This window comes from Triticum urartu, chromosome 6A, assembly GCF_056163025.1.
Source record: "Triticum urartu cultivar PI428250 chromosome 6A, HENAU_Tu73, whole genome shotgun sequence".
Classification (NCBI taxonomy): domain Eukaryota; kingdom Viridiplantae; phylum Streptophyta; class Magnoliopsida; order Poales; family Poaceae; genus Triticum; species Triticum urartu.
Genome location: NC_141878.1, coordinates 41,755,516 through 41,888,432, shown reverse-complemented (window position 1 = coordinate 41,888,432; position 132,917 = coordinate 41,755,516). Strand labels below are relative to the sequence as shown.

General features: G+C 44.9%; 7 protein-coding genes, 1 long non-coding RNA gene and 3 pseudogenes across 11 annotated transcripts; 8 read left to right on the top strand and 3 right to left on the bottom strand.

The window, feature by feature from the left end:
• The first annotated feature begins 29,101 nt into the window (after window positions 1–29,101).
• On the top strand, window positions 29,102–41,976 carry LOC125516465 (uncharacterized; annotated as a pseudogene). Its single transcript, XR_015609217.1, has 4 exons — window positions 29,102–29,318; window positions 39,334–40,431; window positions 40,686–40,745; window positions 41,679–41,976. The product of XR_015609217.1 is annotated as an uncharacterized LOC125516465 (transcript).
• A 1,184-nt stretch (window positions 41,977–43,160) lies between these two features.
• LOC147963695 (F-box/kelch-repeat protein At3g17530-like) lies at window positions 43,161–46,966 on the top strand. The gene is made up of 4 exons (XM_087529668.1): window positions 43,161–43,280; window positions 43,898–43,969; window positions 44,197–44,201; window positions 45,805–46,966. The coding sequence occupies exons 1-4, from the start codon at window positions 43,161–43,163 to the stop codon at window positions 46,808–46,810; spliced, it is 1,203 nt and encodes a 400-aa protein (XP_087385794.1). The 3' UTR covers window positions 46,811–46,966.
• A 79-nt stretch (window positions 46,967–47,045) lies between these two features.
• Window positions 47,046–47,753, top strand: LOC147963694 (uncharacterized). The gene is made up of 2 exons (XM_087531149.1): window positions 47,046–47,296; window positions 47,412–47,753. The coding sequence occupies exons 1-2, from the start codon at window positions 47,117–47,119 to the stop codon at window positions 47,751–47,753; spliced, it is 522 nt and encodes a 173-aa protein (XP_087387275.1). The 5' UTR covers window positions 47,046–47,116.
• A 3,928-nt stretch (window positions 47,754–51,681) lies between these two features.
• LOC147963693 (uncharacterized) lies at window positions 51,682–53,172 on the bottom strand (annotated as a pseudogene).
• A 4,672-nt stretch (window positions 53,173–57,844) lies between these two features.
• Window positions 57,845–60,286, bottom strand: LOC147963692 (uncharacterized; annotated as a pseudogene).
• Window positions 60,287–62,616: 2,330 nt separating this feature from the next.
• On the top strand, window positions 62,617–66,449 carry LOC125514196 (protein BTR1-like). 2 transcript variants are annotated; one of them, XM_048679478.2, is made up of 8 exons: window positions 62,617–62,784; window positions 63,062–63,303; window positions 63,457–63,551; window positions 64,291–64,463; window positions 64,778–64,854; window positions 65,612–65,740; window positions 65,835–65,893; window positions 65,995–66,449. In XM_048679478.2, exons 1-8 carry the CDS (start codon window positions 62,715–62,717, stop codon window positions 66,137–66,139), a joined length of 990 nt encoding a protein of 329 aa, XP_048535435.2. In that variant the 5' UTR covers window positions 62,617–62,714; the 3' UTR covers window positions 66,140–66,449. The 2 variants fall into 2 exon arrangements, with proteins under 2 accessions (XP_048535435.2, XP_087387274.1); XM_087531148.1 differs by having other exon boundaries at window positions 65,612–65,744.
• A 2,177-nt stretch (window positions 66,450–68,626) lies between these two features.
• Window positions 68,627–74,387, top strand: LOC147963691 (uncharacterized). Its single transcript, XM_087529667.1, has 4 exons — window positions 68,627–68,814; window positions 70,959–71,905; window positions 74,111–74,120; window positions 74,264–74,387. Exons 1-4 carry the CDS (start codon window positions 68,627–68,629, stop codon window positions 74,385–74,387), a joined length of 1,269 nt encoding a protein of 422 aa, XP_087385793.1.
• An 825-nt stretch (window positions 74,388–75,212) lies between these two features.
• On the top strand, window positions 75,213–75,611 carry LOC147963690 (uncharacterized). The gene has a single exon (XM_087529666.1). It carries the CDS (start codon window positions 75,213–75,215, stop codon window positions 75,609–75,611), a length of 399 nt encoding a protein of 132 aa, XP_087385792.1.
• Window positions 75,612–81,856: 6,245 nt separating this feature from the next.
• Window positions 81,857–85,454, top strand: LOC125515059 (putative F-box protein At3g16210). The gene is made up of 3 exons (XM_048680478.2): window positions 81,857–83,048; window positions 83,836–83,936; window positions 85,309–85,454. Exons 1-2 carry the CDS (start codon window positions 81,926–81,928, stop codon window positions 83,886–83,888), a joined length of 1,176 nt encoding a protein of 391 aa, XP_048536435.1. The 5' UTR covers window positions 81,857–81,925; the 3' UTR covers window positions 83,889–83,936; window positions 85,309–85,454.
• A 2,621-nt stretch (window positions 85,455–88,075) lies between these two features.
• Window positions 88,076–93,874, top strand: LOC125513610 (uncharacterized). 2 transcript variants are annotated; one of them, XM_048678769.2, is made up of 7 exons: window positions 88,094–88,177; window positions 89,842–90,288; window positions 90,608–91,167; window positions 91,363–91,901; window positions 92,289–92,471; window positions 92,596–92,794; window positions 92,954–93,874. In XM_048678769.2, the coding sequence occupies exons 2-7, from the start codon at window positions 90,272–90,274 to the stop codon at window positions 93,643–93,645; spliced, it is 2,190 nt and encodes a 729-aa protein (XP_048534726.1). In that variant the 5' UTR covers window positions 88,094–88,177; window positions 89,842–90,271; the 3' UTR covers window positions 93,646–93,874. The 2 variants fall into 2 exon arrangements, with proteins under 2 accessions (XP_048534727.1, XP_048534726.1); XM_048678770.2 differs by lacking the exon at window positions 89,842–90,288 and having other exon boundaries at window positions 88,076–88,177.
• A 17,228-nt stretch (window positions 93,875–111,102) lies between these two features.
• LOC125512303 (uncharacterized) lies at window positions 111,103–112,255 on the bottom strand. The gene is made up of 3 exons (XR_007285289.2): window positions 112,156–112,255; window positions 111,986–112,070; window positions 111,103–111,284 (listed from the first exon to the last, which is right to left on the bottom strand). It is a non-coding gene; the product is annotated as an uncharacterized LOC125512303 (long non-coding RNA).
• Between the last annotated feature and the right edge of the window lie 20,662 nt (window positions 112,256–132,917).

The following is a 132,917-nucleotide window of genomic DNA, read 5'->3' as shown; positions in this document are numbered from 1 at the left end:
ACCGGTTCGTGGCACATCGGCCTCTTGACGTGTGATCGCTCGGGGCTATCAGCTAAACCCCGGAGACGCAGTGATGGCGACCTTCGACCAGCCCCCGGATCAAGCCCTAGTGTGCGCACCTTTTTTTTTCTTTGAGGGGTTAGTGTGCGCACCTGGATAAGAGCAACTCTAGCAGACCCCGCATCCTCCTGGCCCGTAAAATGTGTTTGCAATTCACGCAAAAACGCCTTTGCGGGCTGGCGCGGACGGCCGTAGTTGCAGACCCTGCATAATGGACCCGTAAAAAGGGATATTCTCGAAATATATTTTTTTACGGGTCGGCTTTGCGGCTGATCTGGCACAGCTCCTTCCGGCTCGCAAAACTTAAATTTACAACTTAATTTTATCTAGCATAATGCATTTCTTTGCTTTTGCAACAACATTGGATACAAAAGACATCACCAGATCTTTGCTAGAATAGCAAGACCAAAGAAAATAAGAACCACAAGTATGCATTTGAGAAGATTTCCAACTTCCATAACTCCTCCCACAAGTTGGACTAATATCTTCTCCATGCATTCATTGTTTATCTGCGGATTCTTGAATTTGCATTCTTCTTTCTTCATCTTTGGTTCGAAAGAAGTAGACGTTACTGTAACACCCCGGATGTAATTTACCTTATATGTATCCCAACTCTTGCCGTTTCCGGCGCTAAGTTATTTTATTTTCTCGGGTTCGGGTTTTTGTCTCCGTGTGTTGTTGCCGTTGTCATGCATCTCATATCATGTCATCATGTGCATTGCATTTCCATACGTGTTCGTCTCATGCATCCGAGCATTTTCCCCGTTGTCCGTTTTGCATTCCGGCGCTCCTATCTCCTCCGGTGGCCCTTTCTACCTCTTTTCATGTGTGGGGGTTAAACATTTCCAGATTGGACCGAGACTTGCCAAGCGGCCTTGGTTTACTACGGTAGACCGCCTGTCAAGTTTCGTACCACTTGGACTTCATTTGATACTCCAACTGTTAACCGAGGAACCGAGAAGGCCTCGTGTGTGTTGCAGCCCAACACCCTTCTAATTTGGCCCAAAACCCACCTAAACCCTCTCCATCGTCTCGTTCGTTCGATCACGATCGCATGGCCGAAAACCGCACCTCATTTGAACTCTCCTAGCTCCTCCTATGTATAAATAGACATCTCCCCCGAAAATCCCGGATCCAATCCAACCCCAAACCCTAGCCCCGCTCCATCCGCGCGCCGGACATGTCCGGTCCGCGCCGGACGTCTCGCGCCGCCGCCCCGCAACCACTGGCGAGCCGCCACGTGGCACCGTACCCCGCCGCCGCCGCGCCGGCCCGGGAGGCCCAAGTCGGGCCCCGGCGACCCCGTCGTCCGCCGCCGCCGTTCCACGCCCGCGCCACCCGGGTGCTCGCCCTCCGCCGCCTTCGGCTCCGGTGCCGGCCCGCTCCGCCACCGCGCCGGCGAGCGCCGCCCTCGCCGGACCTTGCCTCCTCGCCGCCCCGCCACGCCAACCTCACCGCCGGAGCTCCCGCGCCACGCCGGCACCGCCCCGGCCTCTCCTCCCCTCGGTTTTTCTTCCTCCGGCGAGCTCCGCGCCAAGTCCGGCGACACTCCGGCGGACCTCGGCGACCGTGCAGCTACAGTGGTCCGGATCTGGATCTGGATCCCGAAGGGTTGACTTTCCCCGAAACCCTAATTTTTCTTGCAACTTCATCATGTCGTAACTCTGCATCTGTAGCTCCGTTTTGCGCATGTAGCATATCAAAATGTTCGCCTCAGAGAGTACATCATTTCATCTCATTGCATCATTTTATTTTGAGCTAATCTTGATGCCCGAAATGCTGTTGGAAGAGGGCTATTTGGTATAATTGTCAGATCTGCTGCATCAAATAGCTATTTGTCATTTTTGTCATGATTAATGTGTGCATGATATGCTCCTGAGTTCTACATGAGTTTTGTTATATGCCATGCCATCTTTACAGAGGTGCTTACCATGTATTTTTGTGATATGTGTGGTGACTAGCACAAGCTTGCAAAGTAGTGCATTCGTTAATGCTGACTTCAGGGACTTAGGATTTCACTAAGTCCTTGATCTGTTTTTATCAATATGCCATATGTTCATGTTGTTTCCTAGTGATCCGTGCCTCTTTTGAGGATGATCAGTAAGGATGTTTTGTTAAAATTGTGGTGCTCTATCCATCCATGTCTTTGTTTGCAATTATGGAGCACCCTAGCTTGAGTCAATCGAGCTCTACTTTTGCTATTTCGTGAATCCTGGCAGATTGTTGACTTGTTAGCGATTTTGCCGAGGATGTTGTTATTGATCCGTGCATGCTATGTTGTTGTTCTAGCCATGTATAGCTTCTATGATATGTATTCTTGATGGGTGTATGCTTAGTTTGTAATGCCTTGCTCTGTAGTGAGTGCATCGAGCTCGTAAACATGCCTAGTCGCTAACAGATTTGCATGCTCCAGTTTTTCACTAAGTCTGTAATCTGATTATGTTTTTGCCATGTTCACATACTTGCAATTGTATGTTCCGACCCCTTTTGGCTCACGGTCACTAAGGGACTTTTGTTAAGTGCTTTGAGTAGCTTCATGTCATGTTTTTCTTTGCCATGTTAAGTTCCTGTAGCTTATAGTTTTCATGCTCCAAAGTGTGCTACCTGATGTTAAATTCCAGACTTGTGTTAATTTCACTAAGTCTGAAACATGTTTACCATTTGCATTTTTGCCATGCTTGTTTGAACCTGTTAATGGATGAATTGGCCGTAGCTCAGTGTTCATCTTTTGTCAAGCATCATGAGTAGATCCCTGCGATGTATTTTGTTGTCATGTTTGAGTGCTGTAGCATAATTATCTTGATGCATTTAGATGGCTACTTATTGTTTATCGCAGACCGGTGCCATATTTGTTTTGCTTGCCATTTCCAAACCGTGCATCCAATTCCGGTGATCTTTATATCGATTTCAACCGAAATCACCTCACCTTTCCAGTGGCACTCTTGGATTTTAAAGTTGAGGCCAGGTTCAATCATTACTTGTCAAATCTTGCATATGCATCACATATCGCATCCCGCATAGCATACCATGTTTGCATCATGTTGTTCGAGCTTGGCACATGGTTGATTGTGTTCCTTTTGCTTGTTTTTCTTGTTTGGGTAGAGCCGGGAGACGAGTTCGCTAACGAGGAGCCCGTTGAGTTTGCTTACGAGGGTCAAGTCAACTCTCACAACTTTGCAGGCAAGATGATCATACCCTCGAAATCACTTCTATCTTTGCTTGCTAGATGCTCGCTCTTTTGCTATGCCTATGCTACGATGCCTACCACTTGCTTATCATGCCTCCCAAATTGCCATGTCAAACCTCTAACCCACCACGTCCTAGCAAACCGTTGATTGGCTATGTTACCGCTTTGCTCAGCCCCTCTTATAGCGTTGCTAGTTGCAGGTGAAGATTGGAGATCGTTCCTTGTTGGAACATTTGTTTATTGTTGGGATATCACCATATTTATCTTGTTATCTTAATGCATCTATATACTTGGTAAAGGGTGGAAGGCTCGGCCTTTTGCCTAGTGTTTTGTTCCACTCTTGCCGCCCTAGTTTCCGTCATATCGGTGTTATGTTCCTGGATTTTGCGTTCCTTACGCGGTTGGGTTATAATGGGAACCCCTTGACAGTTCGCCTTGAATAAAACTCTTCTAGCAATGCCCAACTTTGGTTTTACCATTTGCCACCTAGCCTTTTCCCTTGGGTTTCGCGGACTCAAGGGTCATATTTATTTTAACCCCCCTCGGGCCAGTGCTTCTCTAAGTGTTGGTCCAACCGAGCGATGTACGAGGCTACCAGGGGCAACTCTGGGCTAGCCTACCCGACGTCTTGCTCATCCGGTGTGCCCTGAGAACGAGATATGTGCAGCTCCTATCGGGATTTGTTGGCACATCTGGGTGGTGTTGCTGGTTTAGTTTTACCCTTGTCGAGGATGTCTTGTAGAACCGGGATGCCGAGTCTGATCGGAATGTCCCGAGAGAAGGAATATCCTTCGTTGACCGTGAGAGCTTGTGATGGGCTAAGTTGGGACTCCCCTATAGGGATTTGAACTTTCGAAAGCCGTGCCCGCGGTTATGGGCAGATGGGAATTTGTTAATGTCCAGTTGTAGATAACATGAACCTTAACTTAATCAAAATGAATCAACTGCGTGTGTAATCGTGATGGTCTCTTCTCGGCGGAGTCCAGGAAGTGAACACGGTGTTGGAGTAATGTTTGTCGTAGGTTGTTCTATAGTTCTTCGCTTGTGCTTTGCCTTCTCTTCTCGCTCTCTTTTGCGAACAGGTTAGCCACCATATATGCTAGTCGCTTTCTGCAGCTCCACATATTACCTTGCCTTACCTATAAGCTTAAATAGTCTTGATCGCGAGGGTGTGAGATTGCTGAGTCCCCGTGGCTCATAGTTTACTTCCAAAACCAGATGCAGGGACCGATGATTCCGTTCCAGATGATGCGCTTGAGCTCAAGTGGGAGTTCGACGAAGACTCACGCCGTTACTATGTGTCTTTCCCTGATGATCAGTAGTGGTGCCCAGTTGGGGCGATCGGGACCGTGTCGCATGTTGGGGTTGATTTTTTTTATTTTGGTACCGTAGTCGGACCATGAGTGTATTGGATGATTGTAATGTTATTTATGTATTTGTGTGACGTGGCGAGTGTAAGCCAACTATGTGCTTTTCCCCTATTATCTATTTACATGGGTTGTTGTGAAGATTACCTTACTTGCGACATTGCTTTCAATGTGGTTATGCCTCTAAGTCGTGCTTCGACACGTAGGAGATATAGCCGCATCAAGGGCGTTACAAGTTGGTAATCAGAGCCTTCCCCGACCTTAGGAGCCCCCCTGCTTGATCGAATTAGCTGACGTTGTTGAGTCTAGAAAAATGTTTTGAGTCATTTAGGAATTATATATCGGAGATTTTAGGAATTCTTTTTACTCCCCAGTCCCTTCATCGCTCTGGTAAGGCATCCTGACGTAGAGTTTTGACTCTTCTCTTCTCAAATTTCACTAAAAAAAATTAGGATCACGCGGGTATCTTGGAATCGTTCCGATCGATTTGTGACGAGAACATTGTTCTTGGTGCCTCCTGTCATTTAGGGGTTGTGGCAGTGTCCCGGGGAGTTGAGCTCCGAGGTGTTGTCGTCACAATTTTATCGTTGCAGTTCTGGAATACCTGAGTTTAGTTCGCCGACATTGAAAATTTCTTTTATGCAGTTGTTGGTGAGATAACCTCGACGCCACCCAGTACTGGGGCGGGAGTTCGGGAGTATTGCCATAACTTGTATAATGGATGCTTTTCGATGGTTAAGGTAGACGATTTCCGAAGTTTTTCTCGGTTATGTGTTGAAGGATGGATACAGCTGGATGTAGGATTTGCTAGATTTGGGTGAGATATTATGCTTCCCGTGTATCCCCAACACCTGATTGCATAACCGGAAAGGTTCGGGAGTTTCATAGGTGGGAATTCTAGTAGCTCCAGTTCTTCTTCCACGGATATTTGGTTTAGATTGGGTGATCTTTACCGAGTATTCGTTCTTGTTACGTACCTTGTTGGTTTATTATTCTACCTAAATTCTAAGTGGCTTCTCAATTTATGGATATGTGACCATTTCAATTGGAATGCATTCGTTCATTTTGTTTGGATGTGAAGACTATATGTTGCAATTTCAACCCGTTTGATTCAGCTTCAATATTTGTCTGTCAATGTGCTAATGGATGTCAACCTCTTCAGGATGGCTCCTCCAACACGCACGACTCCGAATCCCAATCCGCCACCACCACCTCCACCTCCGGAGGCATGGCAAGCTGTGATGGCCGCTACCAATGCAAACACGCAGCTGATCATGCAACTTCTTCAAGAGCGCAACCAAGGCAACAATCAGAATCACTTTGCTACACTCAACCAGTTTCTTGCTAACCAGCCAAAGACTTTCAGCAATTGTGTTGAGACAACTGACGCTGATGATCGGCTCGTGGACTTATGCAAGCATTTCGAGTGCAGTAACGTCAGGCCTGAGGACTTTGTCAAGTTCGCTTCCTTCCAACTCAAAGACCAAGCTGCAGAATGGTTTTAGCAGTACAAAGATTCCAGAGGAGGCCGTGTGATTACCTGGGATGAATTCCGTCAAGACTTCAAAGCTCATCATATTCCTCAGAGCGTGGTTGAAAGCAAGCGTGAGGAATTCCGCAACCTGAAGCAAGGCTCTATGTTTGTCTATGATTACAACAAGATGTTTTAGAAGCTCGCACGTTTTGCTAAGCAGGACGTCCCTGACGAGAAGAGCATGATATACCAGTTCAGGGGTGGTCTCAGAGAAGAAATCCAGCTAGCTCTTGTCCTCTTTGAGCCCAAGAGGTACGATGAGTTTTACAACATGGCATTGAAGCAAGAGACTGCTCAACTGAAGTGCGATGCTTCCAAGAAGCGAGTCAGAGATGCTACTCCTTCTTCCTCAACTCAAGTGGCTAAGTAGCAGAAGTATTGGCTTCCTCCTCCTCCGTTCCGTCAGCCTTATCAGCAGAAGAGCAAAGGTGGCAGTGGATCTTCCCACCCACCCAACCCTGGCTTTCAGAACAAGACTTCGTCTCAAGCTTCAAGATCGAGTGCTCCGTATCACCGTCCGCTCTCAGAGGTCACGTGCAACAAGTGCCAACAGAAGGGTCACTATGCCAACAAATGCTTCAATCAGAGGCGTCTCCCTCCTCCTCCTCATGTGAGATCAGCAAGTACAGCTGTGGTCAAGCATAACTCCAAGTCTGCTAAGGTCAACTTGTTGAACACAGCTCAGGCAGAGGGCTCGCCAGATGTGATTATGGGTAACCTTCCTGTTAATGAAATTCCCGCAAGAGTTCTTTTTGATACTGGTGCGTCTTTGTCATTTTTATCAAAGCCTTTTGCATCCATGCATGATGTGCATACTGTTGATTTGCCTAAGCCGATAGCGGTTTCTTCTCCGGGTTTGTTCATGAACACCAAAATGATGGCTCCGGATGTTACTATCACGTTGGGCGATTACAAGTTTCTATTTTCTCCAATGGTCCTTGGCAACTCGGATATTGATCTTATTCTCGGAATGGATTGGCTTTCTAAGCACAAGGCTCACCTTGATTGTGCTGCCAGGCAGATTCAATTGACTCATTCGTCTAAGGATGTAATTGTCTTTGCCGCTCGTGATGATACAATCTGTCTGTTTTCTCTCAATGAGAAGGGTGAACTGGATGCCATCTCTCAAATTCCAGTCGTTTGCGAATATCAAGACGTCTTTCCAGAAGAGCTTCCAGGAATGCCTCCGCACCGGCCAGTTGAATTCGTCATCGATCTTGAGCCTGGCACGGAACGGGTTTGCAAACGTCCTTACAAGCTTGGACCTGAAGAGTTGAAGGAGCTGAAGAAGCAACTCGATATTCAAGAGCGAATGGGTCTCATCCGACCTAGTTCTTCTCCGTGGGGTTGTGGAGTTCTTTTTGTGAAGAAGAAGGATGGAACGGATCGACTTTGTGTTGACTACCATCCATTGAACAAGAAGACTATCAAGAACAAGTACCCACTTCCCAACATCAATGAGCTGTTCGAACAACTCAAAGGTGCCCAAGTATTCTCCAAGCTTGATCTCCGTATGGGCTATCACCAGATTTGAATCCGTGAGCAAGATATTCCCAAGACGGCGTTCAGAACAAGCTATGGTTCATATTAATACACTGTCATGTCTTTTGGCCTCGTCAACGCTCCTCCGACGTTCTCTCGCATGATGAACTTCATCTTCAACTCCTACACAAATGACTTTGTCTTGGTCTACCTCGATGATATTCTGGTCTTTTCGAAGAACAAGGAAGATCATGCTAAGAACTTGCGTTTGGTGCTCGATAAGCTCAGGGAACATCAGTTCTACGCCAAGTTCTCAAAGTGCGAGTTTTGGCTCGATGAGGTTCTTTATCTTGGGCATATCATCTCTGCCAAGGGCATAGCGGTGAATCCTGAGAAGGTGTCTGCAATTGTGAATTGGGAACCACCTTAGAACGTGAAGCAACTCCGCAGCTTCCTTGGTCTCGCAAGCTACTGTCGAAGGTTCGTTGAGAACTTTTCAAAGATCACGAAGCCTCTTTCAAACCTTCTCCAGAAGCACGTCAAGTACGTTTGGTCTCCAGAATGTGACATCGCTTTCAACACCTTGAAAGAGAAATTGGTCAATGCTCCAGTTCTGACTCCTCCTGATGAATCCAAACCGTTCGAGGTCTTCTGCGATGCCTCTCTTCAATGTCTTGGTGCAGTGTTGATGCAAGAGAAGAAAGTTGTGGCTTATACCTCTCGCCAGTTGAAGCCCAACGAGAAGAACTACCCCACTCATGACCTCGAGTTGGCGGCAGTTGTGCATGCTCTTTTGACTTGGAGACATCTCTTATTGGGAAGAAAAGTGGACATCTTCACTGACCACAAGAGTCTCAAGTACATCTTCACTCAGCCTAATCTCAACCTCAGGCAGACTCGTTGGGTCGAAATGATTCAAGAGTATAATACGAGTATCGAGTATACTCCAGGCAAGGCTAATGTGATTGCTGATGCATTGAGCAGGAAGGCTTACTGCAACAGTCTGATTCTCAAGCCTTATCAACCCAAGCTTTGTGAAGCTTTCCGCAAACTCAATTTGCAAGTTGTTCCTCAAGGGTTCCTCGCCAACCTTCAAGTCTCTCCTACTTTGGAAGATCAAATTCGCGAGGCTCAACTTCTTGATGCTATGGTGAAGAAGGTGAAGATTGGGATTGCCAAGAGTCAACCCAAGTACAAATGCTATCGCCTTGATGACAAGGATACTCTCTTCTTCGAGGATCACATTGTTGTGCCTAAAGGTGACCTTCGTAAAGTTATTATGAATGAGGCTCACAATTCACTCCTCTCCATCCACCCTGGGAGTACGAAGATGTATCAGGACCTCAAGCAGGCTTATTGGTGGACTTGAATGAAGCGCGAGATTGCTAAATTCGTGAATGAATGTGATGTCTGCAGAAGAGTAAAGGCAGAACACCAACGACCAGCTGGTCTCCTCCAACCTCTTGCCATTCCAGAATGGAAGTTTGACCACATTGAGATGGACTTCGTGACTGGGTTTCCAAAGTCCAAGCGTGGCAATGATGCTATATTCGTTGTCATCGACAAACTCACTAAAGTGGCTCACTTTCTGCCTATCAAAGAGTCTATCACTGCAGCTCAATTGGCGGAGCTGTATACCTCTCAGATTGTCTCCCTGCACGGCATTCCACAGTTGATTTCTTGAGACCGTGGCAGCATCTTTACCTCCAAGTTTTGGGATTCTTTTCAGAAGGCCATGGGCACCAACATCCGCTTCAGCACAGCTTTCCATCCTCAAACTAGCGGTCAAGTCGAGCGTGTCAATCAGATTCTTGAAGATATGCTTAGGGCTCGCGTTATCTCCTTCAGTATGAAGTGGGAAGATTGTCTTCCATATGCCGAATTCTCCTACAACAACAGTTTTCAAGCAAGTTCGGGCATGGCCCCATTCGAAATTCTCTATGGCAGGAAGTGCCGTACTCCTCTTAACTGGTCAGAGACCGGTGAACGTCAACTTCTTGGAAATGACTTGATCACAGAGGCAGAGGAAATGTGCAAAGTCATTCGTGATAACCTCAAAACAGCGCAATTGCGCCAGAAGAGCTACTACGATAGTAAGCATCGTGATTTGGCTTTCGAGATCGGAGACCATGTTTACCTCCGCGTCTCTCCAATGAAAGGTACTCGTCGCTTCGGTATCAAAGGGAAGCTTGCCCCTAGATACGTGGGTCCTTTCAAGATCGTCAGCAAGAGAGGCGATCTCGCCTATCAACTTGAGCTTCCTCCCAACTTTGCAAATGTGCACGACGTGTTCCATGTCTCTCAGCTCCGCAAGTGCTTCAAGACTCCAGACCGCACCGTCAACTTCGAAGACATTGATCTCCAAGAAGACCTCTCTTATCATGAGCACCCCGTTGCTATTCTTGAAGAGACTGAACGCAAGACTCGCAATAAGTCAATCAAATTCCTCAAAGTCAAGTGGTCACACCATTCCGACCATGAAGCTACCTGGGAACGCAAGGATCACCTCCGTTCTGAGTACCCAGCGTTTTTCCAGTCCTAGATCTCGGGACGAGATCCTTTCGTAGTGGTGGAGTGTTGTAACACCCCGGATGTAATTTACCTTATATGTATCCCAACTCTTGCCGTTTCCGGCGCTAAGTTATTTTATTTCCTCGGGTTTGGGTTTTTGTCTCCGTGTGTTGTTGCCGTTGTCATGCATCTCATATCATGTCATCATGTGCATTGCATTTCCATACGTTTTCGTCTCATGCATCCGAGCATTTTCCCCGTTGTCCGTTTTGCATTCCGGCGCTCCTATCTCCTCCGGTGGCCCTTTCTACCTCTTTTCGTGTGTGGGGGTTAAACATTTCCGGATTGGACCGAGACTTGCCAAGTGGCCTTGGTTTACTACCGGTAGACCGCCTGTCAAGTTTCATACCACTTGGACTTCGTTTGATACTCCAACGGTTAACCGAGGAACCGAGAAGGCCTCGTGTGTGTTGCAGCCCAACACCCTTCCAATTTGGCCCAAAACCCAGCTAAACCCTCTCCATCGTCTCAGTCGTTCGATCACGATCGCGTGGCCGAAAACCGCACCTCATTTGGACTCTCCTAGCTCCTCCTATGTATAAATAGACATCTCCCCCGAAAATCCCGGATCCAATCCAAACCCAAACCCTAGCCCCGCTCCATCCGCGCGCCGGACACGTCCGGTCCGCGCCGGACGTCTCGTGCCGCCGCCCCGCAACCACTGGCGAGCCGCCACGTGGCACCGTACCCTGCCGCCGCCGCTCCGGCCCGGGAGGCCCAAGTCGAGCCCCCGCGAGCCCGTCGTCCGCCGCCGCCGTTCCACGCCCGCGCCGCCCGGGTGCTCTCCCTCCACCGCCTTCGGCTCCGGCGCCGGCCCGCTCCGCCACCGTGCCGGCGAGCGCCGCCCTCGCCGGACCTTGCCTCCTCGCCGCCCCGCCACGCCAACCTCGCCGCCGGAGCTCCCGCACCACGCCGGCGCCGCCCCGGCCTCTCCTCCCCTCGGTTTTTCTTCCTCCGGCGAGCTCCGCGCCAAGTCCGGCGACACTCCGGCGAACCTCGGCGACCGTGCAGCTACAGTGATCCGGATCTGGATCTGGATCCCGAAGGGTTGACTTTCCCTGAAACCCTAATTTTTCTTGCAACTTCATCATGCCGTAACTCTGCATCTATAGCTCCGTTTTTTGCATGTAGCATATCAAAATGTTCGTCTCAGAGAGTACATCATTTAAACTCATTGCATCATTTTCTTTTGAGCTCATCTTGATGCCCGAAATGCTGTTGGAAGAGGGCTATTTGGTATAATTGTCAGATCTGCTGCATCAAATAGCTATTTGTCATTTTTGCCATGATTAATGTGTGCATGATATGCTCCTGAGTTCTACATGAGTTTTGTTATATGCCATGCCATGTTTACAGAGGTGCTTACCAAGTACTTTTGTGATATGTGTGGTGACTAGCACAAGCTTGCAAAGTAGTGCATTCGTTAATGCTGATTTCAGAGACTTAGGATTTCACTAAGTCCTTGATCTGTTTTTATCAATATGCCATATGTTCATGTTGTTTCCTAGTGATACGTGCCTCATTTGAGGATGATCAGTAAGGATGTTTTGTTAACATTGTGGTGCTCTATCCATCCATGTCTTTGTTTGCAATTATGGAGCACCCTAGCTTGAGTCAATCGAGCTCTACTTTTGCTATTTCGTGAATCCTGGCAGATTGTTGACTTGTTAGCGATTTTGCCAAGGATGTCGTTATTGATCCGTGCATGCTATGTTGTTGTTCTTGCCATGTCTAGCTTCTATGATATGTATTCTTGATGGGTGTATGCTTAGTTTGTAATGCCTTGCTCTGTAGTGAGTGCATCGAGCTCGTAAACATGTCTACTCGCTAACAGATTTGCATGCTTCAGTTTTTCACCAAGTCTGTAATCTGATTATGTTTTTGCCATGTTCACATGCTTGCAATTGTATGTTCCGATCCCTTTTGGCTCAAGGTCACTAAGGGACTTTTGTTAAGTGCTTTGAGTAGCTTCATGTCATGCCTTGCTTTGCCATGTTAAGTTCCTGTAGCTTATAGTTTGCATGCTCCAAAGTGTGCTACCTGATGTTAAATTCCAGACTTGTGTTAATTTCACTAAGTCTGAAACATGTTTACCATTTGCATTTTTGCCATGCTTGTTTGAACCTGTTAATGGATGAATTGGCCGTAGCTCAGTGTTCATCTTTTGTCAAGCATCATGAGTAGATCCCTGCGATGTATTTTGTTGTCATGTTTGAGTGCTGTAGCATAATTATCTTGATGCATTTAGATGGCTACTTATTGTTTATCGCAGACCGGTGCCATATTTGTTTTGCTTGCCATTTCCAAACCGTGCATCCGATTCCGGTGATCTTTATATTGATTTCAACCAAAATCACCTCACCTTTCCAGTGCACTCTTGGATTTCCAAGTTGAGGCCAGGTTCAATTATTCCTTGTCAAATCTTGCATATGCATCACATATCGCATCCCGCATAGCATACCATGTTTGCATCATGTTGTTCGAGCTTTGCACGTTGTTGATTGTGTTCCTTTTGCTTATTTGTCTTGTTTGGGTAGAGCCTGGAGACGAGTTCGATAACGAGGAGCCCGTTGAGTTTGCTTACGAGGATCAAGTCAACTCTCACAACTTTGCAGGCAAGATGATCACACCCTCGAAATCACTTCTATCTTTGCTTGCTAGATGCTCGCTCTTTTGCTATGCCTATGCTACGATGCCTACCACTTTCTTTGTTGGGGAACGTAGCAGAAATTCAAAATTTTCCTACGTGTCACCAAGATCTATCTATGGAGAAACCAGCAACGAGGGGAAGGAGAGTGCATCTACATACCCTTGTAGATCGCTAAGCGGAAGCGTTCAAGTGAACGGGGTTGATGGAGTCGTACTCGTTGTGATCCAAATCACCGGAGATCCTAGCGCCGAACGGACGGCACCTCCGCGTTCGACACATGTACAGCCCGGTGACGTCTCCCATGCCTTGATCTAGCAAGGAGAGAGGGAGAGGTTGAGGAAGAGTCCATCCAGCAGCAGCACAACGGCGTGTGGTGGAGGAGCGTGGAACTCCAGCAGGGCTTCGCTAAGCACCGCAAGAGACGAGGAGGGAGAGGGGTAGGGCTGCACCAACAAGGGAAGAATTCATGTGTATTGGGCAGCCCTAACCTCAACTATATATTGGGGAAGGGGAGGGGCTGCGCCCCCACCTAGGGTTCCCTCCCTAGGGGTGGCGGCAGCCCCCTAGATCCCATCTAGGGGCGGCCAAGGGGAGGGGAGAGGGGGAGGTGCACCAGGGTGGGCCTTAGGGCCCATCTGCCCTAGGGTTTGCCCCCCTTCCCACTCCCTTGCGCCTTGGGCCTTGGTGGGGGGGTGCACCAGCCCACCTGGGGCTGGTCCCCTCCCACACTTGGCCCATGCTGCCCTCCGGGGCTTGTGGCCCCACCTGGTGGACCCCCGGGACCCTCCCGGTGGTCCCGGTACGTTACCGATAAAACCCGAAACTTTTCCGGTGACCAAAACAGGACTTCCCATATATAAATCTTTACCTCCGAACCATTCCGGAACTCCTCGTGACGTCCGGGATCTCATCCGGGACTCCGAATAACATTCGGTAACCACATACAAACTTCCTTTATAACCCTAGCGTCATCGAACCTTAAGTGTGTAGACCCTACGGGTTCGGGAACCATGCAGACATGACCGAGACGTTCTCCGGTCAATAACCAACAGCGGGATCTGGATACCCATGTTGGTTCCCACATGTTCCACGATGATCTCATCGGATGAACCACGATGTCGAGGATTCAATCAATCCCGTATACAATTCCCTTTGTCTAGCGGTATTGTACTTGCCCGAGATTCGATCGTCGGTATCCCGATACCTAGTTCAATCTCGTTACCGGCAAGTCTCTTTTACTCGTTCCGTAACACATCATCCCGTGATCAACTCCTTGGTCACATTGTGCACATTATGATGATGTCCTACCGAGTGGGCCCAGAGATACCTCTCCGTTTACACGGAGTGACAAATCCCAGTCTCGATTCGTGCCAACCCAATAGACACTTTCGGAGATACCTGTAGTGTACCTTTATAGCCACCCAGTTACGTTGTGACGTTTGGCACACCCAAAGTATTCCTACGGTATCCGGGAGTTGCACAATCTCATGGTCTAAGGAAATGATACTTGACATTAGAAAAAGCTTTAGCATACGAACTACACGATCTTTGTGCTAGGCTTAGGATTGGGTCTTGTCCATCACATCATTCTCCCAATGATGTGATCCCGTTATCAACGACATCCAATGTCCATGGTCAGGAAACCGTAACCATCTATTGATGAACGAGCTAGTCAACTAGAGGCTTACTAGGGACATGGTGTTGTCTACGTATCCACACATGTATCTGAGTTTCCTATCAATACAATTATAGCATGGATAATAAATGATTATCATGAACAAGGAAATATAATAATAACCAATTTATTATTGCCTCTAGGGCATATTTCCAACAGTCTCCCACTTGCACTAGAGTCAATAATCTAGTTCACATTGCCATGTGATTATCACTCACAGGTCACATCGCCATGTGACCAACATCCAAGAGTTTACTAGTGTCACTAAACTAGTTCATATCATCATGTGATTAAGACTCAATGAGTTCTGGGTTTGATCATGTTTTGCTTGTGAGAGAGGTTTTAGTCAACGGGTCTGCAACATTCAGATCCGTATGTACTTCATAAATCTCTAGGTCATATTATAAATGCTGCTTCCACGCTCCACTTGGAGCTATTCCAAATGGTTGCTCCACTATACGTATCCAGTTTGCTACTCAGAGTCATTCGGATAGGTGTTAAAGCTTGCATCGATGTAACCCTTTACGCCGAACCCTTTATCACCTCCATAATCGAGAAACATGTCCTTATTACTCCAAGGACAATTTTGACCGCTATCTGGTGATCCACTCCTGGATCACCTTTGTACCCTCTTGCCAGACATGTGGCAAGGCACACATCAGGTGCGGTACTCAGCATGGCATACCGTATAGAGCCTATGACAAAAGCATAGGGGACGACATTTGTCCTTTCTCTTTCTTCTGCCGTGGTCGAGCTTTAAGTCTTAACTTCATACCTTACAACTCAGGCAAGAACTCCTTCTTTCACTGATCCATCTTGAACACCTTCAAGATCATGTCAAGGTATGTGCTCATTTGAAAGTACCATTAAGCGTTTTGATCTATCCTTATAGATCTTGATGCTCAACGTTCAAGTAGCTTAATCCAGGCTTTCCATTGAAAAACACTTTTCAAATAACTCTGCATGATTTCTAGAAATTCTACATCATTTCCAATCAACAACATGTTAACAACACATACTCATCGGAAAACTTCTTTGGAAATACAAGTTTCTCATAAACTTTGTATACACCCAAAATCTTTGATCATCTCATCAAAGCATACATTCCAACTCCGAGATGCTTACTCCAGTCCTTAGAAGGATTGCTGGAGCTTTGCATACTTATTAGCATCTTTCAGGATTGACAAAACCTTCCGGTTGTATCACATACAACCTTTCTTCAAGAAAATCGTCGAGGAAACAATGTTTTGACATCCTATCTGCAAGATTTCATAAATAATGCAGTAATCGCTAACATAATTCCAACAGACTCTTAGCATTGCTACGAGTGAGAAAGTCTCATCGCAGTCAACTCCTTGAACTTGTCGGAAAACATCTTAACGACAAGTCGAGCTTTCTTAATGGTGATACTTACCATCATTGTCCATCTTCCTTTTAAAATCCATATGTACTTAACAGCCTTACGACCATCAAGTAGTTCTTCCAAAGTCTACACTTTGTTTTCATACATGGATCCTCTCTCGGATTATATGGCCTCGAGCCATTTTGGAATCCAGGCCCACCACCGCTTCTCCATAGCTCGTAGGTTCATTGTTGTCTAGCAACATGACTTCCAAGACAGGATTACGTACCACTCTGAAGTAGCACGCATCCTTGTCATCCCATGAGGTTTGGTAGTGACTTGATCTGAAGTTTCATGATCACTATCACAAGCTTCCACTTCAATTGGTGTAGGTGCCACAGGAACAACTTCCTGTGCCCTGCCACACACTAGTTGAAGAGACGGTTTAATAACCTCATCAAGTCTCCACCATCCTCCCACTCAATTCTTTCGAGAGAAACTTTTCCTCGAGAAAGGACCCGATTCTAGAGACAATCCCTTATTGCTTTCGGATCTAAGACAGGAGGTATACCCAACTGTTTTGGGTGTCCTATGAAGATGCATTTATCCGCTTTGGGTTCGAGCTTATCAGCCTGAAACTTTTTCACATAAGCGTCGCAGCCCCAAACTTTTAAGAAATGACAGCTTAGGTTTCTCTAAACCATAGTTCATACGGTGTCATCTCATCGGAATTACGTGGTGCCCCTTTTAAAGTAAATGTGGTTGTCTCTAATGCCTAACCCATAAACTATCATGGTAATTCGATAAGAGACATCATGGTATGCATCATATCCAATAGGGTGCAGTTATGATGTTCGGAAACACCATCACACTATGGTGTTCCAGGCTGTATTAGTTGTGAAACAATTTCCACAATGTCTTAATTCTGTGCCAAACTCGTAATTCAGATATTCATCTCTATGATCATATCATAGATCTTTTATCCTCTTGTCATGACGATCTTTCAACTTCACCCTGAAATTACTTGAACCTTTCAATAATTCAGACTCATGATTCATCAAGTAAATATACTCAACATCTACTCAAATCATCTATGAAGTAAGAACATAACGATATCCACTACATGCCTCAGCACTCATTGGACTGCACACATCAAAATGTATTACTTCCAACAAGTTGCTTTCTAGTTCCATTTTACTGAAAACGAGGCTTTCAGTCATCTTGCCCATGTGGTATGATTTGCATGTCTCAAGTGGTTCAAAAACAAGTGAGTCCAAACGGTCCATTTGCATGGAGTTTCTTCATGCATATACACCAATAGACATGGTTCGCATGTCTCAAACTTTTCAAAATGAGTGAGCCCAAAGATCCATCAACATGGAGCTTCTTCATGCGTTTTATACCGATATGACTTAAGTGGCAGTGCCACAAGTAGGTGGTACTATCATTACTATCTTATATCTTTTGGCATGAACATGTGTATCACTATGATCGAGATTCAATGAACCATTCATTTTAGGTGCAAGACCATTGAAGGTATTATTCAAATAAACAGAGTAACCATTATTCTCCTTAAATGAATAACCGTATTGCGATAGACATAATCCAATCATGTCTATGCTCAACGCAAACACCAATCTCGATGGTAGAGGGAGCGTGCGATGCTTGATCATATCAACATTGGAAACACTTCCAACACATATCGTCATCTTACCTTTAGCTAGTCTCCGTTTATTCCGTAGCTTTTATTTCGAGTTACTAACACTTAGCAACCGAACCGGTATCTAATACCCTGGTGCTACTAGGAGTACTAGTAAAGTACACATCAACACAATGTATATCCAATATACTTCTATCGACCTTGCCAGCCTTCTTATCTACCAAGTATCTAGGGTAATTCTGCTCCAGTGGCTGTTCCCCTTATTACAGAAGCACTTAGTCTCGGGTTTGGGTTCAACCTTGGGTTTCTTCACTAGAGCAGCAGCTGATTTGCCGTTTCATGAAGTATCCCCTTTTGCCCTTGCCCTTCTTGAAACTAGTGGTTTCACCAACCATCAACAATTGATGCTCCTTCTTGATTTCTACTTTTGTGGTGTCAAACATCGCGAATATCTCAAGGATCATCATATCTGTCCCTGATATATTATAGTTCATCACGAAGCTCTAGTAGCTTGGTGGTAATGCGTTCGGAGAAACATCACTGTCTCATCTGGAAGATCAACTCCCACTCGATTCAAATGATTGTTGTACTCAGACAATCTGAGCACAAGCTCAACAATTGAGCTTTTCTCCCTTAGTTTGCAGGCTAAGAAAATCGTCGGAGGTCTTATACCTCTTGACGTGGGCACGAGCCTGAAATCCCAATTTCAGCCCTCGAAACATCTCATATGTTTCGCGACGTTTCAAAACGTCTTCGGTGCCTCAACTCTAAACCGTTTAACTGAACTATCACGTAGTTATCAAAATGTGTATGTCGGATGTTCGCAACATCCACAGACGACGTTCGAGGTTCAGCACACTGAGCGGTGTATTAAGGACATAAGCCTTCTATAAAGCAATGAGGACAATCCTCAGTTTACGGACCTAGTCCGCATAATTGCTACTATCAACTTTCAACTAAATTTTCTCTAGGAACATATCTAAACAGTAGAACTGAAGCGCGAGCTACGACATAATTTGCGAAGACCTTTTGACTATGTTCAGGATAATTAAGTTCATCTTATGAACTCCCACTCAGATAGACATCCCTCCAGTCATCTAAGTGATTACATGATCCGAGTCAACTAGGCCGTGTCCGATCATCACGTGAGACGGACTAGTCAACATCGGTGAACATCTTCATGTTGATCGTATCTACCATACGACTCATGCTCGACCTTTCGGTCTCTTGTGTTCCAAGGCCATGTCTGTACATGCTAGGCTCGTCAAGTTAACCTAAGTGTTTCGCATGTGTTTCGAGGCCATGTCTGTACATGCTAGGCTCGTCAACACCCGTTGTGTTCGAACGTAAGAATCTATCACACCCGATCATCACGTGGTGCTTCGAAACAACGAACTGTCGCAACGGTGCACAGTTAGGGGGAACACTTTCTTGAAATTTTAATGAGGGGTCATCTTATTTACTACCGTCGTTCTAAGCAAATAAGATGTATAAACATGATAAACATCACATGTAATCAAATAGTGACATGATATGGCCAATATCATATTGCTCCTTTTGAACTCCATCTTTGGGGCTCCATGATCATCATCGTCACCGGCATGACACCATGATCTCCATCATCATGATCTCCATCATCGTGTCTTCATGAAGTTGTCTCACCAACTATTACTTCTACTACTATGGCTAACGGTTAGCAATAAAGTAAAGTAATTACATGACGTTTATGTTGACACGCAGGTCATAAATAAATTAAGACAACTCCTATGGCTCCTGCCGGTTGTCATACTCATCGACATGCAAGTCGTGATTCCTATTACAAGAACATGATCATCTTATACATCACATATATCATTCATCACATCCTTTGGCCATATCACATCACATAGCATACCCTGCAAAAACAAGTTAGACGTCCTCTAATTGTTGTTTGCATGTTTGACGTGGCTGCTATGGGTTTCTAGCAAGAACGTTTCTTACCTACGCAAAAACCACAACGTGATATGCCAACTGCTATTTACCCTTCATAAGGACCCTTTTCATCGAATCCGATCCGACTAAAGTGGGAGAGACAGACACCCGCTAGCCACCTTATGCAACTAGTGCATGTCAGTCGGTGGAACCAGTCTCACATAAGAGTACGTGTAAGGTCGGTCCGGGCCGCTTCATCCCACAATGCCGCCGAATCAAGATTGGACTAGTAACGGTAAGCATATTGAACAAAATCAATGCCCACAACTACTTTGTGTTCTACTCGTGCATAGAAACTACGCATAGACCTAGCTCATGATGCCACTATTGGGGAACGTAGCAGAAATTCAAAATTTTCCTACGTGTCACCAAGATCTATCTATGGAGAAACCAGCAACGAGGGGAAGGAGGGTGCATCTACATACGATTGTAGATCGCTAAGCGGAAGTGTTCAAGTGAACGGGGTTGATGGAGTCGTACTCGTCGTGATCCAAATCACCGGAGATCCTAGCGCCGAACGGACGACACCTCCACGTTCGACACACGTACAGCCCGGTGACGTCTCCCATGCCTTGATCCAGCAAGGAGAGAGGGAGAGGTTGAGGAACACTTCATCCAGCAGCAGCACAACGGCGTGGTGGTGGTGGAGGAGCGTGGAACTCCAGCAGGGCTTCGCTAAGCACCGCAAGAGACGAGGAGGGAGAGGGGTAGGGCTGCACCAACAAGGGAAGAATTCATGTGTATTGGGCAGCCCTAACCTCAACTATATATATGGGAAGGGGAGGGGCTGCGCCCTCACCTAGGGTTCCATCCCTAGGGGTGGCGGCAGCCCCCTAGATCCCATCTAGGGGCGGCCAAGGGGAGGGGAGAGGGGGAGGCGCACCAGGGTGGGCCTTAGGGCCCATCTGCTCTAGGGTTTGCCCCCCTTCCCACCCCCTTGCGCCTTGGGCCTTGGTGGGGGGGCGCACCAGCCCACCTGGGGCTAGTCCCCTCCCACACTTGGCCCATGCTGCCCTCCGGGGCTTGTGGCCCCACTTGGTGGACCCCCGGGACCCTCCCGGTGGTCCCGGTACGTTACCGATAAAACCCGAAACTTTTCCTGTGACCAAAACAGGACTTCCCATATATAAATATTTACCTCCGGACCATTCCGGAACTCCTCGTGATGTCCGGGATCTCATCCGGGACTCCGAATAACATTCGGTAACCACATACAAACTTCATTTATAACCCTAGCGTCATCGAACCTTAAGTGTGTAGACCCTACGGGTTCGGGAACCATGCAGACATGACCGAGACGTTCTCCGGTCAATAACCAACAGCGGGATCGGGATACCCATGTTGGTTCCCACATGTTCCATGATGATCTCATCGGATGAACCACGATGTCGAGGATTCGATCAATCCCGTATACAATTCCCTTTGTCTAGTGGTATTGTACTTGCCCGAGATTCGATCGTTGGTATCCCGATACCTTGTTCAATCTCGTTACCGGCAAGTCTCTTTTACTCGTTCCGTAACACATCATCCCGTGATCAACTCCTTGGTCACATTGTGCACATTATGATGATGTCCTACCGAGTGGGCCCAGAGATACCTCTCCGTTTACGCGGAGTGACAAATCCCAGTCTCGATTCGTGCCAACCCAATAGACACTTTCGGAGATACCTGTAGTGTACCTTTATAGCCACCCAGTTACGTTGTGACGTTTGGCACACCCAAAGTATTCCTACGGTATCCGGGAGTTGCACAATCTCATGGTCTAAGGAAATGATACTTGACATTAGAAAAAGCTTTAGCATACGAACTACACGATCTTTGTGCTAGGCTTAGGATTAGGTCTTGTCCATCACATCATTCTCCCAATGATGTGATCCCGTTATCAACGACATCCAATGTCCATGGTCAGGAAACCGTAACCATCTATTGATCAACGAGCTAGTCAACTAGAGGCTTACTAGGGACATGGTGTTGTCTATGTATCCACACATGTATCTGAGTTTCCTATCAATACAATTATAGCATGGATAATAAACGATTATCATGAACAAGGAAATATAATAATAACCAATTTATTATTGCCTCTAGGGCATATTTCCAACATGCTTATCATGCCTCCCAAATTGCCATGTCAAACCCCTAACCCACCATGTCCTAGCAAACCATTGATTGGCTATGTTACCGCTTTACTCAGCCCCTCTTATAGCGTTGTTAGTTGCAGGTGAAGATTGGAGATCGTTCCTTGTTGGAACATTTGTTTATTGTTTGGATATCACCATATTTATCTTGTTATCTTAATGCATCTATATACTTGGTAAAGGGTGGAAGTCTCGGCCTTTTGCCTAGTGTTTTGTTCCACTCTTGCCGCCCTAGTTTCCGTCATATCGGTTTTATGTTTCCGGATTTTGCGTTCCTTACGCGGTTGGGTTATAATGGGAACCCCTTGACAGTTCGCCTTGAATAAAACTCTTCCAGCAATGCCCAACTTTGATTTTACCATTTGCCACCTAGCCTATTTTTTTTAACCCCCCTCGGGCCAGTGCTTCTCTAAGTGTTGGTCCAACCGAGCGATGTCCGGGGCTACCAGGGGCAACTCTGTGCTGGCCTACCCGACGTCTTGCTCATCCGGTGTGCCCTGAGAACGAGATATGTGCAGCTCCTATCGGGATTTGACGGCACATCTGGGTGGTGTTGCTGGTTTAGTTTTACCCTTGTCGAGGATGTCTTGTAGAACCGGGATGCCGAGTCTGATCGGAATGTCCCGGGAGAAGGAATATCCTTCGTTGACCGTGAGAGCTTGTGATGGGCTAAGTTGGGACTCCCCTGCAGGGATTTGAACTTTCGAAAGCCGTGCCCGCGGTTATGGGCAGATGGGAATTTGTTAATGTCCAGTTGTAGATAACATGAACCTTAACTTAATCAAAATGAATCAACTGCGTGTGTAATCGTGATGGTCTCTTCTCGGCGGAGTCCGGAAAGTGAACACGGTGTTGGAGTAATGTTTGTCGTAGGTTGTTCTATAGTTCTTCGTTCGTACTTTGCCTTCTCTTCTCGCTCTCTTTTGCGAACAGGTTAGCCACCATATATACTAGTCACTTGCTGCAGCTCCACCTATACCTTGCCTTACCTATATGCTTAAATAGTCTTGATCGCGAGGGTGCGAGATTGCTGAGTCCCCGTGGCTCACAGTTTACTTCCAAAACGAGATGCAGGGACCGATGATTTCGTTCCAGATGATGCGCTTGAGCTCAAGTGGGAGTTCGACGAAGACTCACGCCGTTACTATGTGTCTTTCCCTGATGATCAGTAGTGGTGCCCAGTTGGGGCGATCGGGACCGTGTCGCATGTTGGGGTTGATTTTTTATTTTGGTACCGTAGTCGGACCATGAGTGTATTGGATGATTGTAATGTTATTTATGTATTTGTGTGACGTGGCGAGTGTAATCCTACTATGTACTTTTCCCCTATTATCTATTTACATGGGTTGTTGTGAAGATTACCTTACTTGCGACATTGCTTTCAATGCGGTTATGCCTCTAAGTCGTGCTTCGACACGTAGGAGATATAGCCGCATCGAGGGCGTTACAGTTACTTCCCCTCTAGTTGCACATGCAGCCACATCATTGCCTTCGATTGTACTAAGGAGTGCATCAACATCTATTAAGTTTCTTTCTATCAGTAAATCAATGTATTGGCCTTCCCAAAACCAAAATGAGCATCCATCGTCCTACACAAAAGAATAAGAAAGCTTGAAGTGAGCTACCGCAATCTTCTATATCTAAATAGCTAGCCCCCACACTAACTATTTCTCTCAACATGCAAGCACGCCACATCATCCGACAACATGCATGAGAAAATGCCTACCCCCACTATCATATTTCTCTACATACAAGCATGGCACTTCATCATTAAACATGCATGAAAAAAAAGACTCATCTCAACATCCAAACATACATAAGAAATTTCAATCTATTATGCTATTTATAATTAGTAAAAGAATTACAACTATATAGTAATCAAACATAATAAATTATATGTATTTTTTGTTTGAGCTTTTTATATTATTACTTCAAATATTCATGTATCATGCAACGAATCACACCGGAATATTGCAAAATATCCCTGCAACAACGTGTGGGGTATCATCTAGTTGAACTAAAGAATGAGCTATCAAATGAGCTACTGCAAGTGCACGTACCCCGTCATTTTCGCATTTGAAGAACACCCATCTGGGGTGCTTCGACGTGCCCGAAGTGAGCCGCGGCACTTTCCGCGTGCAGTCGTCGCACTGTATGAGCGACATCGGCAAGCCACAAAGATGTTGCGCGAGCGCCGAGCCCGGTGGACAGCCGGGCGAATCCATGCCCGCAAACCGTCGGTGTCGGCGGGGGGCGGACGAACCCATACCTGCATGCGGCGATGCGCCCTTGCCTGGGCTTCGGGAGAGGCTCCCCGACCACTCCATCGCTTGGGGCAGCAACTGGCGGCCGGAAAAAGCCAAATCCGGCGGCCCCGATGAAGTGCCGCAGATCCGCAAATCCAGCGGCCCGCCGACGCAGGGGGGAGGGGAGGCCTCGTGCGCGTGGCGGCCTTTCGGCTTTCTCCTGCCGGCTGCTTTCACCGGAATCTTGGGCGGCGGCCCGAAGGCAATGCGTAGGGGGAGAAGAGAGGTGGTTGGTGGGGAAAGCGCGGGATGAAATGTCCCCCCACCAACCGCTTCCGCTTATATGCAGGGCACCGCAGCCGCGAGGGGAAACCAGCGTTTTCCCCGGTTGGGGTCGGGATTTTGCCACGCCTCTCAAATTTTTTTGCGGACCGGGGCGAGGTGCGAGGTCTGATCGGGCTGGTTTTTTCGCCCCGACCCGCATTTTGATGGTTATTTTACGGGTCAGGGCAGGATGCGGGGTCTGCTAGAGTTGCTCTAAGCACTAGTGTGCACGCTGGCCGCGGCTGCAATCTGTCGGGAGGATACGTCAAATAGCAAAACTGGAGTAGAGTATACGTGCCCTAGAGATTAATGATGGATTTACCCTTCACAAAAACAAATCAAAAAACATTATAAACATAGGTCCCATGCACTTTTCATACCGGTCCCATGGTTACTCGTACCTGCATGTAATTTCAGTCTTGTAACTTCTATTTTTTTCACTGTCATATTTGGGTGAATGAACTGTTCCTAAAAATGCCAACCACCGTAAAAGTGGTATTTTAGGGCTCACCGTAAAAGTTGTATTTTGTATGAAAGAAGCGGGGCAGCCTTTGCTTATTTGGATAGGTTTTCTTTTTTAGGGGGAAGCCTGTTGGCACTTTATTTATTTATTATTATTATTTTTGCGGGTGGCACTTTATTTAATTTGTGGCAGAGTTACATCATGAATAACACGAGATAATAAAAAGCTAGGAATGTCGTCTGTTCTACCGTAGTCTTTGAGTCATATGTATTCCTAGGTCGAAAATGTGCCAAACCGTTTGCTTCCCGTCGACAGTTCTGAAATTCAATCTTCGGTATCTCCAGAGCAAGATTGAAACGGTCAGCAAGAGTTGCTGCATAGGTCCCAGAATATCTATCTTACCATTGCAAGCTTCGACTAGTACAAAACAATAAGATTCCACTATAACCTTGGTGCAACAGAGTTTTGCAATCAGTTTCTGTTGACACCAGATTTTGGCATGGTCACGAATCCGGATTCGTATGCAAAAGTTAGAGGCAACACTTCGCGGGCCGGCCCTGAGTGAGAAAGTATTTGGCCTTTGCCGGCTGAATGAAACCTTGCCAGGGTAAAACCTTGCCGATATGGGGGCTTGCCGGCGGAGAAGCTTGCCGGCGTGAAAAGATTGCCGGCGGAGAAGCTTGCCGGTATGAAACCTTGCCGGGGAGGAAAGCTTGCCGGGGGAAAAGCTTGCCGGGCGAAGACCTTGCCGGGGCTGAAAAGCTTGCCGGGAAAGAGCTTGCTGGGTGGAAACTGTCAAGGCCAATCCGACCAGAAGCTGAAGATGGGCTCAAATGATTATCTAGATGGACTCGGATGAAGAAGTGTTCAACATGAAAGTTATTCGTAACGTCGAAACGGTCAACTTTGCTTTTGGAGTCATCATCATCCGACGTAGTATACGACCTGCAGAGACGCTACAAGAGTCGGATGGTCCAGTCAGCTACATGACCGAGTCCGACTCGAAATTCAAGATGACCCCGTGGAGTATTCAAGATGGCCTTATTTGGAAAAGTGATCAACATACGGATTGTTGGCCTTATCGAAGCGTACAAAATTGATATTTGAACCGTCTCCATCAGAAGTCATATGCAGATTCCACGGCCCGTGCAAGGAGCAAGACGGAAGATTGGATCAGATTCGGGCTGAATCCAAGTGGGACCAGGACTAGGACTCTAGGTCGTGAATTAATTGATGTAATTTTCTTGTAAGGAAAGCCTAGATGAATCCTTTTCTTGTACGGGAGTCCAGCCGCCTCTTATATATGTTGGGGGTGACAGCCGATTGAACAACACACAATCGAACAAATCAATATACTACTTTTCATCTACGTTTTATCTCTCCACCGTTTTTCTCTCTCGTTCTTCGTTGTTCTTCGTGTTTGAGAGCTGTGAATCTCGGGGCTCTAGGGGCGAGAGAATCGACCTAGGGCAGCCCATAGCCGCCGCAATCCCTGACGGGGTCCCTCCCGGGTGCGCGGGGTTTCGGGTCTGCAAAAGCGCCCGCCGACTGTCTTGCGTATCGCGCTGTCGGTCGGGTCTCCTTCGACGTGAGCTGCGGTGCATCACCCCCGGCGTCGAGGGTACACGTGACGTGTTCGTGTGTCAACACACTTTTTGGCGACTCCGCTGGGGACGAAGATCAATCGTCATCATCCATCATGTCTGATATTCCCAAGCCATCTGAGGTAGACGCCGATAACATCATTAAGCCCAGTCTTGATGAGATATCGGCCGATCATCGCCAAGTTTATGAAGAGTACAAGAAGGCACGCGAGGAGAAGGACTTGCAGGAGTTCCTTGCAAAGTTCAAGAAGGATTGCCAAGGCAACATCACTCCGATTGAAGAAATCAAGTTCCCTCCTCTTCAAGCCGAGCGGGTTAAACCCTCTGTAAGTACTGCCTTTTCTCCTGAGCAGTGGGCTGAGATTGAAATTCGTATTGCTGATGGTAACAATCTAGTCTACCAAACTTTCATAGAAAATACTAATGCTCAGAAGAATACATCTCAATCGTCTAGTGGTAATGATGGTGTAGCTGCTAGTGTGCAAAACCCTAATCTGGCTTTACTATTGCATCGGCGCCTCCCGTGCCGATGGCTTATTATCCTACCCAAACAAATAAGATTGTGACTGCACCCATCAATCCTATTATGAACATGCCAGGTTCGGTGGCAACGCCGAACCAAACCCTACCTACAGCTACAACCACTCGGTCATTACCGAACTATAGTTCGACATACGTGCCACAGTTCATACCTACTGCTAGTAGTCCTACTCCTCCTATGCCGCTGCCACAAGTTGCATCGTCCACTGTGGATGATGGTCTAGCTAATCTTAGAGAGGAGATGGCTAAGATGCTTCGAGAGAATTTTGGAGTTGAGTTACCTCGGAATCGGATTTACCAAAAGCCGTACCCCGAGTACTTTGATGCCATCCAGTGCCCTCCGGGATATAAGATTCCAGATTTTGTTAAGTTCAATGGAGAGGGCACAAAAACCACATGGGAGCATGTTAGTCAATACTTGGCACAATTAGGTGGAGCAGGCTCACTAAATGAGTTGAAAGTGCGGTTATTTCCTCTATCATTAACTGGTACCGCATTTTCATGGTTTTCTTCTTTACCACATGGTTCCATTCGGGTTTGGTCGCAGCTAGAGCAGAAGTTTCATGATCACTTTTATAGCGGCGACAATGAACTCAAGTTGTCATATCTAACATCGGTTAAACAGAAGCATGATGAATCGGTCGCCGATTACGTCAAGAGATTCAGAGAAACAAAAAACCGGTGTTTTAGTTTGGTGATAACCGAGAGGGACTTGGCGGACCTAGTGTTGAGTGGTTTGAGAACTCCCATTAGAGAAAAGCTAGAAGGCTATGAGTTCTTAAGTATCAACCAAGTCTTACAAAGGGCTTTGGCTCAGGAAAGCCGAAGCAAAGACCTCAGAGAAGTGCATAGATACAAAGCCGATCGTCCAAAGATGAATATGGTGGAATATGATAGCGATCACTCGGACGATGAGGGTGATGTTTTTTCTACTGAATTTGTTTGGCCATATAAGGCCAAACCCTTTACTTGCAATGATCTGAAACCGATTCATAAGAATCGTGATGAAGAGATGAAGTTTACTTTTAACATTGCTAAGTGTGATAAAATATTTGATGCTTTGCTACAGGCTAAGATTATTAGAATATCTCATACTTTACCGCCGTTTGAGGAGCTGAAACGGCGCGCTTATTGCAAATATCATAATTCTTTTTCTCATGCTACTAACGATTGCAATGTTTTTCGACGGCAGATACAATCGGCCATTAATGACAGACGATTGAACTTTTCTGAGATGCAAGTTGATAAACAGCCTTTTCCGATGAATACCATGGATTTGGAGGGAAAGAAGCTACTCATTCGGCCGGAGGTTGCCGAATCTGCTAATAAAGCTAATGTCATTGTTGGTGAGCCCAGGAAAGACAAGGAGGGCGACAAGGTCTTGGGGAGACAGGTTGTGCTTGACAAGCAACCCTGTGGCAAGGAGACAATCAAAATCACCATCAAGAATCATACACTCGGGGGCCAACCGCAAGCGCAAGAAAATGCTCGTGTTAAATTTGTCAAGCCCAAAATTCCAGAAGTTGGCAAGTGAAAGACGAATGAAGCTAAAGTGCAGCGCAAGAAAATCAAGCCAACTTTTGATATGTTGTTGTCCAAGTATGCCAATCATGCAGCCGGTTCTTGCTCTAACCGGTCACCAAATTTGAAGCGCTCAAGGTCACCTCCTCGGGAAGAATTTCAGCATCATGCAAGGCCATATGGGTCGTGGGCGCCGGGACCATGGGTACCGCCTCTCCCCTATGTACCATATTACATGGGAGACTTCAATGGAGGATGGTGGCAGCCCCCAATGGCCCCTTATGCTTTTCATCCGAGTTGGGCAGAACAAAGGAGGCCCGTTCATGAGAGACTTTCTTATCCCACACGAGGCCGTTTGAACAATAGTGTTAATCGGCCAGTGCAAGATAATCAAAAAAGGGTCGGCAAGCAAGAATGGTGTGTTAAGTCGCCAAGTGCCGTAACGGTCGAGTCAAGCAAAGGCAAGGAAAAAACCGATGCCGACTCACTCATCTTGGGCACCGAAACATTCACCATACAACAGCCGATTATGCATAGCAATCCGACTGAGTTGATACTTGCTATCGCACCAAAGCACTCGGCTAATGACCTTGAAGGAAACACCAGCCAAGTAAAGATGAGAGATCCTAAATACACTCAGCCGAAGTGGTGTCCTCCAGGGCTGACAAAAACTCAAAAGAGGAAACTACAGAGGTTAAGGAGTCAAGAGATGACAAAACAAGAAGCCGAGAAGCAAAGGGATAAGTTGTTCAATGACACTCGGCCCATGGTGCCTACAAAACAAGTGTGGAGGCCTAAACAAATACAAGATGCAGTCGCTTCTACACCTATCACAGCAGCACCTGCGCCACCAAAGGAGGACGATGTGACAGCTATTACATCGTCTGCGACACTTCTTACTTCTCCTTCACTTGGACAAATTTCAGATGCACTTGAAGAAGAGGATGATATGTTGGACTATGAGTCTACGCCAGTTCATGAAGGTATGGATATCAATATGGTGTATTACTTACTTGCTGAGTTTCGAGCTGTAGATGAGGAAGGGGAGGTGGCTCAGCTGGATTTTGGCCCTAAAAATGCAATATTCGAGAATCCAAAAGACCCAGTAACGCATCTGAAACCGTTATATCTCAGAGGTCATATCAATGGATCACCGCTCACTCGGATGCTTGTTGATGGTGGTGCTATGGTGAATCTTATGCCGTATTCGGTCTTCAAAAAATTGGGGCTGCATGATGGAGAGTTGATAAAGACCAACATGGTGCTCAATGGATTTGAAGGCAAAGAGAAAACTGAAGCCAAAGGTGTGATGTATGTGGAGCTCACGGTGGGAAGTAATACTTCGGCTACCGCATTCTTTGTCGCTGAGGTGCAAGGTAACTACAATGTCATACTAGGCCATGATTGGGTTCATGCAAACCAGTGTGTGCCATCCACTATGCACCAGTTTTTGATCCAGTGGGTTGATGATGAAATGGAAGTCATTCATGCGGATAACTCGGCCTGTGTTGCTTTGGCCGAGGCGTCAGTGGATTGGCAACACCCAAATGCTACTTGCTTGACGGGACATGACTTTTCAGAGTTTGATTTTCTTAGCGCAACCAAGAATGGTTTCGTGCCCGTCTCTTTGAAGCCGACTGAATGCAATCGGCTCCAAGGTATGATATGCTTAAATGGATCCTAACTCAGAGTGGTTACAAAAACGACTTGTAGAATATTGGTCCAATGAGAACGATATGTATGAGTCCATAGAAGAGTTAGATAATATGGATAAATTAGGACAAGGTTTTACATCGGCCGATCCATTAGAAGAGATAGATATAGGAGATGGTTCAACTCCTAGGCCGACATTTGTAAATGCAAAATTAAGAGCCGATCATAAAGCTAAGTTGATCGAGCTGTTGAAAGAATATGTCTGTTGCTTTACGTGGAAATATCATGAGATGCCAGGTTTAAGCCGAGAGCTAGTGGAGCATCGGTTACCTATAAAGGCTGGTTTTAGACCATATAAACAATCGGCCAGAAAGTTTAATCCAAAAACATATGACCGGATCAAGGAAGAGATCGGTCGTTTGTTTAAAGCTAATTTTATTAGACCTTGCAGGTATGCCGAGTGGATTTCTAACATTGTCCCAGTGGAAAAGAAAGGATCCGGCAAGTTGAGGGTGTGCATTGACTTCAGAGATCTGAATAGGGCTACACCCAAAGATGAGTATCCCATGCCAATAGCCGATATGCTTATTAATGATGCTTCTGGACATAAAGTTATTAGCTTTCTAGATGGTAATGCCGGATACAATCAGATTTTTATGGCCGAAGAGGACATGTCCAAGACAGCTTTTCGCTGCCCTGGTTTTCTTGGTTTATTCGAGTGGACAGTGATGACATTCGGATTAAAAAATGCTGGCGCCACATATCAAAGGGCTATGAATTTGATTTTTCATGATTTACTCGGTGTCATACTTGAAGTTTATATTGATGATATTGTTGTCAAATCGGATGTTTTTGAATCTCACTTGGCCGATTTGCGTTTAGCTTTTGAAAGAATGAAAAAGTATGGACTGAAGATGAATCCTTTAAAGTGTGCATTCGGTGTGTCGGCTGGTAAGTTTTTGGGTTTCATTATCCATGAAGATGGCATAGAGATTGATCCCAAAAAGATAGAGGCCATACAGAAAGTGGAAGCTCCAAGATGCAAGAGAGATATGCAAAAGTTCCTTGGCAAGGTCAATTACTTGAGGAGGTTCATAGCTAATTTGTCAGGGAAGGTTGATGCGTTTACTCCTATCCTTCGGTTAAAGAATGATGCTGATTTCACTTGGGGGGCAAAACAGCAAGAAGCATTTGATATGATCAAGAATTATTTGTGCACTCCTCCGGTGATGAAAGCACCCAAGCATAGGGAACCCTTCAGGCTTTACATTGCAGCAGAAGAAGAAGTTATTGGTGCTGTTTTGACTCAAGAAACCGAGGGAAAAGAGCATGTTGTTACATATTTGAGCAGGCACTTGTTGGGCGCCGAGACAAGGTATACATTTATTGAGAAACTATGTCTATGCTTATATTATGCTTGCACAAAATTGAGACATTATTTAGTGCCGAGTGCTTGTATAGTAGCTTGTCAAACCGATGTCATTAAATACATGTTGCATAGGCCAATTCTTAGTGGTAGAATTGGCAAGTGGGCTTATGCTTTGATTGAATATGATTTGGCTTATGAATCTCTAAAATCCATGAAAGGCCAAATCGTTGCTAAATTTATTGTTGAACATCGGATTGATGACAAGTATGACATTGATATAAACCTTGTCTCATTAGTACCGTGGAGATTATATTTTGATGGTTCGGTTTGTAGCAATGGCCAAGGTGTTGGTATTGTTTACATATCTCCTCATGGTGCTGTTTTTAAAGCCTCATGCCGCTTAGAATATTTTTGCACAAATAATCAAGCCGAATATGAAGCATTGTTATTCGGTTTAGAGATGTTACTTGCTATAGGTGTTACACATATTGAGGCTTATGGTGATTCGTTACTAGTGGTGCAGCAAATATCCAAAGTCTTTCAGTGTTTGGATGAATCACTTAATGTTTATCTTAATAAATGTCTAGATATAATTTCTACTTTGGATTGTTTTAGCATTGCTCATATATCTAGACATGACAATTGGAAAGCAAATGAGTTGGCACAACAGGAATCCGGCTACCATGTTGATCATGGCGTGTTTCATATTTCTGAAAAGCCGATGTCTAGTCTTGCCGACGTAGGGGAGGCCGAACCGGAGCCCACCGTTTCGGCCACTAATGAAATATTCAATGCAGGAGAAAGTCAAGACTGGATGAAACCCATTGTTGATTATTTGTGTGATCCTAGTAGAAGGGTGGACAGGGCTGTTCGGCGGATGGCTTTCAAGTATACAATGAGAGATGATGATCTCTATCGCCGAACGGTTGATGATGTTCTTTTAAAGTGCTTGGACGAGGACCAAGCGAGAGTTGCTATGGGGGAGGTCCATGAAGGTATTTGTGGCACTCATCAATCGGCTCCCAAGATGAAATGGTTGCTACGACATGCTGGATTTTATTGGCCGACTATGATTAATGATTGCTTCAGATATTACAAAGGGTGTGAAGCTTGTCAAAAATTTGGTGATATTGAGTTGGCTCATGCTGCTATGTTACATCCCATTATCAAGCTGTGGCCTTTCAGAGGATGGGGTTTAGACTTTATTGGACAAATTCATCCGTCTTCCTCGAAGGGGCATCGGTTCGTATTGGTGGCAACCGATTATTTCACTAAATGGTCTGAAGCAGTACCTCTCAAGAACATGACACATACGGAGGTGATTAAATTCATAACCGAGCACATTATTCATAGATTCGGCATTCCTCAAACATTGACTACAGATCAAGGCTTCTCTTTCATGTCACACCAAGTTAGAGAATTTGCCGAATCTTATAATATAAAATTGCTCAATTCCTCTCCATATTATGCCCAAGCCAATGGACAAGCTGAGTCTAGCAATAAAATTTTAATTAAGCTCATCAAGAAGAAGATTGAGGATAATCCAAGGAGATGGCATGAGTTGTTGTCTGAAGCTTTGTGGGCACATAGGATCTCAAGGCATGGTGCTACGAAGGTGACTCCATATGAGCTAGTATACGGTCAAGAGGCTGTTTTACCGGTGGAAGTGAATTTGAATGCTTTGAGAATAGCCAAACAAAATGATTTATCGGCAGTAGACTTTTATAACTTGATGATGGACAATATTGATGAGGTTGCCGATAAACGTTTGGCTGCTTTGAAGGCCATAGAGAGGGACAAGTTGAGGGTAGCAAGGGCTTACAATAAGAAGGTTAAGTTGAAGAATTTGCAAGTTGGCGATCTTGTCTGGAAAGTAATTCTCTCGATTGGTTCAAGGGACAGAAAATTCGGGAAATGGTCTCCAAGTTGGGAAGGTCCTTTTAGAATTGCAAGAATAGTTCCCGGAAACTCTTATTTGGTGGAATCCATACAAGGGGCACTGTTACCTCGAGCTCTCAATGGCAAGTACTTGAAGAAATACCACCCAAGTGTGTGGCAAGAAGCCTAAGTGGGCAATGGCCGATATATGACTATCGCACTTAGCACAGACATGGCCGATACCTGATTATCGTCCTGAGGAAAATAAATGGCCGATGGAGTGTTGACATCGTCCTTAGAACAAACACAATACAAGTTATTTTTCGGCACACAAGCTTTCCCGAAAAACAGGGGGGCATGTGTTGACACCAGATTTTGGCATGGTCACGAATCCGGGTTCGTATGCAAAAGTTAGAGGCAACACTTCGCGGGCCGCCCCTGAGTAAGAAAGTATTCGGCCTTTGCCGGCTGAATGAAACCTTGCCAGGGTAAAACCTTGCCGATATGGGGGCTTGCCGGCGGAGAAGCTTGCCGGCGTGAAAAGCTTGCCGGCGGAGAAGCTTGCCGGTATGAAACCTTGCCGGGGAGGAAAGCTTGCCGGGGGGAAAAGCTTGCCGGGCGAAGACCTTGCCGGGGCTGAAAAGCTTGCCAGGAAAGAGCTTGCTGGGTGGAAACTGTCAAGGCCAATCCGACCAGAAGCTGAAGATGGGCTCAAATAATTATCTAGATGGACTCGGATGAAGAAGTGTTCAACATGAAAGTTATTCGTAACGTCGAAACGGTCAACTTTGCTTTTGGAGTCATCATCATCCGACGTAGTATACGACCTGCAGAGACGCTACAAGAGTCGGATGGTCCAGTCAGCTACATGACTGAGTCCGACTCAAAATTAAAGATGACCCCGTGGAGTATTCAAGATGGTCTTATTTGGAAAAGTGATCAACATACGGATTGTTGGCCTCATCGAAGCGTACAACATTGATATTTGAACCGTCTCCATTGGAAGTCATATGCAGATTCCATGGCCCGCGCAAGGAGCAAGACGGAAGATTGGATCAGATTTGGGCTGAATCCAAGTGGGACCAGGACTAGGACTCTAGGTCCTGAATTGATGTAATTTTCTTGTAAGGAAAGCCTAGATGAATCCTTTGCTTTTAAGGGAAGTCCAGCCGCCTCTTATATATGTTGGGGGTGACGGCCGATTGAACAACACACAATCGAACAAATCAATATACTACTTTTCATCTACGTTTTATCTCTCCACCGTTTTTCTCTCTCGTTCTTCGCTGTTCTTCATTTTTGAGAGCTGCGAATCTCGAGGCTCTAGGGGCGAGCGAATCGACCTAGGGAGCCCATAGCCGCCGCATTCCCTAACGGGGTCCCTCCCGGGTGCGCGGGGTTTCGGGTCTGCAAAAGCGCCCACCGACTGTCTTGCGTATCGCGCTGTCGGTCGGGTCTTCTTCGACGTGAGCTGCGGTGCATCACCCCTGGCATCGAGGTACACGTGACGTGTTCGTGTGTCAACAGTTTCAAACCTTGTAACAGCGCCAGCGTTTCAGTTAAATATGCATTAATAACCCGTTCAATCAAGCATGGTACTCCCGCAACTGCTTCTCCCAGTTCCATTTTCAAAGAAACAAGCGTCAGTGTTCAGTTTATATGAACCCATTGGCGGTTTCTGCCATGTGTTTTCCACTGTAGTTTTAGACAAGCGGGGTGTGTGGTTCGCTGCAATAGACTGAATTGCAAAAGGTGAACTCTTCAGTGATTTAACATTCTTTCATTTAACTGCCTCCCGGCGGCGCTCCCACCAAATATACCAGACGCACACGGCAATCATCTCCTGTAAACCCATGTGTCCAAGTACCGGCGATCTTCTTTCTAGACTAGGTAGGATCTCTTCTAGGACTACAGAACAAATCTACGTTTGGTTACTCTACCACTCCTGAATATAGAAAATATGGTTCCCATTTTTCTTAGTGGGAGTGAATTATCATCTTAAATAACATCAAGGTGTTGAAACCCTAGTTATATGCATGGGTGCTTTCATGAAAATGGTAATTAGGGCTAGAGGGACCTAACAATCACTACCTTAAGTTATGCCCGTTGAGGAGGCTGTGCAAGCGCACTGCGCACAGGGCCTCCAAGATCGAGGGGGCCCCGACCGGAGAGAAAATCGGCAAAAACTGGCCTGGTTCGTCCTGCTGCCTGGGTGGGCAATCCCTATTTTACGCTCGTGAGCGTCAAAAGGACGCGGCTACCCTGAAGCTTGAGATCCCGACGCCTCTATGAACCCATTGGCGGTTTCTGCCATGTGTTTTCCACTGTAGTTTTAGACAAGCGGGGTGTGTGGTTTGCTGCAATAGACTGAATTGCAAAAGCTGAACTCTTCAATGATTTAACATTCTTTCATTTAACTGCCTCCCGGCGGCGCTCCCACCAAATATACCAGACGCACACAGCAATCATCTCCTGTAAACCCATGTGTCCAAGTACCGGCGATCTTCTTTCTAGACTAGGTAGGATCTCTTCTAGGACTACAGAACAAATCTACATTTGGTTACTCTACCACTCGTGAATATAGAAAATATCGTTCTCATTTTTCTTAGTGGGAAAGAATTATCATCTTAAATAACATCAAGGTGTTGAAACCTTAGTTATATGCATGGGTGCTTTCATGAAAATGGTAATTAGGGCTAGAGAGACCTAACAATCACTACCTTAAGTTATGCCCGTTGAGGAGGCTGTGCGAGCGCACTGCACACAGGGCCTCCAAGATCGAGGGGGCCCCGACCGGAGAGAAAATCGGCAAAAATTGGCCTGGTTCGTCCTGCTGCCTGGGTGGGCAATCCCTATTTGACGCTCGTGAGCGTCAAAAGGACGCGGCTACCCTGAAGCTTGAGATCCCGACGCCTCACTTTGGGCCGGCCCACAGTCACGAGGTTGTTTCATCTCCTTTCGGTTTCTTTTTCTTTTTAGTGTTTATGTTTATATTTATTTTCTTTTTATTTCAGTTTTCATGCATTATACAAAGTTCATTGTCTATTTATACACAAAAAGTTTCATCATATATTTAAGGAAATCTTCACCCTATATTATGGAATTGTTCAAAATATTATTTTTAAATTTTTATTGTATATTACTAAAAAAATTGAGCACATACCATAAAAATGTTCAAAGTGTATTTAAATATTTGTTCAATCTATAATCACCAAAATGTTCAATGTGTATTTAAATATTGTTCAACTTATATCACAAAAATGTTCAGTGTATATTTTAAAAATTGTTCAGCATATATTACAAAATTGTTCAATATATATGAAAAAATTGTTCATCACCCAGGGTGCAGAATAAGTTATTCTTCACCCGAGGTAATCTTACGATCATTTCATAATTAAATTACGTTTGGAATTCAAATAGTTACATTCCTATTGATTCAATACGTAAAATTTGACATAAGAAAATAAAAATATAGGTCATAAGACAAGAAAATTTACAATTTATGTGTATTTTAGACTATGTTTTTACGTTTGTAATTTTACATAACATAAAATATTTTTTACGGCAATTATATATTTTCTTACGGTCTCTTTTTGCGTCGGAAATAAGATAAAACTTACGGAACGTAAAATTACGGTGCATTAATGGTAAAATAGAAGGGGGTGAAGAATAACTATTCCTCACCCGGGGTGACGAATAGTGCGACCCTATATATATATATATATATATATATATATATATATATATATATATATATATATACATACATATACATATATATATATTGGAATTTCAAAATTTTGTTCATGTTTTTCAAATTTTTGTCCACTATATGTAAAAAATGTTCATCCTGTACAGGAAAAAAATTTCGTTGTGCATTTGAAAAAAAACATCATCGTATATTAAAATATGTTTAGTGGTTATTTGAAAAAAGTTCAGTGTATACTAAAAAACAGAGTATATTTTTAAATTAATATTTTTTCGGAAATTGCTCAAATTTAAAAAAATGTTTGAAATTTCAAATTTACTTACTTTTGTATCTAATTCTTATAGCAACGCGTTGCTATTTACTACCTATGTACCAAAATATAAGACGTTTTAATAGGCTAAAGTAGTCTTAAAAATGTCTTATATTTTGATAAGAAGGAAGTAGCCACGAAACACTATCACCTCGAGTGGCTATCCACGCGGTCTTGTAACCTAGAGGTCCCATGTTCAATCTTCTCCCTTTGTGCGCCTGATTTTTGGACCTTTTCATATTTTTGAACTATAATGGGCCGGCCCAGTCAGGCTATTGGACGCATGTCAGAGCTCTTGCCCGAGTCATTGGCCGCGAGTCCGCCGTGCGTCTTCCTTTGCCGTCGGCTTTGGTACTGCAGCACCCTCATCAAGGCATCCACAAATATATCCTAGGTCAGACGCTAGCCATAAGTCAGTGATCAAATAGATGGGCGGGGTACACTAGATTAGGGTTATTCTTTTATACAATTTTTCTCTCTCTAGTTATTTCGATATCTCCCTGCCAAATCAAATGCAATCATACGAGTACAATTATACTACTCGCTTAGGCATGTACTTGGTTCTAATGAACATTAATAGGATTAATATGACACACTACTCGTAATCCAGATTCTAATTCTAGTAGTACCAATTATTCATACATATGTGCTACCTTTCTATGTTGGCATATTTCATTTCAAGAAAGACATAATGCATTGACGATAATATTAGTTGAAAATGATGTCTTCAAGAAGATTGGTTATGAATATATAAGTGGAATTTCCATTTCAGGAAATACTAGGCATACGATGGTTCTTGTGAGAAGATGACAACATTTTATTGCTTTAGTACTACCTTTACTCTTTTTTTTTGAGCATCAGTACAGACACAAGCGCTCATATACACGCGCATACACTCACCCCTATGAACGTACACACGCACACCCTACCCCTATGAGCACCTCCGAGAGATTGAACCGGCATATCATCTTGAGATTTACGAAGTCGCCGTACACGCCTAGCCGTTGACGGGAACGTCTCCTCCCACTGAAAGCGTATCGCCGAAAATTCTGAAATAAATCCAGAAATAATGCAAGCACCAGGATTTGAACCCTGGTGGGCTGGGGATACCACTGTCCACCTAACCAACTCAACCACAGGTTGATTCGCTACTACCTTTACTCTTTTAGCAATAGTATTTAATAAATTTCTAAACATTATACAAAACAATGCATATTTGAATTTATATAATTATGTCAGAGTATACTTAGTTATACAAGGATTTTAGTTCTCCGTTTTTTTTGGGGGGGGGGGGGGGGGGGGGGCACATTTTGAATTTCGCACCAAGGCCTCAAATTCGTGGAGACGGCACTGTCTTAAATTGGAGGTAAGGGTCTAGTGCCTCCCCTCTTTGACGTTACCACATTGTATGTAGAATTATATTTGGAAATACGCTAATTGCAAGCTACTCCGCACTACATAGTTTTGTAGGCCAATAGTAGCAAATAGTAGATCCGTTTTCTATGCACATACCTTCCTCCTGCAGTAGCCCACAAACAAAAATATGCATCGATGGAATTTTGTTCATACCTAGTTTACATCCACACCGTACACGTAGAAAACGTTTCATTAAAAAGATTAACATTCTTTAAAATTCTTAAAATAATGATACAAGAGGTTTTTCGGTAGTAAAGCCACACGATGCTTTACTCCATGCAACGCAGCCATCGCCACCAAAGACTCGTAAGGGGAACGCCAAGGGGTGCGCAACACATTTCTTTTGTCCAAGAAATGGTCCAATGTGCTCACGAGGGCCACCCTTGTACGCACGGGGTCTCAAAATTAGTTTAAAGAGAAATCCCAGCAAGTTCACCAAGATATATATATTTGGCTGAACTATAGTCACCTAAAAAGAGAAGTCTAAATATATGATCAGCTATGTTCATACTAACCGAATTCTGCAGAACACACACACACTGTGCTGTGTTTTCACAGATTTTAAAAACCTTCGTGGGCTTCAGTCTCCAGCCCTTGTTTTGGGCTTCCATTTCCCCTCTTCTCGTTATCATCCAGTCCAGCAGAGCCCGCATCGGTGAGGAGATGAGCAGCCCCGCAGCCGCCGCTCGTCGGCGGCGCCGCCGGAGGACGAAGACCTCCTCTCAGAGATCCTCGTCCGCCTCCCCCCGCTGCCATCCTCCCTCCCCCGCGCATTCCTCGTCTGCGAGCGCTGGCGCGGCATCGTATCCGACGCCCGATTTCTCCGCCGCAACCCTCCCCTCCTCGGCTGCTTCGTCGAGGACATCTCCCCCGTCCGTTTCGAGCCTACGCTGGAGGCCCCCAATCGCGTGCCGCAAGCCCGCTTCCCCTTTCCCATCACCGCCGTACACACCTACGTGATCCTCGGATGCCGCCATGGCCTCATGCTCATCTTCCTCTGGCGGCGGAACCAGCTCCTGGTGTAGGATCCCGTCACCGGTGACCGGCACCACCTAGACGTCCCCCCAGGGTTTGACAATGAGGAGACCAGGATCAAAGGAGGGGTGCTTCGTCCTGCCGGAGTTGCCCACCACTTCCAGGTTGTCTTGGTGGGCAACAGCGACATACAACTTACACAGGCTGTGGCCTCGGTGTACTCGTCGGAGACCGCTCTATGGAGTAATCTCCTTTCGGCGCCGCTTCCGGCCGACGATCCTGATGTAGTCACCAGGGTTTACCATGACATATGCTCTGTGATGATTGGGAATTCCCTGTACTGGTTCCTTATAGGGAATTTCTGTGGAATACTTGAGTTTAATTTGGATACGCAGAGCCTTAGTGTGATACATGCGCCAGTGGACGTCGATGTCAACACTTGCTCCGTCACGGTTATGCGGGCGGAGGGTGGTGGCCTTGGTTTCCTCTTCCTGTCGGACTACTGCGTCCAAGTATGGAAGAGGAAGACGGACTGTGATGGTGTAGCTTCATGGGTGCTGGGAAGGACTGTTGCACTAGACAAGCTACTTTCCATGAATTCAAAGGAGGGGAGTCAGAGCCCGAGGATACTCGGGTTTGCTGAGGACAACAATGTGGTGTTACTGTGGACATTTATCGGCGTCTTCAAAGTCCATTTTGAATCATTGCAGTCTAAAAAACTTCTCGAATCCTACCGCTTTTACCGCTGGTTTCACTATTATCCATTTGAAGCTGTCTATACTGCAGGTAAAAGTAAACCAAGTTATTTGATATTCTTGTATTATTATTGTTGACTTATATGGTTTATTCTATGGATGTCAGTAGAGTCTTTTTTTATTTGTTGCTGGCCTATTGACATACTTATGAATTTCATTATGATCAGATACAACTGATTTTTTACTCGAATTATAGAAGTATGTTTATATCTAGTTAGTGCCGCCTTGTAGCTATTTAACTGTTTCTTGGAATCTCATTGGTTCTTTGACTTCCTATTCTTGTAGACGCGGGCATAATGTGATTTGTTGGGATAGGCATGCTATCTTGATGTATTGACTCAGCAGGTAACTATCTGTTAGTAGCAGCAGGATGAAATTTGTTTCCTTTCCTGTCCTTCGGTGGTAGTTCCTGTTTTTGTTTTTGCTGCTTGCTACATTTCATTGAGTTTTTTTTTTCTGTTTATTAGTCTGTCTAGTATCAAATTTGATGATGATTTATTTATTGTTCCATCAATGCAAACATTTGATAACTAAAACGCCCCAGCATTTGGCTTTAAACTTCTTATATTAATATGGGTTTGCAATTTCTTTCACATTATTGCTCATTCAGGATCACTATAATACCCAATGATTGCTTGCAGTTATTATTGTATAATTATGCGAATCTTGAGCGGTTTAGTTAAATATTTTCTCAGATAATCTCAATTTTGTGAGAAACTCAGCAAAGCAAAGGTGTCTATATTTATAGTTAAATATAGTTTGTCTGATCCAAACTATAATTATCCTTGTGCTTGACTGGGTAGGCATTCGGCCATTCCCCGTGTACTGGCACTCTGTTCAAATGTTGGTTTCGTTTTCAATGAAAACGATACCAAGCAGGGCCCTGTTCTTCTAAGAAATTTTGGCTGTTGGTGTGGTTTCTGTGCAGTCCATTTTCTTCGATTTTGATCATTGTGGATGTTTAATAATTTTAGAACTGAACACATGATGAAATTGACAAGACCAGATATAGCGAAAAACCTGAGAATATGCTAACAATAGGAATTGAAGGTGTGCCGCTACAAAGTAATTGATCTCCTACTGCTGTTCTCTTTATATCATGTTAGTTTTGTCCAATAGTGCTAAGTTGATTCAGTTTTGAGTTTTTATCGCAATTTTCTCAATGTTGAAGCTAATGTTTACTGTTTGAATCAACAAAAATTGTGAGATAAGTTTCAACGTTTTTCCATGAATGGATATTGCAAATCAGTCTGGCTGATGGCATTGGTTGCTCTGCAGGTACCAAGCATTACATTTCCATTGTCTGGGATGCAGAAATGGACTATTTGCTGTCGGTTCTTCCATTCTGTATGCTGCGCATAGGGCCTTTGATGTGAACTTGTAGGAATTAACCTTTTATATATCAGGCCCTGGTAAATGTGATGTGACCTTGTAGCAATTAACATGTCTGGCCAACAGTAACTTGGGATTATTCTTCTCAGCTGTGAACTGCTGTCTGTTGTTTTATCTCCGTAGGCAATATTCAAACTGGCAGGAAGAGAAATGAACTTGCTTGAGCGTTGGCCCTGTTGCTGAATCTTGCAGTTCATTTGCTTTCATTCCATACTCCCTCCATTTCTAAATATAAGACTTCTTAGAGATTTCAATAGACTACATACGGATGTATATAGACATATTTTAGAGTGTAGATTCACTCATTTTGTTCCGTATGTAGTCCATATTGGAATCTCTAAAAGGGCTTATATTTAGAAACGGAGGGAGTACTATTTTGTGTGTGCACATATATTTTTCAGCATGGTTGGCTCATGTCCCACAATCTCTGCTTATGCCAATGACGTTTCATTCTTTCTGTGTGTTTGAATGTGTACTCTAGTCCCACAGCATCTCTGAATTTGAGTTAATTTCTTAAGAAATGAAACGTACAGATGATGTATATATACCCCTGTGCTTCAGTGTGCTGGGGACGTTGTGTTACCCCTTACAACCTGGAAATTGGATGAATCTTCTTGTTTAGTAAAAGAAGTAGAATGAACCTTGCCCTGTAGAATCCTCTCTATTAGAAGCCTCTTAAAAAAGAGGCCATCTGATGAGAAGTCCCTTGCACTGTAGAATCCACTTCTGCTATTATATACAAGGACTAATCCTATATACTTAAGAAGTTCACCCCACTACCTTATTTATCTCAACATGCAAGCTGTTCACATCAGCAACCATGCCATCTAAGCAAAAACTGATTTTATATGCAGCCACATCATCACTAACCCAACAGCTGGCGCCCACACAATTCCATCAACAAATCATGGGACTCGGTTTTTCATTAGTACGTAAAGATCCAGGTCAGCGAAGCGACACATCATTTTCACAAGATTTTTTTAGTACGCAGCAAACTCTGGTCACTAAAACGATTCGTCATTTACTTAGAATTCAGTTTTTACTTGATGCGTTTGGAGTCCTGTCCTCGAAGCTATCCATCCTTTCCTATTCGTAACATATGATGCATTCCTTTTATAACTGGAAGAAGATCACAGATGCATCATCTCTCACTTCCTCACGCATCTCATCTTCCCACATACATATTTCTTATAGAGTTGCGGCTGTCAAAACTGAGCTCCGGTGCGAGCGACCTTCATGCCAAGATTGGGTTGGATGCAGCGCCACCGCATCGTGCCTGGATGGAACCGCTGCATGCCAATAGTTCTTCGTTGGCTCCCACATGGGTTCGTTTGGATGACCACCATCAATCTTCTGCCTCGGCTTCACATGCCCGCCACCCCGCATAGTCGTGGCGTTACAAAGAATCTTGCCGCCGCCGCCCATGGTACAGCCCTCAGTACCTCCTCCGTTTCCTCCGGCCTGGAGCACGGCCAGCCGATCGGCATGGTTTGAGGTGAGAGAGGAAGAAGAAGCCCTATTTGCAGTTGAGATCTGTTCGCATGTACTACCAAACCAATTTCCTTACCCATGTCTCTCCTGTCTTCTCAATACCGCTAGCGCCACCTTAAGCACGTGGAATTTTATTGCAGTGTGCAAACTGAACTCCTTCCTATTGTTGGTGTCAATGTTACCGTGTGCAAGCTAAATGGGTAATGCATGACCCTTTCCCTAATTCTTTTTTCATTTTGGAATCTAAAGGACAATAATTTCATTATTGACATATTGCACTTGATCTTGAATTAGTAACCAATTAACCATCACATATTATGATTTAACGATCTGCTCTGCTGCATTTGCACATACATGTGCATTGGGTTTTGTTCAGAGAAGTTTGGATCTATACTTTTATGAGCAGTCCACTGGTCGATCTCTTCGTATCTATTATTTGTCGATCTCCCGACAGTTTCTTAATTAAAGAGGGGAGTATGGATGAAGCAGAAGATTAATTAGGTTCAGTAAAGGCATTCAGTATTGCCCTCTTGACGGTCAGAATCATGGCCACATGAAAATACTTTTATCAGTTTGCATGAATTTAGTCTGTTCTTTTCACGAATATTCTGCAGAGAGTCCATTTTGATCTCCTATCTGCCCTTGCTTCAAATAAAATCAGCCGCTTAACTGAAAGTATTGTCAAAGTAATACCTTCTATGATTATTGGTTAGTTGCTTGCATGTGATTGTCATTTTTAACTACATGGGAATATGGATCTCAATGCTTACCTATGTATATGTTCTCATGCTCTTTATATATTATACAATGCTATTTTCATTTTCTTTCAGTTGTCTTGGACATGTTGCCGGGAGTCCTGGACATGTGTTTGATTGCTAATAGTATATGTCTAATTTTCTCATGCTTTTTTCAGGAATAGTATTGATGTGTTCTGTTCTCATGCTGCCTACCAAGGGGTTGCCAAAGATCAACAGTCGGCTACGGGTACGCTCTCCTCAATTATCAGCGATTCTCACTCCTTCAGAATAATGATGTGTTTATTAATTCCCAATCGATGGACACCTGCTTCGTACCCATTCAATTTGTTCATGTACTGGATAAAAGAGTTTGGATTTAATGGGAGGAAGCGATTAATGTTTTGTTGTGAGTACTAGACTCATGGCGAACGATGTCCGATGCAGTCCTCTCACTCATCTTGGCCTGCAATCTCCATTTTGTCAGTTAGATTTTGCGTGTACTCAGATAACTATATTTATGTGGAATTGTAACCTTTGTCATATTTTGTAAGCTAACAAGCCTAATTATTAAGTTTGGTGCATATACAAGGGCCTTACGCTAATTCCTTACTTTTCCAGTGGAGTATTTCTATGCTAAAGTATAGATTATGAGAACACCCTCCTCAGTTACATCTATACAACTTCATTTTTTTTAGTCTGCGGGAAAGAATTTGCAGTACAACCACAAGAGGAAGCCATGACATAATAGAGTTCTTTGCAGCAGGAAAGTTGTAATCAGTCACATCACCATTTAATTTCGATTATCTCTGACAATCATGGGAACTACAGGGATAAATAAAAAATGCACGATTTTGTTAACATACATAATTGATGTGCTGACTTCACCTTATTATGATTGATGTTGCCTGGTAGGCCCTCTGTGCAAGAAAAGTTGATATATACTCTGTCCATGTCACATTGTTGTTGTTGGAATTGTCAGTGCCAATTTAGCCTTATATTTCTTTTTCTTAAACAAGACCCTTAATGCAAGCGAAGAGTACCACATCAATGCTTGGTGCACCATCATATTCTATATAACTAAATAGATTATTCCAGTAATATATTTTTCTCAACATGTACACATGTAATCTTAACAGTTAAATAGTAAAATAAATTGTATGTATTTTTTAGTTTTACTTCTCTGCCAATCAAATATTCATGTATACAAAAATTAAATCTCATTAAAATATATTGTAACCAATTCCCGCAGCAACGCGCGGGGTATTATCTAGTATATAATTATATATCAACTGCTCAAGAACTCTTTCTTTAAAACGAGACAAAACCTTTGCCTTTTTCATTAAATAAGAATGAGACTGTTGCCCAGTTAATAGTAGTAAGAAATGTGTAGCACATTTCAATTGTTTTGACAAGTTAAAGGGTGATAGCTTCTGTATAGAAGAAGAAGAAAAAAGATCGCTGGTTCTTTTCTACAAAAAGAATTCCAAATGTATCTTTTTTAATTGATAAGTTTCTTACTACTATTTCCAAAGAAATGTATCGTTTCTACCAACTAGACGATCACAAGTTGTTTACAAGATTTCGCATTTCATCGACTGAGCCCTTCATCCATTTCCAAAGAAATTTCCTTTTGAGCTGCATTACAAAAGGCCTAGGATAGCCTTATACTGTACTGTATTACAAAAGGCAAAAGGATTAGTTTTTATTTTTTTTTCAGGCAAGGCTGAAACTTCCTGCCGGGCCGCACATACCGAGAGATGATGTGGTCGTGGGCTTCCTTCTAGTGGGCTGCCGTCCCGCCTCCCCGCGCTGCCGTCCACCCTCCCCCGCGCCTCCCTCGTCTGCAAGCGCTGGCGCCTCCTCGTCTCCGACCCCGGCTTCGTCCGCCGCTTCCGCGAGCACCACCGCCACAGCCCTCCCCTCCTCGGCTACCTCATCCACGACAGCCGAGGCATCTCCTACGACCCTACCATGGACCCTCCCGACCGCGTCCCCGCCGGGCGCTTCTCCTTGCAGCTCGACCACAGCTACGGCTTCTCGCTCCTCGGCTGCCAACATGGCCTTGTGCTCATCTCCCACGATTTACCGAGGCAGATCCTGGTGTGGGACCCCGTCACCGGCGACCAGCACCGCATCGCCTTTCCCCCATCGGTCGACGGGATCAAAAACCAGATTCATGGGGCGGTGCTTCGTGCTGCCGGCGAGGCGGGCCACTTCCAGGTGGTCCTGGTACAGGCCAGCATATGGGACAAACAGCATTTGCAAGTGCTCGCCTGCGTTTATTCGTCAGAAGCCGGCGGATGGGGCGATCTTATCTTAACACCAATTCCAGCCCCGGTTTATTGTACGGGCTTGTCGGCCGTTTTGGTTGGGAATTCCTTTTACTGGCGTCTTGCTGGGTGTTTCTGTGCTGTTCTCGAGTTTGATTTGGAGAGGCAGAGCTTGGCTGTGATACAGGTGCCAGTTGGTGAGGGGAATAGGGGTGGTGGGCTAGGTTTACTCTCCCTGTCAGGCCTCACCGCACAATTATGGAAGAGGAATACCGACTGTGATGGTGTTGCATCATGGGGGAAGGGAAGGACCATTCAACTGGACAAGCTACTTTCTCCGTATTCACACGAGATTGCGCCCCTATTCATATTAGGGTTTGCACATGAAAATAATGTAGTGTTCCTGACGGGTGGTGATGGGGCGAATAGCTCCCATGCAACGTCGTTGGTGTGTATTGTCTCTCATGTGACGTTGTTGGTTGTAATAGCTCTCATGCAACATCTGCGTTGGAAAAAATAGCTCCCATGCGACACTGCTGCCTAATCCAAAGACACATGTTTAAAACTCGAATCAGGTGAGCGGGACCCACAGCGTGGGACCCACTAACTTATCCAACTCAGCATTGGTCAGGTGAGCGGGACCCACTGCGTGGGACCCACTAACTTATCCAGGTCAGCATTGGTACAAGAGGACACCGAGCCGTGGCCCGAGCCGTGCAGCACCCGAGCCCATCCTCGCCCCCCCCCACCCCCCCTCCCCGACCGTTATTGTTCTTCTTCTCCGGCCACGACGCGCAGCAACGCCGTTCCGGGCCGCGACCTAGCAATGTCGAGCTCCGCTTCAGCCCCCCGCCGCTCATGGCCGCGCTATGGCGCAGTGCCCATGACAAGGTGCCCTGCATGCCCATGTATCGCACCCCTGAAGCGGCTAGTCACAACGACCGACAAGAATGGCAACCTTGGGCGGGAATTCGTGAAATGCGAGAGCAAACCAGAGCAGGGAAAGGTGAGATTTTACTTCTCAATATGCCAATTTTGGTTTTTGTATCCCAATTTCATATCACAATTTTTCCCCATTTTTCATCGGATTTGGGATTTAGGGTTCATCTTTCCAATTTCAGAAATTGAAGCAATGCACCCATTTTGAGTGGCTAGATGAGTACATAGAGCGGATTCAACTGGAGGGTGCATCAGGGGAGCTCGATTTACCGTTGGAGGCGGAGAAGTTGGGCAAGTTTGGATCGGGCGCTTCTGGATCTGGGGCCCCTGGATCTGCCCATTCCATTGGGGCTACTGTGGGGGATGCAGTAGTGACGGCAGAGCTAAAGAAGCTAAACAAGCAGATGAAGAAACTCATCGAATTGCAGAAGCAGGGCAATTTGATGGGGCTGATGGCCGGACTTTTTTATGTTTGTGTAATTGCTCTCGCATTTGTTTATGTGATGATAATTAGTCTTAAGTGAATAGATTGGGCATCATTTGTAATCCTAATGATATGTATATTTGAATAAAAGTGTTGCGTTGTACGAATTCAGCATGTCCTCTCCACTCTGTTTCGGCCATGTTTTTTAGTTCTTCAGTTCGTCATCAGTTTCAGTTTCAGTGGTAGAGGGAGAAAAGGAAAAAAAAGGTTCGTCCACAGTTGCCCGAAAAGGCCAGGCCCATATAGAAGTTAGGCAGGGCCGAATAGAACATATCCAGGCCCATTGATAAAAGGAGTGCAAAAAAGTGCACACGGTCATTGACATCGATATATCTTTTCGGCTTTAGATCATTTCACAAATTTTAAGTTTCCTGCAGTCACCTTTTTTGAGATAACTCGTCTGATAATTATTTGAGATATTTTTATGCATAAGCTATTTGAGATAATTATTTGAGCAGTCTTTGTGAACCAAAAAAGTTGCAATTGTTTGGTTCTAGTTTATTTCAACCAAGCACCATTTCTTAATATATATTTTTACTTGTGCTATGGTGTTTTCAAAGTTTTTACTCGTGTGTTTCAACCGAAAAAGGTTGTGCCCCTCTCAAAAAAAGAAGACATCTAGTGTGCCCCTAGTAGCATCTCCTTACAACATAGAGGGGCATCCCCTTACAACCAGGGGCGGATCCATACTTGGTCATGGGTGTACAGTTGTACACCCAAATCTTTTGGCTAGACATTTTTATATATGGTGTATACTTTAATACATTCAGTGTCCAAATGACCTTTCTCGCTAATGCCATGTTTGGCAGCAAAAAATGACATAGCAAGCATGATTTAAAAATCAGACAACACTTACGCATGTCATCAGCACCAGATAATTAGCATTTTTTTTGCCCATTGTCTTCAAATGCATTGTATACCAACTGTATGATTATGTAGTACAGTACATAATCTTTATTGTCAATTTCTTGGTAACGTATATTTTAGATACCAGATCAATTGTTTTTTAGTACACATGGCCACATAAATAAAATGCAATGGAGAAACTTTAGGACCGAAAAAACATATAGATAGATAGAGGGGCATCGGGTACCCTAGTAGCATAGATAGATAAAACATATAGAGGGGCATCCCCCACTACATATAGTTCATAAAACATGAAAGTAAAATAATTAAAACTAGATATATAAAAGACACGGGCACACACGCCCGAACCAACACAAACACAAACTAGAGCCCCAAACTAGATAGATAGAAGACTCGCCCCTTGAACAACTCCTTGGCCCCTCCTCCTTGCCACTCCTTGCCCCCTCCTCCTTAGGCCCCTCACTCGTCGTCCTCCGGCATCTGGTAGGGGAGGGTGTGCATGCCGTTGGGGTGAGGGAAGATGTGGTGGAAGTTGGTGAAGATGTTGTAGGTCGTGAACGCGATAAACTCGCATCCACACCAGAACACCTCCCCGAGGAGGTGGTGAGCGTCGTAGGGGTTGGTGAAGGTGACGTAGAGGCCGATGATGAAGCCGTTGGGGCCGGCGTTGCCATCGCACTGCTCGTGAGGGTGGAACATGGGCGGAGTGCCCGGAGGGAGGTGGCGGTAGCCGGCTTGGAGGAAGAAGCGAGCCAACTCTCTAGGGCCCCTCCACCTAGAGATGGCCCACACCCTCAGGCTGTTCTCGACGACGACTCCGGCCGGGTACTGCCTCTCCGGCACGGTGCGAGGGTGATGGTAGGTAGGGCCGTTGAACTGCATGGTGGCTCGAGTGGTGGATTTGGCTCGAAAAGAAGAAGGGGAGGAGGCTTGAGAGATGAGTGTGAGAGGATGAGGAAATGGTGCCCTTTTATAGCCGCGTTGCAACCGTGGTCAATGTGTACACGGTGCCCCTTCTCGATCTTTTTCTCTTCTCCGTTCGCATTGGCATAAGTAATTGCGGGCATTAATTCAAAAAACGACGGCAAGAGCATCCAAAGAGGCACGGGCACTTGCATCGGCGGTGACGCCGCGTGGGAAACAGGCCCATTCATCCGCGCGTGACACTGAAAAAGGAGCTGCACCACCGACGCATCCGTCTCGTTCAAACATGCATTTGTTAAAATAGCTTAGATGCGACGTACCTATACGCTGCGCCCTTGCCGTACTCTGCGTCGATGCGTGCATGCAAGCCCGCATGCAAATGGCTAGGCATTCACGAGCAAAGAATAGCTAGGCTGCGACGTTGCATGGCATGCATGGGACAAGGATGACCCACATGTCATTGACCCTCTCGCATGCAGCCCATCCCCCCTCTCGACGGCCGTGCGCACGCACGCCAGGCTTTGCCGGGCCCGATCCGCTCGGCCCAACGGTCACTTAGATGCTCCCCCGCTCAACGTTATCTGTTCGTCAGAGAGAAAAAACGATGGCCAATCAGATTGGAGCCCACGGATCGCCCCCGCGGAATCCTTCTAGAAGTCCTATCCGACGGCCGCAGTTTGGCGTTAGGGTTAGATCGACGGTGGACGTTTGGCGCTAGGGTTACATGGGGTTTTGAGGCAGTCAACGGGGTTTTGAAAGGTTTGACCGAACATTCAAATGTGTATAACTAATTCAAAAAAAAATCTAAAAAATGAAAACCTGCGCATATAGCCTTTTTATGTTACATAGTTATGATATAAAATGATAAACTTGATCTAATGATCTTTGCATGAAAAAACCTTCACAAATTGGACTATCTCGACTGAGGTTGCATAGAGTTCAAAGGAGTGAGAAGAGGGTTTGAGGTTTTGAAAATGCAAAAAAATCAAAAAACATCACCTTAGCTTCATTTTAGAGTGACTAAGGAGGATCTGAAGTTATTTTTGCATTTAAAATTTTTAAACTTGTTTTATTGCTGACTTTGTATTAAAGGGTGTTTTTTCAAAAATAAATTAAATAATATGAATACTTATTCAAAAAAAGGTGAGACTTCGTATTGATCCTATATAGGTATAATATAAGCTAAGAAAATCTTTTTTGGGTGATTTTGAGAAGATCGAAAAAAACTTGCTTAGAAATGGGGCCGTTTTCCCTTACTTTGGAGCCTGTTTGTACAACATTTTCAGTGACTATGAGTTGGACTTCACAAAAAGGGTTGGATTTATGAACTAAAGTGCATAGTAGTACATAAAACGATGCAACATAGTAGTACAAACAAATGAACTCAAAAAATATTGGAGATAGGTTCAAATTTGAATGTCGGTTCAAATTTGAATGTTGGTTCAAATTTGAATTTTATTTCAAGTCAAATCAACATCATAGCACATAAGTTTTCACATGAAAGAATATAAGTTTTCACATCAAATGACAACAAACTTAAGTTTTCACATCAAATTTGAATGATTTCGACTCTATTTCTTTTGCTTCTTTCTACCACTCGATTTCTTCTGCTTTTTTCCACCGTTTGGTTCCACGGTGCATAGTTTGTTGATGCTGATGCTCTTGCTTTTTGGCCCCTTGCAAACTCCACTAGGCCCCCTCAACTTTTTCACCTGACCATGTCCCACTTCTTCAGTTTGCACTTCTTCAGTTTGCATTTCTGCAGATTGAGTAGATAGCACAAATTATTCAACTACTTCAGTTTGCAACTCAACACTTGGCAGCACAACCTCCAAACATGGCAACACAGTTGTCAAAGCAGATTCGCATGGCAGCACAACAGTTGCTTCATCTGCAACAGTTTCAGATTGCCCTAGCGTCTGCAAAACAGATTCAGTATGCATCACATCGTCCAAAACAGAAACACTTAGCTCATGTTCAGCAGTAACAGTTTCAGTTAGCTCCATATCTTTGTCACCAAACATTATCTGCTTAGTGCTCTTCCTTCTATAGCCATTGAGTCTTGCTTTTTTCACTGGCCAGCATTGTTCAACAATAAGAGGTGGGGCTTTTTCTGAACGTTTCCTCCTAAAAAATAAAGCATTTGACTTGGTTAGATACTAGAACAAGTAGCAAAATCAAAAACTTGCAAAAACAGTAACATGAACATACTTTGGCCTCTGAGGAGTGTAGATGCACTTGGATGAACCAATTCTGTGCCCAAGTACCTCACACAACTTGCACCTATTTTTGTTACCTTTTTGAGCCCTTTTGGGCTTATCATTCTTTTCCTCTTCCTTTTTCCCCTTCTTACTACAACCACCTTTCTCAAACCAAGCTTTGAATCTGCTCTGTTTAGGCCTCCCAGCCTTTCTTCTAGTGACAGGGGGACACAAGGTAAATTCTATTTCCACCTCAGGCCACTGAGATTGGTCAGTCAGTGCAGGAATTGGACTTGCATATGCAGCTTTGAATTTTTGTACTGAATAATACTCATGCAAATATGGGTGCATATTTAACCTGGGTTTAGATGCCAAAAAAAGTATGGCATGCTCACATGGTTTTCCAGTGTGTTGCCACTCGTGGCAAGTGCACTCATGCAACTCAGTATTTACCACATGCTTCTTGCCACTCTTTGTATCTCTACTTCAGCACCCCACAAGGAAGATTTCTCAACAGATAAATGTGAAAGATTTCTACTCCTGTTGACCACCTGTTGTACCACTGCTGGAAGCTTGTCCCCTTCCAAAATATTAGCAATTTTTCCTCTCAACTCCCACAAACGCATGATCATGATCCTTATTTGGTCCACCATGTCATGCACAGGAAAGTCTTTCAAATCCTTCACTTTGTTGTTAAAACTTTCTGCCAAGTTGTTATTGATATGATCACATTTTATGGCAGTATTAAAACCTGATCTATACCACAACAGAGAATGGTGGGTGTTCAACCATGAAGCAAATTCTATCACTGCATGATGCCAATATCTTACCAAGGTGATAGGAATGTGTCTGTCTGGTGTAGGATCTTGCTGCTGGCCACATGCGCCCAAATTCATCTCCTCTAAATTTTTTTATCAGATTCATCCACATATGTCCAAAGCACTCCCTCTGCTCAGCATGGGGGAAAACATTTTTTACTGCATTTTCCAACCCTTTACATGCATCTGTGTGGATGGCCAAAGGAGAAACTGGCCCTATGCATCTTTTCAGTTGCATCATGAACCATATCCATGATGCCTCTGTCTCTGATTGAAACATTCCTATTGCAATTGGGAACATCCAGTTGTGTCCATCTAGAGCATTGCATGCAGCCAACTGACCATTCCACTTTCCAGTCAAAAAAGATGAGTCTATGCTCAAATATGGACGACAACCTGCTTTGAATCCATCTATGCAAGGCTTCAAACACATAAAAAACTTGCTGAATAAAACCTTGCCATCCTCTGTTACCTCTGTATCTATCTCCACCACACTCCCAGGTGACCTCTTCTCCACCTCTGCTTTAAAACTATACAACATCCTAAATGTATTTGCCCAGTCACCATACAATGATTTCATGGCCCTTTGTTTTGCTTTCCACACTGTGGTATATTGCAGCTGGATGGGGTACAGCTTCTCCAAGTCAACTTTAAGCCTCTTTGCAGTAGTGTTTGGATTCTTGGCTAAAATAGGAGTAATCTTCTCTATAACCCAAAGCTGTGATGTCATCTTTGAAACTCTCTGTGAAGTGGTCATACATGTATGCTGGTGTGGTATTTGATTTACCCTTACTATACTTCCATTAGGTTGTAGTCTGGCAGACAAGTACCATTTGCAAGGATTGCCACCACCATCATAACCTTTGCACCGAGCATAAAATTTCTTTCGATCAGTCCACATAGTCTTGGCATCAAACTCTTTTTTCACTGCATAGGTCCTGAAAGACATCCTAAACTCCTTCATGCTTGGCCACAACTTTCCCACCTCAATAACTGGGTTCTCTTTGTCATACAAACAAACCAGCTCATTATCATCTGCATCATCCACATCATCTGCAGCCTCTCTCATCAGCTGTTCTTCATCCTCATTTACATTTCTAGGGCCTGTGTTACCTTCAGCAGGCAAAGAACTGTCATCCTTCTCCTTATCTTTGTCATCAACTTGAATGGCAAACATTTCGGCCATATCAATGTTAGATATTGGTGTAATGACCAAATCTGTTTTTTCATTCAACTCTACTACATTCCAGTCAACAACAATCTTCCTAGCACCATGGGTTCCCTCCTCTCCATCTGCATCAATCCCTGTATCTTCAGCTACTACAGTCGCTTCAGTCACAATGCCAACATCTTCTTTTGTGAAACCCACTCATCATCTTCCATCTGTGCAGCCCTCTTTGATTGCACATAACCAACTCTGGAATGAGTTTGCAGATCAATTAGCTCTGCATAAAATGTTACTTGTTTGCTTGCCCACCCTTCTTGCTGATCAATTTCAGCAACCATGGATTCTCCATCTTCAATTCTCACATATTCACCATTATAGTTATCGAAACGTTGCAGACATACCTCTTGTTCTGGACCCCAAACAATACTCTCCCCAATTCTCTCCACCAAATTGCCCACGGCCTTCTCCTTCATGCTCTCCAATTCCTGGGGATCAACATCTGCAAATTCGACATCCAACCTCACGGTGGTATCTCTATCAATGTCTTGGACACTGCCATCACTGAGCTTGGCTTTACAGGGAAAAAATTCCACTATAATTGCGAATGTGGTGGCAGAACTTGAACCTCCCCTGTTTTGTCAATGGCAGGCAGCGGCGGCAGTCACTACCAAATCGAGTTCGATTCTAAATCGCCAAGAAAAGAGGGTGGCATCACCGATTTGAAGCACTGTCTCCTCGCTCCATCTCATCCAGCCCTCGCTCCATCTCCTATCCAATTGAGATTCTAAAAAGCCAAGAAACAGGGGCAGCATGAGGCCACAGATTTATCCAAAATTCAGTGGAATGGGAGTAGTGTTTGGAAAATACTCACTCGCAATAGCCGCTGCAGAGATAGGCGCTCCACCACCGGGCCGCGGAGAAGAAACAACCCCCGGATCCAATGGAGCCCGATTCTAAATCGCCAAGAAACAGAGGGCAGCATGAGGCCACAGATCCCCCAAAATTCTGGGGAGTGGGACTAGGGTTTCGGGCTCACCTCGCAATAGCTCTGCCGCTGCCGAGAAATGCGCTCCACCACCGCGGAGAAGAAACCGCTGCCGGAGAAGATGCTTACGGCGGCACCGCTCGCTCAGTCCAGCACGGGCGAGTCAAGCACGGTCACACAGTCCCAGGTCGAGTCGTGGACGGTTGACTCTTGTCTACGTGGACATAGGTGGACCCACCAGTCAGAGCACATAACCCCCAGTGTCCTAACCAAACCTCAGCCTAACTAACAGCCAACTAGCCGCGTAAATGGTGTGTCGCATGGGAGCTATTTTTTCCAACACAGATGTCGCATGAGAGCTATTACAGCCAACAACGTCGCATGAGAGACAGTTCACATCAACGACGTCGCATGGGAGCTATTCGCCCGTGGTGATGGTGTCATCATGGTGCAGCTTGAGTCATTGCAATCCAAGCAACTTTGCAGGATTGACAACATTTTTGATCAACATCATCATGCATTCGAAAGTGTCTATGTGGCAGGTAATAGCATGCCTTTACACTGATATGGAATGCCATTCACATCCTCTCATGTTAACCTAACAATTTTAAATAGTGCCGCATATTAATTGATTGTTTTGATGTTTGATGACCTCTTCAATATATATTGATGTTGTGTTGTAGTGTTCTGTCCTGATCCTGACGCTTGTGTGGTGGCGTTTTATGTAATGGTTATGAACTAGCAAGTCAATCTAGTATATGAATATCCATATGAACTGACGAGAAACACCAAAATTGGCAAATTTCCACACTAAATTTGTTTAAAGATAATCAAAATCTGAATAGTCATTATCACTTCTGTTGCTATTAGTTATTAGTATGAGCTTCGTTTTGTTCAAATGTTGGGGAATGAGTTTAAAAACAATTCTAGACAACTTATCTTTTTTGTTAGCTATAATAGTCTGAGTGTGCATGTTCTTCATTTTTACGATATTAATCACTATACATTGTTTGTGGGGATGCTCTTTGAATTTCACAATGACTATGGTTTTGTTATATATTCCTATTATTGTATCAAAGATGAGTTGTTTTTTCTCAAATTACACATGTCAGTTTTAACTAAATATCTTGTTGGTGTTTTCTCCTGTCTATTTGGCCTTCGGTTGGAATTTCATTGGTTGGTTCATTGTTTGACTTATTATGCTTGTAGGAACAGGCATTGGCGGTGAACATGATGGGGCTGAACTTGTGGGCAATCCAAAAGTGATTGTCTGTTAGATATGCTTATTATGATGTGCTGGTTGAGCAGGTAAGCTTATTTTCTGCATGTAAGTTGAGGTATATTGAAATGTTCTTTCAAAAAACAAATTGATTTCCTTTTAACTACCGTTTGTCAATTACCAAATTGCAAGAGAGGACTCCAAGATTCTCTCTATGACACTTGGCTCAGTTGTTGCCCACCTGGCTACCTCATATCATGTTTTCATGGCTGGCTGCGTCTTGGATAATTTATCCATGCCGTGCTTCCTCATCCCTATCCTTACCAGCTTTCCATTCCCTTCATCATTCTTTCACTTCACCAGCTTCTCATGGCTGACTGATGTTCTCCCCGCTGGATGTGCCCTTTTGCTTGCCCTCCTTCCATCCAGTTCCCTTGTGTTCAGTTTCTCTCCTCCTGGTTGTACGAACTCTTCTATCTCTTACTCCCCCAATTGCTTCTGGTAGTGCGGGTTCTTCTCCCTCTAGCTTCTCAGACGGCCAATTGCTTGCAATTATTATTTTCTGTACGTTTTTTTCTTCTGTTGGTAGGTAGTACACACCCCTCGTTGTCAATGTAACTTGCATATGTGATTCGCTATTGGACACTAGTTTAGGTTGTCTGGTTTAAGCTACATGTTGCTATGTTTCAATTTTGACACCCCTCCGTTTAGTTTTGTGTTGTATCATGAATCACAATTTTTACTTTTACTAACATACACCCTCGGTTTAAAAATACAATGCATATTAAATTTTGGTAGGACAAGCCTTTCACAAACGTTTACTCTAGTAGTATGTAGCTTATGTGATACAAAATCATAACCATATATAAGTACTTTGGAATATGAGTCAAATGTCAATAATTTTATGTCGCATAAATATATACTAATAGCGTAAGCATTGGTCAAAGGTTTTTTCTAATGAAACCTAATGTGCAATGTATTTTGAAATATTAGTAATGGTCTAGTGAGAGTGTTGTTTTTGTGATGTTGTGCTGCGTAAAAAATGACTTCTATTTTCTACTGAAGGAGTTATAAATAAATTAATAAGATAATGTATGATCCCTTGCTTGAGGCTTGTATGGCATGAATTTGATTGTATTCAATTTGTTAGTAACCAGATAGCTCGTACATTTCCAAAACATATGCCTTTGAGTTAGAAACCAGAATTATCTGCTTTTCTATTCCATGAACCCGTCATATGTCCATGATAACATATTCAATTTGTTAGTGGACGGGCTCTTAGCCTAGTGGTTGGAGCGCTGCTGTGCGTTCCAGCTGGCGCAGATTCGAACCCCGTGGGCGTTATTTGGCCATACTGGTCAATTTTGCGGGTTTGAACGTGGGTCTCGCATCTTCTCTCTTAATTAAAAAAAGCTGCAGGGCTCCTCCTCTACTGGTCTTTTCTTTAATAAAGAATATTTCATATGATTTGCTAAGCTGGATGGCTCAAGATTTGCCTCTATGGAAGGTATTTGAACCACTCGTCTCTTAGCCTTTACTGAGACCAGATGGCAAAAGTTCTCAAGAATGCTAGCAGTTGATAGTGTGGCTACTTATACACTACAAAATACCTATTGCGATACTCTGTTTCTATGGCTTTTTTCTCTTTTCCGGATAATGCTGAGATGATCAAACCTTGGAGTTATTGGTACAATTTCCATTTTTATTTTAAAACAAATGTGAGATTTTATATAACTTTAATTGTTTTTTCATTAATGAATAGTACAGGTTGGGTTGACTAATGACATTGATTGTTCACAGGCACCTAGATTGCTGAGTTGCAGGAATTGGCTTCGTCGCTATGGGTTCTTCCATTTTGTATGCTTCATACGGAGATCAACCCTCTACGTTGCATGCATTGTTCAACTAGCAAGTGGACTTGCAGGATTAATCGTTCAATTTGGCATGCTTCACACAAGAATATCATCGAAAAACAGCAGGACGCAGTGCCGCAGGAGAGGATGCATCGTTTCTGTTATTGCTCCATTGAAGGTACCAGGCCCCCCTGCTAATCCGAATGAGAGAACCTTGAATTCATAATGTCCTGAATGTGTCTGAAAGGCCGTTTTGAATTCCTCCCCTTCTGCTAACCGAATCTGGTGATAGCTCGCGCGTAGGTCCAATTTAGAGAACCATTGCGCACCGTGCAGCTCATCAAGCAGCTCCTCTATGACAGGCACTGGGAATTTACTGACGCGTGTCATGGCATTCAGATGTCTATAATCCACGCAGAGCCTCCATGTTCCATCTTTCTTCTTGACTAGAATGACCAGAGACGAAAAGGTACTGTGGCTTCGCTGGATCACTCCTGACTGCAGGAGTTCTTGTACTTGCCGCTCGATCTCAGACTTGTGCTCTGGCTTATGGCGGTAAGGTTTGATGTTGACGGGCTGCGCCCCTGGCATGAGAGGAATGGTGTGGTCGCAAGCTCTCCGCGGAGGTAAGCCCTTGGTTTCACCAAAAACATCCTCGAATTTAGTTAACAGCTGCTGTAGCTCTGGAGGCTCCTGCATAGAAGTTGCTTGCTTGTCGGTGACCGGGTAGAGCAAGCAGAGGTGCAGCAGAGCGCCTTGGCGATGAAGTTGCTGAAGTTGTGCGCTATTGATGACATGACACTGCGTCGATTGCGCTTCGTGTCCAAACAGGCTGGCTGGCCCCAAAGCTGTGGGAATGCGCAAGTGTTTGTTTCGCCAGTCGACCGTCATCGGGCTGTGCTGTTCGAGCCAATCCATCCCCAGAATAGCGTCATACACTCCCAACGGCAAAATCTTCATATCGGTCACAAACTCCAGCCCTTGCGAAGACCATTTGCAGCTGGGAATTGAGGCTGAGCAACGCAGTTCACCACCATCGGCCACCTTCACTCGACAGGGCTGATGCAGTTGTTGCACACCAGACAAGCGCTCAGCCAATGCTTGGTTAATGAATGAAGTAGAACTCCCGCTGTCTACCAGAATCAGCACCTCCTGGTCTTGCATGGTAGCCAATAGCTGAAACGCCTTGGGAGAAATACCACCGTCCATAGCCGGCCGAGATATGGCATGAACTTGTTGCACATCCCCCTCGACCTCCGAGCTGGTGTCGATGCCGAAGAGTTCAAGCATTTCTTCGACGACGTGCAGTTGGACCGTGGTAGGACACACGTGGTCCTGTCCCCATCGCTCGCCGCACTTGAAGCACAGCCCGCGAGCGCGTCGATAATCTCGCAGGGCTTTGATCTTGGACGTGTCCGCCCGAGCCGCGTCCGTGCTTCGGCGGTCTGTCACTGGCGCAGCTGGAACGAGGCGTGACAGTGGAGGTGGTAGAGGTAGCGGCGTGGCTGTCGCAGCTGCACGCGGGGCCGGCTCCGGTGGTCGCGGCAAGGTGCCAAACACGCCGTCAGCCACTTCCTCCTGGAGTAGGGCCAACGCACAGGCCATGTCCAGGTCAGGGGGTCTCTGAACCAGCACCACCGCCCGTATATCCTTCCGCAGTCCCTCGACAAATTGAGTCAAAAAGTAAAACGGATGAATTGTATCAGAATAGGACGACAAATGATTAATAATCAACTCAAACTGCTCTATGTACTGTGCTACTGAAGAAGTTTGGCGGACAGTATAGAACTGCCTAATCAGCGTCTGATGCCGATCGCGCCCAAAGCGAGTACACAGAAGTGCAGTGAAAGAATCCCAATCATACTCTCCTAGTCTTTTCTGAATGGATTGCAGCCAGACAGATGCCGCACCCGCAAAATTCAGGGCAGCCATAGGAACCCAGAAGGAAGGCAGAATGGCAAACATGGAAAAATATTGCTCGCACAGTGTTTTCCACAATTTTGGATTGTCTCCAGTGAATTGTGGGAATTGGATGGATGGATGCGCTTGACCCAGTCCACTGAGCAGTTGACTAGCATGTGCAAAAGGGGACAAAGCAGGAGGCGAAGACGGGGCGTCCTACTGACCGTTTGCCGGGGGCGGTGGCGGTGTCTGGAAGGACGCCGCCGGGGGCCCCCGTGGGATGATGTAGACGCCGCGGCCATTGGGCCCTTGTGGAAATTGCGCCGCGCCAGACGCGGCCCCGATGTGGGTGCCGGCCGTCGCAGGCGGCTGATTGGTCGGTGCCGGCGCTTGAGTTGTCGCGTCGTCCACGCGTGGTGGAGGGGGCGCGATCTGCAGAGCCGCCACCGAGTCACTCAGATCGGTGACGCGCCGCTCGAGATCGGGACGCCACGCCACGAGATCGTCGACCTTGGCGTTGGACGCGTTGATTGCGGCGGTGTGTTCCTTCAGAGTGGTGTCTAGCCGCTCCAAGAACGACTGGACGGCCGGATCCATGGCGACGAGGTGTGCGCGGGCTTGAGTCAGGGATCTGGTCTCGATGAATTGCGCCAGATCAACGCGGAGAAGGGTGGTAGGTGTGGTCTCTGATACCAGATGTGAGAGGCGGGATGGTAGTGGTAAGAACTGCACTGGATTCACTCACGCTAGCTCGATTCTCAGGTTCGATTACAAGGTGCGGTTACAAGACGAAGAACAGGAAGGGGATAGGATTAGGGTTGCCGCCGCCGGTGCCTTGATCCACTGGATGCCCGAACCGAGTGCGGGGGGTGGCTTAAGTACTTGTCGCGGGCCCTGGGCCTCACTGAGCCCACTTCGGCCCAGTGTTGCGTGGGTTGGGCCTCCGAGCTCGGGGAAGCCGCCCGGCAGGAGGCGAGCCCCGCGAGCCGCTGACTTGTGGTTCCGTCCCTTCGGTGTCGCTGGCTATAGCGGGGGCGCTGACACACCCCATGGTGTTGTTTGATTGTTATTTTTCTATATACTAGGGGCAACATGGTCATTTAATAACCTTTAGGAAGGGACTAGTGACTTTTTAGTCTCTGGAAACAAACAGGGAGGGACTTTTTAGGGACTAGGGACTTTTTAGTTGGGACTAGAAAAGGTCCTAGGACTTGAGAACCAAACACCACCTAGTACTCCTCCTGGCACAACGCCACGGCTAGCCAGCCAATGCATGCACTTCTAGTCCTCCTTCTATTGGCGCATGCATGGACCATGCGGCATCCAATGCATGCACTTCTAGTCCTCCTATTGGCGCATGCATGGACCGTGCGGCATCCGAGGCGGGGATAAGGCTGGTCATAGTGGGGAGTAACTTAGACTAGTGTCATGCATATGACACTAGTCTCATACATATGACACTAGTCTAAGATACTACCTTCATAATGCAAAGTAACATAATAATAGTAACATAGATGGCTTCATTTATTAGTTCGTAGACTCATCTTATCTTGAAAAGCGCTATGGTACAGTAACATATTATGTTATCACCTCTCATTAATTACTTGCCACATAAGCAAAAAAAATTTCGAAGTGCGTTATGTTACTAGCTAAGTTACTCCCACTATGACTAGCCTAAAGTAGCAGCAGCGCTGTGCGCGTGAGCTGGCGCCGGCTTCCGAAGCACCAAGAAACTAAACGGCTGCATTTACAGGAAATTAATCATATTGCCTTGATACTTGTGATTTGGTCGAGGGGCCTAATAAACCCGGACGGAGGTAGTACTAAGAATAGAAGTTGCTTGTTTGACCAATCCAGCGGTGGTTACTGACAAGATATCCGTCATTGTCACCAAAAACAAATGCACTAGGAGATTTAAGCTCATTGCAGCTACATGGTGTAGTGTGATTGCAGTGTCTTAACTTGGTCAATTAAATGTTTAAAGTCATTTTGTCTTTCTTTTTTTCTGTGTAGTGAACAGTGGAGCAATGTGTTGGGGCATCTCTAGCCGAACTATTCGAAGGGTTAATGTCTCAAAATATGCTCTTTTGAGGAGTTAATCCCACTCTAGCCGACTCTCGTTTGGTTTAACTTAAAAAAATGAGAAGTGTCCATCGATTCTCAAATTTGAGCAACTGAAACGAAAGTCTCAACAAAAGATTCCTTTTCGGCCACTGCTCCCACCTCCTCGGCCGCCTCCACGTCGGGGTTGCCTCTGTCGGCCCCCATGCACAATCTTCACTCCCCCTTCAATCGACCTCATGGAGATCCTCATCACATTCATTGTGTTAGAGCGAATCATGTCAACTCCAGTCCGCAGTGTACTCGTTTCACCCTCTTTGTGAAGACCTGCCCAATATATATGAGAAAAGAGCACTGAAAATATGATCTCAAAAGGAATTTTAATTATCTTGTGCTCAAATGTTGCTCGATTTCGAGAAAACCAAATGACAGCAAGGCCCGCAGTGTGAAAAAATTTCTCACTAAATAGGAAAGAGTAACACCAAGAGAAATATTGCCAATGATTGCTAGGAGATAGATCAGTTCCCAACACTACTCCAATGGATCTAAAATTTGCTCATGTGAGGGTACGAAACCAGGACACCACCAACTGTCCGGAAGGACAGAAGCCACCCGAGCCAGACAATGGTTGTTGAATATGAATAGTTAAATTTGTAAACTTTGAATCTGTAATATCGTTGAATTGTGTGAACCTAGGTTATCAAGTTCTCACTTAGTATGTGTGCAAAATATCCAGTTGAAAACGGAGCACGTAAACGAAAAGATAGAAGAGTTGGCGCATAATGATTTTATTAGGGAGTTAGTTTTTTGAACCCCTTGCATTTAAGTTGAGCGAGGTTCAAGAAAGTGTTTGATGAGTTAAATTTTGGGAATTCGGTTGGAAAATGCACTCCTTTATCCCTAAACACACACCCGAAAACAGAACAACGCCCCCTTTCCCTTCATCCCTTGCGCTTCTCCCCCCCATTCCGTACGCACCCTCGCCGTGGGAGCTCCCCTCGGCATGGCCTCCTCCTCGCCGCCCCCGAGCTCCACCGCCTCCCGCGACGACGACGACGACGACCGCCGCCAAGGTACCGCCCGCGTCCACCCCTCTCCCCCCTCCCACCCCTTGGTTTCTTTCTTCTCCGGCAAGAACAAGGCCACCGCGCCGAGACAACGATCCGCTGCTCCGACGACCCGCCTCTCTCATCTCTCCTCTCGCGGACGACGGGAGCAGCCGCGCGCGCGCAGCCCGCCGCCGATCTCGCATTCCCCCCTCCGCTCCGTGCACGAGACGAGGGTTCTGCGAGGGTTTTAATTCAAATTATTAATTCCACTCTCCAATCCATCCATCTATCTATGCCGCAGATGCGATGTGGGAGAGGCGGACGCACGCGAGGATCCTGGTCTCGGACGCCGACGCGGGCTGCATCATCGGCAAGGCCGGCTCCGACATCCACGCCATGGAGGCCCGCTCCGGGGCCCACATCAAGCTCTCCGGGCGAGGCCGGCCCCTCCCCGGCACGGACCGCAGGGTCGTCCTCGTCTCCGGCCTCTTCCGCACCGTCATGGACGCCGCAGAGCTCGTCCTCGAGAAGCTCTTCTACCTGGTATAAACAGACATTCAGATTCAGGGCCATCTCCCTCTGCCTCCCTGTAAAACATTTCTTCAGAGTTACATTCAGTCGACTGAATTGGTTCAGAGCAGTTTCATCTTCTCCTGTTGATTGATGGACTGATCCTCTGCTCTGCTCTGCTTGCAGGGCGACCAGGTGATTGACGCTGAGGCCACCGTGGTGCTCGTGGTGCCCGACGCCTGCTGCGGCGCGCTCATCGGCAAAGGAGGGGAGGTCATCAAGTATGATTACTTACTTATATTGCCTCCCCGTTCTCATGCTCAATATTGCTGTGCTTGCTTGCTCCGCTTACTCTGCTTGCAATGAACCATATGATATATGCTCTCCACCACACAAGGCCCAAGGAGAGTGCAATGCAAGTGCCCCTCTTGCTCTACATCTACCTACATACATGTTTGGTTTACGGCAGCGCAATTACATGTTTGGCAAGCCTTTCTCGGGCGCCGTCGCTGAAATGTGATCATGAGTTTCGTGCATTCGGAGGGATAATTCATAACAGTTTGCAGCACATTACTACCTGTTCTATCATCTCCATATCTACCTAGTACATTTGATTGGCCGCTGTGGAATTGCATATTTTGGAGCCTTGTTTGGAATCGTCATGAAAAAATACGTCTGCCGGCATTGCTGAAATTGCAATGCAAGTGACCCTTTTATCTGTATCTGTTCCAACAGTGCTGCTGTTATTTAATTACTGTCTTTAAGCCATGTTTGTGTATGTCATCGCACGTAAACAGAGGCGTGCTGTACGTTCCAGCTTCAGATCTGCTTCTTCAGTTCCACTATCTGGGAGTAGTTTTAGCTTCCATTTACTATTCAGAACATTAGCTTGCATTTACTATTTGGGGGCCTGCCCTCCACGGCTCCACCAGCACCCGTCATCATATTTCCTCTTCTTTTAATTCTACTTTTCAGATATTCCAAGTCTGATATTTGTTCCCCTTTTTGTTCATCATCCAGGTCCTTAGCTGAGGAGTCAAATGCTGGAATCACGGTCTCACCCCACGACATCTGCTACGGTTTCCATGATAGACTGGTTACGATCACTGGACACTTGGACAATCAGCTGCAGGCAGTATTTCTTATACTGTCCGAGTTGCTTGACGACGTCCGCTACTCATCCTCCGTTGCAAGTATGTCTGCATAACTTTCATTTAGCACTGGTATTTCTGTTTTTGTCGTTTTATCCATTGCCTGCTACCCAATTTGTTGCATGTTGTCTGCCTTGAGGCATTTTAGTTTAGTGGACTATCTACCACAGGCTCAAAGACTTGCAGTAAGATTGAACCTGAGCAATGCGTCGCTTCCTAATCGTTTCTGCTATGTTTACGTGCCGACATAATCGATTAGCATTACAATTTGCTGGCACTGAGGTGCTACCTACTAGCTCGTATGCTATCACCTTTTGCAGTAACTAATTGGCTCATCGCATTTCTCAAAAACTCAGGCCTTAGTTTTCCAAGTTCAAGTGTTCGGTATGGCGGTGATGGGCAAGATGAGCATGTCGAAAGATACCGCAGCAGGGTAAGACATCGTTGCTGAATTGAAATACACATGTACATGTTGTGATAAGATATCCTCTTAACCTGGATTGGATTGCCTTCTCTTCATGTATAGTTGGTCCGTTCAATGAAGCTTCTCTTCTCGGTACATGTCTGGCTAACAATAACAAGTGTTTAAAATTTAATAGGAAGTGAGGGGAGTTTAGAAGAGTATGAGAAAAAAAAAGGTTTTGTTCTCTATTTCTTTTATTCTGTCGTAATGCTTGTTGGTCATCCACTAGAGTAGAATCTTGATTTTCTGTCAGAGGTAATCGTTGTCAAATGACAAGAAAGTACATAATTTCAATGCAGAAAATTAAAGTTCTTATTATAGTCATGTAAAATACCGTAGGTTCACTCCTACTGTCTAGTATATTTTATGCTTCAAAGTTCAAAAAATATAAAGCATGTGCTGACTGTTATATTTGTAAAGAAGAAATATATTTTATTTTTGTCAAAGGACTCACCCTAATCCAACAGGCATATTATTGAAATGAAATTGTGGGCTTGACTCTAACCTGTTAATCTGATTTACATATGCAAACGTGTGCGTAGTTTCATGCACCCAATTAAGCCCCAAGTCCCTTTTCGCTTCATATTCGCATCATTATCCAGGGACCATAAAACACCTCTCGCTATTTTCATATATAGTGGTTGCAAATTATCTACCGTTCATGCCCAGTGTACCAAATAAGCCTCCGCCGCGAAACCTGAACCATCTTCTCATTGAATTTGTTCAGCCTGACACACCCGTGAGATCGCCTGACTACGACAGCCATGTGCAAGGGACCCTCACCATGGGTGTCGCGGACGAGTACGTGGGCGCCATCATCGGCTATGGCGGGAGGACCATACAAGAGATCGAACGGGTACGTACATATCTCCCGCACCACCGAAACGCAACCACAAACAGTTAAACAACAGGGCTATGGTTTGGACTAATGGTTCTGCGTCGGAGTGCAGGTTACGGGCGTGCAGATCAAAATCGTGAAGGGGGAGTTCATACCTGGGACGAACGAGAGGTAGGTACTACAGCAGGTTTCAGCCGGTGTTTGCGTCTTCTTTACCCGCGAAATCAGGCCCGCCTGCATGTCATTTAACCTGCACTGTGTGTGTGGTGCAGGGAGGTGGTGATCAGCGGGACACGGGAGGCGGTCGATGCGGCGGAGGCGATGATCGTGCAGCGGGTCTCGGACGCCGCCAAAGGTCGCCGCCGGCAGCAGGGTGGCGGCGGTGGCGACAGGCGGCCTGTGAAGGAAGTGGAGTAGCAGCGGTGATACAGCAGAGCAGAGCATAGTACTGAATTACTGCTGGTGGTGGTAGTAGAACAAGAGATGTCCCAAGTTTTTTGGTCCCTTGCGTGTTGCTGGAGAAGTTAATTAGCAAGAATTACTTGGGAGGGGAAGGCATGGTGCAATCACTGATGGTTGCACGGCTAGTTTTGGTTTTGGTCAATGTTGCTTCCATGTTTGATACTAGTGTATGTATCCGTACCTTGTGTTTCAGTGAGAGGATGGACGGATTATTCCTCTGGATTTGATTTATCCAGCCCAAGAGGAGAGGAGTTTTGAAGTGGAAGTCTTAAGCAAAGTTGTTTTTACTTGCACACAAAGGCCCTGTTCGGTAATCACCCGCTCCCAAAATCTGCGGAGCGGCGAAACTGCAGCTCCTCTGATTTGAACTGCAGCTCCGCCAACTCCGCTCCTGGAGTTGTGGAGCGGAGCGGTACCGAACAGGGCCAAACTTGGATGATCTGATCTGTCCTCGCTTGTCCTCGCTGGTACCGAACAGGGCCAAACTTGGATGATCTGATCTGTCCTCGCTTCCCTTCTGGGCTTCTCCCCACTTCCATAGAGCTCTACCCCCCCGCCCCCCCCCCCCCCACACACACCCTAACTGTCGTTGGACTCCATCCTGTTAGGTTGATCTCCTCTGTGCAGGCCCAATGGCCTGCCAGGCCCTTGGTCAATGCGCCCTGATCGGGGGCGCCCAACCCATTATGATTGGTGAGCCCTTGTGACCTGCGCTATATAAACAAAGGTGGGGGCCGGGGCACGACTTACGAGGTTAATCGCTGCCGCAAACCCCATCGATATTCCCTACCGATCTAGGGTTAGCGCGGTACTCACGGGAAGCTCCACTACCGCCGTCATCCACTCACTGACATCACCGGCCACCGTCATCATGGCCGGCACCAGGAGTTCCTCATCTGGACCAGGAGAAGGTAGGTTCACCGGGAGTTTCTAGCCTATCCGATCCAGAGACCCTATCAATGGTATCAGAGCCATTTTTCTCACTACCAGTTGCAACTCCATCAATGACAACTATGGGAATAGACCCAGAACCTGTCCGTCAGGAGCCGACTGAACCCGTTGTTGAGCATGAAAGGGAGGTGCAACAACAAATTTTAGAAAAAGTGCCAGAAGTTGAGGCACAGAATGTGCCAGAAACCGAGGCCCTTAGAAGGTCTACAAGACACCAAAAGTTAGCTATTTCTACTGATTATAAAGTTTATAACACGGAAATGGTTCATACAGAAAAAGATCCCACCTCATATGAAGAAGCCATGAGAAGCCCTCATTCATCGATGTGGATAAAGGCAATGGAAGACGAGATGAAAACGATGAGTTCCAAAGATGTTTGGGACTTAGAGGAAATTCCTAAAGGAGTCTAAACAGTATGCTGCAAATGGGTCTATAAAATTAAGTATGACTTTAAAGGAAATGTAGAAACGACTCGTGGCAAAAGGATTTACACAAAGAGAAGGGATATATTACAATGAGACATTTTCTCCAGTCTCATGTAAGGATTCCTTCAGAATTATAATGGCATTAGTTGCTCATTTTGATTTAGAGTTGCATCAAATGGATGTAAAGACGTCATTTCTCAACGGGGATTTAAAAGAAAATGTCTACATGAAACAACCCAAGGGTTTTATCATGGAAGGCAAGGAAAATATGGGATGCCGCCTGAAGAAATTCATTTATGGATTAAAGCAAGCCTCTAGACAGTGGTATCTAAAGTTTAATCAAACAATTAAAAGTTTAGGATTTAAAGAAAAAATTGAGGATAACTCCATTTATGCAAAGTTTAAAATGGGAAATATATTTTCCTAATCTTGTATGTGGATGATATCCTGCTTGCTAGCAGTGATGTTAGTCTACTACAAGAAACAAAGAAGTTCTTATTCTCAGATTTTGACATAACAGATCTTGGTGAAGCATCATATGTTTTGGGCATAGAAATTCATTGAGATAGGAACAACGGAGTCTTAGGACTATCGCACAAGGCATAATTTGAAAAAGGTTCTTAAAAAGTATAATATGCATGCGAGCCACACCTGCTCCTATAGTCAAGGGTGATAGTTTTGGGAAATTCCAATGTCCCAAGAATCAGTACGAGATCGATCAAATGAAAGCAGTACCATATGCTTTGGCTGTTGGCAGCTTACAGTATGCACAAGTGTGCACTCGCCCTGACTTAGCTTTTATCACCGGGGTACTCGGTAGATATGAAGAGAACTCAGGCATAGAGCACTGGAAGATGGTAAATAAAGCATTGCGTTATGCACAAGACACGAATGACTACATGCTAATATACAGGAGAAGTGATTCCCTAGAGATAAAAGGGTATTCCGACGCAGATTTTGCGGGGGAGAGAGATGGTAGAAAATCCTCATCAGGATACGTATTCACTCTCGCTGAGGGAGCTATTCGTGGAAAAGCTCCAAGCAGTCGATAGTTGCATTATCCACGATGTATGCAGAATTTATAGCATGCTTCGAGGCCACGGGGCAGGCGATATGGCTAAAGAAATTTATACCCGACTTGAAAGTGGTAGATTATATTCACAAACCACTAAAGATGTACTGCGACAACCAACCCGCAGTATTTTACGCTCACAACAACAAGTCGAGTAATGCTGCCAAAACAATAGAGATAAGGTATTATGTTGTGAAAGATAAAATCCAGGATCAAACTATAAGTCTCGAGCATATAAGGACAAAGGATATGCGTGCGGATCCGCTAACGAAAGGCTTACCACCCATTGTGTTCAAGGAACACTTAGCCGGCATGGGTTTAAGGGAAAGCCTTATGATTTCTGGATAGGCCCAAAAGGAACAGAATTTGCTTCTGAACATAACGTATGTTGTAGCTGTATGATTCTATCGGCAATTAAGTTGTGACGATGAAACATGCTCTATGTACCAATATATGATGAAACAAATAAACTAGAAAGTATAAAGTTAAAAGTAAAGTTGATCAATGGGGAGAATGTTAGGTTGATCTCCTCTGTGCAGGCCCAACGGCCTGCCAGGCCCTTGGTCAATGCGCCCTGATCGGGGGCGCCCAATCCATTATGGTTGGTGGGCCCCTATGACCCGCGCTATATAAGCAAAGGTGGGGGCCGGGGCATGACTTACGAGGTTAATCGCTGCCGCAAACCCCATCGGTATTCCCTACCGATCTAGGGTTAGCGCGGTGCTCACGGGAAGCTCCACTACCGCCGCCATCCACTCACTGCCATCACCGGCCACCGCCATCATGGCCGACACCAGGAGTTCCTCATCTGGACCAGGAGAAGGTAGGTTCATTGGGAGTTTCTAGCCTATCCGATCCAGAGACTCTATCACACCCTTCCCACATCCCCCCTCCCGACCTCATCGGCATACAACGATGTTTGTTTGTTTGAGCTTTAATGTGTTCCTGAGCTCACCGCAAATGTTCACGAAGCAAGGCAAGAAAATCTTCCCGGTCCGCCGCCTACTCTGCTAGGGAAGTAGGTCACCGGTGTCAATTGACAGTACCGAAATTAGGCTCAATTCCATACGAAAGCTTTCAAGGGTGACAAGTGGTCATATTTTTAAGAGTAGGTTATTATCTAAAAAGAAGTAGGTAGGTTGTTAATACTCCCTCCATTCCTTATTTTAAAACATCCTTGGGCTTCTTCGTGGGCTTCAGTATGCATTTAGCACTGAAGCGAATGAAAAAAAATTTATTGATCAAAGAAAGATGGTAAAAAGGGTCTAAAATTGATGTATGAAAAAACACGGCCAACTGAGACCCTTGGTATAAACAAAGTTACATCAAGTTTAACCACTTCGCATGAGTGGTAAACTATATCAAAAATAATTGTACAACAAAAAAAAGTTTGACCAGACTTGTCGTTTCTTGATCACCCATTCACATCGGTGGGTTCTTACAAGCCTCTAGTGAAAAACCTGCAACTATATGTTTGACAAAGTCGCATGACCCTCACATCCCAATTGTGGAACTAAAAGACCGCTTGCTGAATACAACAAGCCCAGGGGACAAATTAAATTGCTTGAAAGGAAGGATGCTGAAATAATGATTCATCAATGAGACGGGTATAAATAAAGAGTTCAAAAGCATGAAAAAAGAGAGGAGAGATGTGGCCAAAACTCAAAAACATAATCGCTATCACAAACAAAAATATGTGTCAATGTTGTTTGTGTGCAGTCCATAAAATAAAATATGTAACCGTGAAATTTTATAAAGACATACTTACATCCGTATGTACATGTATAAAAAAAATCCAGATTTATTTGATACAGTGAGTTATTTTAAAAAGTGGTACGTGTCCAAAAAGAGTTTTTCGATGGAATAAAGCCACATGTACTTCATTTCACAATCATTTTTTTTGCGGAAGACTTCATTTCATAATCATACAACATCATGTTCACTGCGACGGTGGGGGAACATGGTTCACTTGTTTTAGAGGGCCACACCAGTACACACAACATTTCGAACTTGCATGTTTAAAATAAACTCTCAATATCCTCAAGAAAACATAGTAGGAACTAGGGATGAATTATAGCCGCCTAAAAACCGTCCAGAAATATGATTAGTTGAGTTCTAGAGAGAACAACGACAAAAGGTAGCACAACAATTCTGCAGGACACAAGTGGTCGTATGTTTAGAAGTAGGTTATTATTATTATCTAAAAATAAGTAGGTTGATCCGGTACATCCCTACATATCACTATGTTGTTTTGAGATTTTCATTTCCCTGACAATTCACAAACTTCAAAACCTTCTTGGGGTTTTCACTCTTCGTGGGCTTTCAGTCTCCAAACCTTGTTTTGGGCTTCCCTTTCTTTTGGGCTCTTCTTCGTCCAAACTCTCTACACCGTCCATTTCGAACCTACGCTGGAGGCCCCCAATCGCGTGCCGCAAGCCCGCTTCCCCTTTCCCATCGCCGCCCGCGACGCCTTCATGATCCTCGGATGCCGCCATGGCCTCGTGCTCATCTTCCTTTGGACGCGGAACCAGCTCCTGGTATGGGATCCCGTCACGGGTGACCAGCACTTCCTAGACATCCCCCCAGGGTTCGACAAGGAGGAAACCGTGATTAACGGGGCGGTGCTTCGTGCTGCCGGAGAGGCCCGCCATTTCCAGGTTGTCTTGGTAGGCAACAGCGGCATGCAGCTTACACGGGCTGTGGCCTCGGTGTACTCGTCGGAGACCGGTGTATGGGGTGATCTCACCTCGACACTGCTTCCGGCCAAGGATCCTACCAGTGATGTACCCATCAGGATTTTGGTCGTCTGCTCTGTGATGGTTGGGAGTTCCGTTTACTGGTTGCTTACTGGGAATTGGTTTGGAATACTTGAATTTAATGTGGATAGGCAGAGCCTAAGTGTGATAGATGTGCCAGTGGACGTCGATGCGGGGAGGTGCTCCTTCACGGTTATGCAGGCGGAGGGTGGTGGCCTTGGTTTCCTCTTCCTGTCGGGCTACTGCATCCAACTATGGAAGAGGAAGACGGACTGTGATGGTGTAGCTTCATGGGTGCTGGGAAGAACTGTTGCACTAGACAAGCTACTTTCCATGAATTCAGAGGAGGGGAGTCAAAGCCCAAGGATACTCTGGTTTGCTGAGGACAATAATGCGGTGTTAGTGCGGACATTTATCGGCGTCTTCATGGTCCAGTTTGAACCATTGCAGTTTAAGAAACTTTTTGAATCCTACTGCTGGTTTCACTTTTATCCATTTGAAGGTGTCTATACCGCAGGTAAAAAGAAACAAAGTTAGTATTTTATAGTCTTGTATTGTTGTTATTGTGTTATGTGGTTTGAGTCAGAGGTAGCAGACACTTTATCTGTTTATTCTATGGATGTCCATACAGTAAAACAACGGACATGATGATTGGCAAAAGCAATTTATTTGGGGTTGGCATATTATGTGTATAATAAGCGAACTATTTTCTTTATTGTTGCAGGCCTATTGACATGGTCAAGGATTTCATTATGAGATACAACTGAACTGTTTTCTTGATTTATAGCAGTGTGTTTATTTAAATATCTAGTTAATGCCCTCGTACGTATTTAAATGTTTGTTGGAATCTCATTAGTTCCTTGCCTTCCTATTTTTGTAGATGCTCGCATTGGTGGTGGACACGGTGGAGCTAAACTTTTGTGCGATGCATAATATGATCTGTCTGGATAGATGCTATCTTGAATTTGTGATTTATTGATCAGGTAACTATTTGTTAGTGGTAGCAGAATATTTTCCCTTTATTTTCCTTCGAGGGTATTTTCTGTTTTACTTTTCCTGGTTGCTATGTTGCATTTTCTCCTGTGGTTATGTTTTACTTCCTCCGTCCCATAATATAAGAGCGTTTTTAACACTAGACTAGTTCATAATATTGCTTTAGTATTGCTCCATGAATTCCCTTCGAGGGAGTACTTTATTGCTCCATGAATTCAAATTTGTATTGGTAACTAGCAAGTAACAACACCTCAGCTCTTGGCTTCAAACTTGCTTTGTTATTACAAGCTTCACACTATTGCTTTCTTAGGGAAAACATTTCACATTACTGCCCATCCAGGAACATTATAATACATAATGCTCGCTTGCAGTTATTGTACAATTATGCTAATTTTAGGTGGGTCTGGTTTAATATTTTCAGGACGTATATCTATTTGTCAGTCTAATTCTCATAACCTCCAACATAGTGTGTCTTATCCAAAGTACATATTGGCTGTTGTAGTGGTTTATGTGCAGTATAATTTCTGCGACTTTTGTCATTATAGATGCTTAATAATTTCTGTACTGAATCCATGATCAAAATGACCTGTCTAGATTCATACTAAACACTTCTCTCGTCATGAGTAGTTGCCAATGTTTCGTTTTTGATACTGTATGGAGTAAAAAAGGCGTTATCTATTTTAACCGAAGGAAGTATCAATTCATAAAAGGATGCATTATAAAATCCCCGAGGCTTCCACTGCATGAATTTGATTAAGTTCATTTTTTAGTGACTATCTAGCTTGTACATTTCTAATGAGTATGCCCATGAGCTAGAAACCAAACGATTCAGCTCAATTAACTGTCGTCCTATTGATGTTCTCGCTTTGTACTGTTGGTTTTCTCCAATATTGCTGAGTTGATTTGACCTAAAGCCTTTGGCACAATTTCCACATCATCGAAGCTCTAATGCTTACTGTCCGAACCGTACACAAGTTGTGAGATAATTTCCATGCATCAAATAATTGAGTATTAGAAATCTGTTTGACTGGCTTCACTGATTGGTCGACAGGTAACAAGAGTTAGGTTTCGGATGGCTGAGATGCAGAAATGAACTCTTTGTTTCAGGCTCTTCCATCCTGTATGCTGCGCATGGGGCCTGTAATGTGCTCCACAAGGGAATTTGACCCGCTATGTGTCATGCCCTGGTCAAATGTGCCGTGAACTTGTAGGAATTAACATGTCCTGGTCAACTGTAACTGGAGTTAATCTTCTGACTTATGAACTGCCCGTCTGTTATCTGATTTCTCTAGGAAAGATTGGAACTAGCTTGAAGAGAAATTAACTTCCTTCTGTTAATGCATTAGCGTTGGCCTTGTCACTGAATATTACGTTTCATTTGCCTGCGTTGCATTTTTTTTTCCATCATCGTTTGCTCAGGTCCCGCAATATCCATGCTTATGCCCATGACGTTTGTTCATCCTTTTTGTGTGTCTCGATCTGTATTTCAAAGAGATATCATTGCTCCAGGGACGCCTTTATGAGTTGTGCTAATTTGCACATATTCAGTAGCAATGCTGCTACTGGGATAATTTTCTTCTAATTTATGTGGGATATGGTGAAGGCTGAACACCTGGAGATATTATGGCCTGTGCCATAATGCTGCCAGTGCTGGCGACAAGTCTTCCCTTCTGGCTGCCGCCTCATCTGCCCTACAACTTATTTCTGAGATCACTAACGGTATGAACAGAGAGCTACAGGTACTGTCAAAAGCTGGTCCAAGCCACCTGGAGACTCGCCGTAAATCAACATCGACGGCTCGTCCTGGCGAGAAACAAGCATGGGACATGGGGTTGAGACGGTCTGACGCTCAGAGATTGGGATGACAAACTTTCTCATGTAGCCGAGTAGCTGACGGCCTGACACTCTTCATGCGCGCTGAGACGGTCGACAGCCTGAAGGCCATCGACTTCGCTGCCGAGGCAGGTATGGGGCGTATGACCATAGAAACTGATGAAATGAAATGAAACAGTACTGAGGTCTGCCCCCAAAACCAGTAACTTCGATATGGCTCGCCCATGGCATGCTCTCTCGAGAAGCAAAGATATCTTTGTGCTTACCATCTTCATTGAGTTCAGTGTCTATAGTTTAGCTCTGGGTGGTGTCATGCTCAGTACTATGGCATGGAAATGTACCTGTCAGAGATTTGGCAGCAAAAGATTATCAATACAGTCCACCCATTCCTGTCTGGAAAATAACCGAATTCTTTCATGAGTTAAGCTCTTGAGAAATGAAATACACATACAGACAGTGTATGCATGTGTCTTTTTTATAGACAAAATGGAAGGATCTTGCCCTGTCTAAGTAGAATCATCCTGGAATTGCGGATATCCATTTTGGCTCCCAGGGACACGTGTTTCTACGCCCAAAAAATAACTTTTGAAATGTCAAAAATCCCAACAATTTTTTATGTATTTATAGTTACATAGCCTGTCCCAAGCCTGGGTAAAGGAGGAGGGTTATGATAGGTTTGGCGAGCTAACGTGAAAACTCAGCCACTCTTATGGAGATGAAAACTGCGCACCGTATCTTGATCCAGATACGGTGGCAAGTGAGCGAGGATCGGGTCGTCGCATCCTTAGTGGCGCGCTACATCGGCACCCGGATGTAGTGCAAAATGAGAAAGGGTTTTTGCATTTGACTCGACGAGTGCGAAGGGTAAGGAAGCTAGCCGAGCCTAGGAGGATTCGCTTAGATAGCTGGAACGTAGGGTCTCTGACAGGGAAGCTTCGGGAGCTAGTTGATGCAACGGTGAGGAGAGGTGTTGATATCCTTTGCGTCCAAGAAACCAAATGGAGAGGACAGAAGCGAAGGAGGTGGAGGATACCGGCTTCAAGCTGTGGTACACGGGGACGGCCGCAAACAGAAATGGCGTAGGCATCTTGATCAACAAGAGCCTCAAGTATGGAGTGGTAGACGTCTCGGACCGAATTATCCTGGTCAAGCTGGTAGTTGAGGACTTGGTTCTCAATGTTATCATCGTGTATGCCCGGCAAGTAGGCCACAATGAGAACACCAAGAGGGAGTTCTGGGAAGGCCTGGAGAACATGGTTAGGAGTGTACCGATTGGTGAGAAGCTCTTCATAGGAGGAGACCTCAATGGCCACGTGGGTACATCTAACACATGTTTTGAAAGGTGCATGGGGACTTTGGCTATGGCGTTAGGAATCAAGAAGGAGAAGATGTCTTAAGCTTTGCTCTAGCCTACAACATGATTGTAGCTAACACCCTCTTTAGAAAGAGAGAATCACATCTGGTGATTTTTAGTAGTGACCAACACTCTAGCCATATTGATTTCATCCTCTCGAGAAGAGAAGATAAGCGCGCGTTCCTAGACTATAAGGTGATACCTGGAGAGAGTGTTGTACCCCAGCATAAGCTGGTGGTTGCCGACTTCCGCTTTCGGATTTGTGTCCATCGGGATAAGCGTGCCAAAGTTGCTAGAACGAAGTGGTGTAAGCTCAAGGGAAAGGTAGCTCAGGCGTTCAAGAAGAGGGTCATTAAGGAGGGCCCTTGGGAGGAAGGAGGGGATGCGGACAATGTGTGGATGAAGATGGCGACTTGCATTCGTAAGGTGGCCTTGGAGGTGTTTGGAGTGTCCAGGGGAAGGAGAAGCGAAGATAAGGATACCTGGTGGTGGAATGATGATGTCCAGAAGGCGATTAAAAAGAAGAAAGATTGCTTTAGATGCCTATACGTGGATAGGAGTGCAGACAACATAGAGAAGTACAAGATGGCGAAGAAGACTACAAAGCGAGCTGTTGGTGAAGTAAGGGGTCGGGCATATGAGGACCTCTACCAACGGTTAGACATGAAGGAAGGTGAAAGAGACATCTATAAGATGGACAAGATCCGACAGATGAAGACGAGGGATATTGGCCAAGTCAAATGCATTAAGGACGGAGCAGGCCAACTCTTGGTGAAGGATGAGGAGATTAAGCATAGATGGTGGGAGTACTTCGACAAGCTGTTCAATGGGGAGAATGAGAGTTCTACCATTGAACTGGACGACTCCTTTGATGAGACCATTATGCGTTTTGTGCGGCGAATCCAGGAGTCTGAGGTTAAGGAGGCTTTCAAAAGGATGAAAGGATGCAAGGCGATGGGCCCTGATTGTATCCCAATTGAGGTGTGGAAAGGTCTTAGAGATATAGTGATAGTATGGCTAACCAAGCTTTTCAACCTCATTTTTCGGGTAAACAAAATGCCAGAAGAATGGAGATGGAGTATATTAGTACCAATCTTCAAGAACAAGGGATGTCCAGAGTTGTACTAATTACCATGGAATTAAGCTGATGAGCCATACAATGAAACTATGGAAGAGAGTTATTGAGCACCGCTTAAGAAGAATGGCAAGTGTGACCAAAAATCAGTTTGGTTTCATGCCTGGGTGGTCGACCATGGAAGCCATTTTCTTAGTACGACAACTTATGGAGAGATATAAGGAGCAAAAGAAGGACTTGCATATGGTGTTCATTGACTTGGAGAAGGCCTATGATAAGATATCGCGGAATGTCATGTGGTGGGCCTTGGAGAAACACAAAGTCCTAGCAAAGTACATTACCCTCATCAAGGACATGTACGATAATGTTGTGACAAGTGTTTGAACAAATGATGTCGACATTGATGACTTCCTGATTAAGATATGACTGCATCAGGGGTCAGCTTTGAGTCCTTATCTTTTTTGCATTGGTGATGGATGAGGTCACGAGGGATATACAAGGAGATATCCCATGGTGTATGCTCTTTGCGGATGATGTTGTGCTAGTTGACAATAGTCGGACGAGGGTAAATAGGAAGTTAGAGTTATGGAGACAAGCCTTGGAATCGAAAGGGTTTAGTCTTAGTAGAACTAAAACCGAGTACATGCTATGCAATTTCAGTACTACTAGGTGTGAGGAGGAGGAGGTTAGCCTTGATGGCCAGGTGGTACCTCAAAAGAACACCTTTCGGTATTTGGGGTCAATGCTGCAGGAGGATGGGGGTATTGATGAAGATGTGAACCATCGAATCAAGACTGGATGGATGAAGTGGCGCCAAGGTTCTGGCATTCTCTATGACAAGAGAGCGCCACAAAAACTAAAAGGCAAGTTCTACGGGACGACGGTTTGACCCGCAATGTCGTATGACGCTGAGTGTTGGCCGACTAAAAGGTAGCATGTTCAATAGTTAGGTGTGGCGGAGATGCATATGTTGAGATGGATGTGTGGCCACACGAGAAAGGATCGAGTCCGGATTTATAATATACGAGATAGAGTTGGGGTAGCACCAATTGAAGAGAAGCTTGTTCAACACCGTCTGAGATGGTTTGGGTATATTCAGCGCAGGCCTCTAGAAGCTCCAGTGCATAGCAGACGGCTAAAGAGTGTGGAGAATGTCAAGAGAAGGCGGGATAGACCGAATTTGACATGGGAGGAGTCAATTAAGAAAGACCTGAAGGATTGTAGTATCACCAAAAAGCAAGCTATGGACATGGACGCGTAGAAGCTTGCTATCCATGTGCCAGAGCCATGAGTTGGTTGGGAGATCTTACAGGTTTCACCTCTAGCCTACACCTACTTGTTTAGGACTAAAGGCTTTGTTATTGTTGTTGTTGTTGTTATTTATAGTTACATCTAAATGCTACCTGCAAAGGTTTAGGGAAAAAGTTAAATATTTTGGCCTGTACAAAATAAATAAATTTGAACACCAAATGTTACCTTAAATTTGCTTTTTCACCGACAAAACACTACTGCTATGTTTTGTATGAAAATTGTCAAACATGCTTGTGACACTAACACGAACAACTATAAAAAATCAATTTTAAAAAAAAACAGTCTACTATTTTTTGGGTACTATTCATCCAGAAGCGTTAGGACCAAAACACTCCTTCCTGATTTTTTATCTTCCTTTTTTGAGTATGAATTTTTGGGCCTCGGGTGCGATGGGTCTCGCTATCCTCACCATGCAGAAACGCGAGGAGATGGGTGCTAGTGTCTCGCTAGGTTAGCTGGAAATAAATGCACCGAGAAATACGACTGAGCCATGGTTCAGAATACGGGCTTTCATACATGTGCGGGTGAGCCAAGAAGTGCATATGAAAATATGAGTGGTTTGCTGTATGGTGGTTGGTAGACTGCATATGAATATAAAAAATACTTCGTCCGGTGTTTGGTTGCTTGGCTCAGATCAATTTCCAGCATTGCATTTTGTTTAAAGCACTCGAGGGCCAGGCTGAGGAGGTATGACCGAATTGGCCATTTTCATTCATGTAGTTTCACGCGGACCACGAGGTGAGAAAGACCTGTTTCTTTTCTGTGTCAGGTTGCATTCTTCTCTCATTGCGCATACGGAACGCCGCTACTACCAAACGTGTGAGCTTGTATTCTATCAAACCCCACCAACCATCATGCAAGCAAAAACAACATGAGTACATCATTTCTTGCATCATTTTTCCTCAACTAGGCCACAACCTGACTCGTTTCCCTCATACATGAGGATAATATGAGTATTGCCGGACAACCCGAGCATTTGAGGAGACTTTGAGGGGCTCGGTTGGGTCAACTTTTCTTTCTCTCTCCTGTCCGATCAGTGATCATATGTCTGCCCGGTCAATTTGAGGAGTTCGACTGTAGATGCTTTAAGATACATTAAAAAAAGTTGGTTTTGTAGGCTCATAATAGCAAATAGCAATCCACTTATTTGTCTTCCTTCTATAGCACACAAACATAAAATATGTATCGGCTAAATTTTGTGTTGACGTACATATTATGAAACCAAAATAACTTCTATGGGAATAGAGCTACGTTCTGAAAGCTTTCAAAAAAAGAGCTACTTTCTGAAACAAATAACACCCAAGTTCTGCAGAATACATGCGGCCATTTTTTTACAAGCACGGTTTCCATTTATCACTATGTTGGTTTTAAGGTTTTTATATTTTTAGGGGTTTTTGAGGTTTTTATCTGCCAAATTTCCCAAACCATGAAGAGGTGCACCAAATCAAATCCGCTTTAGACTCGCGGGCTTCGGTCTATAGCCCACTTCAGTGTCGTCCGCGAGCGTCCCGGAGGACGAGGCAAACAGGTGAGGGCGGGAATGGAGGCTACAGGGAGCGGGAGAGAGGGGTGGTCACCATGCGGCGACCTACGCGTGAAGGAGAACGATAGACAGTAGCAAAGCAGAGGGAAGGAAGAAGATGACCTAGGTGGATAAGGAGCCAATGGCTCGGGGCGGGCAAATCGGAAGACAGCGCGGCGATCGGCGCCTATCATCGCCCCATTTTTTTACAAGCACGGTTTCCATTTATCACTATGTTGTTGTTTAGGTTTTTATCTTTTTATTATATGGTCTTCTGAGGTTTTTATCTCCCAAATTTCATTTTTTAAGTCTAAACACGCTTTATTCATTACTCAAACAAGTTCATGGGGATACAAGAGATGTTTGGAGGGTGTAAAAGCCACACACGGCGCCCATAATCCAAACCGAAAGCATGTTTAGCGAGGCTATGTGCCTCAATATTAGTGGCTCTACCTTCAAAGATGAAGGTACAACTATCAAAACTAGTTGATGTTTCCACGATCTCCCTGGTTGTGCTGGCGTAGGCTCCCCCGGTGCAATTCTTGATGTCCTTCACTACCCCTTGGCTGTCACTCACGACGAGGATGCGAGCAAGGCCCAGGTCAGTTGCCAGCGCAAGCGCCTCGCGGCATGCCAGCGCTTCCAGTGTCACCGGATCCGTTACTCCATGAACCTTGATGACCGAAACACCCAAAAAACTTCTTGATGAATTTCTACACAGGGCACTGAATGAGCCAAAATTGCCATCTATGGAGACAGCCCCATCGACCTGGATTTTAGCAATTCCTTCAGGAGGAGGGATCCATCTCGGATGTGCAGGAGTCACCATTGGTTGTCCAGATGTATTTTTCTTCGGTTTGCATTCGTCAAGCTCCCGGACGAACTTCAAGATGAAGTGGTATGTAGACAGTGGGCTCTAAAAAATGTGTTCGTGTAGCGCCTGTCGTCGTGCAATCCAAAGTGCCCATAGAGTTGTGACTACCAAGAGAAACTCCTGCGAAGAGAGAATCTCCTGGAGCGAAAAAAGCCATCGTTTTGCATCTGGTTCCGTGGTGGTGTTCAAGGCCTCCACGAGATCCTGATCAAAAAGTGTCCTGACGCATCTGGCCACCGTGCAATGAAGCAACGAGTGCTGCCAGGAGTCCTCAGCTCCGCAGAGGCCACAACATGTCGTTGTGGACATATTACGGTGATGCAGCACATCCGCAGTCGGGATTGATTGCTGAGCCAGCCTCCATATAAAGATTTTCAGCTTGGGAGGGACATTCACCTTCCACAACACGTTCCAGGATTGTTTTTCTTTGTCCCCATTCGACGCAAAAGCCGTTCCTTCGAGCCACGCCTCTCTTGTCATCTTAGTCTCAACTAGCATGCGATAAGAGGATCGAACTAAAAAAATACCACTTCTTTCATGTACCCAGGACCAAAAATCTTCAATATTCCGTGTGCATAGCGGGATGGAATATATAGCTGCAGCGTCTGATGGTAGGGAGACTTCATCAATCAGCATTCGGTTCCATTCAGCACTAGGTAGAGTCAGTTCATTAACCGTCTGAGGAGGGTCTGCCACTCTGCTCACAATTGGCCTCATGTCCGAGGGCCTCGGCAACCAGTTGTGATGCCAGATGCTCGTCGAATGACCGTTTCCTATTCTCCTGATCATCCCTTGCGTGAGTACCTCGCGGCCATCAATGATGGCGCGCCATATCTAGGACGGTGCCGAGTCTAGTTCGGCATGTAGGAATTCTTCGGAAGGGTAGTACTTGGCCTTGAGAGTTCGAGCACTAAGTGATTCAGGGTCCATCACGATCCTCCATGCCTGTCTAGCGAGGAGAGCAAGGTTGAAAAGTTCAATATTTCGAAAACCAAGGCCTCCACAATATTTTGGTTGCGTCATTGTACTCCAAGAGACCCAACTAGGCTTCCGTTTTCCCTCTTTGCTGCCCCACAAGAACTTCTTAATCAAGGAATTAATATGCTCACAGAGGCCGCGTGGAAGTCTGAAACATGACATGAAATATACTGGAATTGCATGTGCCACCGATTTAATAAGAACTTCTTTCCCTCCTGCCGACAGAAGTTTTTCCATCCAACTCTTGACCTTGTTCCAAACCCGGTCCTTTAGGAACTTGAAAGCCCCGTTCTTACAATTTCCCACATCAGATGACATTCCTAAATATTTATCAGAGAGCGATTCAGTTGGAATATTCAGAGCAGCCTTTATCTCAGTTTTCAAAGAAGTAGGGCAGCCCTTACTAAAGAAGACTGAGGATTTTGCAAGGTTTATCCTTTGACCTGATGCATTGCAATAATCTCCCAAATTTCAAAAACAGTGAAGAGGTGCACCAAATCACTCGTGGGCTTCAGTCTGTAGCCCACTTCAGAGCCTGCTTCTGCTCTTCACACTTCACTCTTCCCAGGCCGCGCCGCCCCCAGCCGCCGCGAGAAGATGAGCAGCCCCCGCCGCCGCCCCCGCTCCTCGGCGGCGGCGCCGCTGGACGACGACGACCTGCTCGCCGAGATCCTCCTCCGCCTCCCCCCGCAGCCCTCATCCCTCCCCCGCGCCTCCGCCGTCTGCAAGTTCTGGCGCAGCCTCGCCTCCGACCCCGGCTTCTCCCGCCGCTTCCGCGCGCACCACCGCAGAAACCCTCCCCTCCTCGGCTGCTTCGTCCATGATTTTTGCGAGGTTCGCTTCCAGCCTACCCTGGAGCCCCCCAATCGCGTCCCGCAATCCCGCTTCCCCTTCGCAATCGCCGCTGGCGACCGCTTCCACATCCTCGGATGCCGCCATGGCCTCGTACTCATCTTCCACGACTCACAGAAGCAGCTCCTGGTGTGGGACCCATTCACCGGCGACCAGCACCGCCTGGACATTCCCCCGGGGTTCGCCGTGGAGAAAACCTGGATCGGCGCGGCGGTGCTTCGTGCTCCCGGAGATTTCCACCATTTCCAGGTGGTCTTGGTAGGCAATAGCGACATTCAAAGTACACAAGCTGTAGCCTCTGTTTACTCGTCGGTGACCGCTGTATGGGACAATCTCGTCTCAACACCGCTTCCATCAGAGGATTCTGGTTTTCTCACCATGGTTTACACGGGCATGCCTGCTGTGATGGTTGGGGGTTCCTTTTATTGGTTGCTTTATGGGAATTCGCAAGAAATCCTTGAATTTGATTTGGATAAGCGGAGCCTGGCTTTAATACCCATGCCAGTGGGGAACACTCGAGACATGGGCGAAGGCAATATTTGGGTTATGCCGGCAGAGGGTGGTGGCCTTGGTTTCCTCTTCCTGAGAGGCTTTTGTGCCCAATTATGGAAGAGGAAGACCGATTGCAAGGGTGTTTCTTCATGGGTGCTGGGAAGAAGTATTGATCTCGACAAGTTACTTTCCTTGAATTCAGAGATGGAGATAGGGTACCCATCGATACTAGGGTTTGCAGAGGACAATAATGTGGTGTTATTGTGGACGTCTGTCGGCATCTTCACGGTCCAGTTTGAATCATTGCAGTTCAAGAAACTTTTCGAATCCCATGACTGGTATCGCTGTTGTCCATTTGAAGGTGTCTATACTGCAGGTAAAAACAAATCAAGTTATTTGATGTTCTTGGATTATTACTGTTGAATTGTGTACTTTTACCTGTTTAATCTAGGACGTCCATAGAATGAAACAACACAAAGATTTGCAAATAGTATTATGTAGAGTACTCGAACTAAATTTTTGTTATGGACCAATAGACATACTCAAGAATTTCATAATGGTGGTATTAGTGCATTGCTGCAGTACAAATGTTACTCAAGATGAGATACACAGTGTTTTGAAATTGAAGACAGTTACATGAGAAACTTGCTTGAACCAATTGAAATGTCAAATAGGTAGCTCAATTGGTACATCCTGAAGCTCAAAGCTGGTTATATTTCTTCCATTCAATATGGTTATCTTTGTCGATCTTGCCAGTAATAGTAAATCCCCAATGGCGACTAGGTTTGATGGTTACAAATTAGTTTTTCACTTTTAGAAGAGTCATGCTGCAAGTGACATGTCCATTTGCTAGAAATTCAGGCTAAATTTATTTAAAGATAATCTTAATATGAATAGTCATGATCACTTTTATTGCTAACATTTATTAGTATGAGCATGTTCCATTTTTATCCAGTGTGGCATGGACCATCTTAAGTGTAACTTTAGATACTTTTCCTTTCCTATCTGCTATTTTATTTATCTATTCCTAATTTTGCACCAGGCATGAATTATTTTCTCAAAATACAGCATTCTGTTTATCTACATATCTTGTTAATGCTCTCTCGTACCTATTTGACTGTTCGTTGGAATCTCATTTGTTCTTTAACATATTATTCTTGTAGACGGGGGCAATGGTGGTGGACCCTCTGGAGCTAAACTTTTGTACAATACATAATCTGAATTGTCTGGATAGACATGCTAACGTGATGAAATGCTTGAGCAGGTACTATCTGTTAGTAGTAGCATAATGAAATATTTCCCTTTCTTTTTATTTTTGCTGGTTGCTACATTGCATTGATTTTTTCTGTGGTTATGGGTCTGTGAAGTTTGAAGATGATTTGTTTGTTGTTCCATCAATGCAAATAGCTGATAACTAACAACACCTCGGCACTTGGCTTGAAACTTTCTTTATTAATATGGGTTTGCCATTTCACATATTGCTTTTTTAGGGAAACATTTTCACATTATTTTATCTAATTATTCTTTTTTTTCTTGTATACGCGTCAGACACAATCTACTAATTGATCTATATTCTGATACCCTACTATATCATAGTATCTACTACTAGTATCTTTAATACCTTAGGAGCTCATGAGACTCTTTTAGTGAAATTCATAAGTCTCAATTCTCATGAAGGATCGTTATCATACCTAATGACCACTTGCAGTTATTGTACAGATAAGATAATCTTAGGTGTTTGGTTAAGTACTTTTCTCAACATGTCTCTATTTATCAGTCTAACTCCCATAATCCCTAATATAGTTGTTTGTGTGCAGTCTGATTTCTTCGATTTCAGTCATTATAAATGTTTAACAATTTTTGTACTGAGCACATGATAAAAATGGCATGACTAAAGTAGTGACCTAAACGCTCTTATATTTCTTTACTGAGGGAGTACTCGTGAAGAGGGCACTGATAGTGATCTAAACGCCCTTATATTTCTTTACAGAGGGAGTAGTTGCCTGTTGCCAACATTTCGTTTTTGATATTGCGCAGAGTAAGAAAAAGGTCCTCTGTTTGGTTGGAAGGAAGTATTAATCAATAAACTGATGCATGATTAATGAATAAAATGATGCATGATTTTCTACTGCATGAATTTGATTAAATTCTAGGTGTTAGTGATTATATAGATCGTACGTTTCTGTAAGAGTATGCTTATGAGCTAAAACCAGATGTTTCTGCTCTGTTTCTCCGTGAGCCCCTCACATGCCCATGATTAGAAAGAAACTTTCACAAGATTTGACAAGCTATAGGATGTTCTAATAGATTTATCTGAAGCACCAACCATTTAGGCTCTACTGAGACTAGATGTAGCCAAAAGCCTGAGAAATTGAATGTGTGCCACTACAAATTAACTGTCTTCCTATTTCTGTTCTCTCTTTGTACTGTTGGTTGTGTCCAAAATTGTTGAGTCGATTCAACCTTGAGCTCTTGAAACAATCTCCATAATGTTTTTTTAGAGACCAATCTCCGTATTGTTGTAGCTAGTGCCTACTGTCTGAATCAGACAAAAAAAAATGTTAGATAAACTCAATGTCTTCTGCGTGGATGAGTACTGCAATTCGGTTTATCTGACAACAATGGTTGCTCTGCAGGTAACAAGAGTTAAGTTTCGTTGTCAGAGACGAAGAAAATGGATTAGTTGATGTATGTTTTTCTACTCTCTACGCTGTGCATGCGGCTTGTGATGTGCTCCACAAGGGAATTGACCTTCTATTTATCATGCCCTGGTCAACTGTGATGATGTGCACTTGTAGGGATTAAACATGCCCTTCTATTTATCGCCGAGATCCTCCTCCGTCTCATAGGGCTCTTCTGCATGCCTACGCTGGAGGCCCCCAATCGTGTCCGCGCTTCTTCTCCTTGCAGTTTGACTAGCACATGATGTACGACGCCAGGGCAGATTTATTTTCCTTGATGCCCACGGGTTTCAGCGCCCTAGCGGAAGAAGGTCCTGGTCTAGACTCCGTCAACGGCGACTAGCCTCCCCACGGGGTTCGATTGGAAGAACACCTCAATCAACGGGCGGCACTCCGCTCTGCTGCCGGAGACATCCACCACTTCCAGGTGGTTTTGGTACGCAAAGACAAACATCATACATGAGGTGGCTGCCTGCATTTACTTGTCGGACGCCAATTCCATCTAAGGCTCATACACAAATACGCTCGGTGTTTTTTCTATGTTGTACGTGGTGTTAGCTGTGGATTTCCTTTAATGTCTGGAATTACCGATTTTGATTTCGGCGATTTCGTCTTTCATGGTTCTTTTTTTATGCACCAGGCTTGTTCCATTATAAATCAAGTGTCTCCAAAAACACTTGGCTTACAATCTTGCATCTTGATTGGTCAATGCAGGTCTTCCACGGATTACGCGTCATGACCGTTGGATTTGCTTAGTCGGACGGCTGTGAGCACCTATTATAAGCTGAGTGCCGCCAAGAAAAAACACACTGCTTATACCCTTGCATTTTGATTGGTCAATATAGGCCTCCCATGGATTACAAGTTAGAGCAAGTATAGTAAGCTTATGTAAGCAGGACATGGAGGGGAAAGAAGAGGAGCCGGCTACAGAATAAGAGCCGGCTGCAACACGTGCTCGTAGGCACTATGTGAGAGTGAAAGGTGGGCCATTTATTAATAAGGTAGCACATCTTTGTATCTTATTATTATACTTGAAGGCTACAAGTTTTTTTTTTTTGAGATAAGGCTACAAGGTTGGCTATAGATGACAAGGGAACGTCATATAGACATCAGCTGGCTGTACTATTAGGCTGGTCATAGTGGGGAGTAACTTAGACTAGTGTCATATGCATGCCACTAGTCTAAGTTACTACCCCATAGTGCAAAGTATCTTAGTAGTAGTGTCATAGTTTGTTTCATTTTTATTGCCTTATAGACTCATTTTATCTCGGGAAGCGCTATGTTACAATAACATATTATGTTACTCCAAATACCTCTCTCCTCATTAAATACTTGTCACATAAGCAAAATTGTCTTGGGATGTGTTAAGTTACTATCTAAGTTACCCCCACTATGACTAGCCTTAACCATGCTCTTATGACCGTTGGATTCGGCTTAATCGGACGGCCCTGAGTAGCTATCTTATCTGTCCCATCTCTCACTCTCCTTATCTCTTTTCTCCTCCAGTACGCAGCCGCCGCAGCTCCTCCTCTGGCTCGCCTCGCTGCCACTGCTCCTCCTCTCGGCCAAGCTAGTCCTCGTCCCCTCTTCTCTCCTTGTCCTCCTCTCCACCTCTTCCCCTCTTCCTTCCTCGCCAGCAGCAGCAGCACTAGGGAGCAGCGGCGGCGGCAAGCGAGCAGCAGCAGCGGAGTAGCAACAGCGAGCAGCAAAGTAGCAGAAGTAGGGAGCGCCGGCGGCCGCGGAGGAGCAGCAGCGTCAAGATAATTGATTCTTGCCGGAAGGAACACACGTACACAGCTCCTGAATCTGATTCTTTTCGTTTATTTACACATGCGCACACAAAACCGGTGCATTGCCGCAAGCTCGAATCGGGCCTGCTTCTTTTCGTTTGTTTCTCGTCATTGTTCAGTGTTTACAAAGGGATATACATGCGTATACATACCGCTGGTGGCCCACGACGGCCCTCGGTTTATATATAAACCGGGCTGCTCACCTCGGCCCTTGGTTTGCACCCGGCTTGTACCTAGTAAACCGTGTACTACAAGCCTCTTTTTATATATAAACCGAGTTTAAATCGGCATAGCCGAGTGTATTAGGTACACGGCTTAATTATAATTTTTTTGAAACTAGCTTGAACCAAGTCAAGTGTCAAATAGGTAGCTCAATTGGCACATTATGAAGCATAAAATTGGTTATATTTCATTGTTTGGATATTATTATCTTTGCCTTGCTGATATTATTAAATCCATAATAATGACTTGGTTTCATATTTTACAAAATAGTTTTTGTAACGTTTAGAAGAGTCCTGATGCAGCTAGTAAGTTCATTTGTGCAGGAGAATTCAGGCTAAATTTTTACAAAGATAATCGAAATATGAATAGTCATTATCACATCTGTTGCCAGAATTTATAAGTATGGGTACATTTCATTCTTGTCTGATATAGCATGGAATGAGCTTAATAGTAATTTTAGATACCCCTACCTTCTAATCAGTGAACAGTCTAAGTATGTATGTTCTTCAATTTACGATATTAGTGAGTATATATTGTTATGAGAATATTTGATTTATTTATTAGTAGGTGTTGTTTGGTTTATCTTTTTCGTAATGTTGCATCAAACCTGAGCTGCTTTTCTCAAGTGAGTTTATCTAAATACCCTGCTCATGCCCGCTCGTATCTATTCATTGTTCATTGCATTTCAATGGTTCTTTGACTTCTTAATCTTGCAGACATGGGCGTTGATGGTGGACATGGTGGAGCTGAAATTTTGCACAAAAAGTTCATTTGCCCCAGTGGAAGTGCTTTGATGTTGTTTGGTTGAGCAGGTAACCATCTGTTACTAGTATCACAATGCAATATTTTCCTTTTCCTTTAGTTTCCTTGGTGGGTGTTTTCTGTTTTAATTTGGTGGTTGCTAAATTGCATTTAACTTTTTCCATCTGTGGTTATCATATGACTATGCAGCCAACCAAATCGGCTGAACAAAGCCTGAGCAACCATTTCCAAGTGGCTGCACCCAGAATCCAGTGTAGCCGGCGCCTCCACAGGTTGAACTAAGGATCACGTAGGATCCAGTGCAGATCATTTCCAAGTGGCTGCACCGAGTTCAAACCTGCAGGAAAGTAGAAGCTCTTTGATTGTTAAAAACAATATTATTGCAATACCTTCAAATAGCCTTAGACTAAAGCACAAACTCCAACCCAGATTTGAGCTTTTAGTCGTTTATTAATACACCATAACCATTTTTCGAACATTATTAGACTAAAGCACAAACTCCAACCCAGATTTGAGCTTTTATTTGTTTATTAACACACCCTAACCAGTTTTCTGAAATAGAAGTTAGTAATGTACACCTTGAGTTGAGCTTCTCCAATGGTGCCATCATCTTGCTCAAGCTGATTTTTTTTTTACGATGCTTCCCATTTGCAAGTAAAATGGAAGTACTTCATATTGCTTCCCCCCTCCTGAACATGCTTCACTATAGCATGTTAGGTCCATTTCAACTCTTCTTCTCTCATAAGCTTAGTGGTCCGCTCATCAGCATCACTCTTGATAGACCTTTCCGGCTTCCGCTGCACTCAGTGGATTTAGTTCTGCCTTAACATCCAGTTGATCAATCAACTGAAGTAAGCCCTCTTTTTCTTTCCTATACCCCCCACTGAGACTACGAGCCCATCCCTTTAGGAAATCAAGCATGCCTTTTCTCTACTTTGATCAAGTCGCAGACTCCCTGCTAATTAAGGTCAGTTTATGCTAAAGGGAAACGAATTAGTCTTATTGACTGATAAAACAAATGAGAGATGACAGTTCACACGTATTGACTTCAAAAAGTCTCACTTGCTTGTCAAGTGCTAACATGAACCCATGTTAATTGCGAGATCCATCTAAACAGAGTCACAATTGACCTACTAAACTAATTATAAGGCTTAAGGGGTAAATGACTAAGTGACCGTTTTGTTTGAAACCAACTGAAAATATTGCTGGATACCCACTGTCAGTTCCTTCCATATGAGGGGAGAAATTACGAATTAACCATCACATTTGATCTTGGTTTGTCTTTATTCTGATCAAGTCCTAGGCTCCTAGGTAACTATACCGTCGGTCTATGCTGAAGGGAAAGAATTAGTCTCATTGAACGATAGACAAATGGTAAGAGTACTATTCACAAGTATTGACTTCACAAGAATTGCACATGATCGATTGCTTGTTGCAAGAGCTCATGGACCATGGAAACTGTGAGATCCACTCACACAGACCTGACTTGAGGAGATACCTGTACATGACCAAGTGGCTGGTCAATTTTAAACTGATCAGAAGTGCCGCTAGATATCAGTTGTGCTCCTTTTATGTGGCTATAAAACATGGAACACTGAGCCTTTTCTTCTTTTTAGATGAGAAGGGAAAAATATGAAACAAGCACATTTGAGCATAATTTTGTTTGCTTTGTTGAAGTCCCAGGCTCCTGGCTAATCAGAGTAATATATGCTAGGGAAAAAACATCAGTGTCTCATTGAATGATAAAAGAAATGTGTGATGATGACCATCGATTGAGTGTGAGAGATAGCATTGATGCCAGATCTATCCACATGGCCAAAATAATATGATTATGGTGCAAGTCAACTCTGCTAGATGCTGATCCAGATGTTGCTGGCAACTCTCTGGTTGGGTGATATATTAATTCCACCCTGGACAGAGAAGACAAAACTTAGTTTCACGCAATACATGGATATGCTGGCAAGCATCAAAGAATCTCGACTGTCAATGTAAGTTGCAGAAATGGAAATGGTAAGAAAGAATACAAGCTGCTCTCCTGATTGCCGCTATATCAAGTGATTGCCAATGTATCAGTATATCACTGTCAGCAGAATATCACAGGATCCCACCATCATCAGTATATCTAGACCAAGAAATGTTGAAGAATGACCTGTATGAAAAGGTAGTGCTGCAAATTTGATAATATATGCACAACCGCGTCTGCAGTTGTTTTACACAACCAAAATACATTGAAATATATCAAACTGATGCCCGTTTTAAATTGTTGGTGGTTGCACACAACGCGCTGACAGTTGAGCAAACTACGATGGCGTACAAGTATGCAATAGTTAACAAAGAGGCTACTTGGCCCTGTGGGTCGCATATTGTGGAGTGCCATACCACTAAGCTCCAAGCTTTATAATACCTTGCATTACTTTCTGCCATATTCCATATATAGTTCCATATCGCTGGCTTAGACTCATACTTCTCATCATCACCAGCATTGTCAAAATGGGCGAGAGCAGAGGAAGCATCGCCTTCTTTGCGTGCTACAGGCCTCCGGTGCCCCTCGACATATTCTGCTGTCCAGCTCCAGCATCATCAAGGGAGGAGGAGCGGCACTTGACGGATGGCGTGTCGTACAACTACAACTGCCAACCCATTCCATCTGCGGCCCTCAAGTCGATCGTCAAGCACCTAGATCTGGCTCCTGAAGCCGTCGAAGAAGCCGCCATCGATTCGGGCCGTCTCACCGGCCTGGTCTTCGTCTCCGAAAGGCAACACCACCTCGAGACTCTTCATATAGGCCTGCGCTTCGATGACGGCGACGAAGTCTGGGTCTTCACCTTGGGGGACATCTATGGCGGCGACTTTTTCAGTGGTGCCCGTCTGGAGGACAGCGGCTGCATCGCAGGAGGCTACGAGGTGGATGGTCACACAGCTGACCATTACCTCGTCTTCGTGTCCACGAAGGAGCCCGTGCAAGAACGCCGCAGCCCCTGGAATGTCGTCTACAAAACTAATCTCAGAACAGGCGAAACTGAGCGCCTCACTCCACCAGGTAATTTGGTTGTTGAATCTTATCTTCCTTTTGCTATTTGATCTACTACTTTGTACTTGTCTCTGGATATATGAATGACTAATTAAGTTGTGTCCTTTCTGAATTTGATCTGCTTCTACTTGTTCTTGGATGCATGGCTAAATTTCTGCTTAAATAATATTTGGTTGACCTGTTTAATTCTACATACATAAACAGGGACGTCCGATTTAAGCCCCTCGGTGTCACCATCTGGGAAGAGGGTAGCAGTGGCTTCGTTCCAAGGAAAGAAATGGGATGGTGAAGTTAAAGACTTGCTGACAAACATTTACGTGATGGACCTAGAGAGCACATATCTGGAGCGCGAGCGGGTGATCGAGAACGCTGGCTGGCCATCATGGGGAAGCGAAACAGTACTATTTTTCCATAAAAAGGTTGGGGATAACTGGGGTGTATTTCGGCACGACTTGAGCACCGGCGAGACCCTCCGTGTGACCCCGGAGGCATTCGATGCAGTGACTCCAGCAGCCATTGATGAGAGCAGAGTGGCTGTGGCAACCATCCGCCAGAAGTCTGTGTTCACCGACGTCCGTGTTGAAGCGCAGTACCGTCACATCGAGGTTTTTGACATGGGTTTGCCGGAGGAGCCACTTCAAATCACTCGGTGTACCAAGCCAAAAGGCGACCATTACAACCCCTTTGTAATGGATGGTGGCAAGTACATTGGCTATCATCGTTGCAAAAGCGACCATCTCGAGGTACCTATCCTTGTGGCTATGCCCTATGCACAATGATTTGCTTGTTCAGTAGTACACACTTGCACAGTTACATTACATTAATTATACTCCCCCCGTTCCAAAAGATAAGGTGTATTAGTTTTTTGAAGTCAAACTTGTGCATGTTTGACCAAGTTTTTAGAAAAAACATATTAATATCTATAATACCAAATTTGTATAATTAGATCCATCATGGGAAGTATTTTCGTGTTTTATTTATTTTTGTATTGTGGATGTTGATATTTTATTCCGTAATCTTGGTCAAACATACATATATTTGACTTTAACGAAAATTGATGCACCTTATTTTCTGGAATGGAGTATGTAGTGATGTCGTTCAAGCTGTCTAAAACATTGTGTCTCCTGCAGCATGGAGATGATGTCCCGAGGCGGTTCGACAAGCTGCAGTCCCATCATGAAGATATTGGTCTGTTTAGGGTTGCCGGTGCATTCCCGGCATTTTCCAAAGATGGCTCTAAGCTTGCATTCGTCGATAACGAATTCAAAGCTGTGTGGCTGGCCGATAGTGACGGAATGCGTGTTGTCTTCGAAGTAAGTACACCATGCCGCTTTATCTTTTGGTTCAAAAGAATGGATGAATTTGCGACTGTTTATGACTGGCCGGTTGTTATTGACTATGGGTGCTCTGTTTGTATTTGTGTACTTGTACATATAGACGGATGGTCCTGATGGTGTCTTCTCACCGGTGTGGAACCAAAAGAAGGATATACTTTATGTCTGTATGGGACCGTCTTTCAAAGCCAACGAAATATTGGAGATCTACGCCATCCCTCACGTATCGAGTGGTGCACGAGAGCGGCGACTGCTCACGAAGGGAAAATTCAATAATGCGTTCCCATCCACCAATTCAGACGGTAAGGAATTACCACTACTGCAGCCTTGCTTCAGTGGCTCCATGAGTCCTCTAGTCCATTCAATATGAATATTGTTTCCCTTGGCATGGTGATAACTTTGTATACCTCTCACAATGACCGCTGTATATTTACATTTATGTATTTATTACACTTGTACAGGGACAAAACTTGTTTTCCGATCGACAAGAAATGGGGGAGACAAAAAGTACAAGAATCTATACATGATGGACGCAGAGATCGGGGAGGACGGTGGTGAAGCGGAACGGATAACAGAGGGCGATTGGATTGACACACATTGCCAGTGGTCGCCGGACAGGGACTGGATCGTGTTCTCGTCAAACCGTGACAAGCCCGCGGACGCTCCGGAGCGCGACCATGGTATGGACCCGGGGTACTTTGCTGTTTACCTGATGAACGCAATCGACCGCTCTGTGGTGAGGGTAATCCGGAGCGGGTACGACTTCTCCGGGCACGTGAACCACCCGGTCTTCAGCCCGGACGGGCGGAGCATCGTCGTGACGGCAGATCTTGCCGCGGTGTCTGCTGACCCAATGTCGCTGCCGCTCTTGTTGCATTCGCAGAGGCCCTACGGCGACATCTTCACCGTTGATATCGACCCGGATGACATGGAGAAGAACCAGGATGTGGAGGAGTTTGCCCGAGTCACGCATAGCAGGTATGAGAACGCCACTCCTGACTGGACCGTGTTCTCAACTCATGACCCGCATGCGCAGTGGAACCTCCTGGTCATGGAGGAGGAGTACACCCCGGCGTGCCCGTATGCGCATCATGATGGGGGTGAAAGCTGGCACATGACAGGCCAGATGTGCATCCCGAAAAGGGTCTGTTGATCTTACGCCGCTATGTCGGAATGGCCCGGATAACTGTGCCTGTTTCGTGCTTGGGCTCATACTGTTGCCTGGATTTATTGCTTGAGATGTATTTGTAATTTCTGTTTGGATTGCTGTCTATTTGGGTTGGTGTTGAGGTGATTTGCCCGGACCATTTGCATTCTACACATTTCATCTTGCTGTAATATATAAGACTTCAGAGTTTTATATGATGATTCTGAATTGAGTAGCCCCTGCTTTTGTTGTGACAAGTTTTGTTAGACTTTCATGACACAAGTACATTATTTATCAAAACGTAATATGATGATATATTTACATAGAAAGGTTTCGCGGAGGTGATTTGCTACCTTTGACAGGAACGGTTTACATCATTCAAATGCTCAGCAACTTGAAATAGTTGTCCACACCTGCTGTGTGGTAAGTCCTACTAGCACCTAGCTCCCTATCTTGCCAACAAAGTGTCTGCTCTCTCAACCGAGATCCAACAACTTCAGCAACACGACCTGACCGGATGGGATGAAGCTGCCAACTTTGTACAAAGGTTTTCATGATGGTGTTCCTAAATACCAGCACAGTGGCCTTCGCAAATGCAATAGCATGACTTTTCATACACTGGAATTTTTTGAAGATGTTTATATTATGTAAACTGAAATATTTAGGTTATAATATAGCCACTACAATTGTTTTTGCTCAGAGAGTATACTTGTGGATTACTTCCTTAATCATAAAGTTTGTAGACTTAATGATTACTATTACCAATTCAGAAACACCATATTATCAACCACATGAGCCCATATTATGTACTCCCTCCGTCCTAAAATAAGTGTCTCAAAGTTGATACACTTATTTTGTGACGGAGAGAGTACTATCTCTGTATCAAAATGTAAGATGTTTTTGAGGCATCCTAAAAAAACGTCTTAGGAGTACTTCTGTTAGATATATGACTATGAATATAATACTAATCAGCATTGGCCACATGACATTCAGTGTATAGTTTGACTTATATCAAGTGCTGAATGTTGTTTATGTATAATTATCAAGATATTTTGGTTGACATATCAAAGGTAGGATAACGCTTAGATACACTCAGCATGTGTACTGTGTATAAAAAAATTAAAATACAAATTCATATATGCAATGTGTCAGAAAGACTATACTACTGGAAACTTGTTTTGAATACGAATTCAATAGTACTCCCTCCGTAAACTAATATAAGAGCGTTTAGATAGATCACTATTAGTGATCTAAACGCTCTTATATTAGTTTACAGAGGGAGTACATATTAAAGTGGTATAGTTCTATATAGTAGAACGGTTCTAACACGAATTGTGGTGGTTTGACCGTATAACGCACGAAATTACGAGTAGGCAGATCAGCGTCCTCTCACATAATCAGATGACCGCAAAAGCACGACAAACTTTTCCGCAAAGAAAAAAAGAGCACGAGGAGCTGCAGGAATAATAATTAAGCACATATAGAGCTAGAGATGCGATAACGACTTGGTGCAAACAGCAGCAGTTTAGAACCAGTACTCCTCACTTAACCCATTACATACCCAGGAGTGACACATCTGGCGAGACATCAACTAAGATAGATACCCAAAGCTCGAGCGGAACATTCTCCACGTACGTACCACGGTTGCTGGGTATAGAAGAGCGGTACGTTGTCATCACTCATCAGTCATAGTCCAAACAGAAAACACACGACGTAGATCAGGAAGTATGCGAGAGGGCCAAACGCGCAGCCGCAAAGAGAGCAGACGATGGAGATGAGCGTCCCCGCGGCGCCCGGCGCCATCACCGCCGGGCTGGAGAAGGCGTACACGGCCACCACGACCGCCAGGATCACCGCCAAAATCATGGCGGACGAGCTGATGATGATGATGCCCTGGAAGTGAACGGAGGGAGTCGGAATGGATCGATGGCGAAGAACGAGTGTGGAAGGAAAGCGGGATGTCGAACATATGCTATGACTGGTGGGTTCTTATACAGGCCTCCAGCGCAGTCTGCACGAGTTAATCGGTCCTCGGCCAGCGGTGAAGAATTAACGTTGCATGTCTTGGGAACTACAAAGGCACGAGTTAATCAGAGCTTCGCGTAGGTTTGACCCGTTGTGAAGTTTAAGGCTGGTCACAATAAGGAGGAACTTAGGAGTAACATCACACACTCTAATACAACTTTGCTTATGTGGCACATATTTAATGAAGAGAAAGGTGCTTGTGGTAACTAGCTAAGTTACCGGAACATCACACACTCCAAGAAACAATGAGTCTATAACCTAATAAATACGTCTTTGCATGACACTACATAGATGTTCCTACCCATTATGGAGGTAGTAACATAGTCTAGAGAAGTGTGTAAGTTACTAGCTTATGTTCTTGCCCATTGTGACCAGCTTAAGGGACTTGACTTGTGCGTGGTGTTTGACTGGACAAGGATTTATCACCTTTTTATTGGTTCATCTTTACCTCCGTTTGATTTTTAATTCAAGCTTGGCTGCTCTTCTTCATCTGAACCATGTGGTTCAAATTTCTGAAAGTTGAGATTTTTTAGGGGAGAGCGAAATTTCAGAAAGTACAGAATCCAAGTCCTTGTTTGATACTCCATCTGTCCGGATTTATTAGGTCTAAAGTCAATTTCTCTTAAACCAAGACACATAGTAATTTGCTCACATTAATTCTTTCATTTCACTCCCAATGTACTCTCTCACATGCATGCAGCAAATGAAAAAGCATGCATGAAGTATATTAATTTTTCAGCCATGGCACCAACAACAATGGCTTTCAATGCAACCAATGAAATGGTTGCATGCATGCACCTTTCCAAAGCGAGGCCTTACAAAAGGGGACATGCTTGTGATGCTGAGAGGCCTAATAAACCCGGACGGAGGGAGTACGGTGGGACGCTCAATTTCTGAAAGTTGGCGTCCCAATATCCGCAGGATGGTTTTGTTTAGCTTTGTGAATACTTGTGCTCAAACTTTTAATCTTTGTCTTCAGGAGAAACCTCCTGAGGGCTATGCTAAAATGAATATCGATGCTGCTTTCTGACTTCAGGAGGAGAAATGGGCTACTGGAGCTGTGATCAAAGATGACCATGGGCACTTTGTGGCGGCGAGTAACAGCAGAATTGAACATGTAAACTCGGCAGCTATTGCTGAAGCTAGAGCGTTGAAACTTGAAAGACGGGCTCATCCTGGCAGGTCAAGTTGGACGCGAGAAGATAATTATCAACTCGGACTGCCTGGAAGTTGTTCAAACTATCATGATGGAGGTTTTTCAGCAACAAAAGCTTCGGCAATATACGAAGAGTGTGTGTTTTAAGCTAGGAATTTCTCTCCTGTAATCATAAAACACTGTCCAAGGGAGAGGAATATTGTACTGGCTCATTTGTTAACTGCCCATGTAGAAGGATCCCAGACTTGTGCATGGACGGGAGATCCTCAAGTTTTCATTGTATCTAGCCTAGTGGACGATGTAACTATGGTTCAAACATAATAAAGTCGCTATGATGGCTTTTCCTCAAAAAGTTTTTTTAATCTTTGTCGTAGTCCTATTATTGTATTTTTTTTTGCAGAGAAGAGGCAAGTGATGGAGAAAATAGTAAATTACAAAAATAATAATCACATTTGGTGCTATGATATCATGGAACAACCATCTTTGATGAAAATTACAAAAAAGACCCCACCAACATTGGGACATGTGTATAACATAGTACTGATCTTGTGGTTTAACCGCTTGGGCCCAGTTGTCGGGTGGAACCAGATCCTCTACCGTGCCCGAAGGCACGTCAGAGATGCCGTGCCTTCGCTTTCCAGGAACGGCTGAACTAATGGGCCTGTAGCCTACGAGCAGAACGGCCGAACTAATGGGCCTGCTATTTTGATTGTCTTTTCTGTTTATTTTCAGCAGCTTGACAACGTTTGGCTAAAAAAAACAGCTTGAGAACGGGAGGATTACACATTCGTTGAATAGCAAAGCAAGATTTTTTTTCCGCGAACTTCCAACATATTTTTTTCCAGAAAGATCAGATCTACTATAAAAGTTGATAAACTAAATCAAGATGTTATGCCTGTGGTGACTTCGTACAATCTCAAGATGCTATTCCAGCTCAGTCTTTTGGAGGTGCTCATACGGGTAGGGTGTACATGCATGGGTTCCTAGGGTGAGTGTATGCTCATGTATGTGAGCGACTATTCAAGGTCGGGTTTCTCATGCCTCCCGCCAGTGTCTCTCTGAAGATGGAATAAGTTTCTCCCCGCCTAGTTCCCATCCCGGTGGTGTTTCTAGCATCATCGGAGGGTGTGTGGAGATTTGTCTCCGGCTGATCTCGCGGGATCCCATCTTCGTTCGTCTGTGTTCATGTGTCTATAGGTTGGACCCTTCTGATCTATACTTCTCTTCAACAATAGCGGTTGTTGTTCTAGTGCGCTGGTCTGATGGAGCCTTAGCACAACAACTTCCCAACTGTCTACAACAGCAAGATTTGCCTGGATCCGAAGAGACAGGGGTGAAGACGGCGGCGCACCTTCGGCTCGCTCTAGTGCTTGTAGTCATTAGTAGGTTTCTACAGACTTGGATGTATTTTTTACTTCTTGTTTTCTTTGTACTACCTTGACAGTTGATGAATAAATTAAAAAAAATCTCGCAAACAATATTCTTTATACGACAAATGATGAATAGTGGTTGTTCGGTGGTTTCAGAATCTTGATGTAATTTTTGAGTTGATTTTGTACTTCCGATGAACTTTTATAATACATCTGATTTTTCCGGAAAACATGGTTGGGTGTTTTCTGCATAAAAAATCTTGCTTTGCTATTCAACGAACGTGTGATGCTCCCGTACTCAAGGTTGGATGCTTTTTTAGACAAACGTTGTCAAGCTGCTTTTTTTAGGGGTACATTGTCAAGTTGCTGGAAATAAATCGGAGACTTTGTCCCCTAGGGTTTCCCTCTAGGGTCTACCTGTTCCTTCGGCGGCACCGCCGAAGTCCACATCAAATCTACTATATTTCCCTGGCTTCTCACCGGCGGCTGGTAGCAACAACAGAGATCCTACGGGGGTGCGCCCAATCATGATGGAACCTGCAAGCGATGGGCTCGGGGGTGTCCCCGAGGAAGGACAGACGGGGATGGAGAAGCGGGATGGTGAGGAAGTTGGGGTCGGCCATGCCTCGGCCGATCTGCCAGGATCAGATGTTCCAGAGGGAAGTGGGTCGGCTGGGATGGAAGAGGGGGATATGGAGGATGTAGAGGAAGAGGATTGGGATCGCTGTGGGCCTGAACCGAATTTCGAGGATGCGTTTGAGGGGTTGAACTTGCACGGGGAGGAAGCGAAAGATTTGGACCTATCCGGTGAGGTGGATGATCTGATCAAGGATGTGTGGTGGCTGGCCCTTTTTAGGGTTCATACGCTGCGCCCGTTCAGCCATGCTGCTCTACTTAACTCCATGAGAAACGCATGGTCGTGTGCGCAGGGTGTCACCTTCAATATCAAAGGACCGAATTTGTTCTTGGCCCAGTGCCACTGTCTAGGTGATTGGAAGAGGGTAATGGAAGGGGGGGCCGTGGAAGTTTCGGCGTGATCCTGTGGTGCTAGTGGAATATGATGGCTTTACCAATGTTACAGAATACGCCCTGGACATGTACCCGCTTTGGGCAAGAATTAAGGGCTTGCCGGATGGACTAACTAGGAAGAAAGAGCTCGCGGAGAAGGTGGCCAAGAAGGTAGGAGAGCCTCCCTTCACAGTGATCGTGAACGAAGGGAAAATAAATCCTTCGAGCTACCTGAGAGTTAGAGTCTTTGTAAATGTCAATTCTCCTTTGGTTAGATTTGTGCCCATTACATTGAAGGAGAAGAAGAAATATCCAGTATACTATGAAAAGCTCCCGGACTTCTGCTATTTTTGTGGCTGTATGGGGCATGTGGTTGAAGAGTGCGGAGATGGCATACATGACCCAAGTACTTGTGAATGGGGTGAGTACCTCCACTGGATAAATGAGCCTGTTGGCAATGGGCCCAAAGGGGGCCGAGGTGGTTGGGGTTCTGCTGGAAGAGGGGGTAGCACGTTTGGTAATGGGCACCGTGGGGGTGGAGTTGGTGCAAGGGGAAGAGGTGCAAGAGGAGGAAATAATTCAACAAGGGGCTATAGTGGGGGGATGTGGATACGGGTATGGATGAGATGCCAGGAAATAATCATTTTAACTCAATGGACATAATAAGGGATGATAGGAGTGCTCGGAAGAAACTGATCCGAGATGATGGCACTATTAATGTGCGCGGACAACCTGTACCCAACCTTGCTGGGAAGGTTGCAGGTACAGTTTTGCTGATTGAAAAAGGGGAAGTAGCTGAAAACAGTGTTAGATTGGAACCCAGTACGACCCCCCGAAAAATACCTATTGTGAAGCGTAGGAAGCAAGGTGATGGTGAGATGGTGATGCAGTTTCTGATACAGCTAGGACAGCCGAGGCGGCCTCCGAGATGGAGGACCGCCGGTCCCAATGAATCTCATTAGTTGGAACTACCGGGGAGGGGGCCGGGAATACCCGGACAGTTCGAGAAGTGGCGACTTTTATTAGGTCGCATTCTTCTCATCAATGCCTAGGCCTCAGAGAGGCAGATGCAAGCTTTTCGTGACTCATTGGAGATTTGTGACCTTGCTGACTTGGGGTTTTCTGGAGTCCCACGCACGTATGATAACAAAAGGAGTGGCAATGGTAATGTTAAAGTTCGCCTAGATAGGGCGGTGGCTTCCCCGTCCTGGCGCAACCTCTTCGAGCAGCCGTCAGTTCGTCACCTGATCTCACCGGTGTCAGATCATGTGACCTTGCATGTAAGCTGTGATAGATTTGTGGACATGCATGTTAAAAAGAAATTTAGGCAATATGAAGTAATGTGGAAAAGGGAGCCGGCGCTCCAAGAATTAATCGCGCGTGCCTGGGCGGATGCATGACAGAAAAGGTGCATGGGTGATGTACATGCGGCCCTTAGAGCCATGATGCATAAGCTCTACGCATGGAGTAAGGAGAAATTTGGCAGCGTGACTAGAGAAATAGAGAAGACAAGAACACGGCTTGAGGAGTTGATGCTTATGAATGCGGATAGATGTGAGATTCGACGAGTTACTGATAAGTTGAATGAACTATTATACAGAGAGGAGATGATGTGGCTGCAGCGGTCTCGAGTGGATTGGTTGAAAGAAGGCGATCGCAATACAAAGTTTTTTCATGCAAGAGCTATTTGGAGAGCTAGAAAGAACATGATCAAGAAACTAGTAGATGAACAAGGTACTGTTCACATGGAAGTCAGAGAGATGGGAGATGCAGCCTCTGCTTATTTTGGAAATATCTTCAAGGCAGGCCCCTCACTTGATTCTTCTCCCGTCACAAACCTGTTCAGTTCTGTGGTCACTGACGAGATGAATGATAATTTATGTGCAGATTGTTCTGAGCAGGAGATCGCCGATGCCCTGTTTCAGATTGGTCCCTTGAAGGCGCCAGGGCCCGATGGCTTTCCCGCGCGGTTCTTCCAGAGAAATTGGGCGACTATGAAGGAAAGTGTAATTGTTGCGGTAAAGGAATTTTTTTCGCACAGGTATCATGCCACCACACATTAACGACACTATTATTGTCATGATTCCGAAGGTGGATAGTCAAGTAAAGATTACAGACTTCAGACCAATCAGTTTATGTAACATCATTTATAAAGTGGTGTCCAAGTGCTTGGTGAATCGATTGAGGCCTATTTTAGATGATATAATATCTCCTTCTCAGAGTGCGTTCATCCCTGGGTGTATGGTCACTGATAATGCTTTCATAGCGTTTGAGTGCATTCACCACATAAAACAGGAAAAGGACCCCACTAGGAGTTTCTGTGCTTATAAACTGGATCTCTCTAAGGCATATGATAGAGTGGATTGGAACTACCTTAAGCAGATGATGCAAAAGATTGGCTTCGCTCACCAGTGGATAGACTGGATAATGTCGTGTGTGACCTCGGTGAGATACTCCGTAAAATTCAATGGAGCCATCTTGAATTCATTTGCACCGTCGCATGGCCTACGGCAAGGTGATCCGTTATCCCCTTATTTGTTCCTTTTTGTTGCAGATGGTCTCTCGGCTCTCATTAACAAGGGGGTGGAAACTGGGAATTTGTCACCACTGAAAATAACAAGGAGAGCCTCCGGAATATCACATCTTTTGTTCGCAGATGACACGTTATTGTTCTTCAAGGCTGATATTGATGAAGCCAACCATATTAGGAGCATTTTGGATGTTTACGCGGCTGCTACAGGACAACTTCTAAACCCCTCCAAATGTTCTATACTGTTCGGAAGTTCCTGTCCTGTTGGGTCTTTGGAAAGCGTTAAGCAAACGCTGTAGGTTACTGCATCGGATTTTGAGGAAAAGTACTTGGGCCTACCAACACCAGACGGTAGGATGTCAAAAGGGAATTTCCAAAATTTACAAGTTAAAATGACAAACCGCCTGTTTGCGTATGATGGCCATCCTACACAGGCTGGGAAAGAGGTTCTTATTAGAGCAATTGCTCAATCTATCCCGACCTACATCATGAGTGTATTCAAACTCCCCATGGAGCTTTGTGACTATCTGAATCGCCTAATCCGCAACTGTTACTGGGGTGCAGAGAAGGGAAAGCGGAAGACTCATTGGCATGCATGGCATAAAATTACTCGGCCAAAGAAACAAGGTGGCCTGGGTTTCAAATATTTTCGCTTGTTCAACCAAGCCTTGTTGGCACGCCAAGCCTGGAGGATTCTGGAGTTTCCAGATTCTTTGTGTGCCAGGTTACTTAAAGCCAAATACTTCCCAAATGGACACCTCTTGGATACTGTTTTTGCTGGAAACCCATCGCCTACTTGGCAAGCGATTGTCCATGGGTTAGAGCTCTTGAAAAAAAGCATGGTTTGGAGGATTGGGACGGACCAAAATGTCCGTATCTGGAGGGATCGATGGATTGTTAGGGAGCCATCTGCTGGCCTTATTTCTCCACGAGGGAGGTGCCGCCTCAAATGGGTCTCGGAGCTCATAAACCTCCATGGTAATTGGGACATGGATAAACTAACGCAGTTTTTTCTCCCAGTGGATATTGTGGAAATCCTGAAAATCTATTTGTTTACTCGCTTTGGGGAGGATTTCTTGGCATGGGCACTTGAAAAGAACGGTGTGTTCTCTGTCCGGAGTGCATACAAACTTGCTAGTGATGAGTTGATGAACCCACGGGGACACTCCTCCAGCACCAGATCGGATGGCACACGGGAGTGCTGGAAACACATTTGGAAAAGTACGGCTCCACCAAAAGTTCAGAGTTTTGCGTGGAGATTGGCCACGGACTCATTGGCAAACTGGACTAACAAAGTCAAAAGGAAACTAGAGGTGTCACCGTTATGTACAGTGTGTGGTATGGAAGAGGAGGATTCATTCCATGTGTTCTGCAGTTGTAATCATGCGAGGGTGCTATGGAAGCTGATGGCAAAGGAGTAGAAGCTCCCACCTAGATCTTTGTTAAAGCCGGTCGGCTTTGATTGGTTTATCAAACTCTTGTCTGAACTGAATGATGAAGGCAGAGTGCATGTGTTTATGTTGTTCTGGAGAATCTGGTTTGTTCGTAATGAGATTGTCCATCACAAGCAGCCACCTCCAATGGACGTGTCAGTGTAGTTTTTGTCTAGTTACCTGTCCTCACTTTATAACATCAAAGCCGATCCACACTATGATCCTATCAAAGGGAAGGTCGTCGTGGATGCAGGTTTTAATCCAATACCATCCGTTGGCTGCTCTGTAGATGGGTGGTTGAGGCCCCTTGGACTAAATCGGACATTGGTAGAGTGAAACTAAACACAGATGCTTCAGTGGCTGGAGGGGAAGCAGGATCTGGTATGATTCTAAGGGATCATGAGGGTTCCATTATCTTCACTTCATGCAGACACATACAGGGATGATGTGATGTTCTGGAAGCCGAGCTCCTGGCCTTGCGAGAGGGTATTTTGCTGGCGTTGCAATGGAGCAACTTACCCTTGGATATTGAGTCGGATTGTTTGGAAGCGATCAAGATGATAAACAGATGCAGTAGTAACAAGTCTAGGTTTGCTTTCATTATAGGAGAGATCACCAGGAGTTTGGGGGAACGAAGTTCTTGCATTGCTCATACTCGTCGGAGTTGTAATAGGGCTAGTCATTCCTTGGCTAACTTTGGTAGGTTGCATCATTGAACTGTTGTTTGGCTAGGCTCTGGTCCGGAGGAAGTCCTGGAAATTGTTGGACGAGATTGTAACTTGTAAACCAAAGTGAGTAATGCATGAACTTTATACCGCAAAAAAAGCTGCTGGAAATAAACAGAAAAAACAATCAAAATACCATGCCATTAGTTGGGCCGTTCTGCTTGTAGGCTACAGGCCCAGTGTGCCCGTTTTGCTGGAAAGCAAGAAGGCACGGCACCTCTGGCGTGCCTTCGAGCACGGTAGAGGATCTGGTTCCTTGTCGAGTTGGCACCGATACAAGCTGGGTGGCCGACAAAAGTTAGGGCGTTTCATTTTTTGCCCAGCCAATCCCTCCCATTCGACCCCTTTTCCCACACTTTGGATTCCATGGTGACAGGTGGTGGAGGTGTCAGTGGTGGAGGTCTGGCGGCGATGGTGCTGCTTGTGCCGATAGTGGTGGTGGTTCGTTGATCTGGAGGACAAAAGGAAGCGGAAGAATCGGTGGTGCCACATGTCCACATGGTATGCCAAGCATCGTGCAGCGGACCTTCAGAAATCATTTGAGCAAAAAATTACCCTACCTAGCTATAGTGTCAGCGCGGCTGGGCCATGGTTGTAGTGTCGAGATGTATGCGAACAGTCCCGGTGCCTTGGCCCACAACGACGACTCGTAGGTGATTTCGGCGCGTCCCGGCCATGAGCGTGTAGTGGAGGCAGTGGCGAGGTGTCTTTCCTAGCCTGAGCCAGGGAGAGGGAGAGCCGATGGCGGTGGTGCGTGACAGTGGTGCTAGCAGAGGCTCGTCAGAGCACCGCGACTACTTCCTTGATCTCGAGACGATCATCATCGAAGAGAAGGAGGAAGAAAGAGAGGGAGAGGGGGAGAGCAGCCGGTGGTTATCGATGCGGTGTCCGGTGGTTACCAGAGCGTCATCCGTGTCATCAGTAGAAGAAGACCTCAGCCATTTGGTCTGGATAGATGGACGAATGCAATCGCAATCCATGAGATGGCCAAGCCGACCTATCAAAACCCACAAGAGGGCTTTCATGCTTTGCGAGTGTTGCATTCATTAAACACTCAATTCTTTGTCGAGTGTTGCACTCGACAAAGTTATTTTATATGACTTGGGAAATATTTAACTTGTATACTCAATTTTTTATCTGATACATCTAAATACAATTTTTTTACATGTAATATACAACATATAAGTTATTTTGTAGGAGTTTCCATAATTTTGAATTGATTCAGTCTTTTCTAAAGTATAAATGCATTTGATTGCTCAAATATAGCAAATGGACCCTTAAAATGCGAAACTTTGACTATGTTACATAGAAGTGCAACGAAGTGCTTCTTCAATCCCGTCTTCTTCCTCCAATCCCTCAAAGTAGAACTGGCTAGACAACCTACTCATGCCTCATGTGGCCGGCGGCGCTTCCACACTCTCATTGCTTCTCCACCCTCCCTAAGCCATCGCACAGACCATTCCTCCAGCCAGTTGTTGTTTTCTGCATGTTTTTGACTTCTCAGAAAATTAATATCTACGGAGGTACAAATACTTGTGGATTTAATACGATTTTTTCGCGACACGAGGAATCCAAAGGTATCGGAGCTAGATGAGAGGACCCACAGGGCCTCCATGTGGGTAGGGGTGTGGCCAGGGGCTGACCCGTGCCTCTAGGACGCGTGGGCCCCTATTAACCGCCTTACGTCCATTCTTTGCCTATAAATTCCATAATTCGAGAAACCCTCAGTACCAATTTTCTCTGATTTTTTCCGCCATCGCAAGTTCCTGTTTCAAGGAGATCCAATTTGGAGGCTTGTTCCGGCACCCTGGTAGAGAGGGAATCCATCAACAAAGGCTTCTTCATCAACCTTGCTGTCTCCATGACCATGTGTGAGTAGTTACCTTAGGACCTTAGGGTCCATAGCAGTAGTTATATGACACTCTCTTGTTCTTCAATACTACATTCCCGTGAGCTGCCTCACATGATCGAATCTATCTTATGTAATCTGTGATGTGTTTGTTGGGATATGATGGATGGTCACTTTACAGATTGTTCATTGAAATCAATTGAATCCTTTGAAGTTTCTTTGTTTTATAATTGAATAGCTTTTTATGCTCTTCGATCTATTTGTTTCCTTTAACTAAGTATGATGGGTAGTTCCACAGAGGGAGTTGTGCATTGTAGTGGGTTATAATCTTGCGGTGATTTATATCCTAGTGAGAATAAGGGACAAGATACATATTGTATTGTTGCCACTAAGAACAAAGCCCTAGTTTCTTGTCATATTATTTGATATTTTACTATCTATATTATGTCATCTTACTTATTGCAATGCTCTTTTTGTCATGAAATTAATACTTCGGGGTGCATGCTGGATAGCGGTTCTAGGTTGGAGTATTAGTTATAGATACAGTCCGATAACGGTCTACATATCACTGATGTAATGCCTATATGAGATTATACCATGAACAATCACATTCATAAATATAAATATTACAATTTAATCGCTGCACAACTGTAATTTGTTCACCACACCACACTTTAATGCTTATGAGAGATTCCACTAGTGAACATATACCCCCTAGGTCTATTATCTATTAATGAAAACCTTATCAAAAATATTACTTTTTGTTATATCATTTCGTTTAATTTATCTTTTATCAATTCCTACCATACCGTGCAATTTAATCTTGTAAAAAGCAACACAAGAAGCTTGACATCCTTCTTGACATGTTGGGGACAAGCTTGTTTTGTGCCTTGTGTACAGGTACCAATGACTTTGTTTTCTGGAAGAAGTCCTTTTGGTTCGATAAACCTTGGTTCTCTACTAAGGAAAATATTTATTGCTAGGTTACTTCATCCTTATACTTGGGGGGGTACCCAACCACTCTTAGAGAGAGTAAGCAATGCATCATTGTGGTCACGACATCTTGGACCTCGACCTAACGCATAATCGAGTGACGTGAAACAAATTTTGAGGAAGAAAAGAGGTGCCTCCTAATGGGAAGCTGACATGTGAGACCCACTGAAAGCACAAGTGCTACCTGGGTGATTTTGGTAATTAATGTCAACATATCTCTTGTTGGACTAATGTTTCTACCTAGTATGTTTTAGACAAGTTCAACAATGGAGTGGCATGGACTAGAGGATGTGGAACCCCTTCAATATGCTAAGGACAAAGGATTGGCTCAAGCTCAAAGCTCAGGACTCTACATTTTCTATTTTAGCAATCCAAGATCACATTGAGTCCATAGGAAAGCCAATACTATTAAGAAGGGATGAGGTGTTCTTAATGGCTTGTTTGCTAAAAGTGCTTAGTGATATGCTCCAAAGCCCTCAACCACTTTCTCACTTCCAAATTTGTCCCAAACCAAAAGTCAAACTCGGCCCCACCGATTCTTTCTATCCGGAGCCACTGACACTAGTGCAGAACCGGGCTTTAGCGCCGGTTCGTAAGGGCCTTTAGTGCCGGTTCCACAACCGGCACTAAAGAGTGGGGACTAAAGGTCCCCCCTTTAGTACCGGTTCATCACGAACCGGCACTAAAGTGCCACCACGTGCCACGAGCCAGGCCCGGGTGCGTGTAGGTCATTAGTACCGGTTGGTAACACCAACCAGCACTAAATGTTTTGGTTTTATTTTTTATTTTTCCATTAATTTTGTGTTTTCCATTTAATTCTTTTTTGTTTGCTGGTATTTTACGATACTTCATATTGTACACGTTATGCATATATATAAATAGATTTTCTCGTAGAACATTATATATATAATTAAATGTCTAACAACCACCATTAATTATTCACACATACACATGTATATATATACAATTTCTCCTACATGTTGCCTTGGTGCCTTCGGAGCACGATAATAAGTGGTTCATGGGGGCGATAGCGGGTAATAGTATTTTTTTCGGATCTATGACCTGGTCGAGCAAAAATCTCGATATTTACTCTTGAAGTGCTAGTATGCGCTCCGTTGTTAGGAGCTTCTCCCGCACCTCTTTGAACTGTTAAGAAGGAGATCAATATGCATGTGTATTAGTTGTGTGACTAGATATCGATAATGATGTAAATATTATGAATAGTGTTCTGGAAAACGTACCCATTCCTGTCTTTGAGATTTGCTCTTTTCGGACGCCATCATGTGAATGTTCTCGCAAACGTAGTATGCACACATATTATTCCTCGGAGCCTGCCTCAGGGCCTTTACAAGAATGGAATTTAATCAGATAATAATTAATCAAGCATGATAATTAATTAATGATATTGAAACAAGAATTAAAGAGATGGTAAGCTAGCTAGTAATACTTAATTACTTACCTTGTGTCGATACCAATACAGCTTTTGTCGCCATTTGCCTGGAGTCACCTTGATGAACTTTGCCCAAGCCCTGCCCGCCAGCAAAGAAAATGAATAAAGGGGTTATTAAATAGTTGATATCAGAAAATGGCAAACTAATTAAATAGGCCGAGATATAGTTAATAATGATTGAAATTACCTGCCGACTATCCCCTTCACGATGGCGAAGTCACTTTCTGCCTTAAGTAGTGAGTTCAGTACTTCAACTGTTCTTTTATCAACTTTAATAATTAACAAGATCAAGTGAAAACTGCATGCGCACACGTTTACATGTCTTATTAAGCAGGCATGTGCACAACACTAATCAACTAGCCTAAACCCTATACACTTAATTATTAACATCTAGCTAGCTAGTAAGCAAAAATAGAATTTGTAGTACAAGACAGTGTGACTCACAGGAAATTGTAAGGAAATACTATATCTTCATTGCTATTGAGGCGTTTGAAGAACTCTAGCATGCTTTCCTCTAAACTTGCTCGACAACTTGGAATATTCCATGTCTACTCATTAACGGTATTAGGGTCAATGAACCCAATGCCATAGCATCCAGATTTTTTCATTTCATACATCTTCATCCTGCATAATACCACAGAAAAGAATATAGTGAGGATAATTACAGGTAATGATTGATCAAAATGATCACTACAGCTAGTTTGAGACTTAAATTACAGAAAGAAATCACTTACAAACAATAGCAACTGACGAAAGATTTGTCGAGTGCGTCTTGATTGTATAACTGAAATAGTTCTGAATACTCAATGGACAGAGCTTTCTCATGGTAGTAATGCTCCTCCTTGACATTCACCATGAGGGACTCTCGATTGGAAATCTTGGTAATGTTCATGTACCACTGATGCAATTCATACATTCTCGTTGGGAGGTTCTTGACCTCCTCGGGCTTGACCAAAGGTTGGTCGTGGACATATTGCCGTTTTATTTCCTCCTCTCTAAGAGGAGACATGGGCTCGATGTCGAGGAGTTGTCCAACACTGATACCGAGCATTTTAGCTTGCCTTATATGCTCCTCGGTTATTACCATATTGTTCAGCTGGGGAACGGTTTGCCCACAATAATATATGGCGCGCGTACTCTCATGTGTTGTTGGCACAACAACTGGGGGATCGATTGCGCTGCCTGTTTTCCCAGCTGGGGAACAGTTTTCCCACATTTTTTGGCAGCTGCTTGTTGGATCGAGCTCGAGCTCGCTTCCCTCTGTAGTCGTGCTCGATGTGCCTTCCTGAGTTGGCGCTCATAGTCAGAGTCAACAGGCTTGGGAGCTGGTGCTCTAGCCATACGAACGAAGTGGTCAATCTTTTCCTCAAGCACTTTCTCCCTTGGCGGCGGTGCCGGTTTCGGTCCAAAATGGGCGTCCACTTCGGCCTTCACTATGGCTTTGTTTTGCTCCTCGGTCATGTCGTAAGGCCTCTGAGGAAGAGGAGCGAGGCTGCTTGAACCATATTTATATCGCTTGCCTCCGCCTGTACCTCCTGTACTACCTCGACTCGTACCGCTACACACCATAGCTGCAGCGTGTCTCTTCTGCGATTGCTGAGGCGGCAGAGACGGCTGACATGGCTGAGTTGGAGCAGGAGTCTGCTCACGCATTGGTGGACTTGGAGGAGCGGGAGTCTGCTGACACGGTGGCGGACTTCGAGGAGGAGTCGGCTCAAGCATTCGTGGACTTGGAGGAGCGGGAGTCTGTACACATGGTGGCGGACTTCGAGGAGGAGTCTGCTAACGCGTTCGTGGACTTGAAGGAGCGGGAGTCTGCTGACACGGTGGCGGACTTCGAGGAGGAGTCGGCAGACGCGGTGTCGGTGGACTTCGAAAGATGATGCAATCATTTCTCCATAGGATGATATGATGTATGGCCTCTCCCAGTGTGTGCTCATCGTCACCTCCAGGAATGTCAAGCTGTAGCCCCGAATATGGGTCCACCACCTCATCAACCAAGACACGAGTATAGCCCGCTGGAATATGGGCGCAATGGAAGGTTGCTTCGGGGGTAATTGTAAAAGCAACGGCGTCCGCCACCTTCATGGATATGTTCTTCATTTTGAAGTGTAGCTCACAGTTAGTGTTCTCTATGATGTCATCCACAGGGTATGTATCCAGCAGTACGTCGCCTGGGGCGGAACCAACGCTGCTTCTCGGCATGGATGGGACGGTGCTATATACACTACTAGATATTCCGTTTTAGCCGAGGGTCCAATTACCGTCGGATATTTAAGTTCACCGTCGGATACTTTTATAACTGACGGTATACCGCCGGCCATCTCCCGTCGGCTATGCTTCGTCAGCCATTACACTAATAGCCAACGGTACCGTCATATTATATCTTTGCCCACGGTGAGAAGCTGACGGTGAGCCGTTGGATATCTTGTTGCCTACACCTGGCTCCTAGTAGGTCGAATGCACTTATAGCCGACGGTTCACGGTCGGGTGTTTATCATCCGACGGTTATTGCTTACCGTCGGTTTTCTTAATAGCCAACGGTATATACAACCCGTCAGGGTTACGTAGAACTGAGAGGAGAGCCGAACCATCGGTTAATGTGATTATCGATGGTGCATACACCCCTTCGGGGATTCCTTTAGTTGAGAGGTTAGCCCGCGCCTTCAATTTAGAAAGTCGCCAACAGTCTAAAGTGCATGTATGCATATTCTGTATCCAAGATGTTTGTTGCACCATGGGCCATTTGTCAACCCTCACTGAATTAATTTCACTAAGAGGTGTTGCACCACAGGGAAGTGCGATATATAACCGCACATGAAAATTCTTTTTAATTAATTTAGCATAATCTAAGTATTACAAACCTAATGAGTTGCATATGAATTACATTTACCATAACAATCCATCTAGGAATTGTTGAATGCAAAACAAAATAGTGACAAAGAGGTCCAGACAATTTTGCGTCAGCAACTTCAGAGCTCTACTTTATCACAATGCTTATCGCCAAAGCTATCATCTCCCTTGTTGCCATAGATGTCATCCTCATCATCATCAATGTCATGATCATTCTCACAGCTCGGACCTCTTCTAATATTTCTTCACGTTCCTTAAGAAATGACAAGACTAGATGTGAGAGAGATGCAAAACAATGCAATGCATTTGAAATTAAATTGAACCACAGGGAACACATTTTATTAGGGAAGGTACAGAGAACAAATTTTATTGTTCTAGAAACATCTATGCATGGAGATATATAGCTAATCACGTACTGTTGGAACTAGAAACTACATCGACAATTACTAGTGTTACAACAGTAATTCATTTCTTTCCAAACCATACATCTGAGCAATAGAAACTAAAATATATAGATGAACAGTAAATATAAAACTAGTATTTTGCATCTTTTATCCACAAGGCTGAATACTAGTACTTTTTGACCTCTTAATATACTTCCATGTATTTTTGTGTATTCACGCAAGACAAAATCTATTTACCCATCGGAATATTCAGTTATTTGTGGTACTATTTTCCTAATTGTTGTATATGTAGTTGTACCTTTACACAACTAGCGATTAATGGAAAAGCCAATAAAATTGTAGAGGACATCATAATAGATTTCTCAAAGAGAAGGAATGTCGCTGCCATGAATTTGGAGAGGCAAGAGAGATCTGGGGCACAAGCTACCTTCAGGTTCCAAGGATATCTTTTTGACGGGCAAGGAATTCCTCATTCACTTTACAAGGACAACACAAAACTTGAGCCTATGTTTGCATAGTAACTGCATACGGAACAGAAAGTTATACTGACCCATAAAGGATGAAGCAGAAGGCGTATGTGTTGATGCTCGAGTCGAACACTTCATTTCTGTACAGCTTAAGCACAGTGTAGTAACCTAAATTGCAGAAAAGTATAATAAGTTTGTCAGCAAAGCCTTATCTGAATGCTTCTCATTTTATTGTTGTTGAAATTAGACTTACTGAAGCCGTCGACAAGGGCTCGTGCTTCACCAATTTCACCTTGTTCACAACGATCTTGGACAGCCTCATCAGTCTGAATCCTCCTGCTTTCATTAGGCCTCTGTTATGGAAAATATTTCTGGTACCTTACCAAGATTCAAATAGTCCAGTGTGGCACAAACCATGGCAATGTTTTTGCATCATCTAAATATGCACGTAATTCCTCATGTTACTTTGTTCCTGAATAACTAGGTGTACAGATTAAGCGAAGTTACTACTACTATTCCCTTGTGGTAGTATTTCCAGCATAGTTGTGTGAATCGTACCAATTTTGACATCTTAGCTAGCAAGGATTTGACATCAGAAATCAATCAGACTAGAATAGATGGGGATTGCAACCTTAACTTGCAGAGGAGTACAATATAGTAAATGGAGAACAACAGAGCCGAACCCATTGCCTGCCACCACCGCTAGCGTACTGTTGTTGCAGAAAAAGAAGAAAGAAGAGACAAGGTGAGAAGAGACAAGGTGGACCTAGGGTCGTAGCCCACCGAGTGTTGCACGCCGCCGCAAAGAACTGGCAAGAGACGAGATCTGGGTGCACTTGCACATTACGGGAGGATAGAAAGGGGTGAGAGGAGCAAAACGTCTCCAGCCTCCCCGGCCATAGCTGCTGCGGAGTGGAGAGGCGATAGGAGGAGTCGATCTGAAGCTAGGCGACGGGGAGGTGAGGGCTGATCTTTGGCAGCAAGGTGAGGACAGGCCACGACGGCTACCAGGGGAGGTTAGACGAAAGCGACCGGGAGTTCGTGCCGAGTGGGCTATTTAGAATTTTTTTTGTTTCGCGCTTGTGTGGGTTGAAACTTTCAACGCGCGTGTAAATACGACTGAGATTTCTTTTGCTACTTATATATTCCTCTGTACATCAGAACATTAATCATCATAATTATATTTCATCAATTTAGGTGCAATAAAGTAAATTCAATGTATGATATTTAAATATATACTTTGTAACATTTTAAACTCAAAGAAAATTAAAGAACGGCCTTTTTATCACCCGGCGAATCACACATACGTGTCAACCACTTTGTTCGATTAATACATGTCCTAGGGGCTCCACACATCGCTCTCCTCTAATCTAATAGCTTATTCCGAATGGATGAACTCGTCTTGCTCGAGAGAAATCAATCTCATCTCTGACCCGTCTAAAAGCGACACTGGATACATTTGCTACTAGTACAGGATAACTTATTAACCCAGGAAAATGCTCAATATTTTTTGGAGATTCTTGTGACCAAGAAACTAGAGAGGAAGTAAAGCATACCTTGCAGGTAACAAATGAGGTGTTTGAGCCCAAGTACCTGGGGCTGCCAACTCCTGAGGGCAGAATGACTAAGGATAAGTTTCAAAATCTACAATCAACGACAACAAAGAGGTTAATGCAAGGGGGTGATAATGACCTATCTTCAGCTGGAAGGGAGGTAAAGATAAAATCAGTGGCTCAAGCCTTGCCGGTATATGTCATGGGAGTTTTTAAGCTACCATTTGGTCTATGTGATGATGTAGAGAAATTGATCTGAAATTATTGGTGGGGTGCAAAGGATGGAAAAAGGAAAACTCATTGGATGGCGTGGGATAGACTAACACGACTGAAAGACCAAGGGGGCATGGGCTTTAAAGATATGCGTTTGTTCAACCAAGCTCTCTTGGCGCGACAAGATTGGCGCCTCCTCCAGTACCCTGATTCCCTTTGTGCACGTGTACTAAAAGCAAAATATTACCCTAATGGCAATTTGATTGATACTGTCTTTACAGGCAACGCATCATCGACCTGGCATGCCATTGAGTATGGGCTGCAACTGCTGAAACAGGGAATCATTTGGCGTGTAGGCAACGGAGCAAGTATCCGAGTGTGGCGAGACCCTTGGATACCAAGAGCATGGAGTCTGAGACCTGTAACACAGCAGCGACGATGCAGATTGAGATGGGTAGCTGACTTTCTAGAACCCAATGGCAATTGGAATATGCAACTGCTAAACCAATATTTCCTTTCAATGGATGTTGCAGAGATAATAAAGATCAGACCATCACTGAGGAATGAACAAGACTTTCTGGCCTGGCAACCAGATAAACTGGGAATTTTCTCTGTCCGCAGCGCCTATCGCCTCGCGCTCCAGCTACAAATAAACCAGCAAGGGGTTGGAGCTACTAGCAGCCGACCAGATGGTGAGCGGCCTGGATGGCGCTTGATATGGCAGTGTCTAGTACCCCCAAAGGTACGCGTCTTTGCATGGAAGGTAGCCTCAAATATTCTGGCAACAGAAGTGAACATGAAAACACGACATATGACACATGATGCAACATGTCGCATCTGTGGGAGGGAAGATGAAGATACTTTCCATGCGCTAGTTCGTTGCACCCACGCGCGGCTGCTCTGGGAGGTGATGCGTGAAGTTTGGGACCTGCCGAGGGATGACATGGTGCGGCCGGATGGACATGAATGGCTACTGCAGATCCTTGCGAGACAAACTGAGACCCAACGTTCGCTGCTGCTAATGCTTTTGTGGAGGATTTGGCATGTCCACAATGAACTTACGCATAATAAGCCGGCTCCGCCAGCTGAGAGCTCCCGCAGATTTCTGTGTAGTTATATGCACGCTGATGTATATAAAGCAACATCCAACAGCAGACGTAGTGAAAGGAAAGGAAACAGTGTCATACATATCAGTGAGTAACCAAGACAAGCATATGGGAGATGGCCGAAAGAAAATCAGGAAGAAGTGGCAGCCGCCTGAGGAAGGGAGAATGAAGCTGAATGTTGATGGGGCATATGCAAATGATGGAACAGCAGGCGCAGGTATGATTCTCCGCGACTACACGGGAGCCGTGATCTTCGCGGCAAGCCGGCAGATACGTGTTGGCATCGATGCACTCGACTCGGAGCTTGCAGCGATGGAGGAGGGCCTCGCCCTCGCGCTGCACTGGACTCCGAACGCCTTCACTCTAGAATCAGACTGTGCGGAGGTCATCAAGCTATTGGATGTGAGAAGTCCGAATGCGTCCATCTATGCATCAAGGATTAGTGTGATTTGGGAGCTCATCAGGGAAAGAGATATCCAGGTAGTTCAAATCAGCCGTGATGCTAACAAGGCAAGTCACGAGCTGGCTAGACTAGGTAGAGTACAAGGCAGAACAGCCGTTTGGCTTAGAAACTACCCTCCAGAAATCACTGAGGCGATTTGTGCTGATTGTACTCACACCCCAGTTTAATTTAATCTCTTTTCCCTGCAAAAAAAAGCGACACTGCTTCAACTCCCAGACCAATATGTTGCCAATTGCTCCTTTTGTCACTGCAAACCGCTTAGACCGTTGCATGCACATGATGCGGTCGTCGTCGTTGGCTTCAAGCCGAGGAGTCGCACACCTCCAACCACTGCCGCTACAAGAGGAGGATGTCGTTGCTACAAGACGGCCAGATGGCATCAAAGAAGTTTTGTCCTTGCAAGCGGCTGGGTTGGACTGGACGCGCTGCCAAACTGCGTGTAGCACCTCCCGGGCGGCCAGTCCTCGTTGGTCTTCTGTGCGCCAGTGCGGGCTCGCCCCACTGAACCGAGCTTCCTCAGCTAGCTCATTGCCTAGCGCTTTAGAGTTGGATTTTGGGTCAAATCCCAACACAAGAGTCAAGGAGGAGAGGGAGACGAGTTGAGTGAGGAGAGCTAATACATCTAGACAGTGAACGACAACATATCTAAGCGGTGACTAGTGTTGAGAGTGAGATGATTAGGCTGGCTCTAAAGCTATACATTAATACACACACATCAAATGTCCATGAACGTGTCCGCAAATAGCGCTATGGGAGTCAATCAACCAACCGTAGTCATCAAGTCCAGACGACATGAGTGGGTCATGCGTGGGCTATGTGGACCTAAACGAAAATCACATGTGCTGTGAGGACATGTTGTCAAACTGACAGTGAGACAAGCGGACTGTTCGACTCCCCCCCCCCCCCCTCATTTGCTAGCAGATTTTGGGGATTCGGACCGGAAGTTTGGTGCATCCTGTTGGATGGCTATAAATGTCCAAACCTTGAAAGCACGGGAATGAGTGCGGAGCAGCTCCAGAGCCAAGAACTTATTGAAATATATTCCAGCTATGCGCTCTACAGAAGATGGCCAGCAACCGGCACCATCCGGACTGCAAGCGATGCCAGCCACTAGCCACTAGTTAGGACATCTCCAGCCGCGCCCCCAACAGGCCCCCCCAAGCCACTTTTTCGATGCCGGCGTCGAAAAAACGGCCCAGTCGCGCCCCCAGAACGCCGAAAATCGTCGGTTCGGATCTTTTTTCCGCCCGGCGGTCACAGGCCGAACCCAGCGCGCTGGGGAGCAGTTGGGGGCTCCGACGCTAGTGAAAAGCACGCCTGGCCCACACCGTCAGGGGAAAAGTTAAGGTTTTCTTCCCCCGACTCGCCTCGCACCCCCCGCGTCCTCGGCCACCACTAGCTATATCCCGGCGACGGCCGCCGCCCTACTCCGCTAGATAGCCATTCCCCGCCGGAAAATAGCAGCGCTTCGCCGCGGCAGCCCCTCCCACAGTAGCTGGGCGTTTTCGGCCGCCGTTTCCGGCCGTGGAGGCACGGTTTAGCGGCGGGTACACGCCCACCGAGCGCAAGGTGTTCGGCGTTTTGCCTGACTCGGCGATGGACTCGTATGACGAGGAAGAGCTCGCCGCGCTGCTGGAGGAGGAAGCCACGGCCGACGTCCAGGAAGAAGAGCATCTCATGGTGCTCGCCACCCTCGCCCAGCGGCTGGCGAGCAATGAAAAGCCGCGGCGAGGTGGCTCGGCGCCGGGGCGGGTGAAAGCAAAGAACCGGCATCGTCTCGAAGGCTACTGCATGCTCTACTCTGACTACTTCGCCGATGCTCCACTTCATGGTGAGAAAACATTTCGGCGCCGTTATCGGATGAGCCGAAAGCTCTTCCTCAGGATTGTGAATTTCATCCGGGAGTTCGACAACTACTTCAAGTGCAAGATGGATTGCACTGGCGCTCTTGGATTCACCTCCATCCAGAAGTGCACGACAGCGATGAGGATGCTTGCATATGGAGCTCCCAGTGATTCACTCGACGACTATGGGCGCATGTCCGAGTCCACCAGCATAGAGTCTTTCTACAAGTTCTGTCGGGCAGTGGTGGCAGTGTTTGGGCCACAATACTTGAGAACACCCAATGCGGAAGACACTGCTCGGATCCTAGCCCAGAATGCAGCAAGAGGATTTCCTGGGATGCTTGGAAGCATCGACTGCATGCATTGGAAATGGAAGAATTGCCCATTTGGTTGGCAGGGGATGTACAAAGGCGTCAGAGGCGGTTGCAGTGTGGTGCTTGAGGCGGTAGCCACACAGGACCTCTGGATTTGGCACTCCTTCTTTGGTATGCCAGGAATTCACAATGACATCAATGTGCTGCAGTGCTCTCCTGTTTTTGCCAAGCTCGCTGAGGGCCATTCTCCTCCGGTGAACTTCGAGATCAATGGGCACCAATACAACAAGGGGTACTACCTAGCAGATGGCATCTATCCGAGATGGTCGACATTTGTGAAGACGGTCTCAAACCCTGCGGCAGGAGGCAAGAACGCCTGGTTTGCAAAAGTTCAGGAGGCTTGCAGGAAGAATGTCGAGCGGGCATTTGGTGTGCTCCAATCTCGATTCGCTGTTGTTCGGTACCCCGCTCAGACCTGGTCCAAAGATCAAATGTGGGAGATTATGACTTGTTGTGTCATCTTGCACAACATGATCATCGAGAGCGAGCAAGAAGACCCAGTGTTTGACATTAAACCATACTACAGGCAGGGTCCTCTAGCCGAAGTTGATCACCATCTACCGGCAACTTGGACTGCCTATCTCAGTATGCGTCAGGAGATCCGAGACCCACAGGTGCATCATCAACTGCAGAAAGATCTGATTGAGCACCTATGGAGGCTCAAGGGGGACGCCGTGTGATGAAATACGAGTTTTTATTTGTTGAACTATATAATTTGTATTAAACTATTTGTTGTTGTACTATTTTGTTGAAGTATTTGATTTTTCTGTGATGAAATATGTGATAAGAAATAATTGTGTTGATAATTGAACGCCGAGACACGGCGAAACCACGCCGAATATGGGTCTATTCTCGCCCATATGGGCCCTTTATTCGGCGAAATTGGGCTGCAAAGTGGGCCAATTTCGGCGCCTGGGGGCGAGCTGGGGACGACGACTGGGCGCAAAACCGCCCCCAGCGCCGATTGTATTGCCGGCTCGCCCCAGGGGACGATTTTTATGCGTCCTGGGGGGCCAACGGCTGGAGATGCCCTTACAGTGGCAGCACACTCCACTTCGGCAAGACACCATGTGCCACAAAGTGCAAAAAAACCCACCTAGACATGTATACACATGACTACGCTGAGCACCTTTGCCTCCTCTACTCCGGCCAACGATGTTGTCGGAGAATATAGGGGATTGGGCCAGGGAGGACGATCTCTTCTGGACTCTCAATGGGGTTTCTCCACATACTTTGTAAGTGGACATTTTTCAAACATGCCATTTTTTAAACCATCATATTTGTATTGTTTTGGACCAACTTTTTAAATCATCATATTAATGAAAAATAATAGTGCATTTATAGAAGTGGTAGAATTTAATGGTGGGAAATTTACTTATATGGAAATTATTTGGAATGTAACCATTGTCGTGTACATGTTTATCGCATTCGTCTATCGAAACATATCACCGAGGGTGAAAGTCAACCATCGGTTATTACTATCTCCCGTCGGATATCTAATCAAATAACCAAGAGTGACATATTGACCGTCGGTCATTTTCACTCATAGCCGAGAGTTTTGTTCTGACCTTCGGCTATTAAAATTCACCGTCGGGTATTACATGTAATCCCCGTGGGTACAACCAAAACCGTCGGATATTACAATGGACCGTCGGGCATTAAATTGTATACCCAAGAGTTGGGTTTTCCCAGTCAGCTATTTTAGTGCATCGTCGGTTATTAGTAGTCATACACGTGAGTATGCAATAACCGTCGGCCACTATCAACACAATCGGCTATTGCAGTAATGACCGACGGCCCGTCGGCTATTAGATTTCACCGCCGAAAATATATCCAATGCTGGACGATCATCCGCTTGCTGCTGCCGCTGCTGAGACCCCCTTTCCTGGCTAAGTGAGTCGATCTGCTGCTGGAATTTGAGTGCCAAGTCCGCGTGCCTTGCTTCTAGGCCTTGAAGGCGTTCTGCGTCCTGCTTCCTCTGCTCCTCCTCCAGCTTCCTCTTCTTCTCCTCCTCCCTCTTCTTTCTTGCACGGGTCCTGTAGTCGTCGTTCCATTCTGAAAAGCCCTCATACCAGGGAATAACGCACTTGCCTTGTGTTCTTCCTAGGTGTTCAGGATTTCCCAGGGCACGCGTAAGCTCATCGTTCTCTCTGTTGGGCGTGAACACGCCTTTTCGAGCATCTTCTATTGCGTCAAGTAACTTTTGTTCGACTCCTTTTAGACTTGCCTTCTTCGAAACCTCGCCTGTCTTCGGGTCCAACTCCCCCCTTGCGCATAGAACCAAGTTCTGCACCTAGGGGGGCAGCTCCTAGTAACAGGAGTGACCCCTGCATCCTCCATATCTTGCTCAGACTTATCCCACTTAGGCATTGCCACCGCGTAGCCACCTGGCCCCAACCTATGGAACTGCGTCTTTTTTGCGGCATTGGCCTTGTTTTTTCTCGACCGTTCCTTAGATAATTCTGATTCCTTGAATTCCATGAAAGCGGGCCAGTGTTCTCTTTGCTTCTCCAGTGTTCCCGTGAATTCAGGAGTCTTCCTGTTTGCAACGAGGTAGTTGGCCCATACAATTTTCTTGTGGGTGTTGAATGCAATTGCCATCTTCCACTACAAGGATACCTCCTATAAAGCAACACAAGTTCTACAACGTTTTAACTATATGTTGCAAAATCATTTGTAGATACGCATATAGGCGTTGCAGCGAATGTGTTGTAGAGTTGTAGCTCATGACCACATTCTAGTACATAAGTGCAACAGATCATATACGTTGCCAGGATGTGTTGCCAATTACATGTATTGTAAGACTGTCAATATACATAGTAAAAATAAAAATAATAATTAGACATGCCTGTACACTTAAGGAATTTGGCACAGAAATATGTGTTAACCGTTGTAGGCAACCAAATCGCCCAGAGTCCCTCTCTTTTATTCTCCTCCTTGCATCGTGCCCTCTCTTTTATTATTGGATGTATCTAGATTGACATCAGATCGATCTCGATTTTTTTCTTTAGGGGTAGATCTACCTCGGTTTGTCCCTCCAACTACGACACAATTTGTTTGGGAAACGTTTTACGTCGGTGGGCCGGTCGCACCGCTCGATCGCTCGTGCTGCCCCTCGCTGCTAAGCCACCAGCGCGCCGCTTGACCGTTCAACTAGTGAACCTTATCCTTTCCCATCACTGTGGACCGCTCAACCTCTCTCCTTCCACGAGACACTTTTTTCTCCTCCTCTTCCATCTCCCCATTCCCGGCTGGTGTGACTCCTTCGCTGATCCTTCCCCCTCCTCTCTACTCATCAGGCAAGCCCAAGGCTGCAGATCCGCCTCCTGGTGACAGAATCCGGCGAATCAAGCTGCTGCAACGGCGTCCTGGACCGCGTGCCGCGAGATGCTGCAACGGCGCCACGGCGATCTGGAATCGGCGACTCCCTACACCGCGCCCCCCGTGTGGCGTGCTGCAACCGGCCATAGAGGAGCTGCAACCACCGGCACGGCGTGCTGCCACCTGAGATGAGGAGTGCTACCACGGTCATGCGGCAAGCGAGCACAATCCCACGATGCTGGAACCAGCGATCCATTTTGCTGGAAGCGGCAATTTTTTTTGCTGGAACCGGCCTTCTTCCCCAGCTTGTAATGGGGCTCGGCGAGCTAGGTGCTACAACTGTGATCCTGTTTTGCTAGAACCCCATGATTTTTTTGCTGGAAACAAATTCTCTTCCTGAGCTGCCGTGGTGAGACAAATATTTGCTGCATTTGTTGTTTGTAGGATTTTTGCTGGAACCATAATAATTTGTTGCTGGAAATGGATGTGTTTTTTGCTACAATCGATTTTGACAGAGATTTGTTGTTTGTGAGATTTTTTTGCTGGAACCAGTGTTACAACTAGCTGTGAGGTATGCTGGAACCGTAGCAATTTTTTGCTGCAACCATAGGTCGCCGGTGGTCGCTTCTCACAAAATTGCTGGAACCGGCGGTGAATTTTGTTGGGACCGCATCAATTTTTTGCTGGAACCATGGTTGCCATAGAAGATGCGGGGTGGATGTTTTGGACCTCCGGCAGGCAGCGGTGAGCCGGTGACAGGGGAGGAGGTGCGAGGGTGCGCTGGAGTGGGGTAGTGATTCAGGCGGGGGGAGGAGGTGCGTGGGATTCGCGGGGGCGAGCGGGGGATTCGCAAGGGCGACAAAGACGACGACCGAGTCTACAGTTCCGCGGGGCTCCGTATTAGGCAGATCGAACGGCCCAGGCTGGACCGGCCGAACGGTTCGGCCGGCGCGCCGGCTCCTATAAGCGCCCAATTTGTTTTGAGTCCGACTACGACAGAAATCAATCATGGAATCTCCTCTTGTTTTTTTAGCAACAGGAATCTCCTCTCGGTTTTTCGAGTAACCAGGAATCTCCTCTCGTTGAGCGACAATGGCGGAGCTGGGCCACAGGCAGCCCAGGCCATTGCCTGGGCGCCTGCTGTATAAAACAATATTTCGACCTGGCGCACAGCCCGCTCCTAACCTCTAGTTGGGCCTCAATTCTTAGCCCAATATTGTGTTCGACCCAAAAAGGAAAATTGCAAAATGAGGCAGCCCAGGCCATTACCTGGGCGCCTGCTGTATAAAACAATATTTCGACCTGGCGCACAACCCGCTCCTAACCTCTAGTTGGGCCTCAATTCTTAGCCCAATATTTTGTTCGACCCAAAAAGGAAAATTGCAAAATGAGGATTCGAACCTGGGTCATCTCGCTAGGAGAAGCTTTTTTTTTTGAGACAATCTCGCTAGGAGAAGCTGATGGCAGCCATCCGGCTAGGAGCTTGCGATACATTGAATTAACAGCCCGATTAACCATAAACTACTGTCAATCAAAGTAAATAAAAAGATGTAACTAAGCATTTGAAAAAAATGTTGAATGGATACATAAAAAATAAAAATGTGTATGGTAAAAGTTGATCGTGTATTTAAAAGTTAAACAAGTATTTTAAAAATGTTGAATAAGTATTAAAAAATGATGAACAAGAATTTGAAAAATGTTGAATAAATAATAATAAAATGTTGAAGAAGTATTTGAAAAATATTGAGTAAATAATAATAAAATGTTGAAGAAGTATTTGAAAAATGTTGAATAAATATTAAAAACTGTTGAACGAGTATTTGAAAAATGTTGAATAAGTATTAAAAAACTGTTGAATGGGTATTTGAAAAATGTTAAACAAGTATTTGAAAATTGTTGAGTACGTATTAAAAATGTTGAACGAGTATTTGAAAAATGTTGAATGAGTATTAAAAATGTGAACGAGTATATGAAGAATGTTAAACAAGTATTTCAAAATATTGAGTAAATATTAAAAGTGTTGAATAAGTATTAGAAATGTTGAACAAGTATTTGAAAAATGTTGAGTAAGTATTAAAAAATTTGAACGAGTATTTGAGAATGTTGAACAAGTTTTTGAAAATGTTGAATAAGTATTAAAATATTGAACAAGTATTTGAAAAATGTTGAATAAATGTCCGGACAATGTTGAATGTGTGTACGAAAAATCCCGTAAACCAGGGGATACATTGATGTTCGTCGGAGCGACGCAATCGGACGAGCAGCCGACTCTTTTGGGAAGGAGGATATCATCCTCTCCTCCAGCGACAAGGAGGAGCAGGAGCTGAAATCCAGTGAAAAACACGACCGCCTGCGAGTCAATCTATGTAGAATGAATCAGTGCCAAAGGAGCCCCTAAAAGGATTGTCGTCCGATGGGTACATGAAAGTGACAAAATTGGTTTGATAGTAGCCACCGCAGCCGCGCCTCCTCGCGGAGGTGGCGACAGCGGACGAGGAGTATTAGTGACACATGGCGATCCTCCTCGAGCGGTCGATCATGGACCATGGTCTGGCACCGCCTTCACCGCCACACAATAGTGTCAACACGGAGCCGGCATTGCCGCCTTGCCACCGCTCCAAGACAGGTCCGGCTTGGGCGCCTCTTCGGTGCAATCACGCAAATTAGATGTCGCATGAAGGAGGAGCCAACATCGCCGCTGCTCATCCAGTACACCCACATCACCTGGCAGGCGTCATCACCGCGCATCATGTGGTGCAATAAGATCATGAAGGAGGAGGTACCCCCGGTAATCGTGAAGGTGCATGGGCCCCTCCTCCACTGCCTCGGTCCCGACGGTGGCTCCTAGTAATCGCGGAGCAGCGTCAAGGTCGAGGAGAGGGTGGCCTGGCAAGCGGCCCATTGTGAGTTGCGCAATGTGGCATGCCACTCGGCATTTTTGAAACCCGACGCGACGCCGGCCTAGGTCCTCGCAGGCCCTAACCTTGCTTAGGCCCGGGCTCACGACCTGTTAGCGAGCATCGCGGAGTCGTCTGTGAGGCGGTTGTGCCGCTCGACGAGGAGCTCTCCAAGATCAGCGAGAGGTTGCTCAGTGACACCTCCGCCCTTGCATACAGGGGAAGCCCAGGGCATCCTGGCCGGGGTCCTCGTGGGTTGAGGAGGTCGTCCACACGATGTAGGAGGAAGCAAAGTGGCACATCCGCAAGTGCCAGGGCGGCGGCCGGGTAGGGCTCCCGGGCCCCCGAACCTTCCCCCGCTGGAAGGATTGCTCCAACGACGACGAAGGTGCTGCCAACCAGCCAGCCAAGCATACAAGTTCACTGCCTGCTACAAATTAGTTTAGGTTTTTCTAATTTTAGTTGAACGGATGGTTTATGTAAATTATACTAAACGCAGATCCGTTTGGATGAGTTCCGTCAAGTTTGCATGAATTATGTCTAAATTTGTTTGAATTTGTGGATGGACGTTTGGGGAAAGTGTTTGATGGACGGCTCTTGTATCACTATGGCCGCAAACAAATATTGTGTCCATTTTGGTGGCCGGCGTTGGCTATGGCCTTAAAACTTAAACTTTAGAAAATATTGCTTTAGCCTTCATATCGATGAGAACTAGCTAGTGATTTGGACGGACAACTAGTGATCTTGATTTGTATAAACCTAGAAGAAGCACGTTCTGTTTGACACAAAAAAGGAATATGTGAAGTGCCTGTCACGGGCAAGATGAGTATATAATAACAAAATTTATAATTGGTTCGCTACAAATATTTCGACTCTCTCGTATTTTTATTTTGGTCCATTTTCACTTTCCCTCCATTCTCTCCCTCCAATAGCGACTAATCTGGTAAAAAAATTACATACGTGCGCTTCATTGCCATGGCCCCATCTGTCATACAAAGCCCGGAAGGAGACTAACATCAAATTAAGTGTTCTCGAAGAGCCTGAGAAATATGACAGGGACGTAGCCCTTGCTACAATTGTAAGTTGCAATCCTCAATTTCAATTTGCTAGTGCTGAAATTAAAAATGAATTTTTGGCAGTGCATGTCGATGTGGCACTTATGATAACTGAGGATTTGGTACATAATTGCAAAAAAGTGCAATACTCTCGGTAATGCAGAAAAAACAAAGGTTGCATGGCCTTCAACCTTGGTACGTGACTAATATCCTGCCTCTGTCACTACTTCCATCATCTAAATGCATTGTGTGCTAACAGTTCATTTTGTTTTTTGTCTGCAGATTCAAAAGATGAATGGATGATTATATGGGTGTGTGGCAAGTATACTGCAATGATGATGATGATAATGCTCTATTTCATGATGATGACGATGGATGCTTTTAGTTTTAGTATGTAGGGATGATGTCCGGTTGGATGATGTTCCTTAGTTAAGTTTTGGTTAAGTTGTAGGGATGTAGATGAATATTTTCAGTTTATGATGTCAAGAAAATATTTAGATTATGCCTCACATTTGGATGATATTGCTCCTGTAATATCCACTATTGTAATTTAAAAGTTTTACATAATATATATGACTTCTTCCTCATGAGTATATTCTCTTGTTTCTCTTCACTTGAAATACATAATTATCACCAATTCGTGGAGCATTAATTTAATTGTTGGACTTTTGAAGCGTTGCAACTTCTCCGTTGCTAAGCAATGGGAATTTGATTCCTATACATTACGCACCAACATATACATTTGAAGGAAATATGCCCTAGAGGCAATAATAAAGTTATTATTTATTTCCTTATATCATGATAAATGTTTATTATTCATGCTAGAATTGTATTAACCGGAAACATAATACTTGTGTGAATACATAGACAAACTAAACGTCACTAGTATGCCTCTACTTGACTAGCTCGTTAATTGAGGATGGTTATGTTTCCTAACCATAGACATGTGTCGTCATTTGATTAACGGGATCACATCATTAGGAGAATAATGTGATTGACTTGACCCATTCCGTTAGCTTAGCAATCGATCGTTTAGCATGTTGCTATTGCTTTCTTCATGACTTATACATGTTCCTATGACTATGAGATTATGCAACTCCCGTTTTCCGGAGGAACACTTTGTGTGCTACCAAACGTCACAACGTAACTGGGTGATTATAAAGGAGCTCTACAGGTGTCTCCAAAGGTACATGTTGGGTTGGCATATTTCGAGATTAGGATTTGTCACTCCGATTGTCGGAGAGGTATCTCTGGGCCCTCTCGGTAATGCACATCACATAAGCCTTGCAAGCATTGCAACTAATGAGTTAGTTGCGAGATGATGTATTACGGAACGAGTAAAGAGACTTGCCGGTAACAAGATTGAACTAGGTATTGAGATACCGACGATCGAATCTCGGGCAAGTAACATACCAATGACAAAGGGAACAACGTATGTTGTTATGCGGTCTGGCCGATAAAGATCTTCGTAGAATATGTGGGAGCCAATATGAGCATCCAGGTTCCGCTATTGGTTATTGACCGGAGACGTGTCTCGGTCATGTCTACATTGTTCTCGAACCCGTAGGGTCCGTACGCTTAAGGTTTCGATGACAGTTATATTATGAGTTTATGAGTTTTGATGTACCGAAGGAGTTTGGAGTCCCGGATGAGATCGGGGACATGACGAGGAGTCTCGAAATGGTCGAGACGTAAAGATCGATATATTGGACAACTATATTCGGACATCGGAAAGGTTCCGAGTGGTTCGGGTATTTTCGGAGGTATCGGGGAGTTACGGGAATACGAGGAAGAAGCAATGGGCCTTAATGGGCCTTAGTGGGAAGGACCAGGAGGTGGCGCGCGCCCCTCCCAAGCCCAGTCCGAATTGGACAAGGGGTTTGGGGCCCGGCCCCTCTCTCCCTTCCTTCCCCTCTTCCCCCCTTTCCCCCCTTCTCCTAGTTGGACTAGGAAAGGAGGAAACCTACTCCAACTAGGAGTAGGAATCTTACTCCCTGGCGCGCCCCTCCTAGGGCCGGCCTCCTACCCCCTTGCTCCTTTATATACGGGGGCAGGGGGGCACCCCATGGACACACAAGTTGATCTTCATGATCGTTCTCTTAGCCGTGTGCGGTGCCCCCCTCCACCATAATCCTCGATAATATTGTAGCGGTGCTTAGGCGAAGCCCTGCGACGGTAGAACATCAAGATCGTCACCACGCTGTCATGCTGACGGAACTCTTCCCCGACACTTTGCTGGATCGGAGTCCGGGGATCGTCATCGAGCTGAACATGTGCTAGAACACGGAGGTGTCGTAGTTTCGGTGCTTGATCAGTCGGGCCATGAAGACGTATGACTACATCAACCGCGTTGTGCTAACGCTTCCGCTTCCGGTCTACGAGGGTACGTGGACAACACTCTCTCCTCTCGTTGCTATGCATCACCATGATCTTGCATGTGCGTAGGAAATTTTTTGAAATTACTACGTTCCCCAACAGTGGCATCAGAGCCTAGGTTTTATGTGTTGATGTTATATGCACGAGTAGAACACAAGTGAGTTGTGGGCGATATAAGTCATACTGCTTACCAGCATGTCATACTTTGGTTCGGCGGTATTGTTGGATGAAGCGGCCCGGACCGACATTACGCGTACGCTTACGCGAGACTGGTTCTACCGACGTGCTTTGCACACAGGTGGCTGGCGGGTGTCAGTTTCTCCAACTTTAGTTGAACCAAGTGTGGCTACGCCCGGTCCTTGCGAAGGTTAAAACAGCACCAACTTGACAAACTATCATTGTGGTTTTGATGCGTAGGTAAGATTGGTTCTTGCTTAAGCCCGTAGCAGCCACGTAAAACTTGCAACAACAAAGTAGATGACGTCTAACTTGTTTTTGCAGGGCATGTTGTGATGTGATATGGTCAAGACGCGATGAGATATAAGTTGTTGTATGAGATGATCATGTTTTGTTGAAGTTATCGGCAACTGGAAAAATCCTTATGGTTGTCTCTCTATTGCATAAGATGCAAGCGCCAAATAATTGCTTTACTTTATCGCAATGCGATAGCAATAGTTGCAAGAGCAATTGTTGGCGAGACGACCATGTAACGACACATTGATATAGATCAAGATGATGGAGATCATGGTGTCATGCCGGTGACGATAGAGATCATGACAGTACTTTGGAGATGGAGATCAAAGGCGCAAGATGATCATGGCCTATATCATGTCACATATTTTGATTGCATATGATGTTTATTTTTATACATCTTATTTTGCTTAGTTTGACGATAGCATTTTAAGATGATCTCTCACTAATTATCAAGAAGTGTTCTCCCTGAGTATGCACCGTTGTGAAAGTTCTTCATGCTGAGACACCACGTGATGATCGGGTGTAATAGGCTCTACGTTCAAATACAACGGGTGCAAAACAATTGCACACGTGGAATACTCAGGTTATACTTGACAAGCCAAGCATATACAGATATGGCCTCGGAACACGGAGACCGAAAGGTCGAGCGTGAATCATATAGTAGATATGATCAACATAGTGATGTTCACCAATGAAACTACTCCATCTCACGTGATGATCGGACATGGTTTAGTTGATTTGGATCACGTGATCACTTAGAGGATTAGAGGGATGTCTATCTAAGTGGGAGTTCTTAAGTAATATGATTAATTGAACTTTAATTTATCATGAACTTAGTCCTGGTAGTATTTTGCAAATCATGTTATAGATCAATAGCTCGCGTTGTTGCTTCCCTGTGTTTATTTTGATATGTTCCTAGAGAAAATTGTGTTGAAAGATGTTAGTAGCAATGATGCGGATTGGATCCGTGATCTGAGGTTTATCCTCATTGCTGCACAGGGGAATTATGTCCTTGATGCACCGCTAGGTGACAGACCTGTTGCAGGAGCAGATGCAGACGTTATGAACGTTTGGCTAGCTAAATATGATGACTACTTGATAGTTTAGTGCACCATGCTTAACAGCTTAGAATCAGGACTTCAAAGACATTTTGAACGTCATGGACCATATGAGATGTTCCAGGAGTTGAAGTTAATATTTCAAGCAAAAACCCGAGTTGAGAGATATGAAGTCTCCAACAAGTTCTATAGCTAAAAGATGGAGGAGAATCGCTCAACTAGTGAGCATGTGCTCAGATTGTCTGGGTACTACAATCGCTTGAATCAAGTGAGAGTTAATCTTCCAGATAAAATAGTGATTGACAGAATTCTCTAGTCACCATCACCAAGTTAGTAGAACTTCATGATGAACTATAATATGCAAGGGATAACGGAAACGATTCCCAAGCTCTTCGTGATGCTAAAATCGACGAAGGTAGAAATCAAGAAAAACATCAAGTGTTGATGGTAGACAAGATCACTAGTTTCAAGAAAAGGGCAAAAGGAAGAAGGGGAACTTCAAGAAGAACGGCAAGCAAGTTGCTGCTCAAGTGAAGAAGCCCAAGTCTGGTCTTAAGCCTGACACTAAGTGCTTCTACTACAAAGGGACTGGTCACTGGAAGCGGAACTACCCCAAGTGATCGGCGGATAAGAAGGATGGCAAAGTGAACATAAGTATATTTGATATACATGTTATTGATGTGTGCTTTACTAGTGTTTATAGCAACCCCTCAGTATTTGATACTAGTTCAGTTGCTAAGATTAGTGACTCGAAATGGGAGTTGCAGAATAAACAGAGACTAGTTAAGGGTGAAGTGACGATGTGTGTTGGAAGTGGTTCCAAGATTGATATGATCATCATCGCACACTCTCTATACTTTCGGGATTAGTGTTGAACCTAAATAAGTGTTATTTGGTGTTTGTGTTGAGCATTAATATGATTTGATCATGTTTATTGTAATACGGTTATTCATTTAAGTAAGAGAATAAATTGTGGTTCTGTTTACATGAATAAAACATTATATGGTTACACACCCAATGAAAATGGTTTGTTGGATCTCGATCGTAGTGATACACATATTCATAATATTGAAACCAAAAGATGCAAAGTTAATAATGATAGTGCAACTTATTTGTGGCACTGCCGTTTAGGTCATATTGGTGTAAAGCGCATGAAGAAACTCCATGCTGATGGATTTTTGGAATAACTTGATTATGAATCAGATGATGCTTGCGAACCATGCCTCATAGGCAAGATGACTAAGACTCCGTTCTCCGGAACAATGGAGCAAGCAACAGATTTGTTGAAAAACCATACATACTGATGTATGTGGTCCGATGAATATTAAGGCTCGCGACAAGTATCATTATTTTCTGACCTTCATAGATGATTTGAGCAGATATGGGTATATCTACTTCATGAAACATAAGTCTGAAACATTTGAACAGTTCAAAGAATTTCAGAGTGAAGTGGAGAATCATCGTAATAAAAATAAAAGTTTCTACGATATGATCGCAGAAGTAAAATATTTAAGTTATGAGTTTGGCCTTCAGTTAAAACAATGTGAAATAGTTTCACTACTCACGCCACCTGGAACACCACAGTGTAATGGTGTGTCTGAACGTCATAACCGTACTTTATTAGATATGGTGCGATCTATGATGTCTCTTACCGATCTAACGCTATCATTTTGGGGTTATGCATTAGAGACAGTTGCATTCACATTAAAAAGGGCACCATACAAATCCGTTGAGATGACAGCTTATGAACTGTGGTTTAGCAAGAAACCTAAGCTGTTGTTTCTTAAAGTTTGGGGCGTCGATGCTTATGTGAAAAAAGTTTCAAACTGATAAGCTCAAACCCAAATCGGAGAAGTGCATCTTCATAGGATACCCAAACGAAATTGTTGGGTACACCTTCTATCACAAATCCGAAGGCAAATTCGTTGCTGAGAATGGATCCTGTCTAGAGAAGGAGTCTCTCTCGAAAGAAGTGAGTGGGAGGAAAGTAGAACTTGATGAGGTAACTGTACCTGCTCCCTTATTGGAAAGTAGTTCATCACAGAAATCTGTTCCTGTGACTACTAGACCGATTAGTGAGGAAGCTAATGATGATGATCATGTAACTTCAGATCAAGTTACTACCGAACCTCGTAGGTCAACCAGAGTAAGGTCCGCACCAGAGTAGTACGGTAATCCTGTTCTGGAGGTCATGTTACTTGGCCATGACAAACCTACGAACTATGAGGAAGCGATGATGAGCCCAGATTCCGCAAAATGGCTTGAGGCCATGAAATCTGAGATGGGATCCATGTATGAGAACAAAGTGTGGACTTTGGTGAACTTGCTCGATGATCGGCAAGCCATTAAGAATAAATGGATCTTCAAGAGGGAGACGGACGCTGATAGTACTGTTACTATCTACAAAGCTAGAATTGTCGCAAAAGGTTTTCGACAAGTTCAAGGTGTTGACTACGATGAGAGTTTTCTCACTCGTATCTATGCTTAAGTCTGTCCGAATCATGTTAGCAATTGCCGCATTTTATGAAATCTGGCAAATGGATAAACAAAACTGCATTCCTTAATGGATTTATTAAAGAAGAGTTGTATATGATGCAACCAGAAGGTTTTGTCAATCCTAAAGGTGCTAACAAAATATGCAAGCTCCAGCGATCCATCTATGGACTGGTGCAAGCATCTCGGAGTTGGAATATACGCTTTGATAAGTTGATCAAAGCATATAGTTTTATACAGACTTGCGGTGAAGCCTGTATTTACAAGAAAGTGAGTGGGAGCACTACAGCATTTCTGATAAGTATATGTGAATGACATTGTTGATCGGAAATAATGTATAATTTTCTGGAAAGCATAAAGCAATATTTGAAAGGAGTTTTTTAAAGAAAGACCTGGGTGAAGCTGCTTACATATTAAGCATCAAGATGTATAGAGATAGATCAAGATGCTTGATAAGTTTTTTCAATGAGTACATACCTTGACAAGTTTTTGAAGTAGTTCAAAATGAAACAGTCAAAGAAAGAAGTTCTTGGCTGTGTTACAAGGTGTGAAATTGAGTAAGACTCAAAGCCCGACCACGGCAAAAGATAGAAAGAGAATAAAAGCCATTCCCTATGCCTCAGCCATAGGTTCTATAAAGTATGCCATGTTATGTACCAGATCTATTGTATACCCTACACTGTGTTAAGCAAGGGAGTACAATAGTGATCTAAGAGTAGATCACTGGACAGCGGTCAAAATTATCCTTAGTGGAATAAGGAAATATTTCTCGATTATGGAGGTGACAAAACTTACGTCGTAAAAAGTTACGTCGATGCAAGTTTTGACGCACATCTGGATGACTCTAAGTCTCGATCTAGATACATATTGAAAGTGGGAGTAATTAGCTAGAGTAGCTCCGTGCAGAGCATTGTAGACATAGAATTCGCAAAATACTTACGGATCTGTATGTGATAGACCCGTTGACTAAAATTATCTCACAAGCAAAACATGATCACACCTTAGTACTCATTGGGTGTTAACCACATAAGCGATGTGAACTAGATTACTGACTCTAGTAAACCCTTTGGGTGTAGGTCACATGACGCTGTGAACTATGGGTGTTAATCACATGGTGATGTGAACTATTAGTGTTGAATCACATGGTAATGTGAACTAGATTATTGACTCTAGTGCAAGTGGGAGACTGAAGAAATATGCCCTAGAGGCAATAATAAAGTTATTATTTATTTCCTTATATCATGATAAATGTTTATTATTCATGCTAGAATTGTATTAACCGGAAACATAATACTTGTGTGAATACATAGACAAACTAAACGTCACTAGTATGCCTCTACTTGACTAGCTCGTTAATTGAAGATAGTTATGTTTCCTAACCATAGACATGTGTTGTCATTTGATTAACGGGATCACATCATTAGGAGAATAATGTGATTGACTTGACCCATTCCCTTAGCTTAGCAATCGATCGTTTAGCATGTTGCTATTGCTTTCTTCATGACTTATACATGTTCGTATGATTATGAGATTATGCAACTCCCGTTTGCCGGAGGAACACTTTGTGTGCTACCAAATGTCACAACGTAACTGGGTGATTATAAAGGAGCTCTACAGGTGTCTCCAAAGGTACATGTTGGGTTGGCATATTTAGAGATTAGGATTTGTCACTCCGATTGTCGAAGAGGTATCTCTGGGCCCTCTCGGTAATGCACATCACATAAGCCTTGCAAGCATTGCAACTAATGAGTTAGTTGCGAGATGATGTATTATGGAACGAGTAAAGAG

Excerpts from the sequence above, each read along its gene's own strand:
- LOC147963695 (XM_087529668.1), top strand. The coding sequence starts at position 43,161 with ATGCCCGCCACCCCGCATAGTCGTGGCGTTACAAAGAATCTTGCCGCC. Across the intron at positions 43,281-43,897 it reads ACGGCCAGCCGATCGGCATG|AGAGTCCATTTTGATCTCCT; the intron begins GTTTGAGGTGAG and ends AATATTCTGCAG.
- LOC147963694 (XM_087531149.1), top strand. The coding sequence starts at position 47,117 with ATGTCGAGCTCCGCTTCAGCCCCCCGCCGCTCATGGCCGCGCTATGGC. Across the intron at positions 47,297-47,411 it reads GCAAACCAGAGCAGGGAAAG|AAATTGAAGCAATGCACCCA; the intron begins GTGAGATTTTAC and ends TTCCAATTTCAG.
- LOC125514196 (XM_087531148.1), top strand. The coding sequence starts at position 62,715 with ATGGCCTCCTCCTCGCCGCCCCCGAGCTCCACCGCCTCCCGCGACGAC. Across the intron at positions 62,785-63,061 it reads CGACGACGACCGCCGCCAAG|ATGCGATGTGGGAGAGGCGG; the intron begins GTACCGCCCGCG and ends TCTATGCCGCAG. Across the intron at positions 63,552-64,290 it reads AAAGGAGGGGAGGTCATCAA|GTCCTTAGCTGAGGAGTCAA; the intron begins GTATGATTACTT and ends TTCATCATCCAG.
- LOC147963691 (XM_087529667.1), top strand. The coding sequence starts at position 68,627 with ATGTATGCAGAATTTATAGCATGCTTCGAGGCCACGGGGCAGGCGATA. Across the intron at positions 68,815-70,958 it reads GCCAAAACAATAGAGATAAG|TCTCCAAACCTTGTTTTGGG; the intron begins GTATTATGTTGT and ends GTGGGCTTTCAG.
- LOC147963690 (XM_087529666.1), top strand. The coding sequence starts at position 75,213 with ATGGAGAGGACAGAAGCGAAGGAGGTGGAGGATACCGGCTTCAAGCTG.
- LOC125515059 (XM_048680478.2), top strand. The coding sequence starts at position 81,926 with ATGAGCAGCCCCCGCCGCCGCCCCCGCTCCTCGGCGGCGGCGCCGCTG. Across the intron at positions 83,049-83,835 it reads TGAAGGTGTCTATACTGCAG|ACGGGGGCAATGGTGGTGGA; the intron begins GTAAAAACAAAT and ends TTATTCTTGTAG.
- LOC125513610 (XM_048678769.2), top strand. Across the intron at positions 91,168-91,362 it reads TGAGCGCCTCACTCCACCAG|GGACGTCCGATTTAAGCCCC; the intron begins GTAATTTGGTTG and ends ATACATAAACAG. Across the intron at positions 92,795-92,953 it reads CCCATCCACCAATTCAGACG|GGACAAAACTTGTTTTCCGA; the intron begins GTAAGGAATTAC and ends ACACTTGTACAG.